This window comes from Daphnia pulicaria, chromosome 1 (assembly GCF_021234035.1).
Source record: "Daphnia pulicaria isolate SC F1-1A chromosome 1, SC_F0-13Bv2, whole genome shotgun sequence".
Taxonomy (NCBI): Eukaryota; Metazoa; Arthropoda; class Branchiopoda; order Diplostraca; family Daphniidae; genus Daphnia; species Daphnia pulicaria.
In genome coordinates, this window is record NC_060913.1 from 15814817 (window position 1) to 15952335 (window position 137519).

The window sequence follows — 137519 nt, forward strand, 5'->3', positions numbered from 1 at the left end:
TATATTTAACTTTAGTCTCTAACATTGCTGCCTGTGATGTATGTGAAAAAACTTTCAAAAATGTTGCATGTCTGAGACATCACAAAAGTAACGTTCATGAAGGTAAATTTGATTCTGTATATTACTTTTGGATATCATACTATTTATATTTAACTTTAGTCTCTATTAATGCTGCCTGTGATGTATGTGAAAAAACTTTCAAAAATGTGACAAGTCTGAGACGTCACAAAACTTACGTACATGAAGGTAAATTTGATTCGGTATATTACTTTTGGATATTATACTATTTATATTTAACTTTAGTCTCTAATAATGCAGCCTGTGATGTTTGTGAAAAAACTTTCAAAAATGTGACAAGTCTTAGACGTCACAAAAAACGAACTCATCAAGGGAAATTTGATTCTTATTTTAAATAAATTTCTTTAAATCAAACGTTAATTAAATGTTCGATACAATGTAGGTAACAACGATAGTCAACTCGATAACTGATTAATATCAGCTGATGGAGAATTTCTTCAGTCACATGACCCAACGATATGAGTTTGTGACAATGCTCTACTAAATACGCTCTTGAAAAAAACGAATCATTGCAGATACTTGAATTCAATTTATTTGTTTGTTCGAAAATGGTCGGCTGGTAATACGCTACCATTTTCAAAACGTATGCGTCTTTAAAAAAAACCAAATGAAATAATAAACATTAACTGAGATGATTCTTGTTATCATTAATCAAGAATTAAAAAACGTTATTGTTGACTGCGATAGATCCTTTGAACGCAAATAATTATTAAGCGATTAGCGAGATTGTCATAAGCAAGATGGTCGAAAGTCAGAAAAGATGGCAAAAGTCAAAACAATGTCTCAGACATTTTCTCATAATCTAAAGAAAACCAAACATTTTTTTTTCAAACGTTGATTAAATCGAGAAATTTCATTCATTAATTTGAAATTAACCCTTTGGGCATTTTGTTCGAGGTGTCGTGAAATCACTTTTTTACTTTATGGGGGTAGATTATTATATGATGCTAGAGTGACGCGGAGGCAACACCACTTTCGTCCATGTCCGGTTTTTCATGAGAGATTGGAACTCCCTTTCCATTGCCGCTTTCTACTCAGGTGCGTTGTCGCTGACCACAGCGTCATGGTACTGGGCCGGCTCGAGATGGACTTCGGCCGAGGCAGCTGTGGTGACACGGAGGCCACTTTCATTTAGAGCTTTGACTTTGGCGGACCGCCGTTGGCTGTTGACGACTGGTGGTATCAAGGCTGACGGTGGTTCGACGGTAGTTTCATCAATGTCGAATTCTGTCGGTACGTTGTGTAAGAAAGAACTCTCCGGGATCGACGATGCGGGTGGTGTACTAGTTGGGAAAACGTGAAGGTCGCCCTGTAGAATCCTCTTTAGGTAGGCCACGTTCGAAGTGATGTCGGCTCTGTGTGATATCGCGACTGGTATTCTCCTTGCCAGTGGATGGGTCCCAAAAACCAATCTCCCTTTTTGGTGTCCGAGTTGCCGACAAAATAACATATTAGGCCCTTGGGATCAAGCTTACGTCTCTTCTCGGTTTGTACTAGCGTGTAAAACTCGGAGCCAAAAGAACGAGTATTTAAAAGATCTGGTTTCTTGCCGTAGCACGCCTCGTATGGCGTCTTGATGAGACAGGTGCTGGAGAGCACACGGTTGAGGATGGACACTACGTAGCTCACGGCTTCTGCCCACAGGGTCAGTGGGAGGCATTTATTTGAATGCAGTGAAGTTCTCGCGCCTTCCATGATAGTACGGTTGTACCTCTCCGAAACGCCGTTCTGCTTATGGGTGTGACGAACGTAGGTCTCGGGGCGAATTCCCCGTTTTCTCAGCCAGATCTGGAGCTCGTTGTTCTCATATTATCCACCGTTTTCTGAGAGAAGCACGGCGACCAGTCGACCAGTCTGACCGTGCAGGAGTTGAACGAAGTCCTTAAAGCATTCGGCTACCTCAGATTTGTGTTTGATGAAACGCACGACACGGAATCCGCTTGAATCGTCGTGATATAAAACGTAGTATGATGCCCAGCCAATGCTTTGGACCTGCATTGGACCACAGAAGTCACTGTGGATAAGGGCACCAATTCTATCAGATCTGGTAGCGGAGCTGGTGGGAAAAACGAGACGTTTCGTCTTACCGATCGCGCATTCATGACAGCGTTCGAGTGGAGGTTTGGTTACTTGTTCTAAGTGGAGGCCGTCGACTGCTCCACTTTCTGCCATCTTGATGAAGGTCCGGTAACCGATGTGGGTCAGGCGTTGATGCCATTCTTGAAGAGAGTTCTCTGCAGATCGAGCGACTGAGGCTACGTCTGCTGCCTCGATAGAGATATTTAAGAGATACAGTGACTTTCCGACGCGTTTGGCGGCCATTTCGATGACGTCTTTGCGAACGATAAGGGCCTGTGAGCCGACAAAGTGAACTTCTGCCCCTTTGTTGGTGATGGCGCCGACGGATATCAAGTTGATGTCGATGCTGGGAGCATACAGGACGTGTGGCTCTTAATGATTCCGTTGACTGATGCTATTACGTCCATTTCACTTTCTCCTAAGACGTCGACTTTCACTTGCCCAATTCCGCCGATCCATCTTGAACCCGGCTGAAAGACTGAAATTTTTCAGGATCCATTGTTGTGATGTGATGTGCTGCGTTGCTCCCGAGTCGAGGAAGAAATCCGTTTTTGACCTGAAATTGGATGAAATTGGCCCTGCGATGTAGCCACTGTCAGCGTTCGATGACTGATCGGCAGGGTAACCCTTTTCCTGAGCCTTGAATTTGCTGTAGCATTCGTTCTCGGAGTGTCCGATGATTTTGCAAGATGTACAGCGAGTCACTGTTCTTGTTACGGCAGTCCTTCTCGTCGTGACCGACGATTTTGCAGTGGCTGCAGCGCGTGGAAGTGCGCGATCTGCCATTGGATGCAGCAAACCTTACATGACGACCATTGCCTCTGCCCCTTGTACTACCCCTATTTGGGTAGGGAGACTGCCTGTTTGCTGCTCGTTGAAATGGGTCGGGCTGGTTTGATCGTCTGGCTCCGGTCAAAAGTGGGCCTGTCTGAATACCAAAATAGGCCTGGTCATCGGCATTGCCATTGCTGTATGACTTCTTACGCTCTTCTCGATCAAGTCTGGTGACGAGGTTGGCCAGCGTTCTTTCCAAAATAGGGGAGCTCTCCCAGGCTGTGAGAAAGTTGTTGTAGCTTGTTGGTAGAGAGGTGATGATTTTATTGATGTCCCATCGTCGTCAGCGAGACCTCCAGCGTCTTTGAATTGATGAACTAGTAGTTTGATTGCCTCTATGTGGGACCTCCCAGTGTGCTCCGGTTTGAAGCGGTAGTTTAGAAAGTCTTGTTGTAAGGATTTTCTGCTTTCTACATTGTTCTGCTGATATCTGCTGGTGTGAGAATTTAAGATAGAATGGGCCGTGTCGCAGGTGAGTAGTGAGTTCTGCTGCTCTTCGTTACAGGTGTTAAATAGATAGCTCTGAGCCAAGTTGTCGTCTTTCGCCCATTGGTCAATCGCAGTTTGGTTGGTAACAACACTATTGGTTATCGCCTCGAATAGCCGCGTCCGAAATCCATCAAATATCGGCACCAAGTTATGGCTTCCGAGAGCGATATTAACGCTAAATTTCCAGCTTTCAAAATTCTTTCCGTTGAATTGAACTGTTTTTGCTCGAAAGCCATCTCGTGAGTTGTCCATCTTTTCTTTCTTGAGCGGGTCGGGTTACTCTGGGCCCATAACCTATTTTGTTTAGAAAAGGGTTTAACTACTTGGCCTTCTCGAACGAGGAATATCTTTGCATTTTGGGATCTTTGCCCATCTTATATTTACCTAGGTTATAAAGAGGAAGAGTCGTTTTAGACGTCCGCACTCGTAGATAGAAAAACACAAGAGAGAGAAAACAAAATAGGGAAACGTATATCAATGTTGTGTAGGAGAGAAGCGATAGAGAAGCGATAGAGAAACGTATAGCAACGTTTTCTAGGAGAGAACCCAGGGGAAGCCGTGTTCTTGAGAAATTAACAGTGTCATTGATCGATAAACATAACAGGGTTACTGTTTCCGCAGCGTAAATCTGTTCATACACTTCCTTTAAACCGGATCCATCCATCAGTGGGCAGATTGCATGTATATAACTCATCTGAGTATGAAAACCACCATGTTTTAGAACTATATGAGATGAATCGCTGTTACACTTTTGGATAGCAAAAGCTTTAAGGTACAGTGGTTGATCAAACGTTAGAACTGGTGTAAAACCATACTTTCTCCCTTGATTAACAATGAAATAGAGAGTTGAAGTAATTCACGTTGGATCACTAGCCGCTAGGTTGATAAATGGGAAGTAAAACAATTGCACATTTTCCTCTTACTTTTACTGCTCATTTCATTTCTTCTTTCCATCTAGGTCTATTACTTGAACCAGAAAACCAAGAGCAGTTCCACAACAAAACGAGTCGCGTTCCGTTATCATTCCTTTTTAAAGAAAGTAGGGTTTTATAGTAAATTCTTGAAAGTTACTACATTAATTAATATAATTAAAAATTTGAATATAGTTTGTAAGATTCAATGAACCAAACATTTTCTCAAACTGATCATTCATACCTTGTTGTCTCCACGATAGGAAATGATTTGGATTTTCCAGAATTTAATATGTCTTCATTTTTAATTTTACTGTTAAAAAGAATAGCTTTCTTTCTCACCAATGGAGCTGGGCACATTGCGGCCATAATTCCCATTCCGCGGAATGTTCGTTTCCCATGAATGGTTGCTATATTATGATGTGCGTTATCTGCGATATGTTGGACGGAAAGATGAGGAGAATATCCCTCTAAATCAGTGTTAATTTCAACTGCAGAATTGCGTTCAAAGTCAACTACATCACCATAAGAAGAGCATAAACCCAGTGGATGAAGTAAATCTATAAGTTTGTCGTGAACCAAATGAATAATGATGATTTATTGCTAATCCAAGTTGAAATGACGCAGCGATTGATTTTGGGCGAACTGCTTGAACAATTGCTTGACCAATTTCGCCAGTTTTTTTTCAATGTCTTTCCCGGTAAAAAGATTTTCCTAAAAGTTCGGAGGGACTGAGGAATGAAATTCAAAATGTCAATAGTTGATTCTAAATCATTATACAAATTCTTTTTTGTTGGGAGATATGGACATGATTTCGCTCTTGATCAATCTTGCTGCTTCTTTAATGATCTCCATTTTCTTATCAATTTCACTTTCTTTCAAAGTTATTGAGTAGAAATTGTGAATAATTCTGCTTGATTTTTCATGTAGTATTACAATATGGTCATTCATGTGTGACACTCTGGTTATTATGACTTCTTGTTCTTTAAAATTATGCAATAGCCGAAATTTCATCCATTTTTAGAAATACGGTTGAAAACCTTCCTTAGCCATTATTTCATTGAGTTGTTTGAAGGAAACGTATAATCTTCTTCGTGACTTGTAATGTGAGTTGATGCAACAAGGAAGGCTTTGTAACGTTCACTATCATCATCTTCTACTTTCCTTTTTACAGGAATTGGCCTAGATGAATGGAAGTTAGTGAAACAATTAGTATGATAAATTGGAGTTACATTTTCTAAATCAAAACTAGTTTCAATACGACAACTTACAGCAGCTGACCATTCATCAGCCCTCTTTCCACACTGGTTTAATATTGCTTTATGAACATTAGACATTAGATTTAACATTTACCACAGGATTTTTAGCTTTGTGTGAGGCTGAAATATCAGCAGAATTTCCACAAAGAAAGCAGTTTTTGTTGAAATCTAAACGTGATGGAAAATCTGAAACTACTTGTTCTTCGTGGTTGACTGAGAAGCTGTGACGTTGTTGAAGGGAATCACTATTTTGAATTGCCCGAAGAATTTTACGTCTGCTAGAATAGTTTTTTCTGCAATTTTTGTGAACGTATTGACCTTCTGATGTAATAGGAATGCTGTCTTCCTTGTCAATATTTTTTTTTAAGTTTAAGAGTTTAATGAAATTGCTCCCTTTTCACTCAAAACACTCAACATTGATAACTTATCAACACGATTACAAGTGACACAAACTTTTTTACAAATCGTAAAACAAAATTATAAATATCACATCAAGTAAATCTGAATTAATAAAGAACAAAATTAAAAAAAAACTACATTTTCGTTCTCTTTCACAACATGCTATGTCGTCTGCTTTTTAGCTTTTTGTCATACTTATGTTATTTTTCTCCCCAAAAAACGTATTTAATTAAATTACCTTTTTCCCCACCACTTTCACCGGGAGCTTTTTTATCGTAGCATATACTCATTTTCTCTATATTTCTAAGTATGTTTCATGAATACTGCAAAACTTCCAATTTGTAACATTGCATTCGATTTGCCTGACTAAACTAATAGAAAGCCACACTGAGCACCCATAGGTGAGGATCGGCTCAACATTTGAGAGGTAAAGAGACCTGAGGCGCATACAATCAAAGCCAAAGGATTAGCGCAGACAGGAGTTAACCATGAGAAGAACCCTTTTGGCCGAAACGCATTTAGCGTTTAGATGTTCTTTCCATTTAGATTCGCATCAACAATGATGCCAAGAAAGAGGACAGACAGAGAAGGAGAAATCATGATGTTGTTAATACAGATGTTTAGGTTGGGTAATGCGATACGTTAGCGAGAGAATAATAAAAATACAGTTTTGAGGGCATCCAGATATAGTTTCTTTGATCGGAGCCAACTAACCACCGTGTAACACACAATCTGTAAATTAAGGGTTGCAATTTCTGGCTCTTTGTGAGATGTTACAATTGTCGTCTGCATAGGCAATGAATTTTACTGGAAAATCAAACGAAGTCATCGACGAGCATATTCCATTTTGATTCACCTATTTGTAAGACGTAAACAACTTATCATTTTTTTTTTCAAATCTTTGTGTGTCATAATGTCAAAGTTAACTATATGGAAACATTCGGCAAAAAGTGAAACATTACAAGCAGCACGCACCAGTACCCCAACTGCAAATGCTTGCAGTTGGGGTTTTCATCAAGAAGAGTTGATTGAAAGTAAAGTTATCCTAGAAGAAGTTCAAGAATCAAAACCTAAACATGACATTATTAATGAATTGATTCAAGAAAACAAGTTCCTAAAAAAAATGTGAGGATTTAGAGAAAAAATGGAGTTAAAGGATAAGGCATTGAATGATGAAAAGTATAACCACTATGTTACTAATGAAAATTTGATTTCTAAACTGCTTGAGGTGGAATCACTTGAAAAAATTTTAACTTTGGTATGTTACACGATACTATTGAAATCAACCCAAAACTAATTTTTGTTCTTGTAGGCAAACAGTGAGGTTGATGTGCTGCAGAAAAAGCTGCAAAAGTGTCAAGAGGCAAACAGCCTCTTGACACTTGAGGTACAAAAAAAGGTAAAGGAATTGGCCAAAAAAATAACCGTGCATTGAAGGCAAAACAAGTAACTTCTATTTCGCAATTATAGGAAAGCAGTTTGAGAACTTTGAATGACAAGGACCTGCAAAATGAAGCACTAGACGGATTTTTTCAGACTAAAAATAATTGGAAAGGAACTATCGACTTTAAGAAAAAAGCATTTGCTATTATTGAAAATGAGGTTTTACATGAAATGTTTGATGTCATTTTTTTTGTTCTAATTTACTTTTCCCTACATACACAGAACTCTTCTGTTTCCACAATCAGCGAGTACTTTACTGCTGATACAAACACCGTGACATGTGGTATTACTGAGCAGAAAAAGGTTTTTAGAATTTTTTTATTTTTCCATACATGAAAAAACTTCACGTCACAAGTGACGTGACGTTCAATTCAATCCATTTAAATAATCCCATTTTAAATTTTGTTATAGTTATATATTAGAGTGTCGATCACTCTTCCCCTCCATTACGACTTCCTTCTCCAAAGCCGTCTACTTCAAAAGGGATGCAAGTGCTACAGGTTAAAATAGATAAACAATTTAAAAGTGAAAACAAGTGCTTATAACTTTTCCATTACTTTTTGTTAAAAAGACACCAACTGTACGTAAAGCGAAAGTAGTTCGAAAGGCGTCACATTCAACCACCGATGATGACTTTCTCGAACAGCCAACATCGCCAATTGTTAAAACTTCTGCAAAGAAACGATTATCTTTAACCAAAGCCAATGAAATTCGAACACCAACATCTACACTTCTTAAAACTTCTGCAAGGAAACGATTATCTTTAACCAAAGAAAACTAAATTCGAACATCAACATCAAATAAAGTCAACAAACTTTCTCGAAGCGCTAAAAAAGAACGTAAAAACTAAAAACCATGTTTACCAGTTGAAATCTTTTCTACTGGTAAACATTATCACAAAAATTGTACCTATCTCTTTTTTATTTCTGTATTTAAACGTAATCTACTGGCAAGGTTCTGCTAGAAATATTTCTATTGTAACTTCTTTAATTTCCATATGTAAACTAAAAGCAGTTTGTAATTCTAAAAATTTGTTTTTAATAATAAAAAGACCCTGTCAGGTTAAATTCTTAGTCTTCATTCAGTTATCATTTAATTATTTTTAGTCCTTATTTTTAGAATTTCATATCCTTTAGGAATGAATGATTTTAGTTAATTAAATTAGTTAAATAATTTTTAAAAAGGAATTTTTTGTTTGTTTCCCGATTTACTTCAATTTTTGTTGTTGGGCGATATGCTTCAATTGTCACTTATCGGCCGCATTTGTAAATGAGAATCATAGATGGATTAACCATATTTTAGTCTGCTAAATAAGAGCAAAGTAAAATGTCAGCAAACCTTGAAAGTTCCTCTACCTCAAACAGTGACTTTAGCAGTTTGAGTCAAGCAGAACCATTTTGAATTATTCTACATCATTTCGCTAAAATAAAGAAATACAAAAAGTGTACGGTAAAATTGAAGTTTTCAAACTAACACTGCGTATCATTAGATTATTAAACGTGAATAGGGTGTGCTTTAACGAGCTTTACACTGTTAATATTTATTAGGAGATGACGAATTCCGTTACCTGAATAAAATAACATAATCTTATCTACCAGCCTCTCCGCTGTGTTTTGATTCACACACCTTATTATTACCACACACATTCATTACCTTATTCTTTCATTTGTTATTAACTTAAATAATAACTAAATTTAAAAACAAACAAACTTTCTTTTGAAATTGTCCAATTTGCATGCTTTTCTGTTACAGGCCAACAGGCATTTCATCTTATTTCGATTCCTCATAACAGACAATTTAGCTTGTCGTGATTGAATGCAACCTTAAATCATCCGACTCTACCCTACTCTCGCACACCTAAAAACTGCAAGTCAAAAATATTTTTCAATTCAGTAAGGCATTGATGCCCGTGTTTAAAAGTAATTTTTTTTTATTAAATTATTTTTAACGTCAAATGGAACACACGTCTATCTACGATGCGATAAATGTCACGTGCTCTGCAAAATTGGATTGTGCTCAAGGACGAGGCCGCTTAGGTCGGTTCAGCTTAAGCAGCCTTATGCTCGTCAAACCACAAATTTTTCATTGATTGTACACAAATCTCTAGCACTTGACCTGACATTCAAGTAAATTGAATAGTCGTTTTTAATTCAATAACTATTGATGAGGAATTCACCTAATTTTTTGATAATTTGATTAATACAAGCAAATCGTCTACGACGAGTACTAGTACCTTACCTAGACAATGATCTTCTTGAATACTCGATATGTTCATAATAAACTAGTTTTTGCACCACATTATCTTCAGTGGAACTCTTCTGTGTAATCCGAAATGGAGGAACATAATTTCTAATCTTCAACCGACGAAGGATTGAAGTAGTCTGGATAATAACGCTACGGAATACAACGAGAACTTTAAAGATGGAGCTAAATGGAAGACTTATTAACAATCTTGGCGTTTAGTTTCCATCATAATAAGTGCCAAGTGTTGTTAGATTGTTGAGTCTACGATTCAAACTCCGATATAACTAAACTTGTATTGAAAGAAAAAAGCTACCGCTCGGAGCTAAGACCAAAGGAGACTGCTCAAGCAGACAAGCAGTCAGTCAGTCTGAGTCCCTCTCTTTTCGGCCCACTGCTTTCAACCGCTTTGTGAGCCAAGTGACATCTAGTGGTCGTGGGAAGAATGATGAATCAATTCCTACATTTCAGCGGCCATTTCAAGTCGTTTCTCAACCCCTTCAAATCCAAAACCGATCCGAGGGAAGGACTTCCCCCTAGTCTTTGTTCGAAGTCCCTTGCGGTGGTTTTCCTCGACGGGGGGAAACGGTTTATGAAAGGGTTGATCTTGGATTTGAAGGGGTGGGGAAACGAATTGAAATGGCCGCTGAAATTTAGGAATTGATTAAAAAGCGGGTTAAATTTGAATCAATTTATACAAAGAATGAAAAATAAAACCCTGGCGAAATTAATACAACTTATAGTTTGTAATGTTATTTATCGTATTGTGAAGAAAAAAAAAATTTCCAACAGCAGTGTTGGAAAAAAAATTCCAACACACCCACCAGATCATTCATATTAGTTTATTCTAATTAAAATTAAGATTTTTATATTTAAAAAAAATGAGCTTTATGTGTATTGATCTATAAAATAACAATATGTAAAAAAAAATACAGTACCTACCTAAAGTTTGGGAACGCGCGGGAGAACCTTATAGATAAAGGCGTTTTTCTCGGCGTTCCCAAAAATCCAATTTTCGTCGGATTGCGACGAATTTTTTTTTTGGCCGTAGCCATTGTGTGTAGCAATAAGTTGATTTTTTTTCAGATTTTTGCAATCAAGGGCAGGTTAACTTTTAACTCGAGCCCTAAGTTTGGGAAGTACCCTAATTTTGCATATAGCTAACGGAGCGTTCCCAAACTTAGGGCGAAGATCTTCAACAATTCTTCTAATAACAGTGGATGTAGCGCATCATCGCTCAGTAGCAAATATCTCTTTCGGCCCTAGAAAAAGCTTTAGCAGACAGAAGATGGGTTTGTTTTGTTTATAAAAGGGTTTAACTACTTGGCCTTCTCGAACGAGGAATATCTTTGTATTTTGGGATCTTTGCCCGTCTTTTATTTACATAGGTTATAAAGAGGAAGAGTCGTTTTAGACTTCCGCACTCGTAGATAGAAAAACACAAGAGAGAGAAAACAATAGGGAAACGTATATCAACGTTAAGTAGGAGAGCAGCGATAGAAAAACGTACAGCAACGTTTTCTAGGAGAGAACCCAGGGGAAGCCGTGTTCAGAAATTAACAGTGTCATTGATCGACAAACATTACAACCCCCCCCCCCCCCTGTCGATCAAAAAATATTCAAAAAAGATAACAATTAAAAAATTAAAGAGGGTAGGACTTGTTTGGATGATGGGTTATAGATTACTGCTAAACAAATTGTGAGAAAGTTTCGGGAGACAATTCAGGATGTTTTTCTTAACGAAGGCTTGATGGTTTCTGGACTACTCCGATCCTGGTGCGGTTAAGTTCTAAGGTTGATGTTGGTAATGGCTTCGTTAGCATATCAGCAAGCTGATCAGAGGTGGGGACAGAGATTACTTTGACTTCTACTGCCTGAATTTGTTGGCGTATGTAATAATATTTCACTCCGATATGCTTGGTTCGATCGTGGAAGACCGGATTGTGCATCATCAGGATAGCGCTTTTGCTACCGCAATGGAATGGTGAAGACGTGGGCTGTTCGATTCCTAGCCGATTAAGATTTTCACGTAGCCAGACGATCTCTCGACACGCGTATACAGCTGCATAGTACTCTGCTTCTGCCGTCGATTGTGCCACGGGTTTCTGGAGGTGGCTTTTCCAAGCTATCGGGCCGCCGTTTAGGAGAAAACCAGACCAGTGGTAGATCGACGCGTGTCTGGGCAGCCCGCATAGTCCGCATCCGAGTAGCCCACAAGATGATTGGTCGATTTGTTCACAGAAAAGCATAGACCATGGTTGGGAGTCCCAGCTAGATAGGTCAAAATCGTCTTGGCGGCCTTCCAGTGAGGCTTGCCGGGACTATGACAGTGACGAGATACTGCGATGACCACAAAGGCGATGTCGGGACTAGTCATACCCATCACGTAAAAAAGGCCTCCGACCAGCGCGCGGTAGTGCGTCAAATCTGGATTGTCCTCAAGATGATCAGTTGATGCCACCCGTACAAGACGTGAATGAGGATCTGTGGGAAAGTAGATGCATTGGTCAGCGGTTGAGCGAGATGGGCCAAACTGAATGATGAACGAGTCAAATTTCTCGTTCCATTTCCACGGTGATTTTTTCAGGCCGTACAGTGGTTTGTGTAATCGGCAGACCAGATGCTCCTCCCCTGGCTGGATAAAGACTTCCTGGTGCTGCACGTAACGTTCTTCTTCCAGATCCCCGTAAAAAAAGGCTGTCTTGACGTCCAGCTGATGACCAATACCATGCAGTCATCCAGCCCATCTGAAGATGGGGGTCATCGGATGCGAGAAAGGAGCAGTTCTACGGTATCCACCTCTTCTTCGCGAGTGTTAATGGTGGGCTCGAATTTCGAGGTTGGGGTAAAGATTGGTGGCAGCAAATTGAGAATAGGTAATTATTATTACTTATTTGGTTAGTACTGGGTACAAAGACAAAAGTGCGTCGTGGAGAAGGAGGGTGCCGTTGTCAGACATAATTATCAAATAGATGTCAGATTGTTTTGATTCTGTCAAGAGAGGTTTTAAGTTATCTTTCTGTGAAGAAATTTGATTGTAGTCAAACTGTGTGAAAGCGTGTGGTTATAAGTTTATAATTTCTTGGAGAAACAAAACAATCTTTTGGCTGGATGCATCCTTTTGACTTCTAGTACTAAAATAGTTTCCCATCGAGCAAAGAAGCATTGGAGCTTTTGTTATCACGTAATTATTTTATGTAATAATAATTTTTATGTTACCTTCTTTCTTTTAAGGCAAGAATTTTAACACCAATCAACCTGTTTTCATCAAGTTGGAGCACCTTGAACTGGAAGCACCCCTACTTAACAAGGAGCATAAACTTTACCGGATGATATGGCTCCACAAAAACACAAGTAAAACCAAAAATTGAAACAGTTCGGCTCTTTTAACTTTAAAATTTAAAAAAAAATTTTTTAATTTATACTTTTCTTCCTTAGCTGTCCTACCTCAAGTGTACTATTTTGGGCCTTATGGCAAAAAGAACAACGCAATGGCCATGGAGCTAATGGGCCACAGCTTGGAAGACCTTTTTGACTTGTGTGGTCGGAAGTTTACCTTGAAAACAGTCTTATTGATTGCCTTACAGTTGAAAAAGAATCTAAATCTTTTGTAATTCAATGTCCCGAACTGAAAAAGTCATCTCTTTTTAAAATAACAAATCGATAGAGTAAAGATGGTGCACAGTCACAATATCATCCACTGTGATGTCAGATCAGGAAACTTTCTTGTCGACCGGAGTGAAAATAACAAGGAAAAAATGATCCACATAATCGGTAAAAATCAACTGAATAAAGTTGATCTGACAAACCCACAACTTTATCAATTTCACATAGATTTTGGTCTCGCAAAGAAGTATTTTGATGATGTCACCAGAGACAAAATGCCTGAACAACAAAGTGAAATGGGCACAGCTTTGTCTGTTGCTTCTCCCCCCGTCACTTTGTCTCCTCAAGTGGTTGTCCCTGATGAAAATCCACTGGCTGACGACGAAGTTGACTGGGTTTTGGCATCCATGGATTTGGAATTCTTACTCTTCCGTCTTCCCCACCTGTTTCCTTTCTAAATTCCTGGACCATTTCTGAACGTCAGAGGATCGAAGAGAGGAGACGATCCAATATGTTTAGATATGAAAAAATGAAGAGCAACAGACAATAGTAAGTGCTAGTAAGTTATTTACTGTTTATTTTTTCTATATTGGTTTTTCTTTCAGTGCTCAAGCAAGTTTGAAGAGATTTGTGTGGAATATGGCATTAGCCAAAAAGGAGCTGGCCTCAACTCTCCAAAAGGTGTTACGATGAGGAGGAATAATACAGAGACAATAAGCATGTAAAAAATGTGTACCACTTGTATTATTCTTTTTACTTTGTCTAGGATATGAAAGTTAGTCGTTCGTCCAAAGCTATAAGGGCAAACATCATCAAAAAGACAACGAAGCAGGAGGAGGAATTAAAAGAAGCAGTCTTGGCAGAATTGTTACAAATTGCATCTGACCAACTGAGAAGTTCATTGGAGATCGTAAAAAAGATTTTTAATATTAAGATAGCAGCAGGTCAACCACACAAGACTCCATTGGGAAAAGTGGCTATTTTCGAAAAAAGAATTGCAAGTGTTGGTGAAAACCCATAAAAATGGTTTAGAAATGCTGATGTATATCAGTTAGATGAATTGGAAGAAAATCGCTGTGGATGTTTTCTCCGGCCGTGCTGGCTTTGATTGAGATTTCCTTCGTCGATGGTGGCAGTGCCGACTCGACCCCAATTTTTTGAGGGAAGCGCTGTCAGAAATAAAGAAAAAAATTTGCTTAAAGCACTAACAAATGACTGCAATCCTGCTAATATAAATTTTAAAGCAATTGCAACGCAAATATTGAAAAAACGCAAGCTACGACAACGCCATCCTTTTCAATTGGAACAGTACTACCAGAGGAAGACGGAGGACTTTTTGGTCAACAACAATATTTCTTCTGAACCTACCCACGACTTGAAAATGCTTCCAAAGCAGGAAAATAAATTGGAAGAAGCCGTTCTGAGAGAATTGGTATGGATCGCCACGGAAAAATTTACAATTTCAAGAGACGATGCCAAGAAGCTTTTGACTGAGAAAACAGCGTTGGGATTGCCCCACAAAACGTTATCAATAAAACAAATTAAAACACTTGAACGGAAAATAAACAACGTTTGTAGGGACCCAAGAAAGTTCTTCAAAAACGAGGACGTTTATAAATCTGATCTGATCGATTGGGAGAAGATCTCCGTAGAGGTATTCTCCAACAATGCTGGATTTGATGCGGGTTTTTCTGTGTCAATGGTGGCAGTGCCACCTGGGCCCCACCTACTTAAGGGGACTACTTATTTATTTACATTATAAATACGAACATTACTTCAAGCAACCGAAATCAAATTGCTTAAAGCATTGACAAAGGACCGCGATCCTGCCGCTATAGATTTTCAAGAAATTGCAACAAAAATATCTGAAAAATCTTAGCTAATATATAATATAATATATAAAAGCTACGACAACGCCATCCTTTTCAATTGGAACAGTACTACGAGAGGAAGTTTAATCTTCAAAACCGAACGTTTTGATGGTCAGAGGTGAAATGACAAAAAATTATAATTACAGCGCCTAGGTCGCTGAACGAATCCATCGCCAACATCAAGGCATACGCCACAAAGCTCGTGGACGACGACCGTAACGGAGATATCGAGGACGGAAAAAGACAGGGCTGGAAGCTACTCGAGGTCCTGTTTCCAATTGAGTTCTACGAGCTCACAGGGGCCACTCCACAATTGGCTTTGCAGAAGGCAAAGCCTAAATCCAAGTGGGAGATCGCAAAAGCGGAAAAGTTTGAGAGAGAGGCCTTGGCACTCTTGACTCCCGAGCAGAGAACTTAGTTCGACGAGGACGAGGCGCTCATTCGGATGGACAAAGAGACACAGAACGCTCTACGAAAAGAGGTTCGTGCGGCCAAGAAGAGAAAGCGCGACGCGGTGGAAGAGGCAAAGATACGCCTGGTAGAGAAGGAAGCGAAATATAAGCGAGAGGCGTACGAGCGTTCTAAACGTCGTAGGGTTGACCCTCCAGCTGATCAGGGTAACTCGGTCGCCCCAGTAACGGTTCCGTTTGTTACACCAATCGGAGACCCAATCCTACCAGGAGACCTTTTCCACCAACTGTAGGCGGCATTCGCTGCAGGGAAGTTCGTGGTACCGGGCACGGCGAGTGACCCGGTTGTCTCTGATTTGCTGAAAGCGCTCGATCGAATTTCGACGCCAGTAAAAGTGCCTCCGCCATCGGCCTCGACGTACCAGGAATCTCTCTTTGTCTATGTAAATGCCTATTTTTGAGACATGTTTTTTTTTTTTTTTTTTTCTGCCAGGTGAACCTCTGCTTCCCAAGACGCCTCACGTCTACGACCAATTTTTCGCTTCCAGTAGAGTTTTTGGCTCAATGCAAGAGCTAGCGGGTGTAGCAGAGTTTACAACTTTTCTAGAAGAGTACCAATGACGCTGCGTAGAAGGTGATGTTAACGCTTGGAGGTTGCAGTTTGAAAACACCTTAAAACTTCAATCGCTTCTCGTCATACGAAGAATTTGTAGTGTTGCCAACAAAGTGGCCTACATTGGCAGTTTGTTAGGTGTAGCTTTAGATTTATGGAAACCAACACCCACCCAAGACAATCAACAATTTATTGATTTGTGTTGGGTTATTGTTGAGGAGATTATGGGCCAGCAAACATTTTCAGAAGTACTGTTGGAAATTCTGACTGAAACATTCGTGAACATTGCGTCTTTTTTTTACAAAGTTTTTACAAGTCCAATTAGCCCCAAGCCAACGAAAGGCAAGGCTATAGCCCAGCCGAAGCCCGTGGTGAAAGACGCGCCCGCCGCCAAGAGTACGCCCGGCAAAGAGTTGAAGCTGATCATCAAAAGGTTCAACGACGAGAATCCCGGCGATACGCTGGTGAAACTCCCGAAGGCCCGGCAAAAGTCAGCTATCAACCCTCCCTCAAAGGAGTTGGTAGAAGCGGCAGGAAAACAGGCGGCGAGACGCAATAGTCTCAGATCTGCCAAAGATCCTGAGCCAGGCAAAGGGATCACACCTGGAACTGAGCCTGTTAACTTGAAAAGCAAATCGAAGGGGCTGTTCGATACAGACAGCGCCGAAGAGGAGCTTCTCAAGGAGACACCAATCCCCACAAAGGCCCCGACTCAGGCCCCAACTCCAGTGGAGGAGAAAACCGCAGCAGCAACGACCGAGCTGCCCGGCCCGATCCATCGAAGATTCTTTTATTCTGGAGTGTCCTTGGGACCGTTGCTTTACACAAACACAATCTGGTTCATATCACAATATGGGACCGTCTTAATCCGTCTTGACACGTCACATGCTACTACTAATAACGACTAACTACTAACGACTAACATTGGCCAGGCAAAACTAAAAGAAATGAAGGACTGAATAGAAGGAAACGAAGGATGTAATTGAATTTATTTAACAAATTTATGACTTTTGAAATTAGACGGATGGGCCAGCTGGGGCAAGTCAAGTGAGCAAACAATCGAATCAGAGATTCCCATAAGACTCCATGTAAAGTGCAGTGCGTACCGTTTGCCGCCAGACGGCTACCGAAAATCAGTCAAATCAAGAATTTCGGGCATTTTCTTGTTTGTTGTGGTTGTAGCAGACGTTTTTGTGCATGCAGTTTTTAGCAAAAGTGTTGAATATTTGACATTTTCAAAGTTTTAAGTAAATTCATTTTCAAGATATTGCAAATAAGAGTGAAGTTAGATCCGTTTAACGTTTGCGAATGAAAAAGTTTATGTGATGAATGCTGCTTCCAAATTTGGAAAACTGCGCCGTTTCACCGTTTGTAGTAATGTAGAAGTATGTTAGCTTTTTGTATGATTTTTGTACTGTGTGACATGTGATATGGGGAAGAAAAATCAATAAAAATTCATGAATCCGTTTGTGGTTTAAATTTTAATGTCAACATTCAACAGTTGGATGATGTTGAATTACACGTGAGTGAGGTTGTAGGTGGTGGAATGAGCGAGTGTACATCCAAGCCTATTAAATAATTTGAATATAAAGCTATCTTTTTGTCTAACGTCTTATTTGTTCAGTGGATTTTTAGTCCATTAGGCCTATTCTGTGGTCTTAAGTTTCCGCTAGCTGGAAAAGAGACAATTACAACCGGGCACCGGCGAAAATTAATAGCATAAATCCAAATCGTGATGCATTGAAATGAGTTGAAAATATTGTCAAAAATGCTTCCGAAAAGAAATCTAATTTATTGAACATTTTTTTATTTTTAAATTTTAAGAAGGGGTTCACATTCCACTTAATAATAGCCTACTCGATTTTTTAAGTCACAGCCTCACATGACAGGAGGAATGGCCGAATGGGCCTGTCTCCTAAATTTTTAAAAAGATAGTATCTTATTTAAATTAACGCCTCTTTTAATGATATAACATCCCAAGGCAGCAGCAGCCAGCTACCGACGCCAGGCGTCACTCTCTATATTCTTCCTGTGATATAGATATCGTCTGATATTATTATTATATATTATAGTTTCGATGGCCCAAACTTTGCTCTTTCACACTCTCCAACTTTATTTCGATATTCGCATTCTATGCAGCGTTCGTCACGCTCTTCAGTTTTCACTGGCCCACGCTGAAACAACACGACAAATTAATATTTAGTGTCCCGTGTCGAAGATTTAATCGACAAGCGCGAGTGAATGTGTGCTCTGTCTGACATAATCGAAAACAAAGTGTGGCCAATATAAATGTAATTTGCCCGGCTGTAGTACTGTAGACTATAAACTATTACTTAAGACCGGTTGAAAAACTGAAAATAGATGTTATGTACAACGTTGCAAAATTTCGAAATTTTATTTTGTTACCTCATTACATTTGATTAATCATCGTTATTTACATTTGGCTTAGGTTAAATGTTTATTTAAAAAAACTACACTTTGTCATAATTATTTTATATTTATTCGGTTATAGCTAATCGTATAATTAAAATGTTTGCTGACATCGCAACGCTGCCTTGGTTTTGTGTTTACCGTCATTGTTTCCCCTTCGCAATGTTTACGTCTTGTCACTACTTGACTGCTAAAGGTTTAAACTGTGTAAAAGTAATCGATAAATTCCTACACGTTACTTCTCTGTTTCATTTTCGAGTGTTTCATTTCTCAAGTTGACACTATTGGAATGCATCGTCCCTCAGCTCCATCGGGCCAGGCTCAGCCAACAGCAGGTATGTAAATTTTTGATTCGATAACTCTGTGCCAATAACTGACACCATTATTTTGTCGTCAGGACTTTTGCCTCTCCCAAATCCAGGTGAAACTATTGGAATGCATCGTCCTTCAGCTCCATCGGGCCAGGCTCAGCCAACAGCAGGTATCTACACATTGAAGCTCTGGAATACTAAACAAAACTAACCTACGTTCAATTTAAATGTATTTGATATTTTAGACAATGACGCAGCGAGTCTCGGAAAAGGGAAACCGTCTACCTCAAAAGGATTACTTCCAACACCGCTTTTTCCACCATCAACCTTGGCTAATCAAGGTAATTTTCTACACGTTACACTTAAAAAAGTAAACAACATAGTAATCAATCAAACAACTTTTCTTCTCTTTTACAGGATGTCGTCCGAAAAACGTGACTGCGTCGAAAAGAAAAGGTGACTCTCCGGCAAACAGCAGCTGGAAGCGTCAATCTCTAACCTCATCTGGTACGTCGATTTTTCAATTCAAAGTTTTCATTTCGTGTCCTTTATGCCATGCTGTTCTTCAAACAGGTGTCCAAACGTGTAGGATCTGCAAAAAAACAGACCATTTTCAACGTGAGTGTCCTGATAGACCGAGATGTAACTTCTGTCGGCAATTTGACCACAAGTTTGATGCTTGCCCAGTACACGCTGCCTGGAAGCTGAGGTCTGCGAATTTGTCCGAGGAAGAGAGTCTCGCACTGCTAGGTAAAAAAAAAATCCGCCTTCGCTTTAAAGTAACGTAACTTTTAAAATCATGTTTAAATATTACAGAAATCAGCGATCACAACGGTCTGATCCTGGAAATCGACATAGAAAACAAAAATTTTTACGATGTGGTACACGACGTGTACCAAAAACGCGACGTTGGAGCCTTTATCGTTCGTCCGCTATAGGCCAACTATATAGCGGATACAACAAAACTCAGCCATAAACATGTTATTCCCTACACGGAAGTGTTGACGAATAAATCCGCAGGCGTCTACACCCTATTCCAGCAAGTCGAGGCAATAACTAAGAAAAAAAAGGCAGGCCATACGACTTACAACGCCTTCCGTAAACAGGCTGCCGATGCAGACTTCCAGCGTTCACCTGGATATGATCTCGGTGGTTGATCTTCTTTTTGGCCATCGATGATTCCATTCCTAACGAAGATTGCCAACGATGAAGACTATCCAAGATACGTCAACAACAAGGGCTTTTCTTTTTTCCCAGAAGAAAACGAGAGTGAATGGTAAATTTGTTTACATATTTATAAAAATTAACTTCCATTTCAAAATTAATTACAGCCACATTCTTTTTATATTGTTTCACAGGTGTTTGCGCTCGTTGTCGAAATCTTATTCAAAGTATTTGTTGGAGCCGGAGAAGAAATTGAATATGGACGGAATTGACTCAGTGGAGCTGTTTATCGGTGAGGCTGGTAGCATGACAGGTTGGCATGTTGAAGACTTAAATTTGGGTAGCGTTAATTTTCATGTTTCCGGCAAACCGAAAATGTGGGTCGAGTATGTATCATGTAGCATCACGAATTGGACAAACAGTTTAATTATTAATCAAAAAAATTTTATTTTTCAGGTTATCTTACAAGCACCTGAAGAAGGTAACGGCTCTCGCGGAAAAGAAATACCCTGAACTGTACAAAAATTGTCCAAATGCATACTTGTAAGTAGTTTTATATATATATATATATAACAATTCTATAAAAAATATCCATCGTTACAGACACAAGAACATGGTATTGCTTCCACAGGAACTGTTGCTGGCCAACATTCCCTTCCGAACCTTGAAACAACAAGCAGGGGACTACGTTATCACACTTCCGGAAGGACTTCATTTCGTAGTTAATTCTGGCCACAGCATTGCGGAAGCAACAAACTATGCGTGTGAGGACTGGGTGGAGCACCGGAAAAGGTTCCCCATTTGCATTTGTGAACAATCCAAAAACATAGAGGATATTGCCGCACGATTTAATTTTTAAGTTGTTGGAGCATACATTGTTTTATCAGTGAGAGGAACTAGTGGTAGACGGCGCAAGTTGACTATCTAACCGTCGGCTTCTTTTTTTCATTTCAATCAACTTGCTGTTTAGCCTCATGTTCTCTCTCACTCCTTCTTCTTTGCCGACCACACTAAGAGAAAGATTCTCTCAACTGCGCTTTGATTTATCCTTTCAATATTTTGTGTCTCATCAAAGGTGTTGATTATTCACGTGTACCTGGTAATTATGTGTAGAACGCCGGTTGGTGGACTCATCTTCCGAGTCGGAACCTGAACCCATAGTCACGGCGGAGGAGGAAGAAGAGGAAGCCCTAAAGAACGCTGCCCTGAATTCGATCAATCAGGACAGATCGGTCGATACGCTTGAAGAGGCGGCGAAGAAGCTCGACGGTGAAGGGTTGTCGAGGCTACTTACAAGGAATTAGATTACCCTGGAGAAATCTCATCGAAAATGCTTATGGCATTCTTTCCGACTCCCGAGTTGATTGAAGATACGACTCCGTTTTACAAATCTCAAAGACTCGCCCACACTCGAAGTGGATCCATCTGTCATCCGATCAAGACACTCCGTCTTCCCCACCTGTTTCCTTTCTTGATTCCTGGACCATTTCTGAACGTCAGAGGATCGAAGAGCAGGAGTAAGTAGAAATAGGACTCATCAAAATAGGACTTCTAACGCAGATAATCGCAAACTATTTATGTCACTTTGCCCACCTGTTTAGGGTCGACCGTGACTAATTGGATTCGTTTATCCTTCATTAGCACAACTGAAGAACATGTTCGAGAAGAAAAATCCAATCCAATAAAAAATGGCTAATTTTGATGGAAACGAAACAGTAATTGAAGAAGAAGAGTTAGACTTGCTCATGTCTCAAGTTAATGACGCGGATGTGAGCCGCCTCGTAGAAGAGGAGGAAGAAGAAAATAGGTGTAAAAGAAAAGCAGAGGAATAGGCGAAGAATCCAGAAAAAAAGCAGCAGAAAGCGATAAAGAGAAATCAGCAAGAGAAAGAATGGAAGAAGAAAAATAATGGAAGGCACATCAGAAAGAGCTGGAAAAAACTAGTAAAGAAGTGGCTGCAAAGTTGAAAGAAATCGAAGATTTCAAAAATGAAGAAATGTGGAAAAATAGGCAAGAGGCCGGCAAGAGGCGTTGAAACGGAGGGAAGAGGCGTCGATATACTCATCAACTTCCTTGCCATCAAGTACCGACACGGAGGAATGAACCTCTAATTCAAATCCAAGCGAGAACACGATTGATTTGCGCATTGCATCGCAGAATACAATTGACATCAGCAGCAATGTTGTTAGATTGTTGAGTCTACGATTCAAACTCCGATATAGCTAAACTTGTATTGAAAGACAAAAGCAACCACTCGGAGCTAAGATCAAAGCAGACTGCTCAAGCAGACAAGCAGTCAGTCAGTCTCAGTCCCTCTCTTTTCGGCCCACTGCTTCCAACCGCTTTGTGAGCCACGCGACATCTAGTGGTCGCGGGAAGAAGGGCACAATAACACAACAAGTTTGTACTTTGTTTCTGTTTACCACCGCTTCAGCAGATAATGACAGTCGTAGCGATGGCAACCAAACGTCCAAACGCCAATCTATAAATTTGTTTACGAGTGAGTTCGTATATAGACCTTATTAGTATCAAAACAAAAACAAATGAACACACCCGCTGGGGGACTTCTTGTCAGAACCGCTGCAACTTTTGTTCGATATAGCGCATAGCCTCCCAGCGGGTGTGTTGATTACTAAAACTGAAATTGACGATTGGGGGGGTCTATAAAAACATGAATAACTTACATAATATAAACTTAAAGTAGAAAAAACAACGAATTTAATGAGACTAAGATCGTATTTTTAGGTCGATAAGGTTACAAATGGGAGAGATTTAAAAACTTTTCGTTTCCCCATAAGCACCATGTTAAAACGCGCAAAGAAATGTTCGACGGCTCACCGATTTTTCAAAAGATTTAAATTTTTAAGAAATACTAAATAACATTGTAATAAAACAAAAATTGGAACTTAAGTTAATTTTTTAATTGTCTATTTAACCCTGTATTTTTAGAATAAAAAATGTTTAATAAAAAGACACCATTTAGCGAAAAGTTAATTTTTAAAGACGTTTTATTTTTATGATCCCTTTATTTTTTCGTGTGCGGGTTTTACACAGAGCAAGAGAACATTAATATAAATAAAGCTCATTAAAAAAAACTTTTAACAATTTGTTTTGGGTAGACCCCCCCATTTGGCTCAATTTGACCATACTATGATGTCGCAAGAAGGGTTCGATGAAATCCGTTCCGACTGGCTGGCCTTCCTAAAACTGGATAATTGTTGACTGGAATTGAATAGCAAATTGACGTTGCGTGGCGCCCACTTAGTTTTTTTCACGAGCGGTTTCCAGTGACTAAGCGAAGTCAATCTAGCGCTGAATGTCTCCCATGCCACTGAACCCTTGAGAGACAAAGCTTCGCTGGCATTTTTCCAGTCTTTATCGCAGTCCTGCTCTCAGCTAAGAACTTTAGTGCTGAATAATTTGAGGTTCCAATGGAGCAAACCGGACAAGGTTCTCAAGGTAAAATCGTTAAAGCAAATCACTTGTGTTATCTGGTCTAATATGCACACTTTTCTCCTTCCAGGCTATTGCTAAAAGCTTGAAGAACATGTCATTGATCTGCATCAGTTTAGATGGATTGAATGTCCAATGAGATCAACCATCTTCAATTGCCGAGATGTCATTCGCTCTCGTACTCATCTCGACTTTGAACAACCTGACTCAGTTGTCACTCAATGGCTGGCGATTGAGCAACGAAGATGCCTTTGATTTGGGCAAAACGATTCGCGAAAAGCTGTCGAGTAACGTCCTGGAACTATCGCTTAAGAACGTGCCTTCACAGACGAACCGATTGGTGGTCAAGGTGAGGGAAGAGTCCGGAAAAGTGACCGTCAGCCGCGGTAGCAGCGGCTGCCTGTATCGATTCAAGAAGACGGGTCGAGCCCCGAGTTTCCTCAACAAGATGATGCTAATCTCATTCTCTTGGAAAGAATGATGAATTGCAATCCTGAGTCTTAGTGTGATTCTCAAACTGTGATCGTTTGTTTGTTCCCTAAACACAAACCAGATAGTTCGATCTTTACTTTAAATGTTTTTGCATCCCACCCAAGTGGCGCGTTTGTTTCTTCCCGCCACGAGATTTTCTTACTGTTTTCACACGTCCCGTGTTGCCATTAATCACATGACCTTATGTATCGTTGCCTTATTGACACACTATCTCACTTGTTTGCCCTTCTCCCTTTCTGCCACTAGATCCTGTACTTTTTTTTACAAACCACTTTTTGTTACAGACCTGCACTTTTCCCTAGCAATATCAAATTGTATCACACAATGTTTTCATTGGATGTTCAATATATTGACTTATTGCAACCATATTTCCCGTTTATCATTTCATATTTATGCATACATTATCTATTGAACTAGCACTTATCAGTATTTACTGAGTCATCGTGTTGCGTCATTAATATGTCGCAGTGACCCATTAAAGGGTATTGCCCCAATTTCAAGCCAATTTACTGGTCAAATCAGGTTTTGAAATTGTCTCACGATGAAGTTCATAGACGATGTGCGGTGAATGCGTTAAAAGAAGAGAAAATTGGATCCTGGTTAATGAGAGCATTCAACGAATCGGAGATACGGTTTATTTAATGGCAAAATTGAATAAATATGGTCATTCCCGCGTGAATACAAACTTACCTATCAGATAAGCGGCCCAACATTGCCGTTAAAAACCGTCGAATTTAGGGCTCTTGATATTTCAGGCCAAACAGACATCATTTTTGGACATCTCAAAACTCAATCGCCTGAGTGATAACGTGAACCTGGTGGTTTTTCGGACAACTAAGAATATTTTAAATTTCTTTTTAATCAAATTTTCGTGTAATGTTTAAAATATTTCTCATTATTGTTTTTTTTTTCGTTAAAATTAAATTGTCTAAAGCGTTTTCAAACAAATTTACATTCGATTAGAATATTTAATTTATGCAGATATAGATGGCGTCTGCTAGTGAAAGTTATTAGCTAGATAAACCTGGTATGTAACAGGCCTTCGATTTCTCTTAAGCCATGTTATATTTTTGGGTAAATAAAAAAGTTCCTAGAGAGCAATTCGAAAACCACTGTTGAATCACGAGGAGCTGTAATCGTAATTTTTAAAATCTACATCGTGGTATAGTCCCATAGAATTCTAAAAAGAATCCTTGTTTTATTTGCTAAGAGTTATCTCCAAATCAAAGTATACTTTCCTGCTGACGACTTGCACGTGATTCTCTGTTTAGAACACTTGGTTGGACATGATGAAGCACTCCAGAATTTTTATATGACGAGCAACGTGAGCCATCCAAGTTGATGATGGATCGAGTTCTTGACGTAATGATTTTTAATTTACATCATTTTCTTACATTGGATGCTACAATTTTCTTTTTGCAGGAAGAAACTGAAAATGGAAACCCCCAAGAGGATGGGAAGAAAATGTATGAGCAAGAAGAATATAGTGGCACTGATTCTGATGAAGATGAAGTCCAGTATGGAGCAAGAAGAAGAAAACCTGATAAAGGACCATTTCGGGGAAACAAGTATTAACTTGTCAAATTTATATTTAAAATTCAATGTTACAAAGTTTTTTTTTCTTAAGGTTATATGGAGATAAAACTCAGGGAAGAGGAAAAGTCCTAATATTTTCTCCATCTCCAAATCATGAAAATGGCAGGGGAAGAGGCAGAGATTATGTTCGTAGCAGAGGACGTGGATCACGGGCATCTGCTTCTGAAGACCATGAAGATGGATCTAACTACTCCAGGAAGACAAACTTTCGAGGCAAAGCTTATGACAAAATGAATGACTCAAATGAGAATTTCTCATCTGAAGATGGGCGAATTGGTCGTCAGTTACGTTTACTTTCGAGGGAAACTGATGAAGAAGTCATTATTAAAATTTGCCAGCAATTACAGGTATGCTGATAAGTTGTATTATTTCTTGAATAGGCTATATATAAGTGAACCAACTTTTTAGGAAGCATTTCTGTTACAAGATAACCTCCGCTATATTCGCTACAACCTCATCCCTATCGGCAACAGCATAATTGAAACTTACAAGCTGATAAACAGTACTCAAGCTCGACAGACCGTATCATTGGCTATCTCTCGTTTGGGATTTGTTTCGGATCACGACTTTAATAGGTAAATGAACTGTTTGTTTTTTCCTGGAAATAAAGAAACTTATTTAATCATTTGTCAGTTTTGCCAAATGGATTTTGTCTGCATATCAGAAAGAGGCAAACGAGAAAGTTTGCTGTTCCATTATGGAAGCTTTAACTGAGGTACATCATCACATTATTATTGTATTGTATGGAAATTTAATCCATGACATTTTTTGGCTCAACTCCCTTTACTAGATGCTGAAATTGAATGAAAAAAACCCTCGTTTGAAAAATGTTGACACGGTAACTGGGTTGAATATGAGAAATTTCTTCTGTAAGCTGATAATTTAATTGCGATTTTTAGCTGTTGCTTCCTGGACTTCAGTCGGCATTGGAGTCAGCAGATACTCCCGACTTGTTTGAGTCAACACTTAACCCGGTGCTGTTGATCGCTGTGAAGAATCCTACATCATTTCTTCCTTATTTCAGGGTTAGTATGAAAAACAATTGCATATGTGTATTGAATTTTTGTTTGGACAAAAAATAGCAATGAATACTTTTCATATAGGACACAGTAGATATTTTAGTTGGTTGGTTTGTTGATCCTGCCCAACCAGTGAAGGTGATTCGGTCGGCCACCAGGGCACTTCAGATATTGCGTCCTTTTTGGAAAGAAGACCTAACTTTCTCGAAAACTCTCCTATCTCAATTTCTTGAAGATTTGGATGCCTATGCGGCGGTAACTTTTAAGATTGGCCTCATTCACGTAAATTAATCGTTAAAATGATGAAAAAATGTTTTTTAAAGGAAACCAATGCTCTGCTTGTAACCCCCGCTCCTCCCGGTGAAGATATTTTGGCTGTATCGTTGCGAAAAATCGCCTCTCTTTTAAGGTAAAAAGCCAAGTTTACGAAATTTTTCTTGTTTTAAACCTCCGTGTTTTAAATAGTGTGTTTGTGGTTGTTGGAGCCCAAGTCTGCCTCCTGCCGGAAACTTCAATTTTTTCACCTGGCTTTCTTAACATTGCAATATCGAAAGTAAGCCTATGCGCAGGAGAGCTTCTACTGCGGGTTGGAGAAATGGATGAAACGGATGTTGAAGGCAGCGCCTTGGGGGATGTTATCCAGTTTGGTACGCTTTCTAGGCAATATTTTACTTATTTTATTTTTCGTTTCTTATGGTGTTTTTTGTTTCCCAGCAAATGGATGTCTCTCACTCTTGGTAAGATGGTTGGGCAACCGAGTCACTCCAGAAGCTATGAAGCCATGTTTCGATCTTCTGGAACACCAAGTCAAGTCAGCAACTAAATACGAGTACCCTCTGTTAATCAGCATGCTGCAGTTGATGACTTGCTTGGCTGAGCAACAAATAGTAGCTTCACATCTGCCTCTCGAAACCATCCAGCACTGGATGGAGGTATCCAGTTGGGTGATCTGTTCTGCACGCAGCCGCGAAATTCTTACTCATGTAGCCAAACTCTTGCGTGCAATCGTGAAAGTGAAGAATGTCTCGTTATTAATTGAAGTCTACAGGTTAAAAACAAAGTTTACTGATAAAGTGTTCGTTGTCACATTAACCTGGTTATTTTTAGGCGATTGGCATCGGATTTGGACAATTGTTTTACAATTTTGAGAGAAAAGGGCAACGGCAAAGCTCACGTTTGCAGTGAAACTGAAGAAAATGCATTACTACTTCTCTCTCCGTTAGCTGATCTTGGTAAATTACCAAATATTTCTTACCCTGTCCCTAATATTTGATTTATTTTTCCGATTATTAATCGACAGGTCGAAGTAGTAGTCTTGTGGGAATGTGGGCACTAGAACCTAGCTTGTTAGAGCTATTGGTCGGTAAGCTTCAACCGGCCGATCGAATTCAATCTCTTTACCATAATCACCCGGCCTTATGTTTGGTAATATTATTTTATTTAATGTTATTAAATTATCCACATTACTCTTATATATATTGTGTATTCATAGGGAATCCTGAGAGTGCTGCACTGCCATGCCAAGAGCCATAGTCATTTCGTAGCCAACAGTTGTTTATTGGTGAATGCCGCTTCTGGCAGCAAAAACCTGCACGGCTGCATATCTCCAACGAGCGGAAATCTTTCGCTCATTTTGAATTTATTGACGGATCTGTGTTTGGAGTTTAGTCGCATTTCTACTTGCGAAGCCAGCAAGATCCTCCTTCTGCAATGGTCTGGACAGTTGCTGGATACTTGCAAACCTTGTACATCTCAGCTAAATCAATCGGAACTGTTTCAACGTTTTCTTTCATCCGTTGTTGGATTTTGCGAATCAACATCCGCTCATCATCCATTTGCCGTGGAATTGTTGCTGTCCTCTTTATTGGATTTACCGGAGATCACTCTTAAGGTACATGCTTAATTTATTTTTAAATCAGATGGATTTTCTTTTAAATTTTCTTTTCCATTGTAGACGGAATTGGCTGCCCAAGTAGCCATGATATGCATACGTCAATTGCGCAACGATTCACAATCCAGCAATTTTCTCCACTTGCTTGGACGATTTCCACCACAAATCGTTCTAGATGCCACATGTCGAATCAAAAAGGATTTGTTGACTGGTATGTCAATTGCGACTTGGGTTCAAAACGAAACCACGATTACTAACCGCAGTAGCCAGCAATTTTTCGACTTTATCTTCAAAGGTTGTAATTATCTACCTCTAAATGAACAACACAAATAATAGTGCTTTACTAAATCATTTGCAGGTGTCCCAGTTGCTTCGTTCGAATCCATTTACAGCTTCTATATAGGTGGTTGCAAAAGTAATAGTGCTCAACCAGCAAATTGCGATCTTCCATTGTGGCTCGCTGTTCAGTCTGCATTACTTTGCGTCAACAGCAAATTACGAACTCCCCTTGGGAAGGCGCAAGACACATTTCTTGCCATTGAAGGTATGTAACAATTTTTTTTACTTATTATATGATTTGATAACTAAATCAATGTTATGTCCTAATTAGATGCCATCAAGTCTGCAGCGGGGCGCCCTTCTGGCCAGGAAAGCGTAACAGAGCAGAATCTAGCCCAGTTAAACCGCGTTCGACTCCTCTTATCGTTTTATGAAATGCTGGAAAAGTTCATGTACAACGCATTTGATGGTTGCAGTATTGCTCTACCGCTAGCACCGAAGGTATTTGTTCGAAATAAATATCCTTAATGTGTGAAAATAATAAATAGTTTCATTCTTCCCCGTTTCAGGCTATTCGGGTCTTCTTCCGCACCAATCAAACTACCTGCCAAGAGTGGGTAAACCGTATGGGTTGCGCTGCTTTGACTGCATCCGTTCGTGTAGGTCGGCACGCCAGCGCCGCCAGATTTGGCCTTAATTTGCTTGCTCATTGGACTCATACTCGTCGAGCAGTTGGTAAGTTATTTTTGTAGTATCCGTGGAAATTTAAAATCCTTATGACTTAACTGTTCCTACAGACTCTGCTGATCTAGAAAACGTGCTTCAACAAGTTGTACAAAGTCTGATCAAGTTAGGGGCGTCACAACAAATCCGAGGACTAAAATCTTGGATGACTGCTCCTAAGCAAGCAGATTTTTTTCACCTGATAAACGTAGACTTCCTCGAAGCAGCTGCTCTTCAAGCTGACTCAAAGTACGTTTTGTCCTCTTTTAACTTCGTCGATGATAATTTTCATGAAATTATTTACAATTTAAATGAATAGGTATGAAAAGGCAATTGAATTTTATTCAACCACCGAAGGCCAGCCGACTTCATTTATTTGCAGCCAGGTATTAATTTTGAAATTTGGAAGATTGTCTTTATTTCTAAATCACTTTTTTTTTCTCTTAGGTTATCGATTCATACCTTGCGTTGTCAGATTGGGAGGGTTTTATTAATTGGAAGAGCCAAGCTGTTGAATGGATAAACAACGTACCCCAATCGAAAAAGCAAATTGCTGATTTAATGGAAGCGTTTGATCGTAATGCCCATTTACAATGGCCAGAAAAGTCCTCACCAGCACTAGAGGTCCAATGGTCGGTGGAAAATTTGATGAGTGAAGCCAAGAGCGGGCTGTCCATGGCAGCTGATCGAATTCGAGCTTCACGCTCCGTGTACCTAGCTCCTGCCTGTTCCTGGAAGATCCTGGAGACTTTGGTTGGCTCCAGTTTGGAGCTGTCTAATTTCGCTATCGAAGAGAGTGTGGCAAGTTTGTTACCACTAGCTCATGCTCTATCGCACAAGAATGATTCCGCATACCTATGGATGCAACACACTCACTCGGTCCTCAAAGGTGCTAGCTGTACCGGATTGAAGTACTGTTCCAGCAAGACCGGCGTTGAATGGTCACGTTGGCTTCATTGGTATTCCTCATTGGACAGACAGGCCGCCGATATCACTACTGCTTGTGCCGAGATGGACCTTTCCATCGTCCCGCAAGCTCGTCTTGAAGGAAACTTGCGTCTAGCCGAGCGTCAACTACTGCGGACCATGAACAGCTCCCAAGTTTTGGTTCAGTCTCATGATATGGCCACTCAACTAATGAACGAAGCTCTCAAAATGAATCTAACTTGTATTAGCAGCACAAGACTGGCTATACTAAGGCAATTCGAAGGAGCAAAACTACTTCATCAGTAAGTTGCATATTCAAGTCCAAAAATGTATCTATCTCAATAACTATTATTTATTTCAGGAAAGGCGAGACGGATGCCGCCATCAGCGTCCTTACGCAGTGTTCTCTAGCTTTGTCTCGTTCACTGCAGGGTTCTCAAAGTGCTGCAGATGCTATTTTGCCTCATATGGCAGAATCTTATACATTGCTGGCTAAATGGCTTCAACAGAGTTTGGAGGATGCATCACCATTGAAAAACATTGCAACTCTGAAAGAGTTGGCCAACGCCGGAGCAGTCGATCAAGACCACGCTGCATTAGTCAGTAAATTAATGGAGCGAGCTTCACAGTTCTGTCCTTCTTCATCTGAAGCTTGGCTAGCGTGGGGTCAATATCAGTATTCAGGAGCTCAACAACAGACGCACATCAAGTCACTGCTAACAGGCGTTTTATCGGCAGAAGATATTGCTCGTTTAAGCGAAAGCTTTGATGAATTGTCGGGCGATGTCGAAAAAGTCTTGACGTCGGATTCGATTCTGAGCAAAAAACCAACTGTACTGAAGCGCCTTGTGTCTGAAGTGCAGAGTCGTCAAGTTTCTGCCGTCGAGAGCTACAGTGGCTCCTTAAAGGCATTCTTTCAATATCTGAATCTTCGAGGATCAAGCAGCGATCAAAGTCACCATAGAGATACTGTGGATGTGACTCTTCGAATTTTATGCATCTTAAGCCGACATCTCGACCGTAAACTAGACAACACTATTGACGACGAATTCATTCAAACTCTTAGTGATGCAACCGAGCGTACACCTTCAGGAGCTTGGCGTTCAATCACTCCGCAATTGTTCTCTTTGATGCAACATGGTCGGCCTTGGTTGCGAACTTTGGTTTGTAATCTTCTCGGTCGTTTGGCGTCCGAGTGGCCACAATTACTCGTCTTCCCAGTTGCAGTTGGTGCCGCTGGATTGGCTTGGTCTTGGTCAACTGACCCGATAAGTAAATAATATAAATTTTTGCTAATATTCGTTAACTAATGATGCATCATTCTAATTAGATTTGAACGAGTCGGGCGACGAACCAGATGAAGCCAATGTCGAAGAAGCGAAAACTGAATTGTGTAGTGCTTCTGAATTGCAGACCGTGTATCAAGGAGTGATGGATGAGATGAAAATGCAAGTACCTGAAATGGTGCAGGACGTCCGGCTGTTATTGACCGAACTTCGTCGATTGGTGCTTCTATGGGATGAACTGTGGGTTGCGGTTTTGCAACAAATGCATCCGCAAGTGGAACAGTTGTTGCATAAATTGCAGTCACAAGCACAGAAATTAAATAAGAAGACTGGATTGAATGATGCGGATAAAAAGGAGCTGCTCCAAAAACATTTTATCGTGCTATTTAAACCTGTAAGTAATTGAAACAATTTTTTTTCCGGAGCAGCTCATTCATCCTTTTTGTTTTTTATAGGTGTTGTTGGTGCTCGAAGCTGTAGCCAAAATCACCAACCTTTCCCCACAGACCCCTCACGAAAACTGGTTCACCCAACGATACAGTAAAAATAAAAAACGCAATACCTTTTTTCTTTAGATAATTAAATTTGCTATTGTTTCATAATAGGTAAAACTATCAATGACGGCATCGAAAGTTTTAAAGAAGGATGTAATTCAGAACGTACCGTCGCTGAGCTATGGCTTCCGTTTAAGAACATGCTTCAACAATTGCAACATATAAACTATCGCCGCTCTGTTCTTAAATTGGACGATGTCAGTCCAGCTTTAAAACTGATGAAAGGTGCGATTTGAGGAAATTTCTATCGATGAAACTTATGATGAAACTTAATAACATTTTTCCTTCAGATACAAAAATTCCGATGCCCGGGGTTAACGATAGCAAACAAGTACCTACTTTGTTTATTAAATATGTGGAGAATGTCATCATTGTCTTACCCACCAAAACTAAACCAAAGAAATTTGTTTTCGTTGGCACCAATGGCAAAAGGTAAATCTAACGCAAATGAATCTGCTGTGTGAAGTAACGATGTTATCGAATTTTTTAAAAGGTATGCGTACCTATTTAAGGGTATGGAAGACTTGCATTTGGATCAACGGATAATGCAGGTATTATCACTGACAAATGTGCTCCTCTCCGACTCGAAAAATCGTTACCGTGCTCGTCATTACGGCGTAATTCCTCTGGGACCTCGCTCGGGACTGATTCAATGGGTTGAGGGTGTTACACCACTCTTTGCCCTTTACAAACGCTGGTTGCAGCGACAAGCTGCCAACATCGTACAAGGAAAAGGAGAAAAGGGTAAAAGAATCATTTATGAAATTTACCCCATTATTTGTATTAAAAAATGTTTTTTGTTTTTTTAATTTTCAGACAACACAGCCACATCCGTTCCTCGTCCGTCGGAACTATTTTTTAACAAACTGACACCTTTGCTGGAAGCAGAGGGTCTGAGTGCGGATCCCCGCCAGCGTAATCAATGGCCGATCGAAATTCTACGTCGAGTGCAGGCAGAATTGATGGAAGAAACTCCAAAAGATCTAGTTGCACGGTAAATTCCTGAAATAAGATACTCCTCGTGGTATCTCTGTGCTAATTTCTTAAATTTCCAGAGAGTTATGGGCTGGTAGTTTGAACGCTGAGCAGTGGTGGTCGTCAACTTTGCGCTTCGGACAATCTTGCGCCGTAACTTCTGTGATAGGTTACACTATTGGACTCGGGGATCGTCATTTGGATAACGTTTTGGTTGATTTGCGCTGCGGAGAGGTGAATAAAAAAAAAAGTCATCTCATATCGATATGTCTAACCACTTCTGTTAATTAAATTCAGGTTGTCCACATAGATTACAATGTTTGTTTCGAAAAAGGTCGACAACTTCGAGTTCCTGAAAATGTTCCGTTTAGAATGACGGCTAATATCCAACATGCGTTGGGAGTTGCCGGAACAGGTAAAGTTTTTTTTTTTCGTACTTCTCTGAGAAGCTTATAATAATTTTTATGGTATCATCGCAGGATTGGAAGGAACATTTCGCTTATCGTGCATTGATGTAATGAAAATGATGCGGGAAAATCGAGAGCTGTTCAAGATTCTGCTGGAACATTTTGTATATGATCCACTCATTGATTGGCGAACCCCACTTCCATCCACTTCACATGAATCAACGCTTATTCCACTTTATGTGGTGAATCCGGCTCTAGCAGCACAGTGTTCAATCCAGAAACGCATTGCCGAGACAGACTCTACTTTCAAACTTTTTGAGTTACGGATGTCGGAACTAGGCCCTGATTGGTCATTAAACCATGATGAAATGGTATCAATCCTCTCTTCGTTGAAAGAATCTTCTTCTGCTTGGGGTGATATACATCAACAAATTGAAAGGTACGTCGCTTTAAGAAGATTGTTTTCTTCGTCTTGAAAGTGTCCTAATATTGTTAAACAGGTTACAGGAGGAAGTTCAAGACCTTCATCAGGATCGTCTTGTTCTGTTTGATGTTCGTTCAGACAAAAATCATGTTATGCGCCAACCGCAACAATTATCGACGATTCTTCTTCCTCTACGTACTGCTTGGGAAGGCGAGAAGAGCGTGCGAGCCGCTCTAAGAACACTGGTTGAAGACAATTCGAAGTGGACTCAACTCTACTTGGTATGAGGATTTACTTTTTTCATATCTCTTTGTATGTCATAACAATTTTTACTGACGTTTATTTGGTAGATGGCATTCTCTTCTTTGACATCGGGACAACTCAAACGATGGGCAGATGAAATAAATTGTCCTTCCCTATCAACCGACAATCACGAAACAGGATTTCCACTTGCAGTGGAGTTCTTGAATACGTCAGGACAAACTGCTTTGGCGCATCAAGGCCAATTATTAGATCAGCAGGTCGGTTTTTAAAAGCGTTTTTGTTTAAATTTGTCTTTTGTCTTGAACACTATTTTGTTCCCGATTAGGTGCGATTATTCAGAGAAAATCAACAAGCAGCAGTGTCGGTGGTCATAAATTTGTTAGGAACTTATTCCTCTCTTGCTGTTCAATACCCTGCTAACAAGCTAGAAATTCACAGGTTCATTGCTTTTGTTTATTATTTGCTTATTCTTAATTTTAATGCATGTTACAAATTTCAGGAACCAGCTGTTTTCTACCTGGGCCAATGATCTCGAAGAGAACCTGAGTACAGAAACTTGCCAACGTTTGGTCGCGGCCTTCCAAGACCACTTCAATATTGATTCACCCGTTCTTTCAGCTAAACAACAGCGTATCGTCGACTTCAACTTTTCTCTTCGTCGGTTGCTTAATGAAGCTTCTATGCGTCTGCATCAGGCTTCATTACAATTGAAAGAAGATAACGGATTAAGCAGCTCTAACGAGCTGATGATGGTATTATTACTTTTAACCTATGGAAATCTAACCAATTTACTAGTATCATTTTAACCTTATTTATATCCTTCCGTAGAAATCACAAGAGTTAATGAACCAACATCGTATTCTACATGGCCAGCAGCCTGTCAACTCAGCTGTACTTGAAAGCTTATATCATTTCTATCAAGAAATTGAACCGGCCCAATCTGCAGGATCGTTCGATACTGTAATGGTTGCTTGCAGTCAAGCTCATTACGTATCCGAATTAATGACGACAAACGACCCTGTAGATGATCCTATTTCCAGTACGTACTTACGTGGTGATTCAAATGGATCCCATTTTTATTTAACGTTTTCTTGCACAGATGATGTCGCAGCTCTAAAACTGCTTAATCAGTTACATCAAGATATGCAAGAGTTCATATTTAACGGCTCAACAATAGTGCTCCCAGAATTGATCCGGTTGTTTGAATGCACTGACACCAGTGTTTTGCAGCTTCACGAAGAACTCGAAGCTCTTTGCATTGATATAAACCTCACTAAAGTACGTTTTATGACAAGGTCAATTTGTGTGTATGCATCTTTCTAAGTTAATATCATTATTTCCAATTAGATGGAAATGACGCGATTGCGCTTCCAAGACTTGCTTGGAGAAGGAGGATGTGTTGAAGAGGAAATTCGTTTGACTCAAGGACAAATGCTACTTTTGTGTCTGAACGGTCTCTTTGAGAAAGTAGAAAATGGATTGATCAAATTTGCAAATCATTTACAAAATATGCCGCCAGTCAAAAACAACGTGGAACTTCTTGAAGATGCCCAACATAGAATGGTAAACGTGTAAAAAAAAAAGTATGAAAAGAAATTAATTGACTTTTGTTTTAGGAGTCGGAATTATTCGATAACTTGGAAGACACTCTTATGGGCCAACGTCTCATGTTGATGATGTCGCTCTTCCAAAGCTGCTCAGATTGGTCAGAAGGATTTCAAACGGGCCAGATTTCTCGTGAACTGCAACAGGATTCGTTTGTTGATAAATTCCAAAGAATGGCGAGCACTTGGATGGTTCAATTTCTATCCGGTGCAACTTCTTTCTGCGTTGTTCGCCTTTGCATCCATTTGGCTGACGAGTCAACGAGTACCGAAAACGGTCCCTCAACTTCTATCGAAGATTTAATTGCAATTAAAAGAAGCTCAATGAAATCGCAAGACTTAAATGAAGAGCTGCTTGATGAGGCCTCCGAACTGGTACATTCAATCGGGGAGCAGTGGCGTAAATCCGAACTGGTCAAGTTAGCACACCAACGACAAGAGATTGATCAGTCTCTAGCCCAATTACTACAGCAGCAATTGTCTGCCCATTCATGGGTACATGACACAAATGCGGGCATCAATTCGACGCGTGGCCTATTTATTCACAATTTGAAACAATCACTTTCGGTTTTATTGTCGCAATCTCCTCAGTTGACAGAATTTCACCAACAAGTGACGCAATTGGCCACTCAAGTAGAGCAGCGTCTCAAATGGGCCGTGGGGGCGAATTCCAGTCTTCTCAAGGTATTTCGCAACGATTTCGTGTCCGTGACCGATTTCACTTGATGTTATTATTACATTGTTATCAGGTTCTCAATGAATTCACCGAACTCCATAACAAATGCCTCCAGCGGTTACAGTCACTCTCTTCACTGGCCACTGCCCTGGCAAGTGTCAGCAGTGCTATTTTGCATTACGAGTCTTTCCGCACGAGAACTCCCGAGGCACTTGCCGTAGACTCTACTTTTGTTCAAGTAAATTATTCCTTCTAATTATTTCATCATGACCGATGTTTACAATTTGATTGATCTGTTCTTGTACTTGTAGTTGCTGTCTCAATGTCAAGACGTTTGCTTGCTGAAGGATTGCGGTACCAATGGACGATTGACCGACGCTGAAGTACGATTGGCCCAACGTATCAAAGTAGGAGAACAAGGTGCCACTGAAGACTGGATTAACCAGACAGAAAAATATATTACTGGTAATAATAATAATAGATAGATTTCCATAGTTTTCGAATATTATGCTTATGTTTTTTTGTTTTTGTTTTTTTAGATAAAATTCTCGCATCTAAAGATCGGATGAATGAACTGGTGTCGAAACAATCTACACGAGTTGAGGAGTTACATGAGTTGAACGCCATCATGCGAAGTCAATTGGCCGTTCACCATCAACTTATATCGGATGTGCGCTCCGTATTGAAAATCATGGCTAAAGTACATAAAGTTTGACAAAATTTTTCTGGGACAAAAACTAAATGATATTTTTTTATAAATGTAGTGTGAAACGGAGGATGGATCGGTTTCTCAATATTTGGAGAAGTATCGCCAGTTTTCGGAATGTTGTTCGTCAGTATCGCGTCATTTGGCCGCCAAAGATTATGATTCTAAGAAGATGGGTGAAATTCAATCTGAAATCGGCAGTTTACAGGACATGACAAGTAAGTTCAATAAAGTAATAAATTATTTTAGAATATTATTTCCTTTTATGCTCCTTTTTCTTTTGTAGGCGATATCTACAATGGGTTGCGGCAGTTGTGTGGAGTTCTAACTAAAACTGAACAACCAATCAGGAAATCTAATGAAGGTAAGGTTTTAGCTTAAAAAATAATTCTTTGGCATTTGTCTAAGTTTCATAACTCCTTTTTGTTGTTTAGTAAACGCTATCGCTGCTTCAATTTGGCATCGTGTGCGGCTGAAACTGGAAGGACGAGATCCTGATCCGAACAAGCAACTCACCGTTGAAGAACAAGTAATTTTTACTTCAATTTTTATCTTTATGTAGTAAAATCGTGTTGTACAAACTTATTTTCATCCAGGTTGACGCCATTATCGAAGAAGCTACAAATGTGGACAATCTGGCCCTGCTCTACGAGGGTTGGACACCTTGGGTGTGAATCAGCTGCGAGTAAACCGAGAAAATTGCAACTTGTCAAGTAAGGGTTTCTTAGATTAGATTTTGATCAAATGCAGTAACATTTCTTTCTTTCTCAGGTCTAGCCAAAAGACGTTTTGCTTAAACATGTCTCCTCACTTAGAATAAAGAAGGCAAATATCGTCTCTTCTAGATGTTGGGGGAATAAGCATGTATGCAAAACAGTTGTGGCGACTAAGGAGAAAGAGGTACTCTTGTTAGACACGTTTTTGTCCCACCATCTTTGCAAACAGATTGTACGTGTGTGACGGAGTAGAAGCCAAGTAATGTTTCCCTCCCAACTTGTCAGCCTCCGTGTAGGGGGGGGGGTGAGGTTATTTTTTTAAACACTTTTTGTCCAGTATTGGCTAAAAAAGAAAATTTAACTTCACCGGGGAAGAGGGAAATAGCTGGGCCGACCCCTTTCCTTGTGGGGAGGGGTCGCTATCTATCACAAGGTCTTATATTCTTCAAATTAATTTCCTCGTTTGCATGAACGAGTTATTTTGGCTTTTTCCTCTTTTTGTTTCCCATTTGTTTAATCCTCCTAGGAGGCAGCATTCATAGAAAACTTGTACCGCTATTGACACGACGCCCTTGTCGAATATTTCACTTCTTCGCTTCGTTCCGTTTTCTTCATTTGGAATTTTCGATTGAATTCTTTTCTAATTTCCTCTTTTGTGTAATTCTTACATTAAATCAAATACAGGAGAAAAAAAATCCTTTTTGAAATGCATTTTAAAATGTTTCGAAGTAAAGAAATTTTGTTGGTTTACAAAAACAGGAGGATAGCGTTAGCAAAGATCGAAACAAACATACGCATTCAATTTCAACTTTTCAATAATCAGACAAAAAAGTGCTGTTATTCGATTCAAGATCAATGTTAAAGAAAAGAAACAATAAAGGTGAATCTTATCAAGAGTCTTGGACACAAACAAGAAGCGACACAACGATTGATTGTAACATGCGAAACAATATTTACATTGAGTCGAATAGGACAAGAGGATCTGAACATAACATTTGCGTAGCTCACCTATTCGATTTTTGTAGAGCTTTCGACCGCTTGTGGTTGCTGCTGTGGCTGTGGAGAAGGACCATAAAACATTAATTCTGGTATTTGGCCTCCTTGAACGCCCGTTCCATTCGTACTTTCTGAAGAGCACTGAAATTGGAAAGTGACGTTACTCACGTTGACTTCGCTCAAACCCTCCTGCCCGAAATAGCTAAGCTCTGAACCGTCGAGAATGGCCGAAGCTGTGTAAAACGTATCTGGCTCGACCTGCATAGCAACACAGCGAAACAACATTTATAGTTTAAACCAAAATAGATTTGTTAAAGTCATTGTACCTGAATTGGTTGTTCAAAATGGACATGAAATGTATTGCTTGATCCGTCCGAGAAAAATTTGGCATGGTTTTCAGCCAGAACACGGCCGAGGCGTTTTAGTTCGATGCGTACACTGTAATCAGCCGATCCATTCGAAGAGCCATACAGACCGAAGCCAACAATGAAGATACGCTTGTCAACACAAAATTGGATACTGTCGCATCGGCCACGGTAACGCCATTGGTTGCTTCGATAAGCTGACGACTGGAATCGGTGACAGACCTGCGGCTTTAGCCCAGCTCGAGGCTTGCAACTGCATTTCAGTTAAAGTTGTTGAGGTTAAATGTTAGCTAAGCCCATTAAACCGTTTGTCAATACCTATAAAGCAGCGAGGGTTTGTTTCGAGCTGTGTAGTATAGAAAGACGTCAGTAGTTTCTTGGAGAGTCAGGATTCCTGACTGGGCGGCTTCGTTGGCAAAATCCTCGAGAGCCATTGTAGGTAGTCGAATTAGAAAGAGAGAGTCGCCCATCACTGTGCGACAATTAGCTGAATCAACTTCTAGACTACGGCGTTTACATTCGGCGGCTGCCCATTGCAAAGCAGCTTGAAAGATGACAGACTGCGGAAAATAATACGTGAAAATCAACAAGCGCGTTGAGTATTTTAATGAGATATTACCTCTTTGCAGTTTAGTGATTCTCGCTGGAGAATCTGTTTGAGTGTGTCCATATCAATTTCGGTAAACCCTTCTGAATTGAGGGCTAACTGAGCTTGAGCATCTATAACTTCCCAACAGCGGGCCATGAGCTCGGGTTCTTCAAACAATCGGGATTGACTGAGAAGGAGGCAAGCATTCCTGGCTGTCAAACTTGTTTCAAGAAATAGAACACAAGCTCGACACAAGTGCGGGACGATATACTTCTTGGCCACGTAAAGTGTCGAAAGAACTGTGTCAGCCTCCAGTGTGATTTCGTCACAGTACAAATACCTGCAATTCGTACAAAATTTTTTTTAGTTACATTTGTGATAGCACAATTTTGGAAGAATTAGCGATTACTTCAAAAGGGTTAGAAATGCTGCTGGTTCAACATCAGGCACTTCAATTTGTGCCTCGCTTTCGGCTAGGCCACCGAAAAACATGGCATGAAATACCGAGCTGCCCGTGGCGAGAACATATTTATGGGCAGGAATAGTTTGCGTCCCACCTATTTGCGTAATAGAAAGGGGAAAATGTGGGTAATTTAGATGGAAAGTGTTGACAGGTCAAGGTCAAGGATAGAAGATTTTTACCAGGCGGACCAACAACGAAGAATATATCGGCCATCAACTCGTTGTTAAACATGGCTGCATTTCGCTCCCTGATGCTGATCTTATTGGCTTGCCAGTTGGGGTCAATTGTTGAAGCCTTGGCATTATTGAAACTGATGGGCCGTTGCTGTTGCTGGTGGTGGCTAAGCAACGGATGAGTAGTCAACGGTGATGTTGGCACACTGCTATTTGAAGGTGGTTGTGTGATTTGGATGATGTCTCCTGATCCGTCCTGGTTATCCACATACAAGTTGGGAGTAGGGCTTTGGAGACCTGGGAATTCCATAGAAAAAGAAAGGGCTTTAGTAACATTTTCCTCCACTGAATGCAAACACCAGGCATTTTACAGTTAATGGACTGTTGATTTTGAAAGTTTACATCAAGAAAATTTAACTTCTACATCTGCTTAATTAACTGTAAAATGCTTGTTCTCGAAATCAATTGAAAAGAAAATACTGAAAATAAACGCACGGCTGTGATGTGAATGGGGAAAATGTTCGTAGTACTCAACGAGGCATTGTAACTGGTCGTCGATGTTGGTCCAACTCACCATTTTCCTGTCTCAACGTGTTGGCCCAGACGTTTGGCTCAGAGTCGCTTTGTTGCTCTTCGGTTTGCTGTTGCTGCTGAGAAAGAGTAACCGAACGTTTTTGCAGAGCGTTAGCCGTTGACACTTTGCAGTACATATTATTGTTGTTAGACGACATAACGTTTCACCCGATCTGATAAAAGGTGTTCAAGCTATTTGCAGATTCTCAAAACTGCTCATGTTTGTTTGTTTTTCACTCGATAAAAAAACAAATTTAGGAATACAATTCAGAAACGAAGGTGGCACGAACTGAACAACAGAACAAGTGCAGAGTTCCTTTGTATCTGAGACTCTGAGTGGTGTGTACGTTCTGGCATCTAGTCTATGGCCATTGCTTTGACAGATTTCCTCCTCACTGGCTCCATCTACAGAGCCCATGTAACGAGGAAGTCGCTTCTGGCTAGTTGTTGGCTTCAATCCCAAGTCGCAGTTGGAAAGAGGCCTTGAAGAGTTGTTGTAGAATAGTACTCCTTTATTAGGGGTCCAACTCAAGGATACAAAAGTACATAGTATATAAACTCTTTCTATTTTTATTTCGTAAAATAAATTCTGAGGTAAGCGACCCTTTTTTATTCGGGTCATGTAGACGCATTTTGCCATACCTTCTAATTTATTTAGGATACATTCTAACCGTAGAAGTTTATTTTTATCAATATAGAAATGGCTCAATTCCCAAGGTAAAATGGGATATTTTATACAATGTCAAAATCGTTTACTAATGACACTATAAGCTTCTTATTGGCCTCGATAGTTCAATGACCTTACCTTTAGTCATTATAAACGAGAACACTTTTACGATTCTCTTATACCCAAGAATGTAGTTGTACAATGTACAATAGGTATGAAACTACCACTTTGACCTTTAAAAAATGTAAAAGCTTTTTTTTTTAATCGTATAGAACGAATTCCTGAAACCCTGAAACACTACTGGCTAGTGGCTACATAATATACCGTTGAGCAATTCTCGTACTCTCCCAGCGCTGCGACCTTGTAGAAGATCATTCAAGGAACAGGAAGTTTTAGTTCACAGCGTTTGGCCGTCTTAAAAAAATGAGGAAGCGCACTATAGGACCAAAAGGCTCTTTTTTTCTTCTAAGCATAAAGAAAATGTCGAGTCAGATTCCCCAGTGGCAAGGTCAAAGCCCCTTCTATTTCAGCTTCTCAACACGTCATAATGTGAAAACACGAAAAAGAAAAAAGTATAATTTTAATACAGTTGTTCATCAGATTAAATTTTCAGTCTGCAAAGGCTTTTATCACAACGCCATCAGCTGTGTAAAGCATGCGTACACATTGCGGAAATTAAATTTTTAAAGCGAGTTCAGTATTGAGCATTGTTTAGAAGATTTCCGGGTAATACCCTGCAACTTCGACAAACTAGTTTTCTATTTTTTAATAAAGACTATATAAAAATACGGTCGTGCTTTGTTTGCACGAGTGGTTTGTTAGATTGTCAATAGATTAGTCTAAAAACTGGATGGCCTTGTGTTTTTATTTGTCCACCTTCCATAGCCGGGAGGTGGATTAAGGAATCAGTAGCCAGGCACGCACCTTGGTAGAATTCACGAAGGACGTTCGTAAATTTTAAAAGTAAACTAAAGTATTGGTATTGAAGTGTTGGAAGTACAACGCTGATGATCGTTCTTGCTCACCTTGGCTATATCAAGCTAGCAACAAAATTTGTTTCGAATAAACACGGCACTTCTTAACTTAACGTGTTTGTTGATGTCGTCTTTTCGCACCTCTGTTTTAATCACTCGGTATAACAATTTGGAGAAAAAAAATCCTTTTTAGTTGGAGAACGACTTGAAACTTACTTACCCGCTTTTGAAGGAAGAAATTCTGTTAGTTCTTTTCTAATGTTCACTTGACGTATATTCCAAAATTTGCAAGGGACACACTAAATCGCAACATGATCACTTGACGACGAACTAGCAACTGTTACTACACATGCCAGCGCTGTAAAACATCGGTAGTAATCCAGTGAAGCGTGGAGGGGTGGGGAACGTGCACCAACTTCATAATAAAACCTCCCCATCGTCCACCACGATGGTGCCACGGTCGTGAAAGACTGGTTTTTTGTCGTTTTACAACTCGCCAACCAGAGAATCACCAAACGAAACCTTGGACCATTTATGACAAAAGACGAAAACTTGATTGAAAATGAACCAATTTGCCTCCAGGCTTTTCTTTCTATGGGATTGCTTGATTGTTTACTTGAGCTACGAGTCCTACGACCGATAAAATAAAAATAGTGAAATGAACGCCATGTGATGATAATAAACGGCGGTTTAATTCAAAATAGGGCAAACGAAATTTCACTTCGATACACGATCAATTTGTTGTTTGCATATAATATATTTGTTTTCCAATAATTTCAGTGGCAACAGAAACAATATGGCAGATCCAAATCAGCAGTTTGTAGTGTTTGTACTTCATTACCAGTTATCCAGAAATTCACACCCAGTCTTTGGTAACACATTCTGCAAATATAAAACGACATTAGCATATATTATTTATTGCCTGGATAAAATTAACACTGTTGAACAAACCTGAGAACTCAATGATGAGTATTCATCCTCAGATAGAGTAGAATTATCTTGTTGTGATTGACTGCTGGAGTCATTCATCATTTCGTTGATGTGGTTGTTTTCTTCACAAACTTTGACATCAGGATTCTGAATTATTGCTGACTTGGGAGGTTTAGGTGGTGGCACAGGTGGTTTTTTCTTCTTAAGAATCTGCTTTTCTCCTTTAGCTAGGGTGGGGTCCCTCGGAGAGGATGCATCCAGCAATTGACTGGATGTCTTCCAGGAAAACGGTGCAGAATGCTCATCCCTCCATTGAGCTCCAGATTCATCTTGCAAGATCTTGTTGCCATATGATATCTTCAACATTGGGAAACTCTCAGTGAGTTTGTTGGGTTCATCCACCACTGAATACCTTAAAACGGCGTCGGGATAGATAAGGCTTTCGTTGATGACTTGATTTTGCTCCTCGGCACTGAGATAATCCCACGCAGATTCATAGTTTTCACGAGTTGAACTGATGTCGTCACAAATACGTTTAGCAATAGAGTTGAGTGAGCGAAAATATTCGTCCGAAACAATGCGCAGGTTCTCCATTTCTAACTTGGTTTAGTGAGAAAATACGTGAACAGAAAAGAACAATAACGTTTTCCTTCCTGCTTTCATGGCACAGATTTCGTGTTATTTTGGTCAATAGGGCAGGCGTTGCCAGTGTTCTTTAAACATAGGCTGAAAAACATAGATCTGGCAACCACATACCCGTTAACATATCCTCAGATTTCTAACTGCTGTTATTTTTAACGAAAATTCCCACGATTTATCGTTAAATAAGTTTATCGCATATTATAACGGCAAGCGGACTAAACAAATAAGATCAACACAAATTTTGCGCAACATTCAATATGTATTCAACAGTTTTAATTATTATATACACACTGAGAATGTACGTGACCAATTTTAAGCCTTGGTTTTGGCCGCTGGAGCTGCTGCTGCAGTCGTAGCAGCAGTAGCCGGAGCTGGGGTCTTCGACTTTTTGGTGGGTCCCATAAATTGGGCCTTATCCGCTGGAGTTTGGAATCTACCATGGCCGAACTTGGATGATGTGTCGATGAACTTCAGCTCTATCTTCTCCAAAGCAACACGCTTGGCGCTTGTAACCAACGCCTAGATAATACAAAGACCATGGTTAAAATCTCTTCATTCACTTTTTAGCGTTAACAAATTAAAAGAAGGCTTCAGTCCTATCATTAAATTTCACGTCGTTCTCATACAGTAAATTGGCTCTTCGGTTTATCATCATCAGCCAAGACAATAATTAAAATGAACTGGAACACATTTACCTTGCGAAGAGTAATGACGCGTTTCTTCGGTCCCATACAGCACCCCTTAATCATGACGAAGTCATTATTAACCTCACCATAATGAACGAAACCTCCCATGGGAGTGATGGATTTGTCTGTCAAATCGTACTCGGTAGCGGCATTGTTCTTAATGACCTGAAATACGAAGAAAAATAAAGATGAAAAACTGGATCGAAATACAATAGCTTTGTCATGTATCAAACCGAGGTGATCTACCAAAGTAATTTAAGTACTAAGGTTGAGCATAAGTGGTCAGACCCTCTTTACTTTACGAGATCCTCTAGCACCGAAATATTAGGCATTCATTAAACCGGTGACTCTGAGGCTCGAAATAATACTAGAAAACTACATACCTTTCCCTTGCGAGTGTGGATTCCTTTTCCAATCCTGTAGATCTTCTTGTTCATCTCAGTACGATGATGGTAACCCTTTTGACCGGCGCGAGCAACGGTGTACTGAACACGAGACGGATGCCAGGCTCCAATACAAGCGACCTTGCGGAGACCCTTGTGAGTCTTGCGAGGAAGTTTGCGTGTATGCCAACGCGACGTCACACCTGAAAGAATAGACCGACTTAGAAAAGTAATCGCAAACAACTTGTCTAAAATATTAAAACTTCACGATCAAAAGGAAGGCAACATGATTTTCAACATGGTACTCTGACATGCTATTGTGTTTTTCATCATCTCGAAACAGAAATTATCGACAAGTGTTAAAAAATTACCCTTGAATCCTTTTCCCTTCGTTACACCGATGACGTCAATCATTTCATCCTGAGAGAAAAGAGATGTGATCGGGATAGTCTTCTCCAAGTGCTGACGAGCCCAGTCCACCTTTTGACGAACAGTTCCTCCGTTGACCTGGATCTCCATCATGTGGGCTTTTTTTTGACGCTGACGGAGCAGTTTCATCTACAAAAACGAAACGCAATTATTACACAGGAATCAGAAACACATCGAAGAAAAACCAACCTGAGTGTGAGCGATGACCCGGATAACTTTGCAGTATCGTTTCATGGCCCTCAACTCCTTTTCAATGACTTTTTTGCCCAAATCATCTTGCCATTTCTTTGAAGCCTTGGTAAAGGCCTTCTTTTTGGACTTGTACCTTTAAAAGAAGAAAATGTTTTAAGAACCACTAAGGGTACAGGTCTCATCAGTTCAAACTGAGCGGAGACTATGGACCCAATTGGATTCAGAGCTCATGGAAGTGCAACCAGAGGAGCTTAAGAATTAATGAGCATTTTTTAAGAAAATGTTTCAAGACAGTCATCAGTTCGCCCTAGTTCAAGCAAGTCTGTCTTCAGGCATTTAGCTCAGGAACCATATTAAATCATCACTTGACTGTCTTTTTACACCAAAGAAATCTAAGTACCAGTTCTTGTAGAAACGCCTGCGGCAATCTTCACCGATGTGTTCAGCCCAGACAGTCTTCAATGCACGTAGACCTTTAGGAGTGGCAACATAACCAACAATGCCAACGATGACCATAGGGGGTGTCTCCAAAATGGTAACAGCTTCAACAACCTCCTTCTTGTTAACCTCTGCAAGAGAAACAGATTTAGTAATCTTTCTAAACTAGTAATGCTTTTCAGAGTTGAAACTTACTTGAGCCTGGCTTGTCACATTCACGAACAATATGGGTCATGCCAGCTTTGTATGCCAAGAAAGCAGTCAAATGAATGGGCTTCTTGGGATCATCATGAGGGAATGACTTGACGCGACCACGGTGGGAGCGACAACGTTTCTTGGGGTAGAACCCCATAGAACCATGACGAGGCGCACTAAACTTCCTGTGAGACTGTACATAAAAATTTCGTTGATTGAGTTATCAGATAGACCATAGACTGTAGATGACTAATGCTACAGAAATAACTTTTAAATGAAAGCAAACGGCAAGGTCCATTCACAACGAACGGAACATCATCTCCATCTTTAGGAATGCAATAGCTAATTTACGTACAGGCAATACACTTCAATCTAAAGCAAGTACTCTATTAAATAGATTACAACTGACGGATTCAATACACAAAGATACACATATATACAAAATATCAGAAAACTAAAATGGCTTACCATGCTGTTTCAACGCTGAAGACGTACAATGTAAAAGAAGGGAGATTCTCTTAGAAGAAAGCAACGTCGTTTTCCTTTTCCCACTTCCTGTGTCACTGTTGCCAAGTTTAAATATTCCCGAGTTTCGTTTTAGTGCGCGTGCGCTTCTCAACATGAAGAATATAGATGGCGTTGCTTTTCAGCACCTTTCTTTTTCAAAACTTTTTCGAAACAAACAAAAGTGAGACTTAATGAGAGGAAAACTACATTCAACTTAAGCAGATATTTCTTTTTTATTGTTGTTTTTCTTTATTAAAAAATGAAGGGCACAACGAAACATTTTATTTGTAAGACAAATAATTCCTTCCGTGCGTAACCAACGTGTTTAAAGTCACATTACATTAGACATTTGAAGCCCCCTGAGCGACTGTAACGATCACGTAACCAAAAAAGCATTCTGCAGTCTTTCCGTCCTTGGCTCTGTGATAAGTGAGATGGCCATGAAATTACTACAGCCATTGAGCCATGTTCCTCGGGCTACGTGTTTGCAATAAATAGCCTAGCAAGTTCTTTTGGTAGAAACCAAATAAGGCGGAAAGAGGAATGAGCCAACGCCTTGATCTTGGGTTGTATAAATGAAAAACACCGGAAAATATCCTTGTAGTGTCAGTCTAGTGACTAACTCGACAACTTCTTCGACGACCGGGAATTTTTTTTTTCCCCAACACGCCATCAATTGTTTGCGCTACTGTCGAAATCTTTGTTCACGAAAACGGAATGAAACTTGACTGAAAGTGACAAATATGGTGTTGAACAATCCACTGCACAGTGTCCACACGGAATACCCGCGTTACAATGAAAATGGAGGCAAGCAACAACAACCAGTTGGTAACGAAAGTGAAGAAATTGGTAAAAGCTGGAATCTAACCGCTCCGGATAGGATCTCTTTGGACAACTTGTCGATTAAAGCACCCGGAAGGGCTGCATCCAGCGGCGAACAGATGTCGTCCGCATTGTTCCCAATGAGTAGAAAACGTCTTTCGGCTCTCACTGTTAGCAAAAGGTGGAAAAAAGTTAGTCATCAACTACATACGCGGAAATTACTTTTTGAAAAGCGCAAGCGAATTAGTGATTTTGCCCTAGCCGTCGGCATGCTTGGCATCATCATCATGATAATTGAGAACGAATTGGCTAGCGCCGGCGTCTACACTAAAGTATAATTTTCACTTTGAAAGAATCAACATCTTCTTCGTTTGACGTTTGATTTTATTTGATTTTATTTAGTCATCATTATATTCTTTCTCCTTAAAAGCGGCGATATCATTCACAACCATGATTCTTCTGGTATCCGTAATGATTTACCATAGCTTCGAAGTCCAGGTGCGTAATACGTACGTCTTCCATTTTAATTCATTCATTTAGGGGTTATTTTGAATTATTATTCCCTTAGATATTTCTGATACAAAACTGCGTGAATGATTGGCGGATCGCCATGACGTGGCAACGGATAATTCAAATGAGTTTTGAGTTGCTCATTTGCGCCATTCATCCAATTCCTGGCGAACCATACTTTTTCTGGAAGACTAATCACACCATTGACGTCACTCTCGGTCTGCCCATGCTCTTCCGATTTTACCTTATCGGCCGAGCCATGCATCTGCACAAGTACTCCACATCTCCCGTATAGTATCCTCTCCATAGTGTTATTCCTCATTGTCAGATGCGACGATAAGTTAATTATTATTTTTATTCATTTCGATTGATTATCGTTTCATCGAATTACATGTATGCTGATGTCCTGATTTGCCTAAAAGCTAGTTTAGCCTAATTTTGTCGCTTTATTAGTAAACTTTTTACAGACACAACCTCGAGATCGATCGGGGCCTTCAATAACATCGCATTCGACACACGATTCATCTTCAAGACACTGATGGCCATTTATCCCGGCACCGTCCTTCTCGTTGTGGTAGGTTCGCTGTGGATCGTCGCCAGTTGGACTATGCGGCAGTGCGAACGGTACATAAAACACGACATTAACGAAATACTTAACCGATTCGTAAATGTTACACATATTTCAGCTATTACGATGAAGAATACAACAATTTACTCAACACCATGTGGCTGATAATGATTACGTTTCTGACCATCGGCTACGGCGACATGTTTCCCAAGACATACTGCGGCAGAAGTATCAGTGTCGCCACTGGATTTATGGCATGCACATTTTGAATGATTTTTTATTTTATTTTGCCTGATGTTTAATTTCTTGATCGTTTTGAAGGGAGCCGGCTGTACGGCGTTACTGGTAGCTGTCATCTTGAAGAAAATGGAGTTGACCCAAGCCGAGAAACGCGTCCATGATCTAATGAGAGATACTCAATTCACCAAAGAGGTAAAGCTCGACCCAAATCGCCTTGTTATTTCTTTTGGGAAAGCATTGTCATGTGCCAATTTTGAATAGTTGAAAAATGCGGCTGCCAATGTTTTACGAGAGTCGTGGCTCATTTACAAAAACACGAAATTAGTTAAACGCGTCAACCCAGGTCGAGTACGGAATCACCAGCGCAAGTTCTTGCAAGCCATCCATTCAATGCAAAACGCTAAAATGAAGCATCGTAACTTGATGGACGACCTTCAAGTCCGCAACAACCCAAATAACAATATGGACGACCAGGTATACTCAAATTAAATTTTAGTAAAGTTTAATTAAATTATGAATACAACAAGCAAAAACTTGATCCCAGAATGACGCCAATAAAATGACTTCTGAAATATATGCACGCCAAAATATTTTGGAGGCACGACTGAGCTCACTGGAAAATAAGTTGGTAGTTCTCCAGGAAACTCTAGCAACTCTGCCGGAAGAAATTTCGCGTCACTTGACTATGACCCAGCTCAATAATTCTTCTCGCAACCTTCGACACACCCTATTTTCATAACGACCAAAACTGTGGTGATTTATTCTGATTTCTTTATGCTCTTCACTCGTGGAACATATGAACTTTATATATGCTGTATCAGTTAAAAAGATTCTATTGCATAAAATAACTTACATTAAATGTCGGAAGAGTGAGTCGTTTCATCTGAATTCTCAACGCGATTGTCAATATCTAGCATCCATAGCCTTTACTAGCCATACATGTTTAAAATCACGTTGTTAACAAAAGGTTGTACGAGTTTCAGTAACTGTACAATATATTCCAATCTAAAGGGGAATATTTTCGCTAAAACATTTTTCGAAGTGAAAGTACTAAAATGAAACTTTTACGGTTAAAACAAAAATGCATCTGCCCAGGATCGAACTGAGGACCTATTGCGTGTGAGGCAATCGTGATAACCACTACACTACAGATGCGACGAGATTTTGTTTGCAACGTATGGGAACTATGCTACGAGATAGATGCTATAGTCATATCTATAGCCAAGTTCTGATCAGGGAATCACAGCGGGAACATTTCATGACTATAACTTTCAATAATGCTAAGAACAATTCCCTCGGGATGAATACATTAAAAAGCTGTTTGGTGACTTCCGACGAAAGTCGGAATTTCTTTATTTTAAATATAGTGAAAGTCTAGAAAATGTGCTGTTTGCACAAAAAAAGGAAGCCTTGATCTCGATTTGTTTTCTCAATCAAAAAGGAATCCTAGCGAACATCTCCAGTATTTGTCGAGTGATTGTTTCAACAACTTCTTTTGCTGGACCAGTGTGTTTTTGTTTTTAGCAGCAATCACAGATTTGTCGAAAATATCTTCCAGTTAACATTAAGGATAATGGCGAAGGGGATTCTACAATAATGATGATAAATTAATAACATGCAGTGCGAGTTTTCTATGGCTGCCATTAAGGGCAGTGAAAGTGAAGAAAATGTAAGACCAAGTGCTGAAAGATGCAATGGAGGAAACCCTAATGCTCTTAGAGAAATCACAATCAGCGCTACTGCCTCAACTGCAAAAGGGAAAAGTGATTTTGTCAGCGGAGCTGAAATCAAGTCCAATACGTCATATTCTGGTAATAGAACAGCTGTTAGGCCGCTTACAGCAATGGGCAAGAATAGATCAAATGCCGGCTACCAAATCGGTCGACGGAAGGAGCTCTTCGAGAAGCGGAAGCTGATCAGCGATTTCGCCCTCGTTTTCGGCATATTCGGTATCATCGTCATGGTTATAGAGAGTGAACTGGCAAGCTACGGTTTCTACACCAAAGTATTTTTTACAAATTAAGTTCTTTTGAGTTATGGCAATTGACTGCTTCATTAAATGTGTTTCCATTTATTTTTCTATAGTCATCGTTCTATTCTTCCACCTTGAAAACGCTGATATCAGTCTCAACCGTGGTGCTTTTGGGTTTGATAGTGACTTACCATGTCTTTGCAGTCCAGGTATACGTATTATCCTATATCCATTACTTTCTTTTTTTTATGATTCAACATTTTTGGGTGACTTCCGGCTATAACGATAAATATTATATTATTCCCTAAGATATTTCTCATACAAAATTGCGTGGATGATTGGCGGATCGCCATGACGTGGAAACGAATAATTCAAATAACTTTAGAATTGCTCGTCTGCGCCGTCCATCCAATTCCTTGCGAACTAAACTTTTTCTGGACGACTAATCACATCATCGGCGACGTCACCGAATCGAAACTGGTTCCCGTCGACGTCGCCCTTAGTCTGCCCATGTTCCTTCGATGTTACCTAATCGGTCGAGTCATGCTACTTCACAGGTATATGCCAGCAGCCTATAGGCAATCTCCTATCAAATGTTAATTGTTAATTATTTTGGTCCTCCTCTTATTACTACAAGTGATGTTTCTTATCTGACGATTCAGTAAACTATTCACAGACACAACCTCGAGATCGATCGGTGCCTTCAATCAGATTATTTTTGACAAACGATTTGTACTGAAGACGTTGATGACCATCCGCCCGGGAACCGTCCTCCTCGTTGTAATGGGTTCACTGTGGATTATCATCAGCTGGACTATGCGGCAGTGCGAAAGGTAATTACTATAGTGTACATTTCACTTTTTTGCGTTCAACGTTGTACTGGAAATGTTTATTTAAAATTATGTTGCATTTTAATAAGGAATTAATTCATTATTATTTTTCCGCTGCCGTACTTTGGAATATTTCATAATAGATACCATAATGAGGAGCACGACAATTTACTCAACACCATGTGGATGATTGTTATTACATTCCTAACCATCGGATATGGTGACATGTTTCCCAGGACGTACTGCGGTAGAGGTATCGCCGTCGCGACTGGTTTCTTGGTATAAAACAAATTTCACCCCATTCGTCATCAATCCGATAGAACATTAATTCATCTTTTCGTATAAATAATGCTCCGCTTAATAAGGGGGCTGGCTGCACAGCGCTGCTCGTCGCCGTCTTGACGAATAAGCTGGAGCTGACCCAGGCCGAAAAGCACGTCCACAATTTAATGAGAGACACCCAGCTCAACAAAGAGGTAAATTGTCTTGTTTCGATTTATCCAGAGATTTATTAGCTGGTGTGTGGGCCTATTTAATTATTCAGCAATGAATATTCAATCCCGACAGTTGAAAAACGCGGCTGCAAACGTTTTGCGAGAGACGTGGCTCATTTACAAGTACAAGAAATTAGTTGATTGCGTCAACCCGGCTCGAGTACGGACTCACCAGCGCAAGTTCTTGCTGGCCATCTACTCCTTACGAAAGACTAAATTAGACCGGCGCCAACTGATGGACAACACTGCCGTAGATAAGGTAATCGATCAATAATTTAAAAAAATTTTCTTCTGGTTCCTTCCATAATTTAATTCTTGACTTATTCCATATTTACAGGTAACTCAGAACAACATTAGTACAGAAATCATCTTAGAGATGAATGCTCGTCAAAAAGTAATGCTTGAGCGTTTGGGTATGCTGGAAAAGAAACTGAGTGTACTTCAAGAGACTGTCGAAGCTCTACCGGAAACAGCCTTTCGTCATCAAACGAATTTTTTCAATAATTAAAACAGCGGAGCGCTTAGGGTTTAATAAGACCTTTCAACTAAGTTCCCAGTCATAATTCATTCCGATTTTATAATGGTAATTAATTGGTGGCGTATTTGAGGGAAATCGGTGTTCTCTTCTGTCTACTACGACTTGGTGATCAATGAATCGATGCGATGTTAAACATTTGCTTAAATATAAGGAGAAATTATACAAGAAGAAAATATTCTATTTTATTCATATTTCATGGATTAATTTTTGAAAAGTCGAAATGACTTTCATTGATGTTTTTGAATTTGTCTTTATTTACTCCGGCCATTCCAGTGGGTGCAGCAAAGAAAATGACCCGGCTGAACATTGTTGCAGTTTTTTCCACCGGCTGTAAGTCCGTTGTGATAAAAAAGCGTTTGCAGGGAGATGCCACATTTTTGGGCAGTAGACCAACAACACTGTTAAAAATGTATTTTTTTTCTGACATTATGTATATGTTTAAAATAGAGATATGGTAACGAAAAATGATAGCATGCATCGTTTTCAAAATTTTTTGATAAAGTATTGCTAAAAATGTAATAATAAATTACGTAATAAGACATTTACGAGAAAGATATATTTTAAGGCCGAAAAATGATGTAATATATTACAAAATGTGATACTTTTTTATTTCGAAATCAATGTGCGTATTAAAAACAATTTATTATAGTCAAATTTGTTATTAAAATGTAGGCTATTTTCCGATATTTAAAAATGAAATCATATTCGTTAGTATGAAATCTTTACTATTGATTTTCAAAAAACAGATAGTGATACTTTTATATAATGAAATAAAACATTTATTAAGTACCATTTCACAACAATCTGTTACATTACTTTAACTTTACTTAACATTACTTTAACTGGGACATAAATTCATAACCGTATTATCTTATCGAGAATCGTGAGTAGTTTAATAACCTGCCCTATAGAGCTACCCCCATATCACCAGAACAATTACATCAGAACCAAATGACATATATTAAATGTTTAAATAGCTCAGTGGTAGAGCAGTGGCCTGGCATGCCAAAGGTCCAATATACAAGTAGTATAAAATCCTATATAAAATTCTTTAAGTATTTTTGTTCACGACAAAATAGGTAGAAATAATTAAGATTATAATCTATATACAACGTCATATGCCTTTGTTTTCGTTATATGCACGAAGTGTATTTATACAGTGTATTATATATAGAACCATTTGAAAGGTGTTCAGCACAGAAGCATTATACAGACTAGGGGAAATGCCAATTAATCGATATTAAATAGTATTATGGACATACGGTGGAGGTGTTATTCCACCATTTCGGATCCATAATACAGTCGTTGATCAAATCCTTCATGCTCCATCCACCCTGTCCGTCCGGCCTGGGATTTTTTCCTTCCTGCTTCCAGGTCCACATGGTCCAGCCACCCTTCATGGCCTCCATGGTGGTGATCATGTTGTAGGCGTACTGCTTCAGCGTCACGTCGGTGAAGACGGCACTGCCCGGAGCGGCCACACACCATTCGCCCATGACCAGCGGTGCGCCCGTCCAGGCCGCAATGTCGGCGGCAATCAGGGCCACACCTTCCTTCATAATCCAGTCGGCCGTTTTGCCCTCGTATCCCCAAATGAGGTACTTGTGCCAGTCATGCCACATGTTGGTGTAGGCCGGCGACGGCATGAAATTCTCCCAGTCGCTGCTGGTCCCGGCGTTCTGCTCCCGCAGGATCGGAGAGGTGACTAGGATGCAATCGTTTCCGGTCGTCCGGATGGCGTCGTACGCCCTCAGGTAGTAATCTTTGAGCTTGGCCACGTCCACCGAGGTGGGCTCGTTCAGGAGTTCCACGCCCAGGAAGGAAGGAGTGTTACGGTAGCGTGAAGCGAAGAAACGGGCCACTTCCAGCGTGTTGTCGATGTTTTCCGGATACTGGGACCAGTAGACCTGTCCAGGATCCGACGGCGAACTGTGGTCGTTGCCGTTTTGGCTTCCCTTAGCTGCGTGGATGCCAATCAGGACGGCCACATTGTATTTGATGGCCCATTCCTGGACCAAACGATCCAAAAAGTATAATCCTGCATTTCCAAAATTGTTGTAATTATCATTTTAAACTCGGATATAATTAATTCTATTTTATTTAGGCCCTATACCTCCTGGAGCAAACGTCTTGTATCCTTGTTGGTTGGAAGGATCGTGTGTGTCGTAGCCGAGGATCCACCAGCCAATGGGAACTCGTACAGTATTCAAACTATTACGAGCTATTCATGTTAAATCAATTTGAATTTTGGTATCGAAATTAATTAAGAAATATTTTTCTAATATCTGATATTTTTATACCAATGCTGGCGATATCTTCTTCGGTGACAAAAGTGTCCCAGTGAGTTCGAAAACGAGCATCTCCCACTTCGTGACCTAGATATCTCATCGTTTGCATTTCTCCTCCGCTGGAAACCTGCACGATTTTATAAAAGGTCATGATGCAATGGCATTTTTAAAAATGTAATCAATTTTAATTGTTTTAAAATTAAATAAAAAATCAAATAAATTTTAATTGTAAAAAATTAATTGTAAAATTAACTAAATTTTAACCGATTCCTTACAGTACTGGGGACTCCGTCCCAGAGCGGGTCTTTCGAATTGATCCAATTTTCAACAACCAACCATCCACCCAAATTGACACCTCGAACTGGCACCAGTCCAGCTCGGATGGCGTGTTGAACGTGATCTGTTGTAGCCTAATACATTTTAAATATTTAAAATTACATAACCTCGAAATATTAGTAATTTTTAAATGAATTAATTACCGTACGGACAGATGCAATGGCCATCAGGGTCAGTGAAAAAACAGCCATGAATTTCATCGCGTGTGAATAAAGTCTGTTACGACTATTAAAATGGTTTTAAATCGGGTTTAAAATGTACATACCTCGCCCTGTTAGGAATCCACATAGGCCTCCGCCACCGCTTGTCTGTTTACGGGGAGGGATGCTTGATGCCTTTTTCAAATAGCAGATTCCATTAAAGTGACTAAAGTGGTTGCACCCATTTGTGTTAATACAAAGGCCGCCACATTGGTCACCAGGAACTCTTTGATTTCCGATATCATTGCCGGGAAAGTCGCAATCATATTGCCATTTAACTTTGCCCCCGTCACCGTCGTTCCACGCCTGTGCGTCCGCTGGATCAAACATTATCGACAGCACAACGAAAGGAACCAGAATGCATACGAGAATTTTTGAAATCATAGTTCTCCTGTAATCAAATAAGAAAATTATATAATTATGTCTTTAATGAAAATTACTGCTTTTTTTTGTTGTTTGTTTTGGTTTTTGCTCTGCATATAAAAATGTGGAGTACGTACATGAAAAGCTCTGATGAGAGGCTTACTTGTGTGTATCAATTTCAACTTCTAGCTGTGACTAGAAGAAGCTAGTGACTGTCTTTTGATTTCGAGGGAACAATCCTTTTATACACTGCCAAACTTTTGCGAAATTCGGTGCCCCGCCCTAAAAGCTGCGAGAACTCGTCACGGGGTCATAGGAGCTCTTCCAGGAAATCAATCAGGACAAACAATGCTTTTTTTTAAATTGAAAAAACCCAGAAAAAAACAGGTTTTGGGGGATGTGCATTTTAATCAATCTAAGGATCGGTCGTTTACCCCACCTAACTACGGTAGGAGCTGGTAGGAGTTTTAACCTTTTTCTTGGAAGATGGGACGATTTTCTAAATGGTTGGGGACGCAAAGAACGTGAGAAAACCTGGCCCACAGCAGTGTGTACCAAGACTTATTACAAAACATTTCGAAACTTTTTGATGTGATCAATGAATCGATGCGATGTTAAACATTTGCTTAAATATAAGGAGAAATTATACAAGGAGAAAATATTATATTTTATTCTATTTTATTCATATTTCACAGATTAATTTTTGAAAAGTCGAAATGACTTTTATTGATGTTTTTGAATTTTTCTTTATTTACGCCATTCGCCCGTATGGTCAGTCAGTCCAGTGGGTGCAGCAAAGAAAATGACCCGGCTGAAGATTGTTGCAGTTGTTTCCACCGGCTGTAAGTCCGTTGTGGTAAAAAAGCGTTTGCAGGGAGATGCCACATTTTTCGGCAGTAGACCAACAAGTATCACCACTGTTCAACCGATAGCCATGACGGCAGTCTTTTGAATAAGCAAAATCTGCTCATTCCAAGAGAAATATAAGAAAAAAATCACTGTTAATTACAAATTATCTTAGATGAACATGCAATCGTCTCAACATATGTTCAATTTACCAGTGAAGTTTATAAGAACGAAGAGCGAAACGACCAGAATAAGGAAAACGGGAGACATTTTTGTGGCCATTGCTGCTATATACAATCAGAAAAAGAATTAAAAATTTAATAAAATGCATTTTTTTATTTAATCATTTAAAATATAGCTTAATGCGAAATTTTAAAAAATTCAAAATTAACAACACATCGTTTTTATTTTATTTTACCTATTATTTGGTTTGGCTGCTGCTGCCCTCGAAGACAAATAGTGGTGTATTCAAATTGCTGAAGAACTTGTGATTATTTCAAACGAACTAGTCGACCTTTTTATACTCGCATCCGCGAAAGTGCTGCTCCGGGAACCTAAACCTTTCGTTCTATATTTCAATCAAGTTTTTGCGCTCCTATTCACACTCTGCGAATAGGAGGAGCGGATGTATAGATAAGCAAAATAGCCACTTGTTTCGTTTTTTCTTTCAGAAAGACCAAAGTTAATATACAAAAATCATCCACACAAAGTTAGAGCACAAGGGAACAACAAACGCTGAATTCAAATAAAAATAAGATTTAAAATAAATTGTTTGCACGAGGAAACGAGATAAGCAATCTCCGAACACACCCAAATACGGATTATAGCAGCGGTATAGTATAGAGTACCTATTTATACCATTTTCAGTGCTTTCAGAGTACTTCTTACGCTTAACACGAAAAGCATGAATGTAATTATTTTAAACACTGAAAAGGAAATAATCATGCCCATATTTAAAGTGGAACTTAAACCACATATATGATAATACATATAGTGTCGTCAGTGAGTCTAAAGTGAGTAAGTACGGCAGAGAACGGTCATGGGTTTTCCCCGGTCTTCCTTGGAAATGGGACAAACAATTTCTTTTCAAAAGCGAAGAAAACCCAGGAAACAGGTTTTTGTGGATGTGCACGTTGATCAGTAGTTCCGTCGTTTTAGGAGATTGACTTTTTCTTTGAAAATAGGACGATTTTCTAAATGCTTGGGTACTTGGGGCACGCGAAAAACACCATAAAAACCCGGGAGCGCTTATTGCCTTATTCAGAGCAAAAATTTAGTTGAGAGTTGTAGAGAACAACAATATGATTCGATTGGAGAAATAAAGATCATATTTATTAATTTACGTTGAATAAAACATTTGTATTTTTTTTTAATTAAATCTTATTGATAATAATATAGCCTACCAAATTGGAAAAGTAACATTTTTGTTCGAAGCTCAAACTGGGTATATATATAATTTAAATTTTTTTAAAGTTTTACTTAGCTTTTTTTTTGTGTTATACGCCGGATACGGACAGCATGCAAGTCATATTTGGCGTTTTAACGACAAAAATCAGACAGCTTTTGTTTAACAGCGATATATCTTCATAGCGCATTAGATATGTACAAAACAACGGTACAGTGCCGGTCCACTTATGCGACCACTTTGTGCAGCGGTCGTATAATTGGATGGTCGCATAACCGGCCAAATGAATTAGTAGTATGTAGTAGGTGATGACTGAATCTTAGTAACACTTTGCTTAAGGAAAACAAATTGTTACGACTGACGAAATTCATCTTTGTTCGAAAAAGTCCAACCCTTTTTCAATAATGAAGGTCAACGATGATTTAAAAACAAAATACCTTGAAGTGGATTAAAATAATTCAACGGCATGTTAATCGACAGAAAAATTTGAACTAGGGGAATCTCGCGCCAGAAAGTGGTGCAAGCAAAAGGGTGGTCGTATACCTGGATTGGTCGTATGGGCAGGCGGTCTGATAAGTGGACCAGCACTGTATTAAAATAACGGGGTAATACGAATTATCATCAGTTGGATAAAACTGCGCAACTTTTTGCTGGGAACTTTAAAGTAGGAATATTTTTGAAACTATTATGAACTATTAGAAATCTATAAAAGTTGTCGTTCTTGTTTCAGTTGCGATTTTTTAGCGGTGCTGAAAACAAGAAGAAGAAAAACAAGAAAGGCGTGTTCTCCGATGGGGAAATCCACACTTTCACGGAGGAATATTTTAAACTCGAGCTACTATTATGGACTAACAGGAATCTATAACTGCTGTCGTTCTTGTTTCTGTTGTGATTCTTTTTGGGGGCACTGAAACAAAAAGAGCCAGCGATCGATGTTCTCCACTGGAGAAATCTCAAATCTACTGGGTTTTCCACATTTACTTTCCGGGGGTTTTTGAGTCGTTTTCATTTCCCTTAATTCATCAACGCAATTTAGTCGTCATCGAACAATTTCTAAAATTAAATAATTTAAAAATAAATAAATAAATAATAAGATGACGCAAAAATCCAAATAAATGTTAGAGTGCTGTATCAGAGGTGCAGCTGCCGCAAGCCTGGCTTCATCAAATAAAATAAGAAAAGTGGCAGAGAGAAAAATAAAGCGGAACACGAGGGGAAATATAAGTAGCTATCAATATACCCTAAATAAATAACCTGAAATAACCGTAAAAATTGATGATTTACTGAAAATTCTGTTCTGGTATGGCTGTAAGTCTGTAACTATAATTTTGAAGCAAAAGAGGATGACAATTTTTTCCTTATTAGCGGCGCCCTTTGTCGCGTTGGTTATGCTTAACAGCCACTAGTCGTGCTCGTAATTTCAACTTTCAAGGTATGGTTACATGCATGAGGTTCAATTTGCGTGCATATGGTTCAAGACATGGTTCATCTTTCATTTGCTACTCTTATACCTTTTGTTTAGTAGAATACTTAAAAATATTTATAGAGATAGAGATGTGTAATGTAGGCCTATTAAGATATTTTTCAGTTAACTTGTGCTTACACAAAACCAAGATCTTTTCGGATTTTTTTAAGTCTACAACTCTGCATAGGCTACTGAATTCATTGCTTCTTTGAAAAAGTTTAAATTTTTAACAACCCCTTATTTGGTTTTCCTCTGTTTTTATTTCCTTTTGGTTTTCCTCTATTGATGTATAAAAGTATTATAAGTAACGGAATATATAAGTGACATGATTTCATTTATAGACATGCAGTGAAGAATAGGAAATGCTGTACTACACATGCCCAAGCAAATGGATGGATACCTTATAGAACATGCAATCATTTTTACTTTCTCGACAGCGCCCATTTTACTGTGATCTTTAAGTTTCTCCATTGTGAGCTATACCCATTCCTGTTTCAACATTGAACTGCAGAAGTCTAGCTGTAGGCTATCCCATCTGAAGGACCCACTGAATGGCAATTTCTAAATATTCGTGTTTATAGTGTTTGTTTGCTCTGAAAGAGAGGCACCCACATCTTTTTAGATTACATAATTGGCGGTTTATCTTTGTCTTAGTCTAACTTATCTAATGTAGTCTTCTTCTATCTTTGTCCTAGGCACCGCGGGCAACGATGGCGGTAAAGGATCGCTGATTTCTACCAGATCCATTGCTGCACTGACGTCACGCAATTGGGAGATGCGGATAAATGAGAATGACGCCCGTCTTTGGGTTTCAAGGTTGGTGTCGGGTTGGTGTTCTAAGTTTATTATTTTTTTTTACGTAAATAAGATTAAATGAACGTTGTCACTCCATTTTTTAAACAAATGGAAATTTTAAAAATTGGAATCCACCAAGAAAGAAAACTGTAATCCACCAAATTTGACCACTTTTTGTCCTCACATATAACTCGTCGGTTCTAATTTAAAATCTGAACCCGACTCTATTATTCAAGCGATTCTTACGTGAATCCAAAAAATTTCCAAAACAACTATCGGCGGAAAAATGACGATGATGAGTATAGGCTAATGAAAAAATGCTTACTTTTACTCGTTGATTAAACTTACAAAAGCACGTGTACATAAGCTGATATTATTGTATATCAGACTGATATTCTAATAATTTCAACTTCTCAAGAATGTTAGAAAATGTTGTGAAGAAGATATAATATCAAGACAGCATTACCGGGGAAATTTTGTCCCTACCGGCCTACCCTATTATATTGCCCGTCCCTTGCTATATCTATTGAGAGAAAGGTTATTGATCTAAACTACGTTCTGTATTGGATAAGCGACATAATGTGTTTTAATAATTCAGTGATTCACAATCAACAGGCAAGATACGGCAAACCCTTTTGTGACTAATTACATAATTACGAAAACCATTATTTCGATTATAATGCAATTCTACTGTTGTGGTAGACAGATAACGCAAACAGGCTCATTTCCATGGTTACATCAGCCGGTATAATAACAAACACCTTCAAATGCAACCATCAACAGATAAATAGAATTGTCAACCTTCAGTCCCGGTCGTATAATTCCGTAGCAACCGTTTCTGATCATGTCTGTGTTCGAACAATTACATCCATTTGTTAGCCTGTTTCAAGCCTGCGGCATGATTCCTTATACAATAGAACGAAATTTGGCAACCCAAAAATTTGCAAAATTCACTTTCTCTTTTAAGCATCGCACCACTTGGTGGTTCGTCTTGATTTCAATTTCGCAGGTCCTATGTATTGTGGCAATGGGTTGCTCTTCCAATAATGTGGGAGACAGTTTATCAACAGATAAAACAATGCCAGTCACGGTTCTCATACTTTTTTCTGTAACACACATGTCTCGCATTGCTGAGCTTTTATTATCTCGCTGTATCGTGTTGCGATTCCGTCGACTGCGGAATGCGGTAGAAGCTGTGCAAGAAGTCGAGAGCCTTTTTGGAGAAAAATATCTTGCACAGCACAACAGGAACTCTATTACGGCACGATTTATTATCGGATTTATTCTAGTCAATATACCGGTGAGTTGTTTTTGTCAGATTTAAAAAGGAATTTTTTGGGAATTGTAATTCATGACATGCGCGTAACTTAAACATTCTTATTTTTATTATAGGCTATAGGTATGTTGTTTGTGTCGATCTCTGCACTTGAGTCGCTCTCATCATTAGCAAATTCAAACATTCTGTTAATAACGAGTGTGATGTTTATGCTCACGCTAATCTATATTATGATAGATTGCACATTCTTTTTATCATATTTATGCTATTACATAATCGCCCATTACATACAACTCTTAGTCATCCACTCTGACATGACTGAGGATAATGAACTGCAAATGAATAATAAAAGGTAAAATATAATTATTCAATGACTTTTTTCTCAACAAATTATTCATCCATTTGATGTGGCAAAAAATTCAACGTGACCTGTGTGTAGGGACGGAAACTTGAAAGCATTGAGACGAAGTGCCAAGATATTTGACAGCCTCTGTCGAGCTTCGTCAGAAATCAACGACATTTTCTCCGCTCCAGTTTTATTTCTATTGACAACGAAATTCATATCCGTTGTCACCCATGCTTTTATCTACATTTACAGTTTTATTCATGAAAATGCCGTCTTAGAGAGTGGCAATGTTGCGTTCCCTTTGGTTTTCATCACGGACTGGTGCCGAATATTAGTCATTCTCGCCTCCGCCGACCTGCCCGTTAATCAGGTCTCTTGTCTTTTCAAATTTTCCCTAGTCTATATTATTATTATTATTCATATAATCGGAAATTTTGTATTTTCTGAAAATGCTCTAATAGATCTATCAATCTGTTTCCGCTTTTAGGTTCGACTCCTTCGCGAGAGAATGTCCGCTGTAATGTCACGTTCACGATTCTCTCAAAAATTGACTGATAATGTTGAGGTCTGTTTCGCATAACTAACGTTATGTGAACAGGATAGTTATAAACTAACCTAATCGGTTAATTCTTATATAGGCGATGACATTATTGCTTCAAATTGATGAAGACCGTGTTCGTTTGACGGCAGCTGGACTGTTTAAGGTTGGGATGCATCTTATTCCAGCTGTAAGTAATATTTCCAAAATTCCGTTTCATCTGATTGCGCGCGCTATTCATTTGGATAAGTCTCTGTCTGTTTCCACTGTACTAAATAAAAACTGCTCTATTATAGTTAACAGGCGCTGTGGTGACATATATGGTCATCCTGCTTCAAAATTAGTTACATGATCAGTAAATCATCATTCATCACGTTTTACGGAAAAATGAACCAGACTTAATTCAGACGTCAAAGTTTTAAAAACCTTATGATAAAAATATCATTATAGCGGCATATAAGAAGCAAGCTTGCGGCTCCCCTCGTACCCTCTGATTCACCCCATTTATTTGTTTTCGTCTTAGTATTTAGTTTTTTTTTTTTTTTTGAATTTTTGAAAATGTTTTCCAGGTTGATGTGTTTATTTAGCCACAAAATCAATTTTTTGGCGTCCGATGACGACTAACTATTGGTGATGACTTAAGGGAAACGCAGATATACAACAAGAAGAAAACCCCCGAGCCATAATTTGTGTGGAAAACCCATCAGTGGATTTTCCCCAGTGGAGAACATCGTTGGCTCTTCTTGTTTCGGTGCCCCAAAAAAGAATTGCAACAAAAACAAGAAAGACAACAATTGTAGATTGCTGTTAGTCCATTATATAGTTTAAGATATTCCTCCGTGAAATTTCTAGGTTGCGTATACCAACTGATGATATCTGTAAATCCCGTTACGTTTGAATATGTTGCGCTGATTAATTTTACTAGATGTCCCTTCTCACCCATAACAAAATTAACACACACAAACAGTACACCATCGTCTAGTGCATTTAATAGAATCTGCTTCTTATTTACATATGAGAAAGTTTCGAAATGTTTTGTAATAAGTCTTGGTACACACTGCTGTGGACCAGGTTTTCTCACGTTCTTTGCGTCCCCAACCATTTAGAAAATCGTCCCATCTTCTAAGAAACAGGTTAAAACTCCTACCAGCTCCTACCGTAGTTAGGTGGGGTAAACGACCGATCCTTAGATTGATTAAAGTGCACATCCCCCAAAACCTGTTTTTTTTTGGGGTTTTTTCAATTAAAAAAAAAGCATTGTTTGTCCTGATTGATTTCCTGGAAGAGCTCCCATGACCCCGTGACGAGTTCTCGCAGCTTTTAGGGCGGGACACAAAATTTCGCAAAAGTTTGACAGTGTATAAAAGGATTGTTCCCTCGAAATCAAAAGACAGTCACTAGCTTCTTCTAGTCACAGCTAGAAGTTGAAATTGATACACACAAGTAAGCCTCTCATCAGAGCTTTTCAGGTACGTACTCCACATTTTTATGTATGCAGAGTAAAAACAAAAACAAAAAAAAAGCAGTTAATTTTCATTAAAGACATAATTATATAATTTTCTTATTTGATTACAGGAGAACTATGATTTCAAAAATTCTCGTATGCATTCTGGTTCCTTTCGTTGTGCTGTCGATAATGTTTGATCCAGCGGACGCACAGGCGTGGAACGACGGTGACGGGGGCAAAGTTAAATGGCAATATGATTGCGACTTTCCCGGCAATGATATCGGAAATCAAGGGGTTTCTGGTGACCAATGTGGCGGCCTTTGTATTAACACAAATGGGTGCAACCACTTTAGTTACTTTAATGGAATCTGCTATTTGAAAAAGGCATCAAGCATCCCTCCCCGTAAACAGACAAGCGGTGGCGGAGGCGTATGTGGATTCCTAACAGGTATGTACATTTTAAACCCGATTTAAAACCATTTTGAATATCTCTGGTTACAAAGTGTTACAACAATAAATATAATAAAATCACAAATTTTTTTAGGAAATGGAAATTCTGGCAATCGTAATGTCAAAGGCACTTTTTGGGCGGAGCAATCTGATGCTGGCGGATGTCAAATGCCGCAAGGTGATTACGCGGTAACCGACGCGATAGCTCTTGGACAATCGCAAGCACTCGGAAACCTCAAGTGGCGTCAAGGATTGTGCGGCCAAGTCTTGCGGATCGACTGCGGAAACGGACCGATTGATGCCGTTGTGGCCAGCACTTGCAACCTGAACAGCGATTCCTGCGGGGTGGACATGATCGGCAAGACCTGGCGACGAGCCACTTCGAACCAGTCGCCCGGTATCGTCGATTGCAGTGTTTCATTGACCAACCGAAACCCTTTAAATGGAAATGATGCCATCTGCTACTACCGTCCCAATTCCGAAACTACTAATAATTACTTCGTAATCCTTGGAGTCGTTAACACCGGAGGTAGGATCAGTTCGTCAGCTGTTGCGGCTGGAGTGACAGGCCACCGGAATAACGACGGTTGGTTCGAATTCAACGGATCTGGAATCCCCAAATTTCAGAGCAATACCGAAGTTGTATTTCGTTATGAAGATGGCTCGTCTTCTTCATTCCGGATCGGCAACTGTCGAAATGGAGGACAAGTACAGATATTCCGATAAACGAATCCGGTGCGAGCTAATAACGATAATTTATCTTAACTTTATCCTCGGTTTTAGTATAAACATTTCCCTCACTGGATGTTTCCCTTAGCCTAGTTATTGTTACCCTCACTTATTCAAATCACACTAGCAGGCTATACAAATCCGATTCCTTACTAAGTGCACAAATTTCTCTATAAGCCTGCTTAAATGTCATCTCAGCAAAAAGGTTCTAAATACACAATTGGACGAGAATCTACTGTGAGTTGTGGATTTTTTACTTGCTGATAGGTGTTCCTTCATCTTCATCATGTACCTAATATAGGTGCTCTCGAATTAGTCAAGGAAGAGTGAGTGAAGTGAACGATTGAATTGGTTGGATCATGGCTGCCTGATGAAGTTTACGGAAGTTTATTACAAAAACTGTTTTATTGTTTTCTACAAAACGACAAATGACCCGTTTTCTTGTACAGCGCTTGGCCAATGACATTTATTTTATTTTTTAATTCGTTTCAACCCATGATTCAATCCTTTCAGACAGCTAGCTACTCTGAGATCAAATATCTAGATAATGCAAAAATGTGTTGTAATGGATAAATAACTCAATCCCGAAATCCGAATTTCTCTTACACCCATTTTCTTTTTCTTTCGCTTTCATTCATAACAGCGAAAAGAGCAATCCGGGATAGTTCCGTCTAAAAAATTTTCATCGCCAGGTGGCTTGCTTTGTTTCTTTGGTCCAGCTCTGTCTATATGGAAATCCGTTTTTACTATGGTCATAGCTAACTATTTATGTTAATTGTTTACTTGTAAAGAGTGGCACACATATGCCGGCCTGACAGGTTTGATTATTGGTATATGGATTTATCTTTGTCTTCGTCTATTAGTAAGTTACAATTAAAGGCGAAATCCATTGAGCGCAAGATTGAGCGAAAGTTTACTTTGATCAGACTTTGAATTACCATAAGACATCACGAGTAAGGTTATGCCAGTTCAGTTCCACTGTTTGCTTTTAAAAACATTTAGTACAATTAGGCTACTAAATGTCGCATGCAAAGCTGATGTAGCCTTTTTACCGGTGATTGATCTAAACTACAACTGTAACATGAGATATGCGTCACAATGTGTGAACATTACTACTACCCTGTAATGCGTTTTAATAATTCAGTTGTCATCCATAGACAACAGGCAAGATACGACAAGTTATTGCCCTTTTGTGACTAATTACTACATTATTACGAAAACCATCACATATTATAGTGCATTTCTGTTGTGGTAGACAGATAATTCAAACAGGCTCATTTCCATGGTTACATCAGCCCATAATAAAAGATACCTTCAAATGCAGAAGCATATAAAAAGAATTGTCGTTAGAACTTATTCCATGCATCAGTCCCGGTCGTATATAATTCCGTAGCAAAACAGTTTCTGAACATGTCTGTGTTCGAACCATTACACCCTTTATTAGCCTGTTTCAAGCCTGTGGCATGATTCCTTATACAATAGAACAAGATTTGGCAACCCAAAAATTTGCAAAATTCACTTTCTCTTTTAAGCATCGCATCACTTGGTGGTTCGTCTTGATTTCAATTTTTCAGATCGTAAGTGTTGTAACAATGGCATTTTTTTCCAATGATGTGGGAGAGAGTTTATCAACTGATAAAGTATAATGCCAGTTACTGTCCTTATACTTTTTTCTGTAACACAAATGTCTCGCTTTGCTGAGATTTTATTATCTCGCTGTTTAGGGAGAACGGGGCAATTAAGGTAGTAGGTAACTTGGCACCCAGCGTTTTTCGTCCTCTTGCGACCGAGGGATTGCATTTTTAAAATTACCAGTTATAGTTTTTAATAATGCGCATCTTTAAAAAAAAATTACGGAAATAGTCCATGTAGTATGGAAACAACAACTAAAAAAATTTTTTGGCCCTTAAATCGTGTCGTCCATTTCGTTTTCTTTTTTCTTTTGTGGACTTCCCTAGTTAACTTAAAACTTGTATAATATAAATTTCTGAAAGGAAATTCTTTCCTCTTTCAGAAACCAATTTTTATTTATTTTTATTAACAAAATTATTGCTTGAAAACGCAATAATAACAAAGAAACCTTTTCTCGGGGCAACTTGTGTTGCTGGGTTAGAGATGGGAGGGAATATTTTTCGGAAAATTTAGTTGATGACGCCGTCGCCAGGTGTTCTTTTAGCCCGTAAGAATAACATGGGCCATCCTACCCCGCATACATGAGCATGTTGCCCCCCGAATCGACCAACCCTCCTTCATTTTCAAAGCGCTTTTGGTTTCAAACAAAGCAAATTGTCAGAAACTAAAAATACGCTTTTAATAGCTAATTTTTTCCTCTTTTTTTAAAGCCTAGCGGGGATAAAAACTATTGAAAAATAAAGAAGTGGGGGCTCAAAAACAAAAAAAGCGACAACTAGTACACGAGTACACGAGTGAACACATCAATCTATCTAAAAGTTATAATTAATGTAATAATTCAATGATAATAATTGATATGACAAATTCAATTTTTTTATGTGTAGGGACGAAAACTTTAAAACATTGAGACAAAGAGCCAAGATATTTGACAGCCTCTGCCGAGCTTCGTCAGAAATCAATGACATTTTCTCCGCTCCAGTTGTATTTCTATTGACTACGAAATTCATATCTTTTGTCACCTACGCTTTTGTCTACATTTACAGTTTTATTCATGAAAATGCTTTTTTAGAGAGTGATGGCAATGTTGCATTCCCTTTTGTTTTCCTTCCATTCTTCTCTTCCTTTATCTAAGAAAGAAAAAGAGAAAAAGGCGTAAAATATTGGGGATACGGTAGGCACCTGGCACTGTAGTATCCCTTCCGTCCAATTAAACTTAAAACATAGAGAGCCATTTGCCTGCTCAAGAAACTTTCACGGATGACTATAACCATGACTTACAACATTATTTTTTTCATCAAAATCGGTGAGATACAGTGACAAATAAAATTTAATTACCATGGAATGACCCAACTTTTCCTCCAGCCACTAACGGCGCTGGCATATGCGCGTTCCAGATTTAAAAAAAAAATGCAAATAACTCAATTTTGAGTTTTCAATAGCAAAACGACAGTTAATTAATGCACATACAATTTTTGTATTTCCGAGTTACTAAATTAGTTAGATATCTATGTGGCCAATATTTGTATGGCAAAATTATGGCTTTGCAACGATTTTTAATCACCCTAATATATTTTTTTAAAATTTTGGGTGTCTCACGTTCTCAACGTCTAATTATTCATAAGACTGTAATTGGTAAGTAAAATTCAACCAAGACATCTTACATTATCATTCACTAAGTCCCGCCATTAAAATCTTGGTGTTTTTGTTATCTAGAAAGCGCACTTGCCAGCGCCTCTAGTGGCTGGAGGAGAAGATCCTATTTTTGCCCCTCATTTTTGGAGGAAGCAAATTTCAAGGGGTAGGAAAGGGTCTTATATTTTTTCAATGAAATAAATTCACGATTCTATTAAGTAAATGAAGCCGAAACTTTTGGCATAAAGAAAAGTTTTTTTTTATTTGTGAAAAAGTCAGTTTTTGGAGGGAAACGCGCGTGTACTTAATCTATAAACGAGGTGTAGGGACGTGGGGGCAAGTCCTACACAAATGTCATGTATGTATGTTTTATCGATCGTTCTTTCTTCTCATCGGGAAAAATTCTATCTATAGCCGTTAAAAAGTCATTCGAGTTTTTGCGGGGCACGTAGCGTCATAAGAATACACGCAAAACGAGGGGGGTGTTCTTAATTGCTTGGTGGGTACTGTACTGTAGAACAATTGGCGACATGAAAGAACTGGACGATTTTGGTTGAGAATGGTCTTTTGTCTCTGTCTCTGTACATTGTTGCCGTCCTCCCAAGAACGCAACGGGAGTTTATGCGCGGCCTAAGCTTTGGTTGAGACTGTCTACCGCAAAAAAGGTAATTAAAGACGGAGAAGAGGTCGTAGATAGGGTGGAAAAGAATATGTTGAGAAGGGTGACACAGTAAACTTATTACAAGATTTAAGGTTACTTAGGCTGTGCACAAAGCTGCGCATTTCATAGATATGATTATCTACTAATCTGCAGCAGGCCGGCAATAGATATGATTATCTATTACTCTACCTGTAATACAAGATGATAATGATTACTCTGCCTATATAGTGTGTTATCAAATTGAGATAAATCCTGTGCGGGATGACGATCTTGCAACTTGCGTTGGAAGTTTTGTGAGAAGTTTCATCATAAAGTTGTTTCTAGAAAGAGTTAAAAGAACTTTTAACAAAAATGCAAAATTTCAAAACGTTTAAAGGGTATTTCGATATTTTTCCAAAAAAACAGTCTTACCAGTTTTTTATAAGGGGCGAGAGTCTTCTCTAATGCCATACAGTTTTTTATTTAACAACTACAGTAGCCGAAGATTTCAGCATTCCAGTTACATCTCTCTAAATGAAAATTTGTGTGTGATGTCGTTTATTCCTTTTGGCATCATGGGTGCACATTGTGCAAAAAAAGATGATAAAAACAACAAACCCAGTAGAGTTTATGGTATGTAGATGTTATGTTAATATATACAGTACCTTTTCAAAGTTTGGGAACGCGTGAGAGAACCTTGTGTAAAAATTTGATTTTCGCGGCGTTCCCAAAATTCAAATTTTTGACGGGGGGACAACAAATTTTTTCTGTTTTGTCTTTTTTCGGAGGTGGGAAAATTTTCCCTTTGTTCTAGTTGGGGATTTTTAGCCCTCCTACGAAAATAAAAGAGAAATCGTGACAACACCGCGGGATGCGATAGAAGGGAGAAAATGGGCTAAAATAATAAAGTCAATTTTTAATTCGAAATTCACTATATTAAATGATAGTAAAAGAATTTGAAATTAGCACAGTTTATATAGCTTTTGAAGTTCTTTATGCCAAAGCCAACTCTATTTGTTCGTCCATCTTATAAAGCCGCAAAACCCAAGAAGTGCTAAATGCGTTTAAATATCAAATGTTCAAGTTGATATGTTTTTTTATAGCTTCTTTGTCCTTTATAGCAGTTAATAATTTACCGATAAATTTTGTGAACAATTTCCACTTTATTAAATTAAATTTTTTTAATTCGATAACTAATAACTACAACTTCATTGAGATTTTAACCCACGGTCTTCGTAGTGGCAGGCGAAACTGCAATCCATTACACTAACCATTTCGGTCATCTATGTTAACAATTATGTTTTTATTTTTTGCAAGCTTAGACCAGAAGATTTAGCCAGAAGGAATCTAGTTGTTTCAGATCATGTTGACATTTTTTATTTTTAGGTCTCCAAAATAATTGGATCTCCTCCTGGCTATGTTGGTTATAAAGAAAGTGGACAGCTGACAAAGAAACTTGAAAAATGTCCTACGTAACCAAATTTTTTATGCATTAATTATAAAAATAAAATATTTCACGGTTGTTTGTTATTTCTTAGGCTGTCGTGTTACTTGATGAGGTAGACAAGGCACATCCTGATGTATTGACTGTTTTACTCCAGCTATTTGAAGAAGTAAGGTTTGGACTAGCTGTTTATTATTATTATTATTATTATTATTATTATTACAGGATTTATATAGCGCTTTTTCATGAAATGGTCAAAGCGCTTACATTGGGCAGAGACAAACTTGCGTAACTACATGTATGCTATCTTAAAGAGATGCGTCTTGAGACGAGATCTAAACAACGACATAGAATTGATCGCCCTAATATCCTCCGGTAGTTTGTTCCAGAGCGTCGGAGCGGCATGACTGAAAGAGCGAGCACCGTACGTCTCAAGACGAATCCTAGGGATACATAGAAGGTTAGGAGACGTTGCCGATCGGGAAGTTTGTGCAACGAAAATGGATTCATTTATTCCTAATTTTCTAAAGGGAAGAATTACCAACGGAAGAGGCAAAACGATATTTTGCAAAGATTCCATTTTCATTATGACTTCAAATTTAGCCAATGATGAAATCGCCAATCATGCACAACAACTTCGTCACAAAGCTGAAGTAGCAGCTAAACAACGAACACAAAGTGATAAAGAAGGTAGAATATTCGGGTTTTTGACGTTCATCGTTAGATTTTTTATGTTGAAAATTCATTTTATATTTATATATTTTATATGCTCATCTTACTTTTTGTAGCCGAAATTCCTTCCCTATCTCTTTGCATATATCGGGAATTTGACGAGTTCACTATTCGTCCCATCCATTTTCCTACCATTCTTGGGTTTCTATTTTCTTACCCAACCCAAGAACGGTAGGAAAATACCTTTCGCGCCTCGTACACTCAATGCAACGCTAAATTTTTTCCCGCGTAGGGTAAGGGACCCCCCGCGCATGTCAATGGACTCGACTGTACCTCTACTAGATGGCACACGCCATCTAGTAATCTCATCTAGACCCGAAATTTCCATACAAGTAGAAAATTGTTCGAGATCGCACGATTGATGTCTACTGCCATTTGACACAAAAGCAAAATAAAAACGGGTTTCCTTCTTTGGACGGTTATGCCACTCGCCACCTTCAGGTTTTCTATACCTAACTAATAAATAGCAATTCTGTGAGTAACGGAATCCTCTCCATCTTGATGACTGAGTGACGATCGATAGCCATTCCCACGACCCCTATGAATACAAAAGAACTTGTAAACAACTTTTGGGATGGTGAGTTGGTTCCTTAACTTAGTTAAGGTCTCTCTAATTTCATATAATTCCAAATACTCATCAATCGTTACGCTATCTTGAGAAATTTTCTAATTGTACTCAATTAGCTCTACCTTAACTATTCGAAGTCTAGTATTCACTCTACTCCCAGAATTGCATCCTGGAAATTTTCTATGACGATGCTCTTATTATAGTGTGTTGAGAACAAACTTTCCGTTGCCCAGCTATCTGTAAGAAGAATTGTTTAGATAGGTAAACCAGAATATTCCACCTTGGAGGCCGCCGTTCCACGGGTAGAGTGAGCGCTTTATACCGATATGTCGACCCCTGCGTTAGCTAAAATCGATTTGATTCATCTAGCACTGAACAATGCTCCGATTGAAGTGTACGAAGACTTAATGCCAAATAGCCGGCTTAAAATATTGGATACCATTCGCATTCGACTTACGTTGATTCCCTACTAGCACACGTACGTCCATAGGACGTTTCAAAGTCGTCCACACTGTTTGGGCTGGATGTTATTTTTATTGTTTTGGACGTCAAAATGTCCAATCCCATGAACGTCCAAACTGGTACTCCATTTGACGTCCGAAAATGAACGTCAAATGGATGTCAAAACAAAGAAATTAAAATGAGGGAAACAAATATATGCCCCATGCATGGATCTAAACTCGGTCCTCTCGCATCCCAATCCCTCGATGTATCCACTTCAACATTTGACTTGTACGATTCATTATCAATTTTATGTAATATATTTTACGAGCCAATACTAATCAAAATTAGTAGAAAATGCTCATCTGACTCGATAATGTGTGAAATTGTTATGTCTTTGTCTGGTTGCTAAGTGCAATCGTAATTTTTTTCCCAGGTAACACCACTTCAGCGTCCACTTCCAGCCTCTACACAACTAAAACTGACTCCTCATGAACCCTGTTTCTTCTTGCGCGCGCTCCGCGCCGTAAAATCGGTAAGGGAAGTTTATTGCTCGTGGCCAGAGCAGTTGCTGCGTTGGAAGGAGTGGGGGTTCCGTTCGCACCCGTTCGGCTACAGCTCAACTCGCGATCTCCATCGCCGCTCGCCTTGCAGGTGGGAGTTGATTTGCTGTCCGGAATCGCCGCCATGGGGCTGAGGAAAGGTCGATTACGCCATAGGACGCTACCGCTCGTGAATTTGATGCGGTACGGTCGGTACCGGGCATGCTCGTCATAGTGGAATTTAATGGAAGCGCCAAGTTCTGCTTGGCGATCTCTTGCTTCCACAACTGTCTGGTGTCTGCCAACGGGTCTTGAAGGAAGAACGATGTGCCGGAATGATAGATCGCAGTTGATGGCCGAACACCATATTTTCCGGGGAGAGTCCATTATTTTCTCTGGGGGTACTCCGGAACTCCAGAATCCCCTGGACGAAAGCTTCCGACGTCACGACACCGGTTGGCGCAATTTTGGCTACGAGATCCTTCATGGCCGCCACCGCCGCCTTTGCATGTCCGTTCCTCTGGGAATAACACAGAGTAAAATTGACCCAAACAACTCCCCATTTGCGAAACACAGACTGGAAGGCGTGAGCCTCGAATTTTGGGCCGTTGGCTGATCGAAGCCTCGCCGTGAAGCCGTGATTGGTAAAGGACTCCACGATGTCCTGAGAAACCTCACGGGCGGACGGATCATGGCGCCATTGATGAACAACGGGCCAGCCCAAACCAGCCATTGATGCTGAACCCCCTGCCAGCCCAAAAAGTGGAGCTGGCCGAACTGGAAGAGGTCCGTAGAGACGTCCTTGAACACCTGCGTGGGCAAGGGGTCGCGCAAGAGGGGATCTCGGTTCCTGTTGCTGATGGGGCAGACGCTCCTGACATGGTTGACAATTCTCTACTAAGAAAGTGATCTCATCGGAAATTCCCGCCAGTAGACTTTCTGCCGGGCCCGCCGCTTTATACGTACCCTGGTGGGCCTCGTGGAGCTTTTCTAATAACTCGCGCCGGGCGGATTGCGGAACGATGATTCGGCGGCCGAATAGGGCGATCCCGTTGTCGACCGATAATGCTTCTCTAATGGACCAATACCGACGTACGGACATCTTTGTTTTGTCTCGAGGTGTGGGGAACTCGTTGGAAATGGGCGCAACAAGGTCTCTGTAATCTGCGTTGGCTGCAGCCGCCGCTCTCAGTTTTTCCAGCATGGGATCCGGCAGGTGGTCTGGTTCGGTGCTGTGATTGGGCTCCGTGGTGCCGTTGCCGTCGGTGTCGCGTTGCAAGACCTGGATCTGCCCTAAAACGACGAGTCGGGCAAAGGACGAAGTGTCCGTGTTGGCTGCTTCGTTGTCTGGGCCCGGGTCGTGAACGGGAGCTGGAGATAAAGCGTCGGGAATGGCGTGATCGCGGCCTCTGCGCCACTTCGTTGTGAAGATGAAAGGAGTAAGGCACTCTTTCAGACGCTGCAGTTTGGATTCTCGACGGCGTCCAACGTATATTTGTCCAAGATGGTGACGAGAGCTTGATGGTCAACAACGAGACGGAAATGAGGAAGGCCCAGCAGATACAAACGGCATTTCCTCATCGCCCATTCTACAGCCACCAATTCTAACTCCGCTATGGCGTATCTAGACTCGTTGTCGGTGTACCAGCGGGAGTTGGGGTCCACAAGCTTCAATGTCGATCCGTGTCACTGGAGCAGAGCATAACCCATCCCATGCTTGCGGGAGGCATCCACTTGGAGGGACGTTTTCAGTTCCGGATCGAAGTTAGCCAGGATAGGGCGCTGTCAGTGCGGCTTTGACTGCCGTGAACGCAATTTCATGGTCTTCGGTCCAGTTGAATGCGTTGCGGGTACTCAATAGAGGACGCAAAGGGTTCTTAGCTGCGGCCACCTCCGTGGAAAATCCGGCAATTTGCTCAACGAGCCCCATGAACGAGTGGAGCTCGGTGATGTTCGTTGGACGCATGAAGTCCGAAATAGCCCACAATTTATCAGGATCTACAGCGACACCGCCCTGCTGGATTTGGAAACCCACCCATTGAACTTGTGGCTGGGCAAACTAAAATTTCTTGATGTTAAAGGTGATGCTTGCGTTTCGGGCCACCGATAGGACGGAACAGACGCCCATCACATGTGCTGGAAAGGAGGAGTTGAAGCGAAGGAGTTGTCCACGACGCGAATACAAACATTCTGAAATTGGCATCAATGTCAAAAGTGCATACTGCGAAATTCGGAAAGTGTTTAATTGATGTTGCGTAATCGTCCTAATTTTCAAGTTCATCATGCAATTTTGGGCAATAAGCAACGGAAACATAAATATTTTTTATTTTTACCAAAATGTGCTTTTTACAGCAGCTCCCTGAAGTGACAGTGTTGTTACACACTCACCAGGTGACAGGAATTGTCGTCAGGCTGGAATTTAAGACGACGACAGAAGCTTATGAAAAAAAACGAATAAATAATCACACATTGCTGAACATAGTCGCTTTTCAATCTTTTGGTTACTTCTTCGATCGCCCAGAACTTTGAAGATTTGCGGAGGATTGTAAACCTCAAATTCGGACGCTTACACGAAGAAATAATCCTAATGCAACTACAAATCGCAATTATAAGAAGTGAAGAATAGATAAAAGGGGAAAAATTAAAATTTCCAAAAATATGGCTGCAAAGAAAGCAACTTTAACAAATTTCCAGTGGAAAAAATGATGGCACAAGAGCAACACAAATTAAAGCAGAAACAATGGGAATGAAAAATTGAATTTACGAAGCCATTCGAAGATACTAAATTGAAAAAGACTGCCGCGAACGAGCAATTGAAATTAAAAATTCATTACCCTTTGCTATAATATATGTGCTGCTATGAAAGCAACGGTTGGACATTTACTGTGGACAAACTGCCGCCATATGAGCAATACAATTGGTAAATTTGCGGCAGAAAATGACGACAAGACAAGAATCAACATGTCGAGCTTCAATATAAGACAGAAAAATCTTACTCGCAAGGGTTAAGCAAACTTTTGATTTCGAATCTAGATTGGGGTGTCGCCGTGGCAGTTAAAGCAACTGTGCTCACTGATGGAAACGACGATTTCAAAAGGCCCAACTTGAGGTAATCTGAACTATTTAAAATGAGAAAAAAATGAATTTGTACACATTCCACAACAAAACAAGTGGCATACCGAAATTCATGTCCCCACTGAGGAGCACAATGAGCTTCGTCAATCACAAAACGTGCCAGAAACTTCATTTTGAACAACAAAATCAGCATGGACTTTAAAATTTGCTAAAAATAATTTACTCCAAACATCAAAACATCCATTAGCAGGAAACAATGTTTTTCTAGGTTCAGAAATATCGGTTTCTTCCACCGTTCCATTTAGGTTTTCAGTGGATATCTAATAAAAAATAACCAATTTGTTGAAAAAAGAGATATAACAATAAATTACAAAGGAAATTTACCCAGAGTTCTTCAAATGAAACACTTGATCAAAACCATCAACGACACCACAACGGGCAAAAAACCACCGTGACATCAGAGTTCATAATGGCTGGTAATTGGAAACACAAGGATTTTCCTTCAACAGCAGAGCATCTGCGACCAAATGCTGTTTTCCCGTCAATTCACTTATTCCAAACCTTTTAAGATATGAAACATAATGTCAATCGTTGGTGCTGGATCACTGTTACTAAACGTCCCATCAAATTTATCGGTGGCACATTCGCCAAAAATGGTCGAATCACAAAAGTCGGAGAAACACAAAGTGTGCTGCCTTTTAAAGTCAATCAACTCATTAAGTAACGTCACAGCGATATAGTTTTTTTGCAACGATTCACAAATGATTGGACCCAACATTTCCATGTGCCCTACAATCTTTGAATCTAGGCATTTTGCATTCACCAACTAGAATACAAAAACAATTAAACAATGACATTGATACGTGATTAGGAATTTTTACATACCTCAGGTCTTTCGTTCACCTGACTAAACCATTCGTAGGTGGCTACTACTTCTTCCAACAGGGTATTCAACGTTTCATTGTACAAGTAAAAGAGTAAAATTAAAGTGATTCAACAAAGCAATGAAAAAAAAAACTTGCTTTCATCAAATTTTGTGAAGAATTTCCCGAAATGCTATTCAAGGAATTTTTATCTGCAACATTGGTTAGAGAGCAGTCTTCCACTTTTGAAACATTTATATACCTTGGAATACGATAGAATGGGTTTAAATCAATTACTTTGTTTCACTACTTTTAAAATTACCTCTTTCTTATATAGCTTCAGCTTATTGCCTAACGGTTTTTCTCCATCTTGGCAGTAAAATTTAACCATTTAGAATGGTACAAAGCAAAAAAATAGTATTTGCAATTCTGTACTAACCAATACCACTAATAAACTTTGAAAAATTGCTACAGAGAAAACAACTTTAAAATGTGAAAGTGGTAAACTTTCAACAAAATCAAAGTCTCTTGGTAGCATTTTTTTGGTCATTATTTTTTAATGCTGGAATAGTAAGAGTGTAGTTGCAAAGTTGCTCCCGTAGCAAAAGTTAATTTTTGGGCATTTCTTTAATTTGTATTGCTCGAAAAGAAGCAGTTTTTCTTGAATAAATTTAGATTATCAATTTTCAAACTGAGATGATCAATCAATCGGAAGACGACTTTGAAAGTGGTTCGTGGAGTCTTAACGGTAAAGAACCCTACAACAATTCTTCTCTAGACAGCAATGTATTTTCACTAAAAGAAATTAATCACAACAATGTGACTACAATAGTTGTGTTACAAAACAAACTTAAATCTTTCACGTTTGCATTGCTAAACGTTTTTTTGATTAGGAAGCAAATAGAATTACCACAAGAAAATAATGGCAAAATATCTGTTGGAAAATTTTGTGGAAGATGTTTTGGAAACAAACAAACCTAACTATCAAAAATTCGATAACAGTCAATCAACGGTGATATCGACTATATACTCTTTATTATCTAAGGATGCAAACATTGATGAATAATTATAGTATAACTAATTTTGAGAATTCAATCGATCGGAACTTGATTGACACGTTAGGCATTCCTTTGTATCATTCTTGGTTACCAAGCAACCCAGAAACCGCATCGCTATAGTGCGGGATTCAAGTTATCTACAGTTAAAAGATAATCTGTTTAACCTTAAATATTTTGGTGAACATGAAGATATACAGAAAATGAAAGACCTAGAATCGATTTTAAACTGCAAAAGTAACCGAAAAGGGCTGTTAACAAATAGGGGAAACGATGAAACATGGAGAAGTTGGCGTCTTTCTCTCTGATCATCTATTCCGTACTATTTACAAAGTTAGTATTGATCGGTTGTATTTCTTTTTTTATAATCATGTAACGTTCTTTATTTCTTTTCTTGTCAATCTAACTACAATCACGGGGACAAAGTACTCAGGTTGGTGACTGAGACAAACTATAGAAATTTCAGGGACGTTGTTTGGGAGGCCATGGAAAACTTTGGTATAAGAAGCTATTGATGAATCATTTCGAGCAGTAGAAATTGATTTGGTAACAAACAAAAATCCATATCGTCTAATACAGGTAATTAGGAATTGCTTGTTAGTAATTTACATTCCAGGTGGAAGCAAAACTAACTGTGGAAGACATACCGGTAGATTTCACATCAACAACCAGCATAGTTCCAGATGACATTACAACAACTTATCTGAAAGATGAGGTTTTCCGAAAATTAGGGGAGGCATCACAGACAACGCTTGAATTTCACGGAAACTCATCGACGATAACGGGAACACATCACAACGTTGAACACACCAAAATAATGGTATATGTAATTAATCGCTTACAACCTCAACCCAGTCGTTCCAAATCAGACTTTGAAATTTGTTAGTTCAATATTTTAATCACTTATGATCGTAATTGCATCTATAGTTCATCAATGTTACATTTCTTAGAAATGTAGTTGTTGTAAAAGTTTTTAATTCTCTTTGTATTGCTCGTATCATTGCTTTTTCCTTGGAATAACTATTCTATAATTTCTATTGCAGTAGCAGTATTTAATTTCATTCTTGCTTTTTCAATTAATTTCATAATACAATTAATTTCATTAATTAATTTCAGTGTTGCTCAAATTGCAGCAAGTTATAATATTTCAAACAAAGTGTGGTGAACCGTCACCAGTAGGCGCGCAGGCGGGCGAAAAAGGAAGAGAGAGAGCAGACGACGGCCGAGGATTCATTCACGTGCAAAAGGAGAAAAAGTCAAGTCTGTGTAATTTTCGTGAGTGTCTTTGGTCAAGAAATAAAACCTGGAAATTCTGCCTCTTCAACCCGTGTCGGTTATTATTCGTCATCGCTATTGTCCAAGCAAACGGCGTATTTTACATGGTGCCGAAACCCGATTACGAATAATTCAGGAAGCCTATCGAAGTCTGTCGAAGGCGTGTGGCGGCCATTTTTTTTTTCTGTGCAGCCAACATGTAAGTTTTTCTTTAACATCTCGACAATTTAAACGGACTCGAACGAACTCGAACATATTCTCTCTCGAACAAAGCAAAACACGACGAACATCGAACCCCTACGTTTCGAACTAATTCGATCTCAGTTTTTCGCACAATATCGTTGCCACCGAGCATGCTTTACGCCTTGATCGAAACTTCCATCCCAATCTTTGTCTCGTGAAATTGATTTTCCAGTTGTTCTATGCTATAACCTCCAACAAGAATGAAAGTCAATAATCAATTTTTTGCGTTTACAGATTTCTAGAACTGACCACTCATTATCGAACTTGTATACCCGTAATCTTTGTCCCGAACAACTTAAACTTAGTGGCCTGGTCAGCTATTAGTCTTGTCGCCAGTGTCGCCACCTATTCGAAACCTTTGACGAACAACAAACGAAGACAAGCGTGTTGTAAAAATCCGTGCAGCATCGATCTCGAACTGCACTGCTTACAGTGTCTCGTAGGTTTAATTAAAACTTTACGTTCCCATTACCCTAATAACAAGTCGCTTTCGTTACAGACGCCACAAATAAAGGACCAAGTTAAATCAGAACTCTACCACCGAACAACTTTCTGATCATTCCCAATAATATTGTTTCCCTATTCGAACTCTTTGGGTATTTATTACCATAATTCATTAATTCGAACATCCACTCAACTATTCTCCTTCGTACAGGTTTAGACATTTGATTCGGTTGCAAACCTTTCACGCTTATCTCGTACCCACAATCGAACCATCGAGCAAGCTTACGGCCTAATCGAAGCATGGCTGACGAAGACGTTGTCGACCCGCCCGTCCTATTCGGCATGCGAACAAATGCCAAGCGTAGACACACGAACCTTCTGCGGCAAGCAAGAGAGTTGATGAACATCAACGCCACGCGGGAAGAATTCGAAGCCTTCATGCCAACTCTCGAACTGGCGCACGCTAATCTCGTTCACATCCACGAACGATACGTGGCCGCCGCACAACTTGACGATGGTGAACAGCACGCAGCAGCCACCTACTTAGAAGGGATCAACAATCTGCAAACCGCGTGTGTTCAAGCAGTCGCTGCCGCCTTACGAAGAACAGCCCCTCGTCGCGCGTGGAACATTTCCGACACCGTGGTCCGTGAACCCAACCAGAATGTGCCAATTCCTCAACCTGAGCATCAGCAACTAAACGCTGTGAACAACGTCGAACAAGAACCGCAACAGCCAAACAACCCGCCACAGCCGGGCCAAGACGATCAATCGAACGACACGCAGCACGACAATTTAAGTCCCGTAGATTTCGACTTTCACTCAGCAGCTAAGAAACGCAAGATCGATCTTGAATTTCGGTTGAAGCAAGCAAAAATTAAACAAGATCGTGAACTCAAAGATCTAGAGCTCAAGAACGCGCGCGAACGAGAAGACCTGGAGCTTGAAATTCAGTACGAAAATCACTTGATCGAGAGCTGTGGTGGTGCAATTGGATCACCGCAATTTGCGTCCACGCCCAGGTTACCAAGCAACGTGCCGATGAATGATTTGGCTAACATTCCGCTGCTGCCAGCTACCGTTAACTCGACTCCACCAACGCAACCTAATTTTGCCCCGTCGCATCATTGGCCGAAACTAGACGTGGCAAAGTTCAATGGAGACCCCCGTACATGGCTGAAATACGCCCACGGAATAAAAGCAACGATCCGAGACGTTAATATGCCCGAATCGCTGAAACTTCTGGGGCTTCAAGAAAGTTTGAAAGAAGACATCCAACGTCGTGTCGCTCATATTTTCACGGGTGCGTACACTTTTCAATCGGCATGGGCCGAGCTAGAAAAAAAATATGGAAGCCAGCACCTTATCATCCAAGCCCACGATCAACATATGCAGCAGCTCCCGTCATTCAGGAACGGCGACTTTAACGCACTCTTTAATTTGGCCGCTGCGGTACGCGACGCCGTGTCAAGCGTAGACGAAAGCCATGTCATGATGTTCAACACCGTCGCCAACTTACTTCATACCAAATTGCCGATCAACTTGCAAACAGACTGGGGAAAATATGCTTATGGTTTAGACAGAATGGCCACCTTAAAAGATTTCGACAAATGGATCGATCGCGTGCTCAGCGCAGAAGAACTTCGTGGCGGAAAGCTGTCGTCATCCAACCCAACGAACGCTGTCAAAAACCCAATTCAGCCATCAAATAGCAACCGACAGTTGGGCAGCTACACACCCGGAAGCAGCAACTACAATAGCCGCGGACCGACCGTCCTCGCATCAAACATTACCACCCTTTCTGACTGCCCAGCCTGCAAAGAAAGTCCGGCCCACAGATTAGAGATGTGCAACGTCTTTAAACGAATGTTGGTGAATGCCCGCGCATCACTGTGTGCCACCAACAACCACTGCTTCAAATGTCTCGTCCGCGGCCACTATGGACGGAAATGCGACTCAACCGAGTCGAAATGCAAGGAATGCCAGGGCCCTCATCATTCGCTACTTCACGGAGCCGAACGACAGTTTCCCGCCTCATCGCGAAATCAAGGTAAAAACCCCGCTGTATTAATGGTTAGAGCCCCAACAGCCAATATCCGCCCAGTCCTATTAGCTATTGTCAAGCTCATAGTGGAAGTGAACAATTCGGCGCAAACAACCTTTGCCATTCTCGACCAAGGCAGCGAAGCTACTCTCATATCGCGAAAGCTAGCGGATTCGTTAAAATTGAAAGGTCCTTCGGCCAGCATTTGCTTCGGCTCGTTTAACAACTCAGTGTTAATGAATTCGAACATCGTAGCTTTTAAACTCAAATCGATCGACGGATCGCAAGCGTTCGACGTTCGCGAAGCGTTTGTTGTCCCCAGCATAAATCTTTCGCAACGCAAAATTAACTGGCCTGGCATCAAGAAACGATGGGAACATTTGGCCGACATCGACTTACCTGCAATAGACTCTTCCGAAGTAGAAATTCTTGTGGGAATGGACATGTTACCAGCTCTTCGAACGCTAAACACTGCTGCCCCAAATGATGGTGAAACCGGCCCTACCGCTTTGCAAACGTGTTTCGGCTGGGCTGTAGTGGGAAAAATACCGTTGTGTCTAGTTGCCGGACCGAGCAACAAAAGCAGCGTGAACTTAGGTTTCGTCCGACGTGAACCCTTTCTATCAGAAGTAGTTAACCGTTTCCATTCAACTGAAACCTTCGGCGTCGTAGCGAAAACCGCGAAAACAACTCCAGCGTCCAACGAAGATGAGCAGATGTTGAGCATCTTACAGCGATCGATAAAATTTATTGGATGTGGTTACCAAATAGAACTTCCGCTCCGCCAAGACAGACCGGTCATACCAAACAACAGAGGACAAGCAATTTCCCGTTTCTGTGGCCTCGAGCGCCGAATGTTAGAGCCACATATGCGCGAAACCGCCGCAAAATACGTAACCATTGTCGAGAATCTTATATCGTCAGGAACCGTGGTCGCTGTCAACTGGTCGGACATAAACAAGCCGGAAGGTATGGTTTGGTACCTACCTCACTTCTACGTCGTTAACCCGAACAAGCCAGAAAAAATTCGAGTTGTCTTCGACTGCGCTGCACTTTACAGAGGTGTGTCGCTCAACCATTTTCTTTTGCGTGGCCCGCCGTTCATCCCATCGCTAGTCGGCATCCTTCTCCGCACTCGTCAGTTTCTCGTCGCACTCACCGCTGACATCACTGCGTTTTACCACAGAGTTGGTGTGGCCGAAAAACATCAGTCCTTACAACGATTTGTCTACCGCGAATTCGGCAGTAACGCACCGATCAAAACCTACCAATTCGCAACTCTAGTTTTTGGAGCTGTTTGTTCCTCCTCTGCCGCGATATTTACTTTACAGCATGCAGTCAACGCAAACGTCCAATTTCCGCAAGTCGCCGATAAATTAAAAGACAATTTTTATTCCGACAATTTGAGCGACTCATTCGAAACTACCGACGAAGCAATAAAATTCGCGAAACAAGTAACGCAGTCTCTCGCGTCCGCCGGTTTTAGTCTGACAAGCTTTGCGTCGTCATCCCGGCAAGTCTTGGCAACCATCCCAGAAAATCAACGAACGTCGCACACCGTTGATTTGAATAAAGACGCGCTTCCAGTGGAATATCTTCTCGGTATGGTGTGGGATCTTAACTCGGACTCTTATGGCATCAGGATGAAATCAATGCCAACGGTTACTACAAAACGAGAATTATTGTCCGCAATTTCTCTCACGTTCGACCCTCTCGGCATTTGTCTTCCGGCCATCACTGGCGCTAAACTGTTATTTCAGCAGACACAAAAGCTAGCAAAAGCTACACCGGATGTTCGTGGGTGGGACCAGCCTTTGCCAATCGAAATTTTGTCAAAGTGGAAGCAATGGACCTCCAGCCTGGAAAAATTGCGCCTTGTTTCTGTAAAACGATGCTTCCGACCCGCCGACTTTCCCCTCGCAGGCTCCGATTTTGTTTTGGTCATTTTCGCCGATGCTTCGCCCGTCGCCTTCGGAGCGGTCGCTTACCTGCGCGTACGATTCGGTGATAAAATTCATGTCAGCTTCGTCATGGCCAAAGGTCGCCTGGCGGGGCTCAAGCCGACTACCATTCCCCGACTGGAGTTGAAAGCGGCAGTATTGGCCGTCAACCTGTCGTTGATCGTGAAACAGGAGCTTCGACTTTCATTTTCCTCAGTTGAGTTTCATACGGACTCACAAATTGTTTTGTATCAGCTTCGTGCCTCTCACCCCGGTCGCCCGTCATTTGTAACCAAACGCACAAATGAGATTCTACAGCACTCGACGGTTGATCAATGGCACTACATTCGCAGCAACGACAATCCCGCCGACGATTGTACCAGAGGAATCGTTCCGAAAGACTTTGGGCCAGATTGCCGCTGGATTCGAGGACCAGATATTCTTTTCAACGTGTCCTACACTCCGCCGCCATTCGATCAGCAAAGCATTAAGACTAAAGAAAACGAAGAAATACAGGCGGTCAATGTGCAACAGCTGCACGTTGCTATAAGTTCTTGCCACCCGTTGTCATCCGCTTTGTCTAAACTCATCAGCCGAAGCATTCAACTTAATACTCTGAAACGAGAAGCTGCTCTGCTGCTACGCGGTGACTCCACGTCGAAAGATGATCTGAATTCCGACGAGATCGCTGAAGCCTTCCGCATCTGTCTGCTAGTGTCTCAGCATGACGCATTCGCACGGGAACGTACAGCTCTTCAGAAAGGAAAAACGATCCCCCGCGACTCCGTCTTGAGGCGGGTCGGGCCATACCTCGACCCAGACGACGGCCTGTTGAAAGTCGATGGAAGATTGGGCCACGCAATGCTGCCGGCACGTACCTGTAACCCAATTATAATTGCTCCGGATCATCCGCTTACAAGGCTTATCATCAGCGACCGTCATCTACAATTGCTCCATTCTGGTGTGGAACATACGTTGAGTGTTGTTCGTGAGCAGTTTTACCTCCCACAAGGACGCAGGGCCATCCGGCGTACACTTGCACAGTGTACCAAGTGTAAGATGCTGCGTGCTATGCCTCAGGCACCACGAATGGCTAGCTTGCCAAAGGAACGTCTTGTGCCCTTCTTGCGCGTATTCACGAATGTGGGACTCGACTGCTTCGGGCCCTTTCAAGTTGTGATTGGAAGACGATCAGTGAAACGGTGGGGACTACTGATAACGTGCCTTTCCACCCGAGCCGTACATTTAGAAGTGTTGGACACGATGGACGCCGATTCGTTCATCATGGCGTTGCGGCGATTCATCTCCTTGCGTGGTCACCCCAAGGTAATTTATAGTGACAATGGCACCAACATCACGGCCGGAGAAAAGGAACTCAGGCTTGGGATTGAAAACCTCAACTCGACGCGAGTGGCAGCAGAATTTATTGACCGCGGGATCACTTGGAAGTTCTCCCCACCGTCTGCGCCGCATTTTGGTGGTATTTGGGAGCGTTTGATTGGCTCTAGCAAGAGAGCCATGCGCGCCGTGTTAGAAAGCCGCTCAGTAACCGACGAAGTCCTGCGCACGGTTTTTGCAGAAGTGGCCTCACTTCTAAATTCACGGCCTTTGACCAACGTCCAAACCGATCCGTCAGAACCGGAGCCGCTCACTCCCTATCACTTTATTCTCGGCAACCCCCATCCTCACCGAGCGCCTGATACCGAAGAGGCATTTGATGGCCTCACGCGGCGGAAATGGAAGCAGGCCCAGTTCATTGTGGACCAGTACTGGAGACGCTGGATGAAAGAATACCTCCCGACTCTCATCGAGCGGAAAAAGTGGGAAAAAACAGTCCGTCCAATTAGAGTTGGCGATGTCGTCATGATTATGGATGAAAATAGTAGAAGAGGCGATTGGCTGATAGGGAGCGTTACTAAAGTGATGCCCGGCAGTGACGGAGTTGTCCGTTCGGCAACCGTGAAGACTGAGCGTTCCGAACTAACCCGGCCGGTTGTCAAACTTTGTTTCATTTCAGGTTCTCGCGTTTCGTTCGAGTGATTCCGTCTTTGGCCGGCCCGGACTGTGGTGAACCGTCACCAGGAGGCGCGCAGGCGGGCGAAAAAGGAAGAGAGAGAGCAGACGACGGCCGAGGATTCATTCACATGCAAAAGGAGAAAAAGTCAAGTCTGTGTAATTTTCGTGAGTGTCTTTGGTCAAGAAATAAAACCTGGAAATTCTGCCTCTTCAACCCGTGTCGGTTATTATTCGTCATCGCTATTGTCCAAGCAAACGGCGTATTTTACACAAAGGTTATCACCGTAGTAGTTTTCTAATTATTTTTAAAAATATCATTTGTACTGGTCGTCTTGCAGCAGTTTTCCTCATTTAATTGTCAGCTCTCACATGGCAGCAGTTTTGTGTGTTATTTCCATTTAACGAATATCAAATTATTTATTGTAGATCCAGCCCAATATGGAAAATAAAACGGCGAAGAGATTGGTAAGCCAGTGGAAGCAATTATACATTTTAATTCACAAACTGCAAGATTTGGAGCGCTTAGAACCTTCCGCAATACGTGCTATGGCGATTTTACCTGTGTGAATTTACTGATTTCAAGATAAACAAAAAATGACTAAACAAATAAAAGAGTTATGGATGGTAGTCTATTCTTGCTATCTAAGCCAAATCTAATGTAATTGATAGATGCGTTTTCTTTTTCGATCTAATGTGTTATCTATGATATTTTTTATACAATCCATGGACGAAGACGAGCAGGTATATCAGAAGAAGGCAAATGAAATTGGAAAAACAATCTGTGGTTGCCTCGCAAATTTGCAATTCAAACCGAAAAATCACGGCTACTTTTTAAAATCTTTCAGAAGAAGAATGGGGAAAAGTTTTCCATTACAAAACTGTTGACAGGACCAAGAAGAGGGTACCAAGTATTTCCAATACCCAGCCTGCAACAAGAATTATAAAAAACTCAAGAAACTTATTCAGACATGAAAGAAATTGCAGCAACAATGAATTTCAAACAGTTTACCCTCGTGAAAGTTGCAACATCAGAACATTGACTGAAGATGGTTTCGAAATTCACAGGGCTAGATTTCACCCAGAAATCCATGTATCAGAAAAGTCAGATTTTGGTAAAATTTATTACAATTTTTGTGTAATTCACCTTCATAATGTTAGTTACTTTTTCACAGGAAAAAAATCTGAGAAAGAGAACCCTATATGAAATTACCAATTGAATTGAGTTAGAGTGTTGTCTTCCAAAGTCCGAACGAAATTCGTGCACGTATCGCCTTAAGATGTGATTTCCCAAAGTTTATGGAATATGTAAACAAGGCAGCTAGCCAACAACACATTCCGTTTTCAAGACGTTACATTCATCAACGAATTCCCAATAACCGGATACATTCCTACGAAAACAAGAAATATTTTCAAATTTGTTATGCATCACGTAGGTCCAAAAATTGGGCATACTTCTGTTGTGATACAGAGAAACTCTTTTCAAAATGAAGAATGTGTTGAAAGCAGCATAATCAATGAAACATCCATCCCCCTTCGAAAAACATATGGGAACCTCAAATCTCATCAAGTGAAAGTACATCAGTTTGTGTGAAATCCGGTAACAAATTTGAAGAGAATGAATGGCCACCATGTTGCAAAACGCGGAAGACCACAGAGAACGTTAACGGAAAAGTTGTGTTTTGAAGAAGGGCTATGATGAAAAAGTGACCGTTTACTACATGCTGAAATTTCGCCTCTAAATATGGACGCATAAAAAATATTCTTTTGCAAAGCAACAACCATGGATTCAATGTCTTCGTTTATTGAATTTGAAACCCTGGATGCTGGAAAACTATTGGTTTCTTCTAATTCAAAGCGATCCAAGAAATCCAAGTACAACATAATCACAACAAAGGATCCAATTGTTCTGGTAATCATTTAAAAAAAGTTCCAATGGCAAGTATATGCTAATGTTCATTTTCTACAAAAAGAAATTGCAGATTTTTATCATGAATAAAAGAAATACTGTTCGAGTATTACAAGTAGAAAGAGCAGCATTTGGCAAGAATTCTCCGAAAATTACCGATGTACCAAATTCCCGTCTCTTTTTTTATGAGTTCTTTTTTTAAAACACAAACATTGAAAACTGTCATCCAAAAAATGTTTTTTTTTTTTATATTAATTGAAAATGGCAAATCTGTTACAATATATTTCAACGTGGTAATGTCTCACCCTCCTTTGTCCCCAACCTCACCATTTCTACTGCACACCACTTCCATGGTATCTCTTCTCCATATATCCTAAAATTGCTCTAGCTGCAGCAGTTTTCCTTTGCTTTTTAAAGTTGTTCTCAAAACAGCAACAGTTGATATTCTGTATCTCTTGTCGTATCTTCCCATCTCAATCCAAACAACAAATTCCATTAGAATGATGCCAGTTAATATACAAGATATTCTACAGTCTTGCAATGGAAAAATTTACGTCGAAGACATTGAAGCGAATCTAGTACGATGTTTCCATGTATATCATTTTTTGTAATACTAATTTCCTTTGTATTTATTTTATGTAATTCAGATCACATTTGTTGGTACAATAGAAAAAAATTAACCAAAATTAAATTGTATATCCCACATGGTTAGAGAAGATACGGGCGAGATCGAGGTTTTACTTTGGATTAACGTTGGAACAGCAGTAAATTAATGTATTCAAGATATTGATTTCCCGATTAATTTTGTAACTCTTTCATTTCGTTTTTACAAAGAATGACACAGAAAAATACCGAATAAAATTTCGAAAAGGTAATATAAGGTAAAATTTGGTAACGTGCTGCAATTTTAATACGTTCTGTTAAATTTGTTTTCGATTGTTGAAAGAATTTTGTTCCGATGTAGTATTTCATTTTTTACTTATTAAAATTAAAATTTTTTCATTTTCAATTCATTTTTTACAATTATTTTTAATAATTAGCATTTCCCTGTTTTTTATATGTATTACATTATATGTTTTTTTTCCAACCAGATGTTTTATACCAGCAATTAAAGATGTTAGTGAAAGTAATCCACATTTACGATTTCGTTTGCGGACGGCAATTTCCACACATAACTTTCTATGAGGAGGTGCAGGAGCAGCCGATGCAACTGATTGTGCCAAATTTATTTTTTCTGTGTTAATTGCCACGTACGACCGTAGCAACCATAGGCGTCAATGGAGTGACGACGAGGCGATGTGTTTTTTTACAGACGAATGTGAAAAATTGTGTCTGGAATTGTGTTATTACAGAGGGTAATGGTATACAAAATACTGTACGTTTGCATGATCATAAAGATCAGTCGCTCGCCAGTCTAATGGTTGACAAAAAATTGGCTGTTGCTACGGAGTACTGGTTTCCAGAAAAATTTGAGGACGAGAAATCGTCCCATTGCTAGGGGAATACGACTCAAACCCATATCAACATTCTTCCCGCTGGCTTCAATATTGGTGCCAGCCACGCTGCAAATCCAAGGTCCATGTTTCCATGTTCCTGTAATTTGTAACATTTGCATAATTTCTATTATTATAATATTTATTTATCAAAATATTTGTTAACCAAAATGTCGAGAAATAACGACTCTGTTTCTATCTTGTATTGAAGAGAGAATACAGTTTGAAAAAGTAGTAACAGGAGTAAATAATTAAGAGGGAGAGAGAAACTGCGAGAGAGAGCAGTGCAACCTGCCGTGATGCGGGCAAGCGAATTCTGACAAGAGTGTTTGTAATTCTTAAATGTAAAATTGCAAGAAGCTTGGCTACCATTAAATAGCAGGTTTGTAATGAAAAACAAAAACAATTTTGCCAAACTTAAAGGAAGTAACGTGGGGATCAGGCTCTACCCTAGTGCAGTTAGGAAATGGAAGTTAAAAAAAAAAGAAGATGAAATTTACAGAATTATTGAAAAATATAATGAGTTAGTCAAACGTAATGCCGCAACAAAAAGAATATTAGAACGACAGCGACGGCGATTTTATTATTCTATTGTGTACAGTCTAAAGGAAACTCAATCTCGTGTTCAAATGAAAGAAGAGACTAATGCTGCCTTAGAGGAAGAGCAGCCCAGTTCCCAGTTGACGAATAAAAGGAAACTTATTGGTAATGAGTTAACGGCCAGGCGGCGGGCGGTTTTAAGGCGTCTGTAATTCTTAAATGTAAAATTGCAAGAAGCTTGGCTACCATTAGATAGCAGGTTTGTAATATAAATATTGTAATATAAAAACAAAAACAATTTTGCCAAACTTAAAGGAAGTAACGTGGGGATCAGGCTCTACCATAGTAAAGTTAGGAAATGGAAGATAAAAAAAAGGAAGATGAAATTTACAGAATTACTGCAAAATGTAATGAGTAAGTCAAACGTAATGTCGCAACAAAAAGAATATTAGAACGACAGCGACAGCGGTAAGTAAAGCTTTTAAAATTCCGCTGTAATCTAATTCTAAAGTGTAACTTTGGTTATACTTTGGTTTTCTTTTGTCGAAGTTTTCTTATTTTTCTTATTCTATTGTCGAAGACAACAGAGAACGTTAACGGAAAATTTGTGTTTTTGAAAGGCTATGATGAAAAAGTGACCGTTTACTACATGCTGAAATTTGCCTCTAAATATGGACGCATATTTGTTAACCGAAATGTCGAGAAATAACGACTCTGTTCTATCTTGTATTGAAGAGAGAAAACAGTTTAAAAAAGTAGTCACAGGAGTAAATCATTAAGAGGGAGAGAGAAACTGAGAGAGGGAGCAGTCCAACCTGCCGTGATGCGGGCAAGCGACTTCTGACAAGAGAGGGCGAGAGAGCGAAAACCTGCGACCTACTCTCGGCGGAGCCAAGGGAAATTTTTTCGCACAACGCCATCTAGCGGTCAATTATAGAACTACATGTAAAAATTCCCTTTTCTTGCTCCAAATCGCGGAAATTTTCTTCGCTTATTCTTCGGTAGGTGGTTTAATCGTAATTTTTAAAGGAGATGAAATTGGAAATCAATGGAAATAAATATCTAATGATTAGCTATAGAATTTTGGTTGTCAAAGCAGGGAAAAGAACACATTTGTGATTCTTCGAGGCAGTTAAAAAAAAAGAAAAACCGACAAGCTATCTATTAGAGAAATTTACAGAATCGGATCCGGACACCGAGCGGTAAAAGGAGGCAACAAAATTCAAAACCAGAAATTTTGTAAATAAAATATAAAATGTGTTTACAAAATAGGGGAGGACGCGGGGTTATGTTGTCCAGCATTGGACAAATGATCCTGTGACTAAACTATTTAGAAAAAACGAATGAAAAAATTATTTTAATGTGAAGAAAAAAAGGGTGGTTAGGATAGAAAAATTCTAATTTTCATTCGTGAGCTTTATTTGTGTTCTTGAAACCTATAAGAACATTGATTTTCATCCAATTCTTTTACAAAATTATCACATTTTGAGAAAGGGATCGCCCATAAGTGCCGTGTACTACTAACTACCGGCTCACTACTAAACCTGTTTAATTATTTAATATTTCATAATTTTGCAATAGAATTGAATGAAAATCAATAATAATCAATAATCAACTATTTCCGTAAATTCAGAGATGAGGAGATGGGCCACTCTGTGTAAAGTCCAGCAGTCAGGATGGTTTTAAACGTGAATGGGGGAAACTACTGGGAAATGCTTCCGGAGCTCGCCGAAAGGAGCAGTGCAGTCGAATTCATCTTCTAGGGAGGGGGAGGGGAAAAATGTCGACTGCTTGACTTAACAAAGAGTAAGCCATCTCCTTATCTCTCCCATACTTAATTTTATTCTAATACAGTAAATATTAATTTATTTGTTACATAAATTTATTTCGTTTTTAGATTTGAAATCAAATTTATCCTCAGAAAAGTATATTTTAATGATCATCAGTCACTAAACCGATTTTCGTGTTCTTCACTAGAAGAATATAAAGTTCAGTGGTAGAATTTTCAGTTTCTTCCTCAGAAGTTTCAAATTCCAATTCTGTGTCATAGTTTGAATCAGTAACACATGTGAAATTAGAAAAATCGTTGTTACAATTAAAATTAAATATTTCGAGAGACAGTTGAATTTGTGAATTAATCCGTTCAATTTCTGAATGTGCCATGGCTTTTTTTCCTTTTCCAAATGCTTTTTCCTCTTCTTTGGAATGTGCTGGTTGTTTCAATGATGAACGTTTCTCAGTTAGAAATCGAACGTAGCTGATCATTTCGTTCTTGGTCAGTATAACTTCCTCGTTCGCTCTTTGCAAGAGCATCCAACAATCAACAACGTGATATTTATCGGCATAGGAAACTGTAAAAATAATTAATTTAATTATTGTATGAATAAATTATGCTTATTATACGTTTACGTGTTGGAAACTGAGTATCGTTTTCATTTATAGCTGCTTCCAAAGGAAAAACCCCTTTATTGCAATTCTCGTAATAGATTTCCAGGTCTTCATTCTTTGAATTTAGAAGTTCTATCGTTTCTAGAGCTTTTTTCTTAGTTTCAGTTAAAATTCGCCTCATCTTAGTCCGATTCTTCAAGTTTTCTGAATATGTAAAAGTTTTGTTTAAAGACAAGAAATTCCGGCATACTTGAGAATAAATTACCTGCTTCTTTAGGTATTTTTATGGCAACTGTTTCCAGTTGAACATAAAAACCTTCCAGCATCTTAATTTGTCAACAGGAGTATTCCTAGTTCTTCGTTGGTTAATAGTTTCTTTAGCTTTTCTCTCAAGCTCATTATAAATCAATGGGAGATAAGAATATTTTATGTTTTTTTATTGCAACAGTTCATCAAGTTTTACATTGCTTTCTCTTATTTCCTTTCTAGCCTATATACATAAATGTATCTGTAAATATTGATAATTACATTAAATATTTACTCACCCTCTCCAATTTTTTGCGTAAGAGGAATGGCATTGTATGAATTTTATTCCAGTTCCAATAGAGAATGGCTAATGTTAGGAAACCGGATCTGTCTAAATAATGTACAGTTACACAAATTAGAAGTATCATTATATAATTTCGTTTAAGCTATCTTACTAATTGTTGACATATACTTGAGAACATAGGCATAACGATACAACTCTGAGAATACTTGTTCATGCTCCTCTCCCCCAGTTAATCCAAGTCCTTTTGTCCATCGGGGATTCCAAAGAACCTGTTATAATGTAAATTTCAGACAAAGTTCGTCACATATATATAAAAAAAATAGTACCTGGCAAGGTAATTGGTGTGCCATTTGATCGGTAAAATTCCCTTCATTTCATGTGTTAGCATCATATATTCTGGTAATTGTGGACCAACTTTTTGAATCATCCATTGTGATTATATTGAATTGTGATTTTCCAGTTGTCAACATTGTTATTATCAACTTAACGAATTAAAACTCTTTGCTTCCTTCAACACAGCTCTGTACATGTCTTTTTAAAGAATTGCAATTTTTAGTTCTAGCTACAGAATATCTCTTAGTGTTGCCGGGGACATATTCATGCAATGCTCTTTTCATAATTTGTCAACTGGGAATTCGTATAATTAATCGAGTGAAAAACCACAGGACATTTATAGTAGTCCTAGTATTATATTTTTTTGCTTTACCTGGGTTTATTTCCTAAACTAATGTTATCTTTTATGCAGGTATGGACAAGGCTGCTTTACATTTCACATTTCTCACGACAGCAAATATAGTGATCAAGCACGTCTCCGTTCTACAATAAATATTCATATTACATCATTTTCTATATTGCTATATAGATATTTCCATAGATTAGATTCCTCTGTGTCAACCAAAGAATTTTGAAAATATGTAGCCTACATCTAAATGCACACTCGAGTGATTTGATAATTCCTGTCCTTTTTCGTTACACACCACATCGTTCATCTTTTGATTGCTCCAAGAGTTTTAATAGCTTTGGCCAATTCGCTTTTAATATTCACATTCGAGCGGTAATCAAGTTCATTATGAATAAATTTGAAACATTAATTCAATTCACTATCAGTGAAAACACCTTACACTAAGGAGTAACCCCAACAGTAAATTAACATGTATTGCTTTCAGAAAACAAAGGGAACGAAGGGACGGAACGAAATGAATTAACCAAAAAATACCACTAGAATGAGCTTCCTAACATGAAAACACAAGCAGCACGAGCATTTGCTAACGTGGTTGCAAGTGTGTTTTTCGTCTTCAGTTTGGCGTTTAGTACTTTTGTTCACTCTGGCGGCCTCTTTTAGGGCCCCTGAGCCGTTTTCGTTCTCTTTGGCTAAACTTGCCGTCGAGTGGAAGTTGTGGAGACGCCAGTTTGAGTATTATATTCTGGTCACTCGCAAGGATGAGAAGGAAGAGAAAATTCTGGTGGGTGTTTTAATAACGCTTCTTGGGGCTGAGGCCCTGAAAATTTTTGACACGTTGGTGTTTGCCACGACAGGCGATGACAAGAAGATAAAGCCAGTGCTGGACAACTTTGGTGACCATTTCGAGCCCTTTAAAAGCGAGGTCTTCGAGAGATTCAAGTTTTTACGTCGTCATCAGCTGCCAGGCGAATCGTTTGACTCTTTGATAGTGTACCTAAGAGGCATGAAAAAAGGCTATAACTATGGCACATCAGTTGAGTCAGTGCTACGTGATCAAGTGGTGTTGGGAGTAGGAGACTCGCAAATGGCGGGAAAAGTTTCTCTTTGAAAAAACGCTAGACCTTGCCATATCGTCCGGTCATGTGAAGCTTCACCTGCCCAGCTTACACAGATGAGTTCTGATCTTACTGTTTTCTGACAGGAGGATTCGATGAATTGGGTAGTCGACAAGCATGGCCGAAAAAGTCGTGGTGGAGTTCCGCAGGGGGTCGGCAGTAGTGGTGCGGCCAGAAGATGATTGATTGTTCGGGGGTTAGACGCCGTCACGCTAAAGGCATGTTTGGCCAATCACATCACTTGTTTTCAGTGTGGAGTAACTGGTCACTATTCTTGGCGCTTCCCCAATACTCAGCCGGGTCGGCAGCAGAATTTTCCTCGAGGGTCAACAACGTCGGAGTCATCTCGTGTTGGTGTGAGGCCTGCTCAAAAAGGTACAAAAATGCAGCTTTATTCGTTGGAAGGGGAGTCGGGCGGTGAAGGAGGAGAGTGGTTAGTCGAAGAATATGTTTTTAACGAGCTCCGACATGAACAATACTCGTCGTTAGAGAAGAATGAGTGGAGTGAGACATTGAAGGTGGACGACGTCAGCGTCAAGTTTAAGCTGGGCTCGGGGGCTTCTCGCAACGTTCTGCCCAGCGAAGTGTTTCATCAGTTGCCAACACGGCGACAACGTCTCCGTCCTGGACCACGTCTGCACCGGCATGGGGCAAAACATGAATATTTAACAGTTCTCGGCCTCCACACAGCGAAAGTGGTGATTCGTGGTGTGGTGCATATAGCGGTTTTTTTGCGGTGTTTGATGAGCCAGGCCAGTCATCCATCCTGGGACTTCCATCTTGCCATAGACTCAACTTGATATGGCGTGTTCATTCCATGGAAGTTGATCCACTTCCGCCGATGCCAGCCGTTGTAACGGAGTTTTTGGGCGTGTTGACGGGCCTGGGTAAACTTCCGGCTGAACATCACATACGGTTGGCCACGGGTGATAATGCTGTGGATCCCGTAGATTCGGCAGCCTGAAGACTTCCATTCAGCCTTAAGGAGCTAGTGTACACCAAACTGGTTCAAATGGAGACTGACGGTATTATTGTTCCAGTCACAGAGCCTACGGGCTGGGTGAGCCTTCTGTTGGTGATGAGCAAGCCGGATGGTGACGTCAGACTCGTTCTGGATCCTGCCAATCTCAACAAAGCAATCCTCCGAAAACATTTTGCGGTCCCGACGGTCGAAGAACTGTTTGCTAAAATTGGCAAGGCGAAGTTCTTTTGTAGTCTTGACGCGGCGTCGGGATGTTATCAAATTCCGCTTTCATAAGAGTCTTCATACTTGTGCACTATGGCAACGCTCAAGGATGCTTTCGTTTTATTCGGATGCCGTTTGGGATAAAGTCGGCACCGGAAGTGTATCTACAAACTATTTCGGAGTTGTTTGGTGACCTTTCGGGTTTTTTGATTTACTTTGACGACTTTTTGGTCCCCTGCGAAACCACGGAAGAGCTTCATTTCAATTTACGTCAAGTGCTTGTTTGGTGTCGCAACACAACCTCAAGTTCTAGCTCGAAAAGTGTAAATTTTTCTTAAAGGAGGTGCTGTGTCTTGGCCACATCATCGGCGAGGGCGTGGTCAAAGTTGACCCATCCAAGGTGGAGGCAATCGTCAATATGCCGGAGCCTAGTGGCAAAGCTGATTTGGTCCGTCTTCTGGAAATAGCCACGTATTTGGACAAATTTTGTAACAACCTGGCCGGCGTTACTCGTACCCTGCGAGATTTACTGAAAGAGTCGTCTGCATGGGTCTGGGAGGAGCCGCAAAGGGCTGCGTTGGCTAAATTGAAAGAAATTATGTCTTCGTTGCCCACCCTGCGCAGGTTTGACTTTGAAGTTCCAGTGGTGTTGTTGGTGGACGCTTTACCAACAGGAATTGGTGCGGCTTTCCTTCAAGACGGCCAGCCGTTGGCTTATTCGTCAACGTCGCTTACCCCGACTCAACAAAGCTACTGCTAAATCGAGAAGGAGCTACTGGCAGTAAAGTTCGGTCTGCTACGGTTCCGGCAATATGTGTATGGTCGGCAGGCGATGGTGGAGTCTGATCACAAGCCGTTGATGGGGCTTTTGGATAAGGCAGTGGCTGATTATTCTCCTCGGATCCAACGTATGCGACTCCAGCTCCAACGTTTTGATTTCAGGTTGGTCTACAAACCTGGGAAGGAGCTATTTATTGCAGATACTCTGAGTAGAGCTCATATGCCAGCCCTGTTTGCTGATAACGTCACGGAGGGATGCCAGGAGCAAGTACATACAGTCCTGGATCACATTTTTCCTCGGCGTGATACTCGATCCCGCTATGCTAAGGCCACTGCGGACGATCCGGCGCTGCAGTTGGTGAAAGAGTTGCTCCTGTCTGGCTGGCCCGAGAAAAAAAGTCATTGTTCCATCCCTGCTAGTCCGTTCTGGAATGTCCGTCATTCGCTTAGTGAAGTGGACGGTCTGATTCTCTTTGGACAACTTTTAGTCGTTCCAGTGTCCTTGCGAAGGGAAGCAATAGAAGGCATTCACTTCGGCAATTTTGGTAAAGTGAAGAAGGTGAGACGGGCCAAATCGTCTGTTTTCTGGCATGGCTGTGATGACCACATCGGCAACATGGTGGCCAGTTGTGCTACCTGCCAGAAAAACCGCCACAAACATCCAGCCTTGCCCTTATTTCCAGTTCGTCTTCTAATTTCATCCGTTTCAGATGGTCTCCGCGGATATCTTCCAGTTTGCTGGGGTTCATTATTTGCTTCTAGTCGACGAATACAGCAAGTGGCCATGTGTGGAAAAAATGAAGTACCTCACGGCGGCTTCTAAACACAAAACCAAAAACGATAGAATCATAACCATGAGAGCAGAGAAAAATCCTGATTTAACTTGATCAGGGGAAAAATACTCATACCCAAAATATCTAGTGGTCACATTCAACAGAATAAAGGAAAGAGAATAAAAAAACAAGCGAATAGAAAAACTGACAGCGGTTGCCCGTTGCCGTGTTCTTTCTTAAAGTGACGCTGCCCGTTCAGGCCGGCTTGGCTGCCCGTCACCCGTCTCGCGCCCAATTCCTCCGTAAACTGCTTCTAAGACACGCGTTCAGTTTGGATGTCTACCTCTTCCTCTAGTAATAGTAACGGCCCCCGTTTTACGTCCACGCATCTTTTGGCCTCTGCATGTCCCAACAAGAAGATTTCTCAAATTATGACGTAATATAAATGCAGATAGGGAGGGCACGGGTTTGGGAGACGAACCCTTAGGGTCGTCGCTACATTTATTTTCTAACACAATAAAGATACAATTGTGTTACGAAATTAATTTCGCTAGATCCTGGAAAGGTGATTTTAAAGCTTACTGTGATGAAGTCGAATAAAGAGAGAGAGAGATTGCGGCTCGTAACAGTGTATTGGGACGACCACTGCTCTGTGGAGAGCAGACAGAGACTGAGAGTGAGGGGAGGGAGTCCTCTCCTATATATGGAGCCGACGGGTGCCGTGTTGCCAGATGGTGGTATCATCACACGCCCCTTTCAACGAGCAAAGCTAACACAACATAGTTAACTTTGCTCTTTAACATATTAAAGAAAACACAACTGGTAACACGCAATACACAATACACACATAACCATGAATGGGTGAACATGATAATGGGATGGGTGTTATTGCGTCCACTCGGCTGGGAAGAAGTGACGCCGCGGCTGTTTTGTTCTTGTTGAACGGCGTAAAACAGGTGGAACAGGATTTTCTTGCACCGGTGGAGCAGGATTCTCTTGTACCGGTGGCTCGGTTTGTTCCGGTTGAGGCGGCTGAACGACTTCCGGCTGGATTGGTGTAGTGGCTGGTGTAGTAGCTGGTGTAGTGGCTGGTGTAGTAGTCGGAAATACGGGTACGCGGGGGCGAAGAAAACGCCGGTTGCGCCGAAAAATCCGTCCAGCTGGAGTCTTGATGAGGTAGTCTCGATGATGGCCGACTTCTACGATAACTCCGGGGGTACACCACAGCTTGCTGGTGGGATGTTGGATCAAGACGTGGTTGCCGACGACAAACGGAGCAAGCGGTCGCGTGTGTTTGTTGTAGTGAGCTATTTGTAGCTCCTTGGACCGTCTCGCACGTTTCTCGAGTACGTCGGCTGCTTTTTGCCATTCTGGCGCGAATGAGCGGCGATGTGCTGGCAGACAGTCACGCATTGGGCGGTTGAAAATCAACTGTGCTGGGCTTGCACCACCAGATCGCGGCGCATTTCGAAAAAGCAGGATACTTTTGGCGAATTTTTCTTCGTTGAATGCGCCAGCTGTCCACGATCCACGGATGAGCGCCTTCATCGAGTCGATTTCTGCTTCAGCCCGGCCATTGGACTGAGCGTAATACGGTGAAGACGTGAGAGAAGTAATCCCCCAATCCGTTAAAAAACGTTGGAACTCCGCTGCACCAAACTGCGGCCCGTTGTCGGACCAGAATGTGACTGGGGCTCCTACGTTAGAAAAGAAACTGCGGCAATGGCCGATAACGTTGCGTGCCGTTGTTTTTTTGTCACGAAAAGCAACAACATGTGGCCAACCACTGAATTTGTCAACCATCACTAAAAAATGGCGGCCATTTAATTCACAGAGATCCGCATGGATTTGTTCAAATGGACGAGTCGCTGGTGGGCGCACTCGAAATGGCTCTGGTTGTTGTGAAGGTAGATGTTTGGTACACGTTTCACAATGTTTGGTTGCGTTCACTATATCGTTGTCAATGTTCGGCCAGTATACCGATAAACGGGCTCGTTGGCATGTTTTTGTCGCACCTTGGTGCATCTGCACTAAATCACGCAGAATGTCAGCACGAATGGAATGCGGAATAACGATGCGAGGCCCCATTACGATCATGTCATCAGAGTCATCGATTGCCAAACGCTCTTTTACACTCCAAAAGGGACGCAAATCACTATCTAAGTTACACTTGTCGTTAGGAAAACCCGAGATGATTTGATTTCTCAGTTTCACCATAACCGGATCGTTGGCTGCAGCACACTTGATTTTTTCTAACACTGGGTCGAGGTTTGGATCAGCTTGTGACAGCTGATTTCCGGAGAGACTCATCAGAGCGATTTTTCCCTGATATGATGGTAGTCCTTCACCCAGTTCATCACTAGTGGTTGCTTTGTCGACCGGGGCTCGAGATAGGGCGTCCGCGTCGGAATTTTGTTTTCCTGGGACCCAACGAGCAACAAATGCATAGCGCTGCATCTTGAGGCGTAAGCGAAGCAAACGGGGGTTGTCTAGTTTGTCTAGAGAGTAACTGTTCAGTATGGGCACTAATGGTTTGTGGTCCGTCACTAAGTCAAACGAAGGAAGTCCTTCAAGAAACTGACGACACTTATTCATGGCCCAAGCGGCACTTAAACACTCGAGTTCGATCATGGCATAACGTGTCTCGGCGCTAGAAAGAAAACGAGATCCTGCTTGCACCACACGCCACACTTTGGAATCGTCGAGCTGCTTTAAGAGAAAACCGAGTCCGTTAAGCCGCGATGCATCAACGTGAAGGCTTGTTTTGCGCTTTGGGTCGTAAAACGCTAGATCACGCACGGTAGATAAAAGTGTTCTTGCTGCCGTGAAAGCCTCTTCATGTTGAGTTGTCCATTCCCACGTGTAGCCAATCTTGAGCAGCGGGGATAATGGATCTAATGCGGCGGCCAGTTGGTCGGAAAAGTTGCCGACTTGCTGACAGAGTCCAAAAAATGAACGGACGTCTGTAATCGAGCTAGGTGTTGGGAAATCGCGGATTGCTCGGGTGAGCTCTGGGTCCGGTCGAAATCCATCAGCGTCGACGACGTAACCACCGAAAGTAACGGCGGGCTGAGCGAACACTATTTTGGCGGTGTTGATGGCAACGTTGTGAGCTGCTGCTCGATGGAATAATCTTCGTACCGCTACGACGTGCTCATCGTAAGTTGCGGAGAAGACGAGTACATCTTCAACGATGCGTCTGCAATTCGGGAGATCATCAAACACTTCTGATACACGACGGCAGTAGTCGTCACCTGCATGTGAGACGCCGAAGGGAAGACGAAGGTACTGGTATCGCCCGAAAGGAGTAGAAAAAGTTGTCAGGTCGATCGACTCGTCATCTAGCGGTACCTGATGATAACCTTTTAGCGCGTCAATGATGGTGAAGAATTTCATTCCGGGCGGAATGGTGCGCACTGCTTGAAACGGTGTGGCCGTCTCAAAATTTGGCCTGATTATGCACTTGTTCAACTCACGAAAGTCGATCACCAGACGGATGTCGCCATTTTTCTTCAGCGGAACTAAGAAAGGATGCACCCAAGCCGTCGGCTTTACCACTTTTCGGATAATGTTAGCGGATTCAAGATTGTCCAACTCTGCTTTCACTTTTGGTAACAAAGGGACGGACACTGGGCGTGAGCCTCGTATTGCCACTGGCCGCGCGTTTTCCACCAATTCGAAATGACATGGTGGTCCCGACATCTGGTGGCATGTTCCGTCAAAAATCCGCGGGCATTCGTTCATGAGAGTTTTGAGATCGGCCTGTCGTTGAGAGTCGGTAGGTGGCGTGCTCGCCACCATTCCAACGTACGTGTGCGGATAGGCGGCTGGAAGCATTCCCATCATCTGCTGGCTCCTTTTGGACAACACTGGCTGCTTTAGTTCACGTAACACGTGAATGGCGGTGTTCACTGATCGGGACACTTTGTCACGTGTCGTCCACACAATAACCGCGCTGAAAACACCAATGCTGATGATCGGGCTCCCCACTGCTGTAACTGGTTGTACACCTTTCTGCAGCGCCACCTTGCTAAACTTCCGCTTGTAGAGTGATTCTGGGATGGCGTCGAGGTCAGCGCCTGTGTCTGGGAGAAAATCGATCACAACAGATGATGTCCATTTTTCCGGATTGACTGCCAGTTCCACTAAATCACTCGCGTTTAAAGCCCCCACTGTCGGAGGGGAGGGGTCAATGTAAATGCCCTGTTGTTTCTTGGCTGCTGCTTTGTTCCGGCAAACTTTGAAGTAATGGTTCAGTAGGCCGCACTTTTTACACTCCTTCCCTTGGGCCGGACAGGCCGTCAAAGGCTTACAGCGTGTCTTCGATCCGCAATTCCAGCAGCCCGTGAATTTCGCGCCTGCTGAACTGCTGCCACCTGCTGGCGGCTTGCCGGACTTTTCTTTGAAACGCTTGTAAGTAGAAGTTGCGCCTTGAATTGCCGCAGCGTCACCTGTCTTTAAGTTCTTGGACTGCTTGCTCGATGCTTCTGCGGTTCGGATGATTGTTAGCGCCTGATCCAGCGATAAAGTCGCACCTTGTTCGAGGAGTTTTACGCGCACTTCATCACTCTCGACACCAAATATAAGCTGGCCTAGAATGCGAGTTTTTTCACAATTCGCACAACAATCCGTCGCGAATTCACATTTCCGAGCTAAGTCCCGCAATTCACACAACCAATCATCTGCTGATTGTTGCACGCCTTGTGTCTTTGCCGCGAACTGTTGGCGCCACACGTGGCGGTTGCGGCCGGCATTGCAACGAGCACGGAGATGGTCGATGACGACCGTGTGGTTGTCAAGCTGCGGGTCGGTTAGGCCCATGGAAAGAACTGCTTGGAGTGTGTCGGTTGACAGGCACGATAACAGCGTGTGAGCCTTGTATACGGCCCGCTGACCTTCAGCCAGTGCCGAATCAATCGTCGACAGGCTGAGAAAAATTGTCCATTTCTTGTGCCATAGTTCGAAAGAATCCTTGTATTCGTCCAGGTCGAAAGGTGGAGGTTTGCCGTACGGTTTAAACGCCGCCATGTTGATGAGTTTGCTCCAAAGCCAGCCAATGTCAAGCCCACTTTCCTCGCCCTCCAGCTTGGAGAGAGAGAAAACACAATAAAGGGGATGCTTGTTGCTGACGAATAACACTGTAACGTGGAGACAAGAACTCAAAATGCACCGCTTAGTGGCCCATCGATCACGATAGCTACCATGACAATGACCGACTAAAGCATGACGAAAAAATGTTCAAACGTTTACTCAATGGCTGATAAATCACGATCGCTACCATGAATAAAGCCAACATGAGCCAAAACTTCACCTCAAACCAAAAGTTAAAGTCGGATGCCTTGGATAAACTTGGATGCACTTCACCCGATCCAATCGAAACAATGGCGGACAAAAGTTTTAGGCCACACAATAGTTACTAGTCAACTGGGTAGTGCCGTGCGCAGCCATGCGGTCGAGACGAAAAACTGTCGCGACAACACAAAAACTGCAGTTCACACACACTCTGGTCGGGAAATTAACGCCAATAAATTGTCACAATAAATTGCACGATAAATGTACCTTCACTGAAAACGATCACCAACTGCGCCATGTGATGAAGTCGAATAAAGAGAGAGAGAGATTGCGGCTCGTAACAGTGTATTGGGACGACCACTGCTCTGTGGAGAGCAGACAGAGACTGAGAGTGAGGGGAGGGAGTCCTCTCCTATATATGGAGCCGACGGGTGCCGTGTTGCCAGATGGTGGTATCATCACACTTACGGCATATGTTTTAATTTTTATTCTTGTTTCTCGACAATCCGATCTGGAGCCCGATTATACAAGCGGTTGAATGATGCTTCATGGGCTAGCTCGCTGCTCGAAGAATCACATCAATCGGTGCGCCTTCGACGACCGCACTGGAAGCTGCTGTATTTCTCATGGAGTGCGCCCCAAAATTAGTCGTATTGACGCCCGCTTCTCTCAGCATGGATTTTATCCAACGACTCACAGTATATTAGACGATACTGGTTTATGTGTAACAAGAGCAATTAGCAATCTAGACCCCCCGACGCCGGCCTGTTCGCTCTATAAATTCCCTCAACGCGCTCACTGTGCATAATTTCTCCTCCGGCTTGCTCGTCATCTCGAAAGATTTCAGCGGTCCACACCCCTGGGTCTTCCTCAGCCGGTCCAAGGAAAACTTTACACCTTCCTGCGTAAATTTAATGGATTAAAAACTGATAGCCGTCACTTCCGCCACCCTCTTCCAGGTGATTAGTGCTATCAGAGTGACTAGTTTGCTCGTAAAAACTTCCAATGATAAATTTCAGTTTTCCCCTAACAACCCGATAAACGCCGACACCTTCACCGAGTCCCACATCTCGTTATATCTAGGCTTCGCCGGATTTTGGTGATAGAATCCCCTCATCAATCTGACAACCAGGGGTGCTCTCCTATCGCCACGCCATCCATTGGGCCCAAAGTTTTTTACAACATCGAGCGATGAACGTTCACTGTGCTGTAGGACTTGCCCGAAGCATGCAAGTCCGTGAGAAACTGAAGCAAGTTTTTTTAGAGTTGTCGATAAGGGATCCGCACTCTTTCGCACACACAAATAATCCCAATTTCGGCACGTGGAGTTGTATGCGCCGAGAGTTCCCTTTCTGTTTCCGGCCACGATAAGGCTGATCACTGATGACGAAATTCACTTGTTACCTAGTTGTCGCCAGACAACCTCCAAGCGGCCAGGTGTAGGCCGTTGGACGTCAAAAGCGGATGCGTCTCTTCTAGCTGGCAACAAAAGGCTCGGCTCTTGAGTCTTGACGGAACATCATCGGTACGTCGAATGCTAGTTCTAGCAAGACTGGGAACAATGGTTGGCCTGTCCACGTAGGACAAACAAAAATGATTTCAGCTTTTTCTCGCCTAATTTTGTCTAAACATTTAAAAATTAGCGCAAAAGGGGGTGAAGACGTAACCTGCTAGATCCTTCCAATTAATCGCAAATGCATTCACCATCATCGCCTACGTTTGTGGTCACCAGAAATAAAATTCGTCACTTGAGCGTTCCATCGCGAAGAAAAACCATCCACTTCGGATGGCTATAACGCTTGGATGGATTCGAACACGGCTGGATTCAACCTCCAGTCCCCGGAATCCGGTCCCACGCGGGACTCTTCATCCGCCATTATGTTCAATCTGCCTTGAAGTTAAACTGCTTCAATGCCAACATTCCGGCCCTCGCACCACTCCTTTAAAGCAGCCAAATCCTCGTCAATTCCACCGACTTAGTGCCGCCACCGTAGTTGATGTACGCAACTGCGGTCATATTATCTAAATAAATCCGCACCGCAATGTTTCCTGCTTCCACCGTAAACACTTGAATTGCATAGAGCGCCCCCTATCAACTCCAGCTCATTTATGTGCCTTCGCCTATTCTGCAAGGTCCACGAAACCCTTTTTTAAAGTGATTAAAGTAAGCCCCCATCCTGTCAATGAAGCGTCGGAAAAAATTCCAAACCTTGGGAACTTTGGAAAAAAAACACTTTCGCTCTGATCAAGGCAAGATTACTGGACCACCACTCCAGATCCCACCTTGTATTCAACGAAAAAGGGCATTTGGTGTTAAGATTGAAACTTGTTCGTCTGGCTTTACTAATAAAAAAGGCCTGCATTCTTCTGAAATGAGCCTGCGCAAAGGGCATAGTTGGGATCGCCCAAGTGAAATTCCCCATTATCGAAGCTATTTCTCTTGAGTAAATAACCCCCTTTACCAACACTGCGTCGAATTTAGTCTTAACTTCTGTCGCTTTTCTGTCCGGCAGCGCAAAGGGTGAATTATTAGAATTTATCAGAAGGCCCAAATATTCCATTATTTTGCTAGGCTTCACTATCGAATTTTCAAAATTGATTAGGAAACCTAGATTCTGTAACAACTCGATCGCCTTTTTAACATCCGCTTTCGCACCCTCTTTTGACGAGCTCATGATTAAAATATCATCGAGATAGATAATCAAGCGCATACCGTGTTTTCTTAGGTAGGCCACCACCACCCTCAAAATTGTATAGAACAACCTTGGCACAGGTTCAAATCGAATGCTGACAATTAAATTAGTCCTCCCCTCCCTTAAATCCGCCCCCTCCACGCAAAACGCAGACATTTTTGATTGGATGGGTGTACAGGAATGGTCATATAAGCATCCTTCAAATCTAATTCTCCTTCTCTCAGAATGTAACGCGCCGAATCAAGATTCTCCATCTTAAAGTGCTAGTACTTTATGAATTTGTTTAACGGTTTAAATTTACGATCGGCCGAAAACCACCCGCTTTTTTTGGAATGACGAAGAGAGCGCAAACGAATCCCTCAGAATTAGTGCCCGTTACATCTACAACGGCTCTCTTCTTCAATAATTCCTTCACTTCGAGGTCACATTTTTTTAACATGTCTGCCGACATGGGAACAGGCGACGGTTTTCGAAATTGTTTTGGGTGCTCCAAAAATTCAAATTTTACCCCGCTCGTCACACAATCGACCCAAACATCGTCCGTAACTTTACTCCAATTACTTGCGAAATCCAAAATCTGCTCTCCTACTCTAACATTTCCCTCTTTGCAATTAACGCTAGACTTAGGGTTATTGCAAGAAATGAACGACACGTTCCTTCCTCCGCCTCTCAACCAAGTATTTGCCGGTGTCGTATGCTCCTTTCTTTTGTCCGACTTCCACCTCTCTTCCGGAAAATAACCCGGTGCCTCCGATCTTATCGGTCTTAAGACCCTGGTAGACGGGTTTGGACGGTTCGTCTTCCTTATGCCCGCTCTCACTTTCTCCTTTGCTGCCGCCGAGTTGGCCAAGGTGACGTCCTGTGTTGCATCTTTCAACATCGATTGCAAAAAGGCGTTCGTGAAAAGAAGGTCTTTGGCCTCTTTTCCAGGGACATAAGCACTGGGCAAGGACAGGAGATATTCAAACGCCGGATCCACTACCGACACCACCGAACGCCTTCTCCGCTGAGAAATGTGAGGAAAGTCTCTTTCCCATTGCCGCCGGATCGCCTGTGCTACACTTTTAGCTTCATTTTCCACTTTCCCTTCGCCGAGAGAACAGATCTTGGTGTATAACTTTAAATGAGAGGTGGCGCTATATCCATGATCTTTAGCTGCGTGGCTATAAGTGCCTCTTCAACCACGCCAATTGTTTTCGAGCGATTGCTGTCTTTAGCTCGGCGCGACATGAAGCTGTCGAGCTTCGGGGGTTTGATAGAGAAAGATTTGTCCTCAAACTCAAAATCAAATCTCTTGGAAATCGCCTTAGAATTTTCTGCCCAAAGACCGTGTACAATCCAATTACTAATTTTTTCCGTGATTTCTCGAGAAACGAAAGTTGGCTCATCGGAGCCACTCGTGGCACTAGACGGTTCGGCACAGCATGCATAAGGCGGCCTAGCCCAGCCTGTATTGGACGGTCCAGCTTCGCATGCTTGTTCAGGGACTACCTTGACTTTCCGCTTTTTATTCTGCGATGATTTCGGCAACCAAGAAAGATCCGTTGACCTACGCTTAGGGGATTCAGCCTCCTCCTGCTCTGACTCCTCATCACTTACGTCTTCTTCTACCTCAATAACCTCTTCTTCCTCAATGCTTTTACGCTTCTTCTTTCTTTGATCTACTCGCTTCGTTCTTGGTTTCTCTACCATTTTTGATTTCTCCCCCCAACCTGCTCTTGGTTTCCCCAATCGATCTGTTCCAGGCTTCTCTACTTGATTCTCGTGAATTTCCTCATCGAAACCGCCTTGTCTATTCAAAAATTCCCTAAACTCTCCATCCTGATAATAACGATCCTCATAACTTTCGTCGTGCTGCTGAGCATCGAATCTCACACTTGGAAGACGTTCACGGCATTTGAAATGGTCGCGAGGTTGAACGTGAAAGGATGGGCCAGCACCGTGCTGGGCCCAAAATGGGGCACGATCTCTTTCCACAAACACGAATTCGTCGTATGGACCACGAGGTAGTCTATCCCATTCCTCAAACCCAGGATCAAAATCACGATTTTCCTGATTTCTTACTCTATTTACGGCCCGTGGATCCCACGAATATCGCCCACCATAGTAATCACTTGGCCTTGACATCTTTACTGTTCAAGAGCTGAAAAAAGTTTGAAGATTCGGGGCGTGTACAGGTCTGAGGAAAAAGGTAGCGTATCGCACCTCTATTTTTTGTTTGGTCTTAAATAAATTTGCCAACACCTTAAAATTAAAGTTCAAAATGAATTAATGCCCGAATGAAACAATATTTAAGTACACAACCGGAATAATCATAAACCCTAAGTGACTTAATGACTCCAAGTCTCCAACGGTTGACACATCAAAATACAATTACAAAATTAGGGAATATTTTGTTTGTTTCCCACATCCAAATTTTTTTCTTATATTCTTCTACTAGTAGCATGTCACAACTTATTCGTTTTCATTAAAAACAGCATTAAAAACATCATTCATATATTAAATCGGCTTGTCTGCATTCTGCTCGAAAGTTTGCCACACTGTCTCTTTGAGTAATCCCAATAGTGCCAAACCAAACCAAATAAAAAGTCTAAACCTTTTACATAGGGCTATTACTCACTTTAAACGGGTAAAGTGGCCTGTTTCGCCGCCCACCTGAGCGGCCTGTCTCGAGGCAATTTCCTCCATGCCAAAATAGCCCTGGATTTGATCGAGCAAAGCCATTTGATGATAAAATCCGCCTCGTTCAAAGTCCTGCCCGTCACCCTGTCCGAGATCTTTTTGCTCAACTTCAATCTGCGATTCGCCAGCCTTCGGGCCTACGAACGAGTCCAGCCCATCCTGTGCGTCTGCCTAGCCTGCCTCAATCCCATGAGCCTCCTGGAAATTTTGTTCGTACTATAAACTAATTCCTGTCATTTCTGTTTTTTAGGAAGAAAGTGAGCGGATGAGTCTTATGTACAATAAAATCAGCACGGTCAGTATGATCCTCAACAAAGGCAACGTCTACAGTACTCTTCATTCTCACTTGCCGGGGAGGTCAGTTGCAGAAAACCAATGCCTAGGCAAACCATTATTGGTGGACAATCCTTTCTTCCGAAATTGAACTGCTAAGGAAACTAACTAAGGACTGCAACCCTGAAAACTTCATTGATTTTCAGGCTATAGCCAAAACAAATGGCCACGAAATTGAAAGCTTGGAAACGCAATGTTTTCCAATTGGGCCAGTTTTATGAAATGAAGTTGAACCGGAAAAATATTGGATGGACAAAGGTGAAATGACAAAAATTCTTTACTGTATAACCACCGGATAAATTTCTTATCGTTGTAATCAAGGCAGTTAAGACCGAAGTAGAAGAAATATAGGGAGAAACAGAAGTAAAATAAGTTGGAGAAGAATTTAACGAAGGAAGAAGCAGAAGAATTTCTGTTTTTAGGTAGAGATCGATCGTTTAACACTTTTATACAACGAGATCAGCACGGATCCCAACATCAAGACAAGACAACAAATATGGAACAACATTCGTCCCCATTTTCCGGGTAGGAAAGTCTTCGCAATTGAGAATAAACTGAAGAGACTCTCTACACCACCGGATAAATTTTTTATCGCTATAATCACGGCAGTTAAGACCGAAGTAGAAGAAATATAGGGAGAAGCAGAGGGAAAAGAAGTTGGGGAAGAATTTGACGAAGGAAGAAGCAGAGGAATTTCTGTTTTTATGTAGAAATCGATCGTTTAACACTTTTATACAACGTGATCAGCACGGATACCAACATCAAGACAAGACAACAAATAAAGAATAACATTCGTTCCCATTTTCCGGGTAGGAAAGTCTTCGCAATGGAGAATAAACTGGAGAGACTCTCTACACCACCAGATAAATTTCTTATCGCTGTAATCAAGGCAGTTAAGACCGAAGTAGAAGAAATATAGGGAGAAGCAGAAGGAAAATAAGTTGGAGAAAAATTTGACGAAGGAAGAAGCAGAAGAAAATGTTTTTATGAACTGCAACAGAATTGGTTTCTGTGTTACAAGGCCGTCTAAAATTAGTCTGCATATTATAAAGGTTGTCTATAATGGAAGAAATATTTTCAACCGTGGATGATGAGAAGAAGAAGAGACAACGCTCCATAAGTCCCTGAAGAAAAAAATGTCTATGAACTCGTAATTCCCCCTAGAAAAAGATGCGAGATTGAGGAAATTGTACTAGTTGATAAAGGTTGCCAGTTTTAACAACAACACTAACAAAACAAACTAACTAACAACAAAAACACTTCCTAGTTAAAGGGTTGGAAAATTCTGCTTCCATGACGACAATTATTGTGTCGGCTGCTCAACATAACTCGTTTTGTTTTGTGACACGCCTTTCGACAAAACAAGAAGAAGACATCCGTCAAATTAGGAGAACTGTCATGAGTTAATGACAACCAAATTCAAAATATAAGTCAGCTGACATAGCTTCCCAAATAGCACAAAGATGTCGTCAAGATATTCATTTTACCTTCATTTCATGTTCACTTACTGTTTTTCATGTTGCCTTATTTATATCAAATTGATGTTGCGTTAATGAATTGGCTGTTACCTCTTCCCATATTTATTTAAATAAGAAAGTGACATCAGACTTTAATATCAATTACATGTCATAATTCCATGTACCTCATACAGCAAAATTTTTGCGTTTTATTAGCAATTTAAAAAAATATCTTTAATGTCTTCATTAATAATGTTAATCATTAATATCATGAATATTTTTTAAATCGCATTTTTCATCATAATCTTAGCCTACAATGTCACTTTTAGCGTTTAAGTATCAACTATCAATAAAACATAACTGAAAACATAATTAATGTGTAAAAAAGTAGTTATTTTTATATGCAGTTTACAGTTTGTCGATTGATTCAAATGTGAATCAAGAAACCTTAAAGATTTAGTAATCAATTAAGAACTGAACATTGGAATCAACGTAGGCCTACAAGGGAAAAAATTGTTGCTTACCATATTATTTTTTTTTATTGCTGACACTGAACATTACTAGTTAAGTAACGGAGAAACATGACCATTTATGTCTTAACCTCGCAATCGCTGAACTCGCTTTTATCATCATTCCTTTCACTATCGCCTTTCTCATTGTAGTATAGGAGTTCAAATTTTATTGACTATAACTGCCATCGTCTTCATACCTGTGAATGGTTTATTTTTCTAGGCTTCCATCTTTTCCATTCAAACTTGTTTTATCAATATCCTGGGGCCATTAGCAGCATATTAAGTTTAGAGATAACACATAAATGAGTATTTAGTTGTTGTCTTATTGAATCTGTTTTCATTTTATCTAATAAATTTTTGCGTTTTTTTCTTCGTTTTAATTGTTTTCTTTGTTTTGTAAATAAAATTATTTGGCGGATTTTCAGATTTCAATTCAATTCCAGAGGGGATCAATTCCAATTCCAAATTCAATTCAAAATACAGAGACAAATTAATTGGAATTCGGTCCTAATTCCAATTCAGAATTTAAATTCCAATAAATTCAATTCAAACATATTTTGCGGTTGTATAACTTTATTATAAATCAACTAAGATCTTTAAAGAATTTTTGCATTTTTCTTGATAAATTGAAGCGATTCAAACGTTTCTGGTTTCTTACGACTGCGTCTCAAGGACAAAATATCGGCAGCAGTGCTGAACACTCGTTCAATGTTGGCTGATGATGCAAGGATACCGACATTTTTCTTAAGTGATAGGTTCCGTTAAAGCGGGACTCATTTTTACGCCAATATTCAAGGGGATGAAACATTACTGGTTTCCCTTTTTCTTGTATTGGGATGACTGGGGGTTCAGCTAGATAAGTAGTTAGTTCGTCCATCATTTTTGCAGTTTGAGACGAATTCTTATTTGAGACGGAAATTTTGTTTGGGTCAGCATTTTATGAAAATATTTACCCATAAAGAACCACGAGGCAGGATGTGCGGCTCTAATAAGGTCGTTAAAAGCCCTATGGCTTGACTCCATAACGTTGTTTGTTCGATTCGTGTCCATAAACACACAGAATCGTTGGGGCCAATTCGCTCAAGCCAGAAGGATCGGATGTAATCGACAAATTGGCGGACACGCACCCTTGTTTCCGCGTCGATTCCATCTTCTATTTCCAGACTGTAGTTCCGCAGCGCCTATTTACAACAATCAAACATTAATTACATCGTTTTATTTTTGAATAAATTAAGAAAAATACCTCGTAGCCATCCCAGGCTCGTTCAGGGGGAAGTAGGGCAATTGCTATTGCCATTTTCACCAACCGTTTGATGTTCTCATCCACTGAGATGTGTGGCGTACCTGTATTTAGACTATAAACAGAATGAACATTTGAAATTTGAAAAATATTGTTTTTGTACTTTACTTACCATTCCGGAATGATAGTAGCACCCTCGGGCCCTTCCTGTGGGAAAAACGGAGGACGTGGCCTGTAAAATGGCCAGCTTATAGTCCGCTACGAGCAGCCTGGGCGCGGGAAGTCTTCCGGTTTGTGCTTTGCAGACATCCATTACGCGGCGGAGACACGCCTCGTATAAACCTTGCGTCTTTTTCGTTATTAAAAACGAAGCCACCTGTATGCTCTTCAAAAAAATGGTCGTTAACATCTCGCTATAATCATATAAAACAAAAAAAATTTCGCAAACTTTGTCGACAATTGTTGGAAATAATTCTTGACGACATCGGACGTCGGGAAAAGTAAATAGAAATATACACGGCCATCGTGACTCTCCCGGCCGACCATAATCAAATCATTAGTTGGCATTGTCAACTGTCACAACCAACCACTGCCCCCACCCCCGTCTTATTCACAAGAGTTTCCGGGTTCAAACGGCATTCAATGATGAGGTAATCAACACATTTCTTTTTTCTCGTCCCCCACAAATTGTATTTTTTTTAAATTATTCATCAGCGGGAGAAATAATTTAAAAAAGTCACTTAAAAAGACGGGATCTGGTTAATGCAGACGTACTACAGGCTAGTGAACTTCTTTGAGGGATTACATATAGTTGTAGCGCCCAGTGCTTTTTTACTACCGTTATGTGTCTACACGAGCGATTGAGCCCGACATGACGAACAAAGTCGCATTGATTGCCGTTTCACGACGAACGCGAGTTTTTTTTCTCTTCTTTTTCTTCTTGTCCCCCCGATGGAGGATCGAGCAGAGGCAGTAAAGAAAAAAGCAATAAGAATAAGACCTATTGTGCAACGAAACGAAAAGCAAAAAGGTGGATCATAGATCTATGAAACTCACTGAATGGCACAACAAAAAGTCATGAAATTGCTCGAATAACAAACAGAGATTTTTCTTTTTTTATGGACGCCGATAGAGTCAACGGAGAGAGAGTCAACACAGGGGCCAAGGGGCCCCAAGTGGAAAACGGAATAAAGACTCGAAATACCAACGACACGAGATAGAGAGAAAAAGAAGAAGCGGTTAGGACAACACATCATTTATCAGTCGATATTTCTGGGAAGAATAAGAGCGCGCACACTTTGAACACACCTTTTTTTATTCCTCCAACTACTACCACTGCTAATGTAAAGGTATATCCAACATCTCCCTAGGTCTACTTCTGCTGCATCCTTCGTCGGGTTTGTTTTGGTTCTCTGTATCCCATATCCCATATTCTGCCATATCGTTTGCCAGAAAGGAGAAACACATTTCTCATTTAACATTCATCAGATAAAAAAGGATCTATTTTACAAAGCTGACTGCGGTGAGCCATCTGCTTTCCACTACTGACTTGGATTATTCTTGCATAGAACCAGGCGCACAGGAAGTTGTATCTATCACGCTAGAGATGAAATTGGGGGATGCCTTTACTTATTCGGCAGTTTCCTCCTAGCTTAGCCCTTTATTCACTGAAAAAAAATGCTTACCGTTCCAAAAGCAATTGCGTGCACTGAGGCTAGTTGGTAAAAGCCAGTTGGTTGCGCGTGAAATGTGGCGTCCATGTGGAGCTAGACGGCATCAAGCAATGCAGGCAATGAACCCACGTTGACGAAAAATAAGGCCTCTCCGTCCCCCGAAGTGACTCTACCGAAGAAGAACTGATTTATGCCATTTAAATCCATTCTGAAAAAATGGAACATAAAAATAAGTATGAAACGTATAAAAAAACATTTTTTAAAACTTACCGGTATCTTTCATTACTGTTCAAGAGCACCTCGAAGTGTTGTGCATTCTGTGGAATTTCTGGAGTATTCTGTTGACGAGCCCGGTACATGGTACTCCGAATTGAGCAAAACTGACCTGGTGCACGGCCTGGAAATCTTAGAACGTCAAACTATAAAATTAAGCAGAATGGTGAGCGGCCAATTTTTTTTTACCTCCTGAGAGCTGACATGTATATCCCATGTAGAGATGTGTTCGTATTGGCAGCTTGTAGGCGGCACCATTCTGTGAATTGGTACTTTGTCATCAGTGACAGATCGCTGTCGTGGTTGTGGTGACCGCTGGCCGTAAAAACGCCGTGTTCACTTTTCGTCAGATTCGCTCGGCATCTTCTTGCTGTGTAGCGGCAGCACCGATATCTAAAATTGTTGAAAATAATCGAAGATTAGAAATAACCTTAATAAAAATTTCTTTTTCTTGGTTTATACCTAGTTACCCCCCGTACTACTCCATTTTTGTGGAAAATATAGTTGTCCACTGAGTCAATGCAGACTTCATTGTTTTTCGGGCTCCAGGTCTCTCAACGAAGAGTTTCTAACAAACTAACTAATTTGGGTGGCCATTTTGTAAAGAAGTTCGTCAAAACACTCAACCACCCACCCACCAAGGGTGGTGAACTGCAACCAGTATGCTGGATTACCTTTATCTCGTTTGGGGATGGGAAAAGGCGCGAAATGTATGGGAGAGGAGACAGAATGTAACCAAATGGGATTAACATCCAATTTGAAGAGGAATGGAAAGTGTGTAAAGTCAGAGCAAGGTCTTTTCCCACGGATACGGGAGGCTGTTTTGCTCTCATCATGTCGACCAAGGCGGTGAACGAAGCCTTGTCGTTGTAAAATACGAGCTCGTCCTCCCCGACGTTGACCAGTTCTTGCATGACCATGTTTTTGCACTTGCGGATGAATTGGCCTTCCGCTTTCACGATCGTTTGCAGAAAGTGGAGATATTCGACGTGACGGCTGTGAGTCTCACGTATTCCTTCCGGTCGTACGGAATTTGGAGAAGTTCCAACATCACCGTGTGAACGCCCATAATCCTCAGGAGCCGTTGCTCGTGTTTGCGAGGCCTCAAACCTCTACCTGGACGGACGGTTGGGGCTTACCGACGGCCAAGTAAGAGAACTGGACCGATCGTTTGTCCACCATTGCCACCGTTCTAGGTTTCTCGCGCATGAACGGGACGTGGCCGTTCCTCTTCACCTCCAACATGGTGTTTGCTTCAGTGTGTGCTTTGGCTGTGGTTTCACCCTCTTCACCAGGACCCTCTGCCCCATCCTCTTTTACATTAGCTTCAGCACTCAAAAAGGCTAAAAACGAAGAAGGGGTAAAGTTAAGAAACTATGTTGAATATTTTACAAAGTTACCTTTGCTTTCCCTGTAATTCAGCTTCCTTCTTGATATTAGGCAGGAGAATTCTCAGAAGAAAGGTTTTTTCGAAGTAATGCAAAACCTGTTTTGGTTTAACGCATAAACGATCCTTGTAGGAGGCATGCGGAGGAAATTAAATTGAAGTCCGTAAATCCTGGCCCTTTCACCTTCGTTGATTGACAATGCCTCGGTTACATAAACGTTCTCTAGGACATCGGCAAGCGTAACCCTAGTCAGCTTGAGTTTTAGTTTTTCAGCTTTGCGTAGAGCTTTAGGTCCCTTACCCTGAATAAACATGTCCAAAAATCGTTAAATGGAATTAAAATTGTAAAAAATAAAAAAAAAGTTCTACCAATATGGGAATGTCCATCGACGAAGTTTGGAGATTTGCAGCAGCCACCAAAAGGATTTCACGCAATCGAGGGATACCCAACGTCACGTTCATCTCACCACGGCTGGCAAAATGGAAAGTGTTGAGGGTCATTTGGGTTAAGGGTTCACCGATCGACTGGGCAGCCAACATTCCCACCGGCTCCCCTGGTTTGCACGAGGCTGCAACTGCTTTATTGTAAACGAGTCACGTCAGCTCTTTCTTTCCAATGGGCACGCCCGGACGATCAAGGTAGCGCGACATCATCGTGTTCAGCTGCTCGTCAAACACATCCACATTTCGTGTAAAGGAAAATTTAGCGTTTACAGGATCAGGTGGGCTTTCAGTCTTTTTGGAGTATCTGCAAAAAAGCATTCATAGAGTTAAAAAATTGAAAAATTAAATTCTATAGTGACTTACTTCGCCCGTTCTTCGGCAGACAACGCTAGCCACGTCATGACGTCATAAGTCATAACGTCAAATTTGACGTTGATTGCGACGTTTGACGTAGGACGAATTTTAGCGTGACGTTTGACGGCTACGTTTGAAGTTGGTCATTTGGATTTGTCAACGTCGTCGACCTTGAAACAAGGATAATTTTTCCGTGCACGCAATTTGGTTAATTTCACTTCTTTAGAATGGCTAGTGTTAGGATAGTTAGCAGTTTATGTTTAAACAGGGCTTTTAAATCGGTTTAAGATAATCACTGAAGTATTTAAAAAAAAATTACAATTCAAATGACGTTAAACGTCATATTTGACGTTGGAAAAATTTGACGTTACGTCGACGTTTTTTTTTACGTTTGACGTACTGCTTTTCGATTGACGGTGACGTTTGCCTTAACGTCAAACGTCACGAAATTCGATTGACGTTCCAAACACTGGAGAATTTAAATTTCACTGATTTTTTAATTCACTCGAATCGTTGTTGCTCTTTCGTATACATCGCACAACTTTAATAACTTTTCTTAAAGACTGACTCGCTTCTGGCTATAAATAAAAATAATTTTAAATAAACTTTTTCACTTTTAAATTAACAAAAAATTACCAATATAGTAGCTTTCTTTATTTTCAGGCAATATTTTATAACACACTGCAATTCATGAGATGTGCAACCAGCTCTAAGAGCAGTCTTAAGAGGAATTGCAGAAACAGGTGGTAACTCACAAGTTGCTGTGTTGTTTATTTCTTCCAGGGACTGAAAAGCTTAGCATTAATCTCTAGATTAAATCCATGAAAATTCTCCTCTTCAAATTCGTAATCGCCATCAGTTTCTGCGCTTAGTTCATCATAGTTCGGATTGTACAAATTGGCCTGGAACTCCCATTCGTACTTTACATCTTCGTTAAAGTCTTGCTCAATCCTTGTAGCATTTTTTAAAGGAGAAATAGCGAAAGCTTTTCTCATATTCGAGACATTATCAGTTAAAATTGGGACTACGTAAGGTCACGGAGGAAGAGATGAAGGAGAGACATCGCCGTGTTAAAAAAATGACTACCAGCGTCACCCCCTTCTAAAATGTTGCCAGTTAGAAGAAACTCTACTACCTTACCGGGGTTGCCACTTTAAAAAAAGTAACAGACAGGGAACTTCTGTATATAGGTCGGTTGTCATGACAGTTTGTTGACGCCGGCCACAACAACACGACACGTTGAACAGACGATATGACCGTCGTCATGGAAACCGAATTTTTCAACTCTTCAACTACACGGAAAAACTGGCAACCTTGTTAAGCTACTCAATTCCCACAATATGGCAACCTTTTCGAAGGGGGGTTACGAGGAGGCACAATTTCTTCTGCAGGGGCTTATGGAGCGTTGTCTCTCCTCTTCTCATCCTCCGTAGTAAGGTTAACGATCAAATATAAACAGCAAAACGTTAAAAAAATAAACAAATTACTTTGTTTGATAAGTTCCATGACTGAATGATTTCCTCGTAAAGACGTAAAATATTTACACTAGTACAACACGGAACTGGTGAGCTAGCTCAAACGCTCGTCCTCAAAATGCGCTCTCAGGTTAGTAGGGAAAAACGAGTGCTGCCGCGGTGGCCAATTTGTCGTTCCAGATTTGTTGATTTCGGCGGCCATTTTGTTTTTTCTTAAATAGGCCCGTATATTTTTACTTTATTTTCTTATTAATTATCAATATTTGAGCTTTTTTATGGTGTTTTTCGTGCTTAGCTTTTAAATTAACCCTATGTTTATCTATTTCCAGTCATTTTGTTTTAATATTGTTACCAGATTTCTTTCTCTCTCTTGCCTAGGAACTGTCAAAATGGTTAATTTGTTATTTTAAGATATATTTATCATATTAAGTAACTCAGTTTATTACAGGTGAGATTTCCTTCAGTAACCTGCTTTTTTTCCCATCAAAATACCCCCATTTGTTTGTAAAATATCAATTATGGGGTATGGCTTGGTCAGTTCGCTAAGTTGTTCCTTGCATTTTACATTCTGTCTTTAGGTAGTTTGCAGCCATTCAATTTTATTAACCATTATCTATTATTATTTATCCAGGGACCCTTTTTCTGAAGAAATTACCAGTATTATTGGTTATCAGTTGGATTTTCTTCATCGTGAACTATGAAGGCTAGAATGAGAACATGTAAGTTGTTTTTCTTTTATTGGAATAGCTTCCATTGTATTTCAATTAATTTAAATGTGTTCTTTGATAGGTTCCTGTGTTAAGCAACCTCATACAGATTCAGATTCAGTTTTATATTCTTAGTTTAGTTAAAATTTTCCTTCGCTCTGAAGCATAGGGTAAAATGGAGTTTTGTTAATTTGAACTTAAATTTGAATTGTTTTAAGTGGATCTCAATTAATTATTATGTTTTGTTTCATATTTTATTTGTAAACAGTCTAAATTTTGCAAATTCAATTTATTTGAAAATACAATTTAATTTTTTAAATTTGGATACTGTTTAGCACTTTTTGCAGACGCATCTTTCTATACTTGTTTACATTTTTCAGTTCGGCTGTCCCCACTGTCAACTGTAATATGCTGCGTTTTTTAGAGAGATTTTGAGAGAGATGGTAACCTTGATTGTTTTATTCTTTGTGTATCTTATTCCAAAACTACTTTATTATTCTACTTTGATTGTTTTAGAAAGTTTTTATCGGTGGCCAGATATCCATGATCAACCAGCTGATTCATTTGATTTTGAACCAGATTTCAACCAAACTGTACCCCGTAAGAGCAGTTTTTAAATGTTTGTAGTATTATCATATTAATTTCTTTTCGTGTCCCTGGAATTCCTGCAAAGTGCTCCTGAAAGTTTTTCTCTCTTAGAACAAAAGACTGGACTAATTTCTGTGGCTAAAAGTAAGAATCGTAAAAGAAATGGTAAATCTAATATTTTTCCTATCTTCTTCTAAATCATTTTTGGTCTACTTTTTTATTTTTCAGAATGTTTTTCTCAGTTTTCAGAGACTTGTGGTCAAGCTGTGGATTTGTTTCATGTTTCACACGATGCTTGGTTCACAATGGCAAGAATCAAGTTGAAATATTTGAAGGCTTTATGGAAAAAAAGAATTGGTTATGAATTTATTATACTTTAATTTGATATTTTAAACTAAATGTGACAAAATTGTAAGTTAAATATCTTCAAAACTGTTTTAGGAAAAGTTGTTTGAAATAGTTCTTTTAATTGAATGAAATAAGTTGAAGAAAAATATTACAGTTTATTATCCATTTCTGAAATGTCGTTAGTTTTTATGTTACATACAATACTAGTTTCGGTTAACATTTGTAGTTTATTGATATCGTATCGATAATCGATTGTTTATTGTACAGACGAAGTTAAAGCCAGTATCACAATATTGCTTTCCTCGTGGACAAATTTGTTCTTTAAAAAATTCCTTTCTTTAAATTGAGTGTTTTTATAACAAAATATGGATGAAAATGAAGATGATATGTCAGAAAGTAATGAAGATTCAAATGTGGGAAGTAATGAAAAACCCATGCACTTATGCTTGGGTGCTTTTACTGATAGACAGATACCTACCATCAGAGGCCCTTTTTCTGCAGCTTCAACCAAAAGGAAAATAAAAAAGATGCGGGATTTGGTAAGTTTTGACTTTAATAACAAGCGTTTTACACCGTTACGTTCTCTGATCATTAAAATTATGAATTTATTTAGGCTGAAGAACTCAGCATTCATGCGAAAGTTCAAACCATCTTATGCTATGTAGCACCGAACAAAAAAATTCCAACCAGATTTTTAGAATCTTTTGGAGAACATGCTGATGGGTTCTTGTATTCCACAAAGCTGGGAGAAAAAGTTTACTCGACATTAGATACAGCTACTAAAACATGGATTGGTAAATTGAACCTTTCAAGACTTAAATTAAAACTCGTTTAACCACATATTTTTTTTTCTTTATGTAGAACCTTATTCTGGGAAAAAACCTGAAAAGAAACATGTTACTAAGAAAACCATGGATTCAGTCATTGATGAAAATGACAAAAATACAACAGAAATTGCAAGAAATGAAGTTGCAATTGCTGTAAAAAAGGCAGCTACAGTGAAAAGGCTGAAATTGCTGGAAGAACAGTAAGAATTTATTCAATGAAAAACTATTGCTTTCATTATATTATTATCTTTCTACAGGAGAAAAAAGAAGAATGAGAAGTTAGCATCTGTGAAACCCAAAAAGCCGGTGAACAAAAAATCAAATCCAATTCAAGGTCCAGTTACTTGTTCTCCCCCTCCAAATTTGATTGCGAAAAGCTCTGCATGTTTACCATCAGCACCAAATAATGTCACATCATCCCAGTCTTACACCCCACAGAAAATTTGTTCGTCCAATCTTTCAGTCAGTTTAGTGAAGGACCGAATCAATGAAGATCCCATTCACGGACAAGATTCAATTTGTGAAACGCCTATTACTAAAATCACAACTTCCGAAGAAATTTCCCTTGTCTCCATAGTAAATGACGATGAAAATTTGGCAAACGATAACCCACTATCTTTGTTAGAAAACCCTCTAGACATATTTGAATTTTCTGAGGATGAAGCAATGGCACTTGACTCTCTAAGTCAACCGAAAATTGTTTCCCCAGTGAGATCTACGAATTCCCTCGTGCCTTCTTTAAAGGCAAATACGCACTCAAATATCAACTGTGATATTTCTACCAAATTTTCATTTCCTGCTAAGAGTTTACTCAAGTCAGTTGAGAAAACGAAGGATTCGCCTAGCGAGACACGTCGTACCAAACAGAAACCAACTTGCCAATCAGAAAGTTCGGAAGGTATTAATGGAGGTTTACCTTTAGAGAAATCTAGATCTAAAAATAAAGCATTTTCGGCTGTTGCCGCTGCTAGAAAGCGCAAATACCCTGAAAATGGGGAAAATACCAATCAATCTCTTACTACCAGCTGTGCCATACTCTCTCATTGTACATCAGAAAAAGAAACGGAAACTGTTCAAAGTGCACCTGTAAAGAAAAAAATTAAACATACCAGTTGTTCCATACTTTCATACTTATGTACACCAGAAAAAGGAAGGAAAACATCTGTTAATGCACCTTTAAAGAAAAACCAACTGCCCAGAGATGACAGCTGCTCTCCTCCATCAAGTACACAGAAAAAGTGAATATTTGTGTCGGATGAATATTGTCGTCATTGCGCAACGTGTTTTTTAAATTAATGTATTGTAATCTTGAAACGAAATAAAATCTTTGTGTCATTTATGGATTCATGTTTACTGTTTTCCTAATTATACTGCATATGTAAAGTACAGTATCATTTATTTTGAAAATTAGTCAAAATTAGTTAACCTGATTGAAGTTTTTTAAAGTAAAAAACAAAGAACTGATTAAGTTAGATTTGAGCAGCACATACACTGTTTTGAATCCATATTCCGATACCGCGTGAAAAGTTGACTTTAAGTGCAATAATGTTATGTTATTAGCGTTAGCCTACATAGAATTATATGCGTGATCGTGATAAAATTGTTTTGTAAGAATTAAAGTGCATGCATATAAAATATACTGTTTTAGAGATCATTATTGAATTTAGTGTAAAAAGTTGAGTACGTAGTGTAAATCTCATCATTTTTATAGGTAGCCTGCGAGAGTTATTCGTTTTCGACCAATTTTTTGGTAGAACCAAAACGAAGCAACTCGCTTACATGATCTAGGCGACCTTTTTTGCGAAAATTTTTTTGACGCAATCGACAAATTCCAGAAAAAAATTATGAAATTAGCACCTTATACTCGAAATTCAACGCTGAATCCAAATTTGAAGTAAAATACCGTCCATTTTCTATGCATCTACCTGTAATACGCCAGGCGATTTTTAACGCTGACGCTTATGCTATACGCTTCCACGCAATATAGTGAAAATACTCCCTCTATTCAGCATGATTCTAAAAACATTGTAAAAATAATAGGAATTTACATACATGGATAATGTATAAGACTTTCTTCCAAATATGGTGCGCTAGCATTCATTTCATAATAACGTTTCGATGATCTCCACAAAAAAAATGTATCTGGCGCTTGAACCTCGTCCCCTTTTCTATAAACAATTTTTTCAATTGTGACCGAATGTTGTATTCCAACTAGATTATATTTTACGGGAATCAATAATTGTTAAAATTCATGTTCATTTTTACTTAAAAAATTTCATTAGAAAAAGTAAGAAAGCTTTAGTAGCATTAGTTTATGTTTTTACTCCAGCGCATAAGTGAAAATAACGATAAAACGGAAAAGAGAATTGAGTTTCATAATTTCATTTGTAATTTTACCGATACGAAAGCTTCCTATAATGAGAGATATTCAGTTATGTTATTTAATTTTGATACACGATACGATGTGTCCGTAATTTTGAAAAGTGTAATGTGAGATAGTGCTTTACGCACAACATTTGAATTTGTTAATATACCTGTTCGTACATTATGGTTTGATGGTTCCTTCATTTATCTTAACATTATTCATCTTCCGCAATTCACATTTTCTTAGAAATACATTTCATCAACATTAAAAAGTTTGCTTTTATTCTTATAGCAAATAAGCAATATTTTAAATAATGCGCAAAACTTCAAATTTGACAATAAACCTGGTAATATGCTACATTATTATTTCATGGCTTCTACGTTTACTTCTCCTTGCGTGTATTCGTTGATGACCGCAAAAATTTTTCTTGCGTATATTCGTTGATGACCGCAAAAAATGTACTATAAATTCACATTAGAAAGAAGATATCTTATAACCAATTTTTGAATAGGTAGGCTTTAAATTTGTCTTTTCAAACTATTAATAATACTGTGAAAGATTGTTCAATCAAAACACGAATCATCTCATGTATTTAAAATTCATCGTCGGAGGAACATTCAATTTCATCACATAAATCATCTTTGTCAATACCATCACCATCAGCAATATAATCATCCGTACAATCATCTTCGAAAACCAAATCATCATCATCTAAATTTTCTTCATAAAAGTATTGTTTTAAGGCGAGCGAGTCTGACAATAACATTTCGAGACGTTTCACTTCTTGCATTTTGATGACTATTTCAGATTGTTGAAATACAGAAATATTCATTGGGCAGTTGCTTACAGAGAAAGAGAATTCATCCGTCGAGTTGTAGTTTCTTATTTCATGTTGCATCGACAAAATATCTTCACTGATTGTTGTGATGAATTGTGACATTTCTAGTTTGCATTGAAGAATCTGTTCTGTGTTTCGTTTGTACAGCATCCAACAATCAACTAATTTGAAGTTATCCTTGAACGAAACTAAAATGAAGAAGTTATAGCAACTTATTTTTTATCGCATTTGAATTAAATTACCGTTTTGGTTAGAATCCCACGGAAAAACGCCATCCAAGAAATTTTGCTCGGTCACCATAACGTTAGCCAGGTCGTTTATGTCGTTCATTACTGTAACAGCTTTCGCTTTTAATAAAGTTTGCTTTCGTCTAAGTTTAGTTCGCCATTTGCAAGAAACTAGAAAAACAAAAAGGGTAATTAGTATACAATTACTTACATTTCACCTTAAGGACCTTATTACCTGCCACACTCGAAATTCTGTCGTGCAAAGTTACGTGTTGGAAGTGAATTCGTTCCAGTTCACTTTTTAACTCCGATAGGTAATCCCACTTTAATTTGACGATCTTCTCTTTCTCTAAATTCAAAGAAGTTTTAGAAACGAAGAAAATAAGCGTTATATACTTCAGACTTTTCAGTTACCTCGTGCAACACGGGCCTCTTCTTCCAACGAAGCTTGAATTACAGGTAATTCAGACAATTTCATTTTTTTCGCTGATAGTAATTTGTTCAGTCTTTCATGATAAAACTGAACTCTATATATAGCCTAAAGATGTTAAGTGTTAATTTACGAATATTAAATCGATAACATTACTAGTTGTTATACAATCAGCATTCGTCTAGTGAGAGTACGAGCCATTCCTTTTTCTTTTCTGCCGTTCCAATAAAACATTGCTCCGGTTAAAAAATCTCGTCTGTCTGATTAATAATTCGAACTTTCATATATAAATAATGAAAACAATAAAAACCACTCCATACTTGCTGCTCCCATTGTTTTTGTTGAATTACTATAGCTTGAAAAAGTAGAAAATACTTGTTCCTGTTCTTCTCCTAAAGTTCCAGCTGATCCATCTCTCCAATGACCAAAATGTAGGATCTGTAACGACAAACGAAATAATTAATATAAAATTATCTTTTTCTAATAAATTTCAATACTTGGCATGGCCAGCTATGCGCTTGGCCGTGTAGCCGAGAGAGGAAAGGGACCATATCAGAAGTAAGATATGAGTAGGCCTCTGATAGCTCTCCCATCTTGATCGCGAATGGCCAGTATTGACACACGAAGTCGTTGACAAAAAATTTTGGTCCAAAAAAAACGGTGTTTGCAGATTCATCTTCAGTGTTCTTTTCGGTTTCAGTAATATTTAAATTCTTATGCTGTTTTTGGTTTTTCAGTGAGTGCACTTTAACATGAGATGCAAAGGTATGACGGAAGGTTTCCCCTTCGTGCATGTCAATTGAGCACTGAATTACGCCATGCCCACAGGACGTCATTACGTTGCCGGTTACCTCTAACCCCTTAAATCGTTTCGAAACTTCTCGGGCAGCCTCAAACTGTGAGTTTCCACATTTTTGAGCTCCTATTGTATTTTTCCCCTGAAATCACGTAAATAGAATACAGTATAGAGAAAAAATATAAATATTCTATAGTACCATACTTGCGGTTTATAACTGTTGATTTTTTTGTTTAAGACATCAAAGTCTTCATCCCGCATAATTATGGCATCGCCGTACCATGACCTTTTAACTCGTCTAAAGAGAAAAACGTTTAAAATATTTTTTATAATGATAACACTATAACCTTTTAATTAATACTCATTGAGGCGTCTTCTTTTGATTAACTTGTGATCGCCATCAGGATGGCACGACAATTGAAATGGAGTGCAAGATCTGCATCGCCGTTTCTCCATTTTACAAATTTTGGTATCAACTAAGTGACTGATATATTCATAAGCCTTCACGGCTTTGTTAAAAAGCGGAGTATTTATTGTACCATTCTAGTATTTCAATATGATAAAAATTTAAAAAAATTATCAATAAAAATACATAGATTTTGATTCAGTCTTACCCTTCCTGCCTTGAGTGATTTGGCAGATAATGTTTCAAGAAATTTTTGTTCGGAGGTACCAGGTGTTAAATACTTGAGATGAAACCAAAACTCTGAGAGATCAGAAGAAATAAAAAAATTCGTTCTTTTGGGGTTTCCAGGAAAGTAATCAGACGCAATGTAGTCTTAAATTTCTGCAGGGTAAATTGAATCACAACTTTTACACTGAAATACTGATTCGTACAAATCAAATCTTCCTGTAATGAAAATTATAAATTATTCCTCCACAGATTTATGTAAATTGCAAGTGTTTGGGCGATTACCATCCATAGTGACCACAATACATGGTTTAGATCCCGCTAGGGAGGAAACAGTTCCAGTCTGATTACAATTTTTGCAGGAATTTCGACTAAAAACAGGAACAGCTATTTCTGATAATGTTTTAAATAATATAATTATTAAAAATAAATGTCATCCATCCATAGAATAAATAATACCTTTCTGAAAAACAACTCCACTTTTGGGATCTATAAATTCATGAGACAACAGATGTTTTGATGTGAAATCAATAAAAAAAACTATTCTTTGATGAAAAGGACTATTTAAGTGAGGAACTAAATCACATTGAGCACATAAATGCTTTTTACAGTGATAACACTTAATCAGGATTTCGTGTTTCTCAAAGCAGGATTCACATTCTTTTTTCAAACAGGCTTTTGAACAAACAAATGCAGAGAAGACCTCTTGTTCCATTTCTAACCAAGCTTCATCTAAACATTCTTTGTTTCTTTTCACTGCTCTTTTATCCTTCTTCATTTTGTCAAGACGGTCATTAGCTGATTTCATGATTTCACTAGACAGTCCAGTATTTTGCTCTAAGAGAGAAAAACTTTCAAGAGCACTTTGCAGGAATTCTATGGACACGAAAAGAAATTAATATGATAATACTACAAACATTTAAAAACTGCTCTTACGGGGTACAGTTTGGTTTAAATCTGGTTCAAAATCACATGAATCAGCTGGTTGATCATGGATATCTGGCCACCGATAAAAACTTTCTAAAACAATCAAAGTAGAACAATAAAGTAGTTTTGGAATAAGATATACAAAGAATAAAACAATCAAGTTTACCATCTCTCTTTCGCTTATTCCTACTTTGAGCAACAAGTTCAGAACTTTTCTGTTTAGAACCGTCTCCTGAGTTATCCGCACCACTAGCAAATAGTCCGAAAGATTTCATTCCTTAAATAAAGCAAATTTAACATTTGAAATATTTCATTTGTCTAAAAAACACAAACCTTTTCTTCGACTGTCATTGTACTTCTTAACTCGAGCCTTTTGTTCTTCGCTTCTTAAATCACAACCTTTACGTTCCATATTTCCAATTAAACTAATTCAATAGCTACTCTAGAATTAAAAAATTAAAACACTATTAAATTACAAACTAAAATAAAACACGCAATATATTACAGTTGACAGTGGGGACAGCCGGACTGAAAAATGTAAACAGAAAGATGCGTCTGCAAAAAGTACTAAACAGTATCCAAATTAAAAAAATTAAATTGTATTTTCAAATAAATTGAATTTGCAAAATTTAGACTGTTTACAAATAAAATATGAAACAAAACATAATAATTAATTGAGATCCACTTAAAACAATTCAAATTTAAGTTCAAATTAAAAAAACTCCATTTTACCCTATGCTTCAGAGCGAAGGAAAATTTTAACTAAACTAAGAATATAAAACTGAATCTGAATCTGTATGAGGTTGCTTAACACAGGAACCTATCAAAGAACACATTTAAATTAATTGAAATACAATGGAAGCTATTCCAATAAAAGAAAAACAACTTACATGTTCTCATTCTAGCCTTCATAGTTCACGATGAAGAAAATCCAACTGATAACCAATAATACTGGTAATTTCTTCAGAAAAAGGGTCCCTGGATAAATAATAATAGATAATGGTTAATAAAATTGAATGGCTGCAAACTACCTATAGACAGAATGTAAAATGCAAGGAACAACTTAGCGAACTGACCAAGCCATACCCCATAATTGATATTTTACAAACAAATGGGGGTATTTTGATGGGAAAAAAAGCAGATTACTGAAGGAAATCTCACCTGTAATAAACTGAGTTACTTAATATGATAAATATATCTTAAAATAACGAATTAACCATTTTGACAGTTCCTAGGCAAGAGAGAGAAAGAAATCTGGTAACAATATTAAGACAAAATGACTGGAAATAGATAAACATAGGGTTAATTTAAAAGCTAAGCACGAAAAACACCATAAAAAAGCTCAAATATTGATAATTAATAAGAAAATAAAGTAAAAATATACGGGCCTATTTAAGAAAAAACAAAATGGCCGCCGAAATCAACAAATCTGGAACGACAAATTGGCCACCGCGGCGGCACTCGTTTTTCCCTACTAACCTGAGAGCGCATTTTGAGGACGAGCGTTTGAGCTAGCTCACCAGTTCCGTGTTGCACTAGTATGCCTTCCTTTAATTTCACGAAACGCAAGAATAAAGTTAAATGGAGTGAAATCTGATACTCCAGAAATTGAGACACCCATGTGTCCATTCATTGACTTTTACGACCACAAATCAATAACCGTGGATACAATGGTTGAATTCTTGATAAATTTCCCCCTTTTTTCTCAAATTTGACTCTTCGTTTAAGGAATCATAGTGTTCCTCATGCGCTAATGTGAGGGTATTTTGTACCACGGGAAAACAAGCTATAGAACAATAGGGAGGTGAACTATATATAAAGACATATTTAATTTGGCGTACCTTTACAAATTTTCGGAACCCTTCTCTTCGTCGAAGAATAGTCAACGGAAGGTTATCTGTGACAATCATGGCAACAAGAGCATCATCTATGCATTCCTGAGTAGTTTCGGCTGCGCGTCACTGAGAATTTCTTGATATGGCCGAGGAAATCGACTCAAGATATTTTTCCATCGGAATGGTTTTGCTCCGAATGACGTTGAATGGAGTTTTAGTACTAGGGTACACAACAAATTTTTTAATGCCAACTAGCCCTACACAATTTAAAATCAAGGATAACAATCTGGAGGAGCACTACCTTCCTTTGTTTGACCACTTTCCTGATCTTCCTCTTCACAGTCATATTGATCAGCTACTGGTAAATCATCAACAGCATTATCAACATCTCTCCCTAACAAATCGTGGTTTTCTTCTTCAACAATTCACTGATTTTGCGATCAAATACCTCTTTTTGACTTATAATCCTACCACAAGCCCTTCCACGTCCTCGTCGACGTCCAAGAGAACGAGAAGGAGAATTTTCTATAAAATCCGACTCTGATTCAGACATATAGACATTTCCACTGAGCACTGACACACCTGACAGTTTGACACTTGTCACTTTTAATAGAAAGAGAATAGCAGACTATGGTACGAATCAGACTGGGTTACGAAACCTGATTAATTGCGGATCAAATTGTCTACAAATTGTTCGACATTTAACTGTGTTGACCTTCAATTATTCAGCGTTTAAAAGCAGGGGGGGGGAACAAAAAAACTGACGAGGTGAACCGCCCTCTCGCCTTACTCCAGACCTTTTCGAGCTCTAGTTGTACAATGTCGTCGAGTAATAGCTCCTCCAGTATTTCATCTTCTAGTTCAATTTCGAATTCGAGTTCGAGTTCGGACAATAGTTCTTCATCTTCAGGCGCTGGTAGAGATCAGGACGTAAAGAAATTTACCCTGTCGACAGCAAAATCTACACAAGTAGCGAAATGGGTTGTTTCAAGTTCATTTTCGCAAGAGGTTAAGGCAGCCAGAGAGGCCTGTAAACCAAAATTGAAGAAGAGACCAGATTTTCTAGAAAATCCGGTCTTAGACGAAACGGTGTATTTACGGCTGAAATCGGTGAAACGATCAAACGCCTCCAAAGCAAACATAGATCAAGCAGAGAAGAGCAGTCGAAGACTATCCTTCAAGATTCTTGATTTAGCCAAACCGCTCCTGTTTTTGTTCAAGAGAGCCAGTGTAAGAAGAAAGTCTCGTGCCGACACTAAAGCAATTCGTTCGGCCCTCAAATTGTGGGGTTTATTGTATGGAGACGTCCTCTACTCTCACCGTTTGAACATCCTCAACCAGATTTATCCCAAATATGTAAATTTGCTGGAAAACAAGAAATTCAGGGCAACAGAAGACATTTGTTTGGCGGCAAATTTATATGGAGCAACTAATAGCAGAGGCCAGGGCTCAGTCTGCCCTTAGCGATATTCGCCAGGTAGCCCCACCTTTTCTTCCATCATCACGTGTGAACGACGGCGCATCTACCAGTACTCATCCACCACCATCCTTTGTCAGACGGTATGAAAATTGTCCTCTTTCACTTCCCTTTTCTTTTGGTGGTCAGATTTCCCAATTTTTACAAATTTGGTCGCAAATAACGAAAGACCCTTGGATCTTGCAAACAGTGGCAGAAGGCCTCAGTCTTGAATTTGTGTTCCAGCCCTCCAGTCCCTCATCCTTAAGAACTCAGTGTCAAGTCCTTCTCAATGGGAAGCTTGCGACAAGGAGTTAACATTATTAAGGGGTAACACGATTCCAAAGAAAACGGGGGAATTCCGTCCAATTATAAATTTGAAGGGTTTGAATCAGTTTCTACTCTACCGAAATTTAAGGATGGAGGATATTCAAACGCTTCGTCACATCGTAAAAAAGAGGGATTGGTTAGCTAAGATCGATGTGAAGGACGTTTATTTAACCATACCTCTAATTCTCGGTTCAGAAAGTTTTGTGTTTCAAGTGGGAAGGGAGATTTTTTTCATTTTATCAGTATGCTCTTTGGTCTTGCTTCCGCCCTCCGTGCCTTTACGAAATTATTCCGCTCTGTTGTAGCTTTTCTTAAACAAAAGGGGATTCGTTTGGTGATCTATTTGGATGACATCTATTTTGGCTTCTTCCAGAGAGGAGGCTAGTTTGGCGGTAAGGACAGTGATTTCCCTTTTACAATCCCTGGGTTTTGTAATAAGTACAGAAAAATCGGTTGAAGAACCCTCCCAGTCAATGGGATTTTATCAATGGGTCAATTTATTGGGTTAGTCATTCACTCTGTTCCCATGTCCTTTTCTATAACAGAAAAGAAGATGGCTGCATTAAAAGAATATGCAAAGAATAAGAGGCCTTAAGGTCGAACAAGATCTCTATGTAAGAGGCAGCTAAGATTTTAGGAAACTTTAATTAGGCCATCCCAGCAGTCCAGTTCAACAAGCTTACTTTCGAGGATTTCAAAACCTTATACAACTAAAATTTAAAGTTATACAAAGGAGATTTTCAATGGTATTTTTCTCTTGATCCCAATTCTAAAGACGATCTTTTTTGGTGGGTTTCACGGGCAAATCTTAATATGGGCAAATCTATTACACCAGCCTGGCAGCCTCCCCGTCCCTACCCATTTTTTCTAACGCTTCAAATTCGGGATGGAGAGCGGTATGTCAAGACTTTAAGACTGGTGGCCCTTGGACTATTTCCGAAAGTTTACTTCACATAAAATAATTGGGGATGCTGGCCGGTCTCAAGGCCTTGGAATGATTAACCGCTTCAATCTTTTAAATCTCTATCGAATTGCGAGTAGATAACACGTCTGCTGTTAGCTACATAAATCGCCGGCGTTATGCTCATTCGCCCTTAATAGTATTGCATCTTGGTATGAATCTTAAGATCTCGAGTTACACGCTATTTTTCTCCCGGGTGTGCCAAATGTGTTGGCGGATGCAGAGTCACGGAGACCACTGTCATTCGGAGATTGGAAGCTATCAGTAGCTGCCTTCAAATAAATTCCCCCAATTGGAAAATGTCAGTCGAACTCTTTGCCGAATTTTTGCGAATGGAACTCTCAGTTACCCAAATTTGTGAGTTGGTTCCCTCAACCAAGAGCATGGAAGACGGACGCGTTCTTACTGAGCTGGAGAGACCTGCAGGGCTACGCATTTCCCCGTTCAGACTGATCCCAAATTGTTTGTCGAAAAAAATCATTGGCGATTCATTCATGATTTCGAAACCTCGTCCCTACCAGTGCTTAACAGAAAACCTCCTGTATGAATTTTCATTTTCTCAATACGCCGGTAAATATCGTGATCAAAAGATCCATTATTTTCCATTAAAAGGGGATTTTCATCTGCTTTTTTTATCCTGTAGGTAAACTCTCCCTCTGTTAAATTAAATAAGGCTTGTTAGGGCCAATAAGACAGTGCACTCACATGGCTCGCCAAAGTAATTCTTGTTTAGGGTTATGTTTGTTTAGGCGTTTTTTTTATTTTTGTTCCTTTCATTTCATTTTCTAAGACATTTAAATTTAAAAATCTTAACCAATTTTTCACGAGCTTTCGTTTAGTTTGTTTATTTGTTTAAAAAAATATTTCTAGGTATAGTAATTTAATTTTAAAGTGTGTAAAAGCTTCCGTATTCAAAAATTATTAGTGAAACCTCGATGGACACTATGTTTTACTACTATCAGAGGTCAAATTTTTACTTTTCCACAACAATTCGGCAAAATTGAATTTTTTTGATTTTGACTTTCATTTCATGGTTTATTGGACCTGAGGTGGAGCTAACTGCTAACCCCAGTATTAGTAGCCCGTTGGGCATAAAATAGGTGAACCCCTGCTCTAGATATCTACGAAAGTCACCGTGGTGACCATGTGGCCCGTAAAATCCCTCTAAAACTCCCCAAGTCACGCTTGGTGGTGCACAGGTAAAATAAGTCTGAAGTGAGTGGGTAGAATAGGTATGAAGAAAAGTACATAGAAGGAAGGTTTACCATTTTGGGGCCTTGGTTTCTTAATTTGAAAGCTGCTTTTTGGTGGAAGTGAAATAGTCTATGCCTTTAGGACCTGAGCAAATAACATGCAACGCATAATTATATTTAATATCTTCTTGAATTTCTGATTTTTTATTGAATAGAATATAAGTCTTTAAGACTGACTGACTGACCAAATAATATTTTAAAAGCTTAATCTCATATTTAAAAAGGTGATTAAGCTGATTAATCCATAAGTAGTTACATAATGGTTAAGACGGATGCCTTTATGAATAAAGTAATGCCCAAAACTAAAATTTTACTTTATAAGTATACGCGTTTGAATTCGGTAGAAATGCAGATAAATGAACGTATGTCAATAACTTGCCTTTAACGGTATGCAAATGTGAGGATGCGACAAAATATTAGGCCGAAGAGAATATGACATTGGGACCGACAGTGTAATGGGATTCAGCTGGTCGATGGAGCCAAATGGTTTGCGTAACGATAATTTGGCAAAGGTTAAAACCACTGAAAATTTCCAGACGGCCACCGAATATCGTCAACCTGTGTTATATTCTTCTTCGTGCATCCATTGTGGTTGTCTAGGTTGTTGCTATGGCGCAACCCCTTGCTGATGTACCCGTATTTGCGCATTTGTAGTTTTCTTAGCGATAATTCAGTATGGAAAATGTGAAAGCTCGAAAAGCAACCAAAGCCAACCAAGCCTCCTTCTACACTTCCGTCCTTATTTTCTACTCTCCTAAGTGAGAAGGTTCCTGAAGATTTTTTGCGAGGAAAGACAACAAGGCGACTGTGTGTTTTTCAAACGATCAAAAGAGACGACGACATCTCTTTGGTAGAATTGAAGTGTTAAATCACGTACATGAAAGAACGAATGAGAGTTTGTTTCTAGAGGTGAGATGAAGTTGAGGAACATTGCGATGTCAAATCACTTTGCTCTTGGTTGAACATTCCATGGTATGATGGAACCGTAAAGGGAAAACTTGAGGAGACCCCATTGATAAGTAATTTGTATTTCTCGTGTAAATATTATATGTCCCCTATTTTGGACGAAGAGAAGTCCCTTCGCTTTTTTCGAGAAAATTTTGCAACCTTGCTTAATCCTCGTAAATTTTGATTTGTGGATATTTTTTAAAACGGGAGATTGAAGCGCAATTCCATTACACGATTCCCAATTTGTTGAAGGGGTTTCGCGCTCTTGCGAATCAAATTTTTTAGTTTACCAATGTGGTTTTCAAAAGAAAGCAGCTAAACATTTCAAGTGCTCCAAGTCTTTTGCATTCATTTCCCAAGTGTATAAGATTATGAACGTTATTACTATTGATCTCTGTTATCGCTGACAGACTTCTGAATAAACAGAGTCAAGAGACTGTGTGCATAGTCAATGTTAGCTTACACTTCCACGCTTCGTTTGCAAGACAGAATTCTGATCGCCACGTGAAGCAAAATGAAATGTTGGTTAACTTCATCGGGAAGGCGATTTTTTAAGACTACTGGCAAAATATAAAGCAAAAGTAACCTGAATTCGGTAGCTTTAAACCGAGAGAGTTCATTTAGCGTTCGAGTCTTTCGAGAAAATTCCACACTGACCAATGATTCAATATTCACAAGAATTTTTGAGATTAAATTCATTTGTTGCCAAGACAACCTTACTTCATGCTCTTTCTTCCATGCACCCAAATGTATATCAATTTACGCATATAACTCTCAAGTAAACAATATGGATTGGATCTATGCTAAAGGCGTCAACCATATTGATCGACAAATTTTCCAAATTAGAAAATCCACTATGATGATCAATTTGATCTCGATCACGAAAACATTCGTCAGTTCTCAATATCGCATCAATCTTTGGATAGATTACCCTACCGCCTTTGCCAGATTTGTTCCGTACATATACACCTTCAACTTCGCATTTCATGCACCCATAAGACGCTTCACAAGGCTTGATATTTTTAATAAAACTACAAGCAAAAAGATTCTACTCTAATTTTAATGTGACATCCCTTGATGTGAAAACCCTCGTTCATTAATTTAGAAATTTCATCATAAAAATGTTTTAGATAAGAAATATCATGATAAATAATGATAAAAACCAATGTCAAAACATTGCGCTCCGTCCATGCAAATTTTACCAAGTTTAGGCCACAACTGACTATTTGTACTCTATCCAAACGACGTCCCATCACAACCAACTAATATCTTGAGTTCATGACTGTTCAAAGTAAATGTAGCGTTAATTGAATTTAAAAAACATACAATCCCATCCAAAATAATAAACCCGTAATAAAATCCCGGGCTTACAGCAATCACATGAACTTTTTAAAGAGTGCCTAGCAAAATATCCAAACCCAATGACAAAGGCGTCTTTTTAAAAAAATTCTGGCGGTCGATTGCGTTTAAATTGTTGTCAATGTCCGAATGTACATCCCAATCATCTACATCATCAACTAAGTCTTCATCAAAATCCGGAGCTTCACAAAATTCAAAGTCAAAGTCCAAAAAAGTTTCGGAATCCACATCGACTTCTTCAAGAAAGTTAACAACCGATTCTGACCTGCTATGGATGGATGAATGGATGGAATGATGATCATCATTCTCAATTTCATCGTCCATTGTTTCATGAAAAACATCATTACCTTACACATCGGAAAAAGCAAGTGGGACAACATTTTCTACTTCAGTAACTCTTATAGTTCTGCCATCAACTGCATCACTAGGTTCATCAACAAAGTCAATGAAGTATGGCTCCACCTCCTTCTCATATGCTGGCCCAGCAATCTGGAACTCATTGCCCTTTTCCGTGAGATCTTCTAAAACGTTAGCACAGTTCCGCTCCTTCCTGAAAACTCATCTCTGTCGTGCTGCTTTTGAAAACTGAAATTTATATGCTTTCTCTTCCCCAAGTTATTGCCGTGCCTTTGTCCATATTAATTGTAATACGTTTGTAGCACGTTAAATATTTATTACATTATTATTATTATTATTAAGATAGAAAAGCAAGCTTATCAGCTTGCCGCGAAGGGATAGTCGTAAGCCAGTTGAAAGCTGCCTTAAAGGACAAATTCAAGGCCTATTGTTAAGTCGGACTTATTCACAATTCACACTTTTCTTCACAGACTTTTTGGTCTTAAAACGGGATTTTTCTGTCACTGTTCAATATCCTTGCAAGTTATTTACGTTTAGTTTGCTCAACTCATAATTTAATATTTTTACAAATAAAGTTGAATAATTGAATTTAAAAATAACCATCTTTTATGTCAAATAACTGCAAAACATAAATGCAAATCTTGTTGTTGCGTCATGGTTGGGTCATCAAAGATTGCGTCATCACGGCGATGCTATGGACATCTGTCGGGGATTTATTTTGCCCTAAAGTGAAAAAGTTGTAGTCGCAACCGCCAGATGTCACAAGTCGTTAAGCAATTATTTTATAAGTTTTTCATTAATTACAGTAGAGAGAAACACCCGAGTTATGGTGCGGGACATACATACAGACATACAAAGTGACATGGCTTTTTTTTCTGCGTATGCGATTATTAGCTTCGCCCTTCGGGCTTGCAATTATCAACCGCATCACTTCTTCTTCCAATAAATGCATATGTTCTTCAAAGAATGTTGTAACTCTTCTAGATCATTGTATTGGTCCCCCAACATCCTTTTGCTTTCGCTTTGGCATTTTAGATTACAAAGTCAACTTAAACTACCCTTGGAAGCAGAACAAAATATGAAAAGTCAGTAAAAAACAATAAACTTACAGTGTTCTGGTTATTTCTAAATAAAAATTTGGAAGCTTAAATGGAAGTAACCTTGAATATGGTAGGAAGAATCCAAGCATGTAAATAAATTTCTGACGTAGGATTTCCTCTCCAGAACTAGAAAGATAAACGCTGCTTCATTTATACCTAAATGCAAAGGAAAAAGTTACATCAAATAACAGTGTGCTAAAAATTACGTAGCTTTAAACTTCGTTGATACCTTTTGGCCATGCTTTTGGCTATCATAACAATCTACAAGATATTGGAAATATGGAAATAGGCAGACAAATTTACTTCATTAAAACCTCTTCAATAAAATACGCACCAAATGCAGAGCACACACAACTAGAATATAAACAGAAATATTTATGTGTAAATGTGGTGGCTAGTATGTGTAATGTGTAGTTATGCCATTGAAATTTCCAATTGTTGTCGAATAACTGTTAAATTAAAAAAAAAATGAAAACTTACAAATTGATTCCAAAATTACGTAATTTTGTTTGTGTTCAACCATACAGTCACGCCAAACAGCAGTAAAAAAATTGCAAAATCCACTGTGAAAATACCATCAATTACAACTCCACTTGCTGGAACATCCAGAATATAAAGTAAAAAAACTGGTTTTATAACTATTGAGTCGTGTCCACACTCTGTTTATAATTGGTGTCCAGTAACATGAGTACCACATTTTATTTTTATTAGATAAAAAAAAAGATGTAATGCTGTCAACAATGTTAGAAGCCGTTCAACCCAAGCGATGTCTCTCCAAAAAAGTAATTCGATCCAAGAACAGATGAATGATGATGATAATTACTCTGACAAAATTAAAGAAGGTGGGATTGACCAACAAGAAGAGGCCAGTTTAACTCAAACCAAAAAGTCAACGCTAAAGAAGAAAAGTACATGTGTTAAAAGAAAATCTTCATCTAAAGCTACAAAGCTTCCTGTGCAACCTCCTACGCGACGAAGCAAAAGTAAGAATGGTAAGATTGATAGCGTGGATGAATAAAATGTATTCATTAAGTAATTATGTATTTGTTCAACCATACAGTCAGACCAAACAGCAGTGAAGAGATAGAACAATTCACTGTAAAAATACCATCAGTTAAAACTGCACTTGCTGGATCATCCGGACTATCAGGTAAAAAGACTGGTTTCACAATTATTAAGTCATTTCCAAACTCTGGATATAATTTTTTTTTTCGGTAACATGAGTACCCCTTTTTTATTGTAATTATAAAAGAAAAAGACAGATGTAATGCATTTAACAATGTTGGGAGCTGTTCAACCTAAGCGATGCCTTTTTCAAAAAAGTAATGCGATCCAAGAAAAGCAGTATGATGATATACACAGTGACAGTGACAGTAGCGAAGAAGGCAGGATTGACGAACTCTATTTCCCTATTGAACATAATTATTATTTTATTGCTTACAACTTCTATTACGTAAGATTTTCCAGGGAACACTCATGGCGATACAAACGATATGCAAAGTATCCCACCTTACTGGAATGATTTGCAGATGATGACCACTCTTTTCACTCCCCGGACAACGCCATCACCAAGTCTTTGTGAGCCGCCGTACAACAGTCAACATTGTCATATTCGGGTAATCTGCATGAATC

The 137519-nt window shown here is 39.8% G+C and overlaps 15 protein-coding genes, 6 long non-coding RNA genes and 1 other non-coding gene across 29 annotated transcripts; 13 read left to right on the top strand and 9 right to left on the bottom strand.

The window, feature by feature from the left end:
* Positions 1 to 19: 19 nt before the first annotated feature.
* Positions 20 to 324, top strand: LOC124338784. Its single transcript, XR_006917997.1, has 3 exons — positions 20 to 102; positions 160 to 246; positions 304 to 324. It is a non-coding gene; the product is annotated as an uncharacterized LOC124338784 (long non-coding RNA).
* Positions 325 to 12461: 12137 nt separating this feature from the next.
* LOC124341229 (casein kinase I-like) lies at positions 12462 to 13797 on the top strand. Its single transcript, XM_046794277.1, has 5 exons — positions 12462 to 12609; positions 12968 to 13087; positions 13172 to 13343; positions 13401 to 13507; positions 13568 to 13797. Exons 1-5 carry the CDS (start codon positions 12462 to 12464, stop codon positions 13795 to 13797), a joined length of 777 nt encoding a protein of 258 aa, XP_046650233.1.
* An 11368-nt stretch (positions 13798 to 25165) lies between these two features.
* Positions 25166 to 38841, top strand: LOC124330097 (serine/threonine-protein kinase SMG1-like). Its single transcript, XM_046788686.1, has 48 exons — positions 25166 to 25245; positions 25355 to 25445; positions 25506 to 25651; positions 25711 to 26026; positions 26088 to 26254; positions 26313 to 26394; positions 26470 to 26517; positions 26579 to 26704; positions 26783 to 26953; positions 27022 to 27107; positions 27164 to 27345; positions 27413 to 27746; positions 27806 to 27930; positions 27999 to 28123; positions 28191 to 28589; positions 28653 to 28884; positions 28948 to 29133; positions 29200 to 29369; positions 29438 to 29603; positions 29666 to 29840; positions 29911 to 29977; positions 30039 to 30820; positions 30880 to 31790; positions 31849 to 32198; positions 32260 to 32344; positions 32410 to 32583; positions 32649 to 32790; positions 32852 to 33102; positions 33175 to 33352; positions 33414 to 33567; positions 33631 to 33748; positions 33813 to 34179; positions 34241 to 34445; positions 34515 to 34685; positions 34754 to 34866; positions 34928 to 35180; positions 35257 to 35467; positions 35528 to 35706; positions 35776 to 35991; positions 36045 to 36716; positions 36782 to 36946; positions 37020 to 37173; positions 37248 to 37408; positions 37473 to 37632; positions 37701 to 37778; positions 37849 to 37943; positions 38011 to 38127; positions 38186 to 38841. Exons 2-47 carry the CDS (start codon positions 25425 to 25427, stop codon positions 38086 to 38088), a joined length of 9747 nt encoding a protein of 3248 aa, XP_046644642.1. The 5' UTR covers positions 25166 to 25245; positions 25355 to 25424; the 3' UTR covers positions 38089 to 38127; positions 38186 to 38841.
* On the bottom strand, positions 38829 to 43367 carry LOC124341303 (BTB/POZ domain-containing protein 6-B-like). The gene is made up of 9 exons (XM_046794396.1): positions 43278 to 43367; positions 43151 to 43171; positions 41291 to 41363; positions 40723 to 41013; positions 40490 to 40637; positions 40111 to 40420; positions 39810 to 40051; positions 39453 to 39744; positions 38829 to 39384 (listed from the first exon to the last, which is right to left on the bottom strand). Exons 1-9 carry the CDS (start codon positions 43365 to 43367, stop codon positions 39139 to 39141), a joined length of 1713 nt encoding a protein of 570 aa, XP_046650352.1. The 3' UTR covers positions 38829 to 39138.
* A 233-nt stretch (positions 43368 to 43600) lies between these two features.
* Positions 43601 to 44549, bottom strand: LOC124330113 (uncharacterized protein C1orf198 homolog). The gene is made up of 2 exons (XM_046788687.1): positions 43882 to 44549; positions 43601 to 43812 (listed from the first exon to the last, which is right to left on the bottom strand). Exons 1-2 carry the CDS (start codon positions 44452 to 44454, stop codon positions 43768 to 43770), a joined length of 618 nt encoding a protein of 205 aa, XP_046644643.1. The 5' UTR covers positions 44455 to 44549; the 3' UTR covers positions 43601 to 43767.
* A 192-nt stretch (positions 44550 to 44741) lies between these two features.
* LOC124320741 (60S ribosomal protein L3-like) lies at positions 44742 to 47451 on the bottom strand. Its single transcript, XM_046783623.1, has 8 exons — positions 47294 to 47451; positions 46826 to 47018; positions 46593 to 46761; positions 46190 to 46325; positions 45943 to 46129; positions 45572 to 45774; positions 45198 to 45353; positions 44742 to 45021 (listed from the first exon to the last, which is right to left on the bottom strand). Exons 1-8 carry the CDS (start codon positions 47294 to 47296, stop codon positions 44815 to 44817), a joined length of 1254 nt encoding a protein of 417 aa, XP_046639579.1. The 5' UTR covers positions 47297 to 47451; the 3' UTR covers positions 44742 to 44814.
* Positions 47452 to 47609: 158 nt separating this feature from the next.
* Positions 47610 to 50331, top strand: LOC124320738 (small conductance calcium-activated potassium channel protein-like). 2 transcript variants are annotated; one of them, XM_046783616.1, is made up of 9 exons: positions 48069 to 48160; positions 48213 to 48486; positions 48557 to 48652; positions 48723 to 48937; positions 49118 to 49288; positions 49351 to 49486; positions 49554 to 49664; positions 49734 to 49946; positions 50017 to 50331. In XM_046783616.1, the coding sequence occupies exons 2-9, from the start codon at positions 48274 to 48276 to the stop codon at positions 50209 to 50211; spliced, it is 1350 nt and encodes a 449-aa protein (XP_046639572.1). In that variant the 5' UTR covers positions 48069 to 48160; positions 48213 to 48273; the 3' UTR covers positions 50212 to 50331. The 2 variants fall into 2 exon arrangements, with proteins under 2 accessions (XP_046639571.1, XP_046639572.1); XM_046783615.1 differs by having other exon boundaries at positions 47610 to 48486.
* Positions 50332 to 50554: 223 nt separating this feature from the next.
* Positions 50555 to 50627, bottom strand: Trnav-cac. Its single transcript has one exon. It is a non-coding gene; the product is annotated as a tRNA-Val (tRNA).
* Positions 50597 to 53479, top strand: LOC124320739 (small conductance calcium-activated potassium channel protein-like). Of its 2 annotated transcripts, none has more exons than XM_046783618.1 (8): positions 50597 to 51477; positions 51558 to 51659; positions 51754 to 52001; positions 52107 to 52277; positions 52418 to 52553; positions 52640 to 52750; positions 52842 to 53031; positions 53104 to 53479. In XM_046783618.1, exons 1-8 carry the CDS (start codon positions 51088 to 51090, stop codon positions 53274 to 53276), a joined length of 1521 nt encoding a protein of 506 aa, XP_046639574.1. In that variant the 5' UTR covers positions 50597 to 51087; the 3' UTR covers positions 53277 to 53479. The 2 variants fall into 2 exon arrangements, with proteins under 2 accessions (XP_046639574.1, XP_046639575.1); XM_046783619.1 differs by having other exon boundaries at positions 50599 to 51477; positions 51558 to 51653.
* A 971-nt stretch (positions 53480 to 54450) lies between these two features.
* On the bottom strand, positions 54451 to 56706 carry LOC124320740 (probable glucan 1,3-beta-glucosidase A). 3 transcript variants are annotated; one of them, XM_046783621.1, is made up of 6 exons: positions 56631 to 56706; positions 56202 to 56521; positions 55870 to 55994; positions 55607 to 55721; positions 55420 to 55527; positions 54451 to 55344 (listed from the first exon to the last, which is right to left on the bottom strand). In XM_046783621.1, coding segments are annotated over exons 1-6 (1458 nt in total). In that variant the 5' UTR covers positions 56633 to 56706; the 3' UTR covers positions 54451 to 54556. The 3 variants fall into 3 exon arrangements, with proteins under 3 accessions (XP_046639577.1, XP_046639576.1, XP_046639578.1); XM_046783620.1 differs by having other exon boundaries at positions 56196 to 56521; XM_046783622.1 differs by lacking the exons at positions 56202 to 56521; positions 56631 to 56706 and adding an exon at positions 56074 to 56185 and having other exon boundaries at positions 55870 to 56004.
* Positions 56707 to 57174: 468 nt separating this feature from the next.
* LOC124321211 lies at positions 57175 to 57857 on the bottom strand. Its single transcript, XR_006914187.1, has 3 exons — positions 57758 to 57857; positions 57552 to 57626; positions 57175 to 57456 (listed from the first exon to the last, which is right to left on the bottom strand). It is a non-coding gene; the product is annotated as an uncharacterized LOC124321211 (long non-coding RNA).
* A 5052-nt stretch (positions 57858 to 62909) lies between these two features.
* LOC124330309 lies at positions 62910 to 64205 on the top strand. Its single transcript, XR_006916835.1, has 3 exons — positions 62910 to 62996; positions 63114 to 63191; positions 63265 to 64205. It is a non-coding gene; the product is annotated as an uncharacterized LOC124330309 (long non-coding RNA).
* A 327-nt stretch (positions 64206 to 64532) lies between these two features.
* Positions 64533 to 66021, top strand: LOC124320746. Its single transcript, XM_046783628.1, has 3 exons — positions 64533 to 64633; positions 64740 to 65059; positions 65156 to 66021. Exons 2-3 carry the CDS (start codon positions 64747 to 64749, stop codon positions 65785 to 65787), a joined length of 945 nt encoding a protein of 314 aa, XP_046639584.1. The 5' UTR covers positions 64533 to 64633; positions 64740 to 64746; the 3' UTR covers positions 65788 to 66021.
* A 3938-nt stretch (positions 66022 to 69959) lies between these two features.
* On the top strand, positions 69960 to 73074 carry LOC124321144 (caseinolytic peptidase B protein homolog). Of its 2 annotated transcripts, XM_046784053.1 has the most exons (5): positions 69960 to 70327; positions 71081 to 71166; positions 71233 to 71307; positions 71669 to 71828; positions 71927 to 73074. In XM_046784053.1, the coding sequence occupies exons 2-5, from the start codon at positions 71158 to 71160 to the stop codon at positions 72043 to 72045; spliced, it is 363 nt and encodes a 120-aa protein (XP_046640009.1). In that variant the 5' UTR covers positions 69960 to 70327; positions 71081 to 71157; the 3' UTR covers positions 72046 to 73074. The 2 variants fall into 2 exon arrangements, with proteins under 2 accessions (XP_046640009.1, XP_046640008.1); XM_046784052.1 differs by lacking the exon at positions 69960 to 70327 and having other exon boundaries at positions 70703 to 71166.
* Positions 73075 to 80176: 7102 nt separating this feature from the next.
* On the top strand, positions 80177 to 81596 carry LOC124341382. Its single transcript, XM_046794514.1, has 4 exons — positions 80177 to 80371; positions 80432 to 80528; positions 80588 to 81398; positions 81518 to 81596. The coding sequence occupies exons 3-4, from the start codon at positions 80677 to 80679 to the stop codon at positions 81594 to 81596; spliced, it is 801 nt and encodes a 266-aa protein (XP_046650470.1). The 5' UTR covers positions 80177 to 80371; positions 80432 to 80528; positions 80588 to 80676.
* On the top strand, positions 81558 to 86483 carry LOC124321850. The gene is made up of 2 exons (XM_046784275.1): positions 81558 to 82426; positions 86378 to 86483. The coding sequence occupies exons 1-2, from the start codon at positions 81598 to 81600 to the stop codon at positions 86398 to 86400; spliced, it is 852 nt and encodes a 283-aa protein (XP_046640231.1). The 5' UTR covers positions 81558 to 81597; the 3' UTR covers positions 86401 to 86483.
* A 10585-nt stretch (positions 86484 to 97068) lies between these two features.
* LOC124341471 (uncharacterized protein K02A2.6-like) lies at positions 97069 to 97839 on the top strand. The gene has a single exon (XM_046794560.1). It carries the CDS (start codon positions 97069 to 97071, stop codon positions 97837 to 97839), a length of 771 nt encoding a protein of 256 aa, XP_046650516.1.
* Positions 97840 to 113690: 15851 nt separating this feature from the next.
* LOC124321154 lies at positions 113691 to 114330 on the top strand. Of its 2 annotated transcripts, none has more exons than XR_006914162.1 (3): positions 113691 to 113904; positions 113966 to 114110; positions 114168 to 114330. It is a non-coding gene; the product is annotated as an uncharacterized LOC124321154 (long non-coding RNA). The 2 variants fall into 2 exon arrangements; XR_006914161.1 differs by having other exon boundaries at positions 114186 to 114330.
* Positions 114331 to 117685: 3355 nt separating this feature from the next.
* Positions 117686 to 118570, top strand: LOC124342599. 2 transcript variants are annotated; one of them, XR_006918916.1, is made up of 3 exons: positions 117686 to 117734; positions 118236 to 118323; positions 118394 to 118570. It is a non-coding gene; the product is annotated as an uncharacterized LOC124342599 (long non-coding RNA). The 2 variants fall into 2 exon arrangements; XR_006918917.1 differs by lacking the exon at positions 117686 to 117734 and adding an exon at positions 117963 to 118137.
* A 4442-nt stretch (positions 118571 to 123012) lies between these two features.
* On the bottom strand, positions 123013 to 124551 carry LOC124321229. Its single transcript, XM_046784162.1, has 7 exons — positions 124432 to 124551; positions 124255 to 124372; positions 124103 to 124194; positions 123919 to 124042; positions 123740 to 123853; positions 123520 to 123675; positions 123013 to 123465 (listed from the first exon to the last, which is right to left on the bottom strand). Exons 1-7 carry the CDS (start codon positions 124525 to 124527, stop codon positions 123032 to 123034), a joined length of 1134 nt encoding a protein of 377 aa, XP_046640118.1. The 5' UTR covers positions 124528 to 124551; the 3' UTR covers positions 123013 to 123031.
* Positions 124552 to 125509: 958 nt separating this feature from the next.
* On the bottom strand, positions 125510 to 126773 carry LOC124341690. The gene is made up of 6 exons (XM_046794654.1): positions 126622 to 126773; positions 126455 to 126565; positions 126298 to 126381; positions 125821 to 126237; positions 125647 to 125754; positions 125510 to 125580 (listed from the first exon to the last, which is right to left on the bottom strand). The coding sequence occupies exons 1-6, from the start codon at positions 126698 to 126700 to the stop codon at positions 125510 to 125512; spliced, it is 870 nt and encodes a 289-aa protein (XP_046650610.1). The 5' UTR covers positions 126701 to 126773.
* Positions 126774 to 127009: 236 nt separating this feature from the next.
* On the bottom strand, positions 127010 to 127816 carry LOC124351890. The gene is made up of 3 exons (XR_006921450.1): positions 127768 to 127816; positions 127179 to 127266; positions 127010 to 127108 (listed from the first exon to the last, which is right to left on the bottom strand). It is a non-coding gene; the product is annotated as an uncharacterized LOC124351890 (long non-coding RNA).
* Positions 127817 to 137519: the final 9703 nt, after the last annotated feature.

Excerpts from the sequence above, each read along its gene's own strand:
- LOC124341229 (XM_046794277.1), top strand. The coding sequence starts at position 12,462 with ATGCAGTCATCCAGCCCATCTGAAGATGGGGGTCATCGGATGCGAGAA. Across the intron at positions 13,344-13,400 it reads AAAAAGAATCTAAATCTTTT|AGTAAAGATGGTGCACAGTC; the intron begins GTAATTCAATGT and ends ACAAATCGATAG. Across the intron at positions 13,508-13,567 it reads AAAAATGATCCACATAATCG|ATTTTGGTCTCGCAAAGAAG; the intron begins GTAAAAATCAAC and ends AATTTCACATAG.
- LOC124330097 (XM_046788686.1), top strand. The coding sequence starts at position 25,425 with ATGATGGATCGAGTTCTTGAC. Across the intron at positions 28,885-28,947 it reads TTTCGACTTTATCTTCAAAG|GTGTCCCAGTTGCTTCGTTC; the intron begins GTTGTAATTATC and ends AATCATTTGCAG. Across the intron at positions 31,791-31,848 it reads TTGGTCAACTGACCCGATAA|ATTTGAACGAGTCGGGCGAC; the intron begins GTAAATAATATA and ends CATTCTAATTAG.
- LOC124341303 (XM_046794396.1), bottom strand. The coding sequence starts at position 43,367 with ATGGGGAGGTTTTATTATGAAGTTGGTGCACGTTCCCCACCCCTCCAC. Across the intron at positions 40,638-40,722 it reads CTTCGTTGTTGGTCCGCCTG|GTGGGACGCAAACTATTCCT; the intron begins GTAAAAATCTTC and ends TTACGCAAATAG. Across the intron at positions 39,745-39,809 it reads AAACCCTCGCTGCTTTATAG|TTGCAAGCCTCGAGCTGGGC; the intron begins GTATTGACAAAC and ends ACTGAAATGCAG.
- LOC124330113 (XM_046788687.1), bottom strand. The coding sequence starts at position 44,454 with ATGGAGAACCTGCGCATTGTTTCGGACGAATATTTTCGCTCACTCAAC. Across the intron at positions 43,813-43,881 it reads ACTCATCATTGAGTTCTCAG|AATGTGTTACCAAAGACTGG; the intron begins GTTTGTTCAACA and ends TTATATTTGCAG.
- LOC124320741 (XM_046783623.1), bottom strand. Across the intron at positions 46,326-46,592 it reads AGGCGTTTCTACAAGAACTG|GTACAAGTCCAAAAAGAAGG; the intron begins GTACTTAGATTT and ends CTTCTTTTAAAG. Across the intron at positions 45,354-45,571 it reads TCCACACTCGCAAGGGAAAG|GTCATTAAGAACAATGCCGC; the intron begins GTATGTAGTTTT and ends TTCGTATTTCAG.
- LOC124320738 (XM_046783615.1), top strand. The coding sequence starts at position 48,076 with ATGGTGTTGAACAATCCACTGCACAGTGTCCACACGGAATACCCGCGT. Across the intron at positions 48,487-48,556 it reads GCGCCGGCGTCTACACTAAA|TCATCATTATATTCTTTCTC; the intron begins GTATAATTTTCA and ends GATTTTATTTAG. Across the intron at positions 48,653-48,722 it reads ACCATAGCTTCGAAGTCCAG|ATATTTCTGATACAAAACTG; the intron begins GTGCGTAATACG and ends TTATTCCCTTAG.
- LOC124320739 (XM_046783618.1), top strand. The coding sequence starts at position 51,088 with ATGCAGTGCGAGTTTTCTATGGCTGCCATTAAGGGCAGTGAAAGTGAA. Across the intron at positions 52,554-52,639 it reads CCGTCGCGACTGGTTTCTTG|GGGGCTGGCTGCACAGCGCT; the intron begins GTATAAAACAAA and ends CCGCTTAATAAG. Across the intron at positions 52,751-52,841 it reads ACACCCAGCTCAACAAAGAG|TTGAAAAACGCGGCTGCAAA; the intron begins GTAAATTGTCTT and ends CAATCCCGACAG.
- LOC124320740 (XM_046783620.1), bottom strand. Across the intron at positions 55,722-55,869 it reads GGGACGGAGTCCCCAGTACT|GTTTCCAGCGGAGGAGAAAT; the intron begins GTAAGGAATCGG and ends AAAATCGTGCAG. Across the intron at positions 55,528-55,606 it reads AGAAGATATCGCCAGCATTG|CTCGTAATAGTTTGAATACT; the intron begins GTATAAAAATAT and ends TAACATGAATAG.
- LOC124320746 (XM_046783628.1), top strand. The coding sequence starts at position 64,747 with ATGATTTCAAAAATTCTCGTATGCATTCTGGTTCCTTTCGTTGTGCTG. Across the intron at positions 65,060-65,155 it reads CGTATGTGGATTCCTAACAG|GAAATGGAAATTCTGGCAAT; the intron begins GTATGTACATTT and ends AAATTTTTTTAG.
- LOC124321144 (XM_046784053.1), top strand. Across the intron at positions 71,308-71,668 it reads TACTCCAGCTATTTGAAGAA|GGAAGAATTACCAACGGAAG; the intron begins GTAAGGTTTGGA and ends AATTTTCTAAAG. Across the intron at positions 71,829-71,926 it reads AACACAAAGTGATAAAGAAG|CCGAAATTCCTTCCCTATCT; the intron begins GTAGAATATTCG and ends TACTTTTTGTAG.
- LOC124341382 (XM_046794514.1), top strand. The coding sequence starts at position 80,677 with ATGGCTGACGAAGACGTTGTCGACCCGCCCGTCCTATTCGGCATGCGA. Across the intron at positions 81,399-81,517 it reads CAATTTGCGTCCACGCCCAG|ACGTGGCAAAGTTCAATGGA; the intron begins GTTACCAAGCAA and ends GGCCGAAACTAG.
- LOC124321850 (XM_046784275.1), top strand. The coding sequence starts at position 81,598 with ATGCCCGAATCGCTGAAACTTCTGGGGCTTCAAGAAAGTTTGAAAGAA. Across the intron at positions 82,427-86,377 it reads CGCCTCATCGCGAAATCAAG|GTTCTCGCGTTTCGTTCGAG; the intron begins GTAAAAACCCCG and ends GTTTCATTTCAG.
- LOC124341471 (XM_046794560.1), top strand. The coding sequence starts at position 97,069 with ATGGTGGAGTCTGATCACAAGCCGTTGATGGGGCTTTTGGATAAGGCA.
- LOC124321229 (XM_046784162.1), bottom strand. The coding sequence starts at position 124,527 with ATGGGAGAGCTATCAGAGGCCTACTCATATCTTACTTCTGATATGGTC. Across the intron at positions 124,373-124,431 it reads CGCATAGCTGGCCATGCCAA|ATCCTACATTTTGGTCATTG; the intron begins GTATTGAAATTT and ends TTGTCGTTACAG. Across the intron at positions 123,676-123,739 it reads CAGAATTTCGAGTGTGGCAG|TTTCTTGCAAATGGCGAACT; the intron begins GTAATAAGGTCC and ends TTGTTTTTCTAG.
- LOC124341690 (XM_046794654.1), bottom strand. The coding sequence starts at position 126,700 with ATGGAACGTAAAGGTTGTGATTTAAGAAGCGAAGAACAAAAGGCTCGA. Across the intron at positions 126,566-126,621 it reads CAATGACAGTCGAAGAAAAG|GAATGAAATCTTTCGGACTA; the intron begins GTTTGTGTTTTT and ends GCTTTATTTAAG. Across the intron at positions 125,755-125,820 it reads TGGAGTTGTTTTTCAGAAAG|AAATAGCTGTTCCTGTTTTT; the intron begins GTATTATTTATT and ends AAACATTATCAG.